The following is a 118,073-nucleotide window of genomic DNA, read 5'->3' on the forward strand; positions in this document are numbered from 1 at the left end:
ATACTTAATGGGTCCTTTGACCTCTAGAGCTCAAAATCAAATCAGCTCATTTTTGCATCATTACACATACACCAATTTGACTTTGCTTCAGCCGTTCTTAAGTTATCGTGGTAATGAAAACCTTTTACAGGCTTTGACCTTTCAACTATTGACCTCAAAATCAAATCAGTTCATCTTTGCATCCTAAAACATACTTGAAGCAACTTTGGTCAAAATCCAATCGCTGGTTCACAAGTTATCACGGTAACAGGATTGTGACCTAACATGACCTATGACCTTTGACCTCATGACACCAAAATCTAATCGGTTCATCTTTACATTTTTATACAAAATACATGCACAAAGTTTGACTTGGATCCCTTCATCTGTTCTCAAGCTATCGGGGTAACGAAAACACATCCCGGACAGAGAGCCGGATGAACAACCCGATTATATTTATATATATATATATATATATATATATATATATATATATATATATATATATATATATATACACAGGATGATTGAAAAGTAACTCCCTATTTTAAAATATTTAGAAATTATTTATTTATTGTAATATTTTTCTCATATTTTTAGTGTTTGTTCCTTAATGTATGAGAATTTAATCTGTGTTGGTTTTTTTTCAGATTATTTTTTGTTTGAAATTCGGAAGCCCTACAAACACGGTGTGGTCATTCCACACCACACCGTTACCTTGGGCCGATATTGCGTTTTTTCAGAAATAACACGAGGATCTTCTCCTGCCCAGTAATAGCAGTTGTGACGGTTCACAAACCCACCGATGTGAAATACCGCTTCATCAGACCAGAGGATATTTTTAAAGAGATCAGACCAATCTTCATACCAAGCCAGCATCACCTCCCCAAACTCCATGCGAATGTCGCAGTCTTCAGCAGAGAGTGCTTGACAGTAGTGCGGCTTCCAAGCATGCCATTTAAGCTCCTTTTTTGAACACAGTCGTACTGTGTGAAAGGAGAGCCCACTTTCCCTTGCTGCTTGTCGAATTGACTTTCTTGGGCTATGTGTAAACATTTCTTGAACTGCTTGCACTGTCTCTGGGTCACTGGACTTGGAAGGGCGACCGCTTCTTCGAGTATCAGATACAGATCCTGCAGCCATGAGTTTTGCATGACAATTCTTGATCGTCTTTGCCTCAACTTGAGCATGTGCTCCTTTAATGGTCCTCCACCATCTTTGCACTTGAACAACGGATTTCCAAACTTTGTAACGTGCCGCTAGCTGGGCACGCTCCTGCAGGGTAAGACGTCCAGCCATGTTTGTAGGGCTTCCGAATTTCAAACAAAAAACGATCTGAAAAAAAAACCAATACAGATTAAATTCTCATACATTAAGGAACAAACACTAAAAATTTGAGAAAACTATTACAATAAATAAATAATTTCTAAATATTTTAAAATAGGGAGTTACTTTTCAATCACCCTGTATATATATATACACACACATGACCATCTGTAGAGGCCATTTTTCCCCGCAGAGCAGGGGTTGGCCTATTCTTGGCACCTTGGTCCATTTATTGAAGCAATGTTTTATGGCCGGATGCCCTTCCTGCCGCCAACCCTGTTAGTCGTCTCTTGCAACACACAAGGGATTACCAGTGAACTGGTACTCGATTTGCCGACCTTGGGAGGGTTGACAGGCTGAGTCAACCTCCCTGGTGTTAATTGAGCGAGCGATCGACCGGATTTTATATATATATATATATATATATATATATATATACAGACTTGGCATTTAATATGGAATATTTTTTTTGTGGGGGTGAACTTACTTTTCAAGATGACTTAGAACCAAAAGTTCATTGGAATTATGTTGAAATTATTCTAGATTTTATTAATGTGACCTTTAAAAGAAACAAAAACCACATTTGACATTTCGAAGCAAATAAATTGATCCTTGAAAGTGATGTAAACTGATATCGAACTCAATTCACGGACAGTACTGTGTTAAACTTCTGTACGTTTTCCAGAAGTATCTCTTTATTTTGCACATTAGCCAAAAAAAATTTCAACAAAAACAAAAGCTAAATTATGACTGGGATTACGGACAGTAAAATTACAGTTCAGTACTTCGTGTAATGCCCACGAGCATTCAGGAGAGCACATACGTCGAGGGAGGGTGTTCATGAGATTTGCCAAGGTTTGGACAGGAATCGCTTGCCATGCAGTGACAATAGCCTGCTGCAATTCACGCACAGAGGTAGGCTGCTGGTCCAAGTTGTCGATTTGACGCGTTAATTCTGCCCACAAGTTCTCTATCGGATTCATATCCGGGGACATGGCAGGCCACTCCATATGCTCTGCACCACGGTCAGCAAGAAAGTGTTGGATCATGCGAGCACGATGAGGCCATGCATTGTCATCTTGGAAGACAAAGTTTCCTCGAAAGGCTGCACGAGCAAATGGAAGCAATGTTTCTTCCAGAATGACCCTGTACTTGAACTGGTTCAGGTTTCCATTCAGAACAACCAGGTCAGTTTTGCCCCCTGCATGAAAAGCAGCCCAAACGGTCACCCCACCACCTCCAGCTTGGACTCTTGGCATTATACAATCTTCGTTTGGGCTTCATGCACTTGTCTGCGCACTCGGACGCGGCCATCTTGACAATAGACCAGAAATCTAGACTCGTCACTGAAGATCACGTGATTCCAGTGTCGTGGCTGCCATTGATGGTGCTCTCTGGCCCACTGCAATCGGCGCTGGCTGTGTTGTCTGGTCAGGCGTGGCTTTCTCAGGGGATGCCTGGCACAATAGCCTGCTTGAACCCGTCGTTTGTTGACTAGCCTTCTGCATACAGGCACATTTGTCAGTTGCTGCCACTCAGCCCTAAGCCGATTCGCTGACTTGGTACGGCCTTTGCAGACTAACCGGTGCAGCTGGCGATCATCTCTCCTTGTGGTTGTGCGTGGATGTCCTGGCCTCGGTATTGGAGTAGGGGCACCCCTCTGAGCATTTCGTTTCAGGATCTTTGACACCTGACCTTGAGTGATGCCATACTGCCGAGCAATAGCACGCTGTTTCATGCCAGAATTTCGTAAAGCCACCACTCCATGACAAACAGCATTGTCAAGTTGACGGACCATCTCCAGGGGAAGCGGCAACAACTTTTGTAGACGTGCAGCAGTTGTTTTCCACCAATACAGAACGCAACAACCCTTATATACCCGATTGTGAAGCCAATCGTCAAATGTTCCTGTCCTTACATTTTGTCACGCCACCTGTGATATAATCTTGTTATTGACTTCTTGCTGCGAAAGACAATCAGTGACATGATTCATTCTTTCAACAAAGACATCACCGAAGGGTAAAAGAAACTCACCAGATTGATATACTGAGTTCAGAAAGTAAACCCAAGTCAAGAAAAAAAGAAATATTCCATATTAAATGCCAAGTCTGTGTGTGTATATATATATACATATATGTATATATATATATATATATATATATATATATATACATATATATATATATATATATATATATATATATAGTTGCGGTTTTTAGAACCTTCATTGTTAAAAATAATAAGCCTTGTAAATAATTCCCTGTAAATATCCCCATCTTCCAAAGGTCAAAGGTCGCACCCGAGCTAGGCCATATTGCAACACGTAGGACACCATAGGAACCTTCTTCAGTTATTTCATTAGTAAGTGTTTCAGGTAAGGCTCTGTTTCCAATAGTTTGATTCTGCGTTGCATTAATCAAATAACCTAGGCCTCTTTTCAAATCCCCTTCATTTTGCGGCGTAGCCTCCCTCCAAATTGGATTGCGCGTCTCTGCCAGCCACAGCGCTGGCTCCAAACGCCATTAACCACGCGGTCAAGCTGGAGAAAAAGGCGGAGGAGTTGTCGGAGCGAGACGTGGCCCCATCAACGTGTCACGAAGGGAGGATCCGGTGAACCCTCGCGACAAATCAGGGCCGAGGCGTGTTCACCGGTAGGCGGACCTAAAAGGCATGCGGCTTGATACGCGAGCGCGTGATAAAAGCGCTCGTGTGGGACAACTTCGAGAGAGAGGGAGAGACGGTGAGAGTCGAGTTGAGAGTTGGATCAAGAACGAGACCAGACACGAAGTTGAGTGAGAGAGTCGGTCCGCTACCGCGACAATACCAACCGCGCTGTCTGCCGGGTTTCGCCGCGAACTGAAGCATGGGCCGGAGTGGAGCGTGAACCTGGAGCCGGACCTCAATGCCTGAACCATCTGCCCGGACCTTCCTCCCCTGACATCTGCCTGGACCTTCTCCTCCTTCCTGCTATTCCCCTTTCGTGTAAGTCTGTCTGTATTGTCCTGGGTGTGATATTTAAGACTGTATAAGCTTGCCCTGTGTCTTTTTCCTCTTCTCCCTGTACATGCCCTTCTTTCGTTTCCTCTTTCTTGGGTTATTGTATAGTGTAGTAATAAATCATATTTGTTCTTCCTTACCTTTTGATTTCCTCTCATTCGATCATCTTTGTCTTTTCCCCATTGAGTACCTGTGGCACGATTGGAACCGCTCAGGATCGGGTTTAGTCATTTGTTAACGGCTCGGATCGCGGATTGCTAACCACTCGGCAATATTCCATCTTATCCGTGGTTCGAGCGGGAGTTATTTCCCTGCTCGCGGTCGGGGTTAGTACGTAGGTATTTGGGACTTCATTGACCAATCGCCCTTCGCCAATCTCAACCCCGCGAAGGAGCGTTATAATTTCCAGGGCTGGGAGATCGGCCAGTTTAGAAGACAAGGGGATTAACCCCCCCTTGGTAAGGGGAGCGCCGACCCCCAGATCCACAACAATACATATTGTTGCGGATTCGGGGGTCGGCGCTCCCCTTATCAAGGGGGGGTTAATCCCCTTGTCTTTTAAGCTGGCCGTCCCCCAATCCTGGAAGCTATGATGCTCCTTCCGGTCGGAATTAGCTAGGTTGATTGGTCAATGAAGTCCCAAATACCTACTTACTAACCCGACCGTAAAGCAGGGAAATAACTCCCGCTCGAACCATGGATAAGATGGAATATTGCCGACCGGTTAGCAATCCGCGATCCGAGCCGTTAACAAATGACTAAACCCGATCCTGAGCGGTTTCCAAATCGTGCCACAAGTACTCGATTGAAAGAAAGGATGGAGGCGAGCGGATAAGAGGAAACCAGAGTGTAGGAAGAACAAATAAGGGTTTATTTATTATGTACAAAAACCCAAAGAGGAAACAAAAGGATGTACACGGAGAAGAAGAAAAAGCAGGACACAGGGCAGGCTTACCTATACAGTCTTAACTTATTACGACTCCAGGACGAACAGACACACTCACACGGGATTGTAGTGGTAGGGGAGGAAAGTCCAGGCAGATGGTCCAGGCGATGGGATCCGGCTCCGGTCCACTCCAGTCCAGGCCCCGGTTCCGCGGGCGAAACCTGGCAGGCAGCTTCGCGCGTATCGTCGGACGCGAGTGGACCTTACATATATCGGCGGGACTGGGATGCGGCGTACGTAATACGTAGCTCGTGCCAGCTCTCTCTCTCTCTCCCAATCAATGGCTCGTTTCACAGGCAGTTCGTGCAATCAGCGTCTCCGCGCAGTCCTTTGAAACAAGCGCGCCTCCCGATCAATAAGTTCATAAAGCACCTTTCCAAACGGGTCCGCAAAAGGGCTTTGCGCGCGCGCTTATATAATGCGCTTTGAGATCAATGCACGCACTTCGAAACCATGCCTGCCATTGAGCTCATGTCAGCCCTGGTTGGTTGGCGAGGGCTCACCGGCTCCGCCCTTGACGGCGAGTTGACAGGGCCACGCCTCGTTCCCGGCGCTTCGCCCCCTTCTTCCTCGAGCTTGCCCGCGTGGTTAATGGCGTTTGTTTGAGCAAACTTCAGCTCAATGCAGCGAACGCTGCTGGCAAGCGAAGGCGTGTTATAGAATTGGGAGAGAGAGATTGGAAAGGAAGCGAATGGGGCCTATCTTATTTGATTAATGCAACGCAGATTCAACTATTGGGAACACGGCCTTATCTGACACATAATAAGGAAATAACTAAAGTTCCTTTGGTGTCCTACGTGTTGCATATGGACTAACTACAGGTGCGACCTTTATCCTTTTAAATGATGCAATATTATTTACAAGTATTTACAAAGTGAGGGGTTCTCAAAACCGCAACACTGCACCCTCCTTTCCTCCAGGCCCTCCCGGGCCAAAACAACTTTAACTTAGTGTGACACTTAGGTGTGGTTACCCTCTACTTTTAACCTCACCCTGAGTGCGACAGTTTTAACACTAAATATGTCCCGCCTGCTGCGCTGCATTCTACCTAACAGACTCATGCCCACAGACTAACCGAATTGCGGAATGGTCTTCAAACTAAACATTTAGCCGGTGGGGAGCATTATTTACAAAAGACACTAATTATTTACAAACTGTCACCCAGGACCTGTCTTTTGTGGGAAGAGAAACAGAACTTTTGAAAAGAGGAAAATCACTGCACTGCACTGCACTGCACTGATACACCATACCACATGCACTAAATCATAAAATGCACCAAAAGCACCAAAAAGCACCATCACCAAAATGCACAAAAACAAACATTTTTCAAAATAATAAATGATGCCTTCTTCTTCTTCTCTTCTCTGCTGGGCCGATGTTTCTGGTTGTCTTCCTCTTCTTACTTGCTGTTATTTATAATAAGAAAGGGCACAAAGCGCGTCCGCTTTTTATTATTTCTGGCCAGCAGGGCCAACTCAGGTGGTCCACCTGCATGGCATGGAGGCCACTTTGAACACAGTGGTCCGCAACCAGATACTGCTGGCAACAGTGGCCGGTCCCAGCAGACGTGCCAGGCCACAGTACGTGTGGTCCATATGGTGCATCAGTGCAGGCCGGAGGCAGCAAGGGTGGGGGCGCACAACTGTGATCACCTGCACACTCCCCCCCCCCCCCCCGGGCACAAAAGAACAATGGTCCTTGAGTGGGAAAGGAAGGACAAGCAGATCAGCGGGCAGGGGCGCAAGGGTACACATCAATACGAAGCAATGCAGACATGAAGGGCACGGGAGAGCGAGCTGAGAAAGCTCGTCCCTAGCGTTCGTCACCCCCCCATGTCACCTACCCTACCCTTGCCCTTACCCGTATTTACACAATTTACAATTCGTCGCTATCGTCTTGTCTTTCATTCCCTCTAAACCAAATCAGTCATCAATCCCTCCTAAGGAGGAAGAGATGGAATACAAACAATGTCTCACCCACGTCATGATGCATCTTACATTCTCCAAACATTTGCCAAAACATGGTGTGGAGTCTTATCACCTTAGTTGAGTGGATGCGGATGGTGCGAAGAGACTTTCATCCTATCTATCCTTCTAATTGACATTAACACTCTTTACTCTTCCTGGGGTCTTACCCTGCCAAACCATTGGCCATCATTACACTATGTAGTTCTAAAAACCAATTCCCATTGACCAAACTGTGGTGCCTCCCAATTTGGGGTCTCACTCCCCCGATTTTTCTACCTGTGCCCTTGCACAATTTCAGGGCTGGGTCGTGTGGCTCACCAGCAGGTCCGCTCACCTGCACAACTCTACCACTGTAGTTGCCACCCGAGCTTACCTGCTCCTCACTAACCTACCTGGGGAAGGCCCTCTGGCTCCCTTACCCCACTACCGCCCTCTCTGGCGTCTGGCTACTCGGGTCCTCTCCCTAGGATCCTCGGGCCCCATTGAACTCTAACTGGCTCCCAGAGCCTACCTGTGGCCTCACCTGGCCGACAGACTACCAGTGGCGGAGTGCCCATTCAACCATTCTTACTAACAGGCCACACGCCCAGCCATGCCACTTCACTCATGCACCAATCCAAGCAGTACTCTGCTACTCTCGCACCACAGATGTAAATATCCAACCACAATTTACCTACTCCCTCTACCTACTTTTAAACTACCCTACCCGGGTACTCGTGAAGGGGTCCATCCTTCCCCCATTCACACCTTCGCACCATACACTCCACTCCACGTATTCCACAATACTCACTCCACACCATTCATTCCATACTCCATTTACTGCAGACCATCTATTCCATACCACCAAGCTCACTTGCCACCATGCAAGCCAATCACTCGATGCACAATCACACACATCCTCGATACTCTGCTCAATACACTTTCTACACACACACACAGCATTCATGAGCAATTCCTCTCAATTCCTCATTTCATCTTAAACTTAAAGCTCATACACACAGCATCATCTGGCTATCTATTGCCCTTCTAAGATTAGTGCTTCCCTGTCATCGCATTAAACTACGCACATCCCTCGTCATTATCAACCAACTACCCTACTCTACGTCCCCACTACAGGTACAAAAGTCACTACTTAACTCTCAAGTCACCTAAGGTCATTTCTAGTTCCCTAACCATTTATCCTAACCCTCCCGGGCAAGTTTGGTACTGCTAATCCCCATAAACCTAAAGCTCCTCTGCCCAAAAAATACGATGTGAGGGATGGTAGATATACCATCCCTCCACACCGTATACCATTTGCCATCATTACTGCTACCATTAATCGTCCACTATGCTTGAGCCTCTCGGTGCGGGAAATACATTTTTACAGCTCAGTTTCGAAAAACCGAGCAATGCATACTGTGGTCTGTCTACTGTAGGTTGGGTCCGTCCGGCATTCAGATTCAGGGGAAGAGGTTTTGTCGGGCCAAGACTCCAGGCACCATCTCGGCGCAAGGCCTTGCGTTCCCAAGCGCGATGGCCCAGCCTTGCCCGGCCGGATCCCCGCCACCACAAGGGGGCGCTGCTCCGACCCCTCCTACCTCCCCTCGAACCAGGCCGGTCGCCTTGCCTGGCAAAGCGTGGCACCAACCGTGCAGGGCGGAGCCCGGCCCGAATCGTGCACGGCGCTCCATGCAGGAGTGACGCGGCACAGATCCCGGCCGGCCCCTGCAGCACACAAAGCGCACCTTGCCCCGAGAGCTCGTGTCGGCTAAACATTGGCCTAACCGCTGCCCCGGTCAACGTCGATGCCCGACTCGCATGCTCACACCACGCGTTCCTTTTCCCACTCGCACATCCCGGCGCTCCAACGCCGCTCATACAACCCACACATTTCGTTAATTCCGCCACCCCACTCTCTCGTGCACACCACCCAGGCACACTCGCACACTCCGTTACACACCACTCCTCTGTTACGTACTCCAACACTCACCATGGGTGTGCACTCTTTTGCACACCCAATAACGTGCTCTGGTATGCTTCCTCGCACACTCGCCACAACCAACTCAGGTGTGCACCCTCGCACCTGCTCCTCATCCATCGCGCACTCTTGGTCACACTCACACCCACTTCCACACTCTGTTGTGCACTCACCCTCGCACTCGGTATCACCTTCTCGCTCCGGCGCACACTTTTCTCTCACACGCGCGCCATTTTCTCTCACACAGCGCACCACGGACCTTTCACAAACGCCCGGGTGCTGTCTGGATCCCAAGCGCGCGAAAATTCTTTTTGCGCTAAACACTTTCCCGCAAAATCTTTTAGCACCATATACAGCCCGACTCACCTTGGTGCTTCCTCTTCTTCACTCCACCACCTGCAAATCTTTCTTCGGGTTAAGCACGGCATCATGATGTGAATACGGACTTTGCGTGCATTCCATTTCAATCCTCCGCGAGTGCTTTTCTAAGTCCGTCTCATCCGCCCCAATTTCCACTATTGGTTCGATTTTTCTTCCCAGCCCAACGACCGCCGGCGCGCTTAAAAATTTTCTTTCAATTCTGCGGCCGTTGGCTTTCCATACCCCGGGTCGCGATTTCTATACCCGTCCACGTGACTTCGCTTTTCTCAACTTCGCTCAACCCGCGCTCCTCTAGTCGCGCTACCTCGTCGCGTACCCCGCAACCTTTCCGCCCGATCTGTGGTCAATGTCTTCCCCCCCCCCCCCCCCCATCTGCTCTATCTGGCCGCCCACTCTGTTTTCAAATCCCGTTAACCCGTCCTTCATTCTTTTCATTTGATTTTCCCGGGTGTCATCTTGCTTTTCACCCTCGTTAACCCCTCGTTCATTTCGCCACTCACGTCCTCCACTCGCGTCCTCCAATTGGGCCCCTAATTTGTGCTCTAATCCCCCTATTTGGTCTCCCATATCATTTCTCAACCCCCCTATTTCGTCTCCCATATCATTTCTCAACCCCCCAATTTGGTCTCCCATATCATTTCTCAATCTGCCAATTTGCTTGCCCATATCATTTCTCAACCCCCCAATTTGGCTTCCCAATTGCTCCCCCATTCTATGTTCCAAATTACTCAACCCGTCTCTCAATCCCCCATTTGACTTCCCAATTGCTCAATTTGGTTTCCCAGCCCCATTTGCATGGTTGCCTGCAGCTGCGCAATGAGGTCCTGGATATTCATCCCTCCCACTTGCGCAGCGGGCGCGGCCCTCGTCGCCATGTGCGAGGCGCCGCCATTTTGTGCGCCTGCAACCCCCACTACCGCACCTTCTTCGCTTTCCTCCTCCATTACTCCCACTTCCTCCCTGGGGTCCTGGATTGACTCTAACCCTTCCTCTACCCCTTCATTTTCCCCCACCAGCATCCGATCGCCTTGATTATCCATGGCACGATTTTAATTTGGTTTTTAATACTAAAAATTTCGGCCGCTCATAATTTTGACCAAATTTTTTTCAGATGTATTAAAATTTGGTTCGGGTCCAATCCCACTCCTGACACCAATTGTTGCGGATTCGGGGGTCGGCGCTCCCCTTCTCAAGGGGGGGTTAATCCCTTGTCTTTTAAGCTGGCCGTCCCCCAATCCTGAAAGCTTTGACACTCCTTCCAGTCGGAATTAGCTAGGCTGATTGGTCAATGAAGTCCCAAATACCTACTTACTAACCCGACCGTAAAGCAGGGAAATAACTCCCACTCGAACCACGGATAAGATGGAATATTGCCGAGCGGTTAGCAATCTGCGATCCGAGCCGTTAACAAATGATGAAACGCGATCCTGAGCGGTTTCCAAATCGTGCCACAGTTACTCAATTGAAAAAGGACGAGGCGAGCGGATAAGAGGAAACCAGAGTGGAGGAAGAACAAATAAGGGTTTATTTATTATGTACAAAAACCCAAAGAGGAAACAAAAGGATGTACACGGAGAAGAAGAAAAAGAAGGACACAGGGAAGGCTTACCTATACAGTCGAAACTTATTACGACCCCAGGACGAACAGACACACTCACACGGATTGTAGTGGTAGGGGAGGAAGGTCCAGGCAGATGGTCCGGACGATGGCATCCGGCTCCGGTCCACTCCAATCCAGTCTCCGGTTCCGTGGGCGAAACCCAGCAGGCAGCTTCGCGCGTATCGTCGGACGCGAGCGGACCTTACGTATCTCAGGGTTACATATATCGGGGGGACTGGGATGCGGCGTACGTAATACGTAGCTCGTGCCAGCTCCCTCTCTCCTGATCAATGGCTCGTTTCACAGGCAGTTCATGCAATCAGCGTCTCCGCGCAGTCCTTTGAAACGAGCACGCCTCCCGATCAATAAGTTCCTCGCCTTTCCCAACGAATCCGTAAAAGGGCTTTGCGGGCGCTTATATAATGCGCTTTGAGATCAATGCGCGCACTTCGAAACCACGCCCGCCAGTGAGCTCACCTCAGCCCTGGTTGGTTGGCGAGGGCTCACCGGCTCCGCCCTTGATGGTGAGTTGACAGGGCCACGCCTCGTTCCCGGCGCTCCGCCCCCTTCTTCCTCGAGCTTGACCGCGTGGTTAATGGCGTTTGTTTGAGCAAACTTCAGCTCAACGCAGTGAACGCTGCTGGCAAGCGAAGGCGCATTATGGAATTGGGAGAGAGAGATTGGAAAGGAAGCGAATGGGGCCTATCTTATTTGATTAATTCAACGCAGATTCAACTATTGGGAACACGGCCTTATCTGACACATAATAAGGAAATAACTAAAGTTCCTATGGTGTCCTACATGTTGCATATGGACAAACTACGCGTGCGACCTTTAACCTTTTAAATGATGGAATATTATTTCCAAGTATTTACAAAGTGAGGGGTTCTCAAAACCGCATATATATATTTGCATATATATATATATATATATATATATATATATATATATATATATATATATTTGCATATATATATATTTGCATATATATATATTTGCATATATATATATTTGCATATATATATATTTGCATATATATATATTTGCATATATATATATTTGCATATATATATATATATATTTGCATATATATATATATATATATATTTGCATATATATATATATTTGCATATATACAGACTTGGCATTTAATATGGAATATTTTTTTTTTTCTTGACTTGGGTTTACTTTCTGAACTCAGTATATCAATCTGGTGAGTTTATTTTACCCTTCGGTGATGTCTTTGTTGAAAGAACCATGTCACCGATTGTCTTTCGCAGCAAGAAGTCAATAACAGGATTATATCACAGGTGGCATGACAAAATTTAAGGACAGGTACATTTGACGATTTGCTTCACAATAGGGTATATAAGGGTTGTTGCGTCTGTATTAGTGGAAAACAACTGCTGCACGTCCACAAAAGTTATTGCCGCTTCCTCTGGAGATGGTCCGTCAACTTGACAATACTGTTTGTCATGGAGCGTTGGCTTTACGAAATTCTGGCATGAAACAGCGTGCTATTGCTCGGCAGTATGGCATCACTCAAGGTCAGGTGTCAAAGATCCTGAAACGAAATGCTCAGAGGGGTGTCCCTACTCCAATACCGAGGCCAGGACGTCCACGCAGAACCACAAGGAGAGATGATCGCCAGCTGCACCGGTTAGTCTGCAATGGCCGTACCAAGTCAGCTAATCGGCTTAGGGCTGAGTGGCAGCAACTGACAAATGTGCCTGAATCCAGAAGGCTAGTCAACCAACGACTGGTTCAAGCAGGCTATCATGCCAGGCGTCCCCTGAGAAAGCCACGCCTGACCAGACAACACAGCCAGCGCCGATTGCAGTGGGCCAGAGAGCACCGTCAATGGCAGCCAGGACACTGGAATCAAGTGACCTTCAGTGACGAGTCTAGATTTCTGGTCTATCGTCAAGATGGCCGCGTCCGAGTGCGCAGACAAGTGCATGAAGCCTACAACGAAGATTGTATAGTGCCAAGAGTCCAAGCTGGAGGTGGTGGGGTGACCGTTTGGGCTGCTTTTCAGGCAGGGGGCAAAACTGACCTGGTTGTTCTGAATGGAAACCTGAACCAGTTCAAGTACAGGGTCATTCTGGAAGAAACATTGCTTCCATTTGCTCGTGCAGCCTTTCGAGGAAACTTTGGCTTCCAAGATGACAATGCACAGCCTCATCGTGCTCGCATGATCCAACACTTTCTTCTTGACCGTGGTGTAGAGCATATGGAGTGACCTGCCATGTCCCCGGATATGAATCCAATAGAGAACTTGTGGGCAGAATTAACGCGTCAAATCGACAACTTGGACCAGCAGCCTACCTCTGTGCGTGAATTGCAGCAGGCTATTGTCACTGCATGGCAAGCGATTCCTGTCCAAACCTTGGCAAATCTCGTGAACAGCATGCCTCGACATGTACGTGCTCTCCTGAATGCTCGTGGGGGTTACACGAAGTATTGAACTGTAATTTTACTGTCCGTAATCCCAGTCATAATTTAGCTTTTGTTTTTGTTGAAACATTTTTTGGCTAATGTGCAAAATAAAAAGATACTTCTGGAAAACGCACAGAAGTTTAACATAGTACTGTCCGTGAATTGAGTGCGATATCAGTTTACATCACTCAAGGATCAATTTATTTGCTTCGAAATGTCAAATGTGGTTTTTGTTTCTTTTAAAGGTCACATTAACAAAATCTAGAATAATTTCAACATAATTCCAATGAACTTTTGGTAAGTCATCTTGAAAAGTAAGTTCACCCCCACAAAAAAAATATTCCATATATTAAATGCCAAGTCTGTATATATATATATATTTCCACATACTACCTCACCCTCTTCATAAAATATATATACAGTATATATAGTGTTGCGGTTTTGAATAAAGGTTAATTCCCCCTCTTAGTTAGTTGCACCACAACATGTAGCCTCACTTAAGTTCAGTTATTTCTTAGTGAATGTAAGCGTAGTCCTTTCCTGTATTTAGTTTTGCGTTGAGTAGGCCAGTGAGCTTAGGTGTTCTCTTGGCGCTTTGCTTTGGTGCTTTTGGTTTGGCGCTGAAATGCCACGCGGTAGGCCTTCAACAAGTCTGGCAAGGCCGAAGGGACGAGCTGCAGGGGGAGTGGCCGGTAAGCAACAAGCCGCCAATCGAGGCTCGAGGGGAGTGGCTTACCACTGTGGCAGGAGGTGGGCTTGGAACATTCGGGTAAGATCGGGGAGGTGCCATATAAGGCCCTGCCCCGAGCCCGTTAAGGAGAATGCATGAAAGGAGAGAGCTGTGAGAGTTTGTGGGCGGCAGAATGGGTGAGATCAATAACGAGAGACGAGGAGTGAAAGTTGCCCAGCCCTGAACAAGTCGAAGTGCTTCAATTGACTGTTGTAATAGCCTCGTTGTAAACGAACTTGCCCCGTGCCCTGTGCCCTGCGCTCTGCCGCTGTATTAATCGCGCTCTCGAGAGGACGACCCATGCCGGGCCACAGGCGCGTGATTTCCTCCTGCCTGCCTTCACCTGGATACGTGCTGTGACTGCCAGAGAGCTACACCACGAGCGAGCTGTCCGGGAGCGACCGGAAGCAAGCCGCGTTTGGCGCGCGAACCTGCTCTTCTTCCATTTCCCCGTGTGAGTGATTGGGCCCATGTCTGGGATTTTGGTTAACATTAAGCTTCTGCTCTGTGTCCCCCTTTCCTTCATCATTATCATTGTACAATGTACATAATAGTGTAAATAAATTGTGTTCTTCCTCTGATTTGACCGTCCTGTCCTTTCCATCCATTGGCTTCGCATGGCACGAATAAAACCACTCGAATCGGGTTCCAATAAAAGTAACAGCACGAGTCACGTGATATGCATACTGCTCGGGCGTACTCTATTTAAAGCGTGGCTCGTGCGAGGCTCGATCCCCGCTTCCGTGGCAGCGTGGGTTAAAGGTACGTGCGAATTTGTCCCGATACCCTTTTTCACGTTTGCCCGGAAGTGGCTATTCAGTGTCACGGACCCGAAGACCCAGGGTGAAAAGGGGTTTAAACCCCCCTTTGTAACGGGAACGGGCTTCAGGAGATGCGCAACAATATATACAGTCACGTGAAAACGTAAGTACACCCCATGTAAAGTTTTGACTTTTTCAACATATTTCAACCTACAGCTATTTGATCTTCATTTCAACGATATTGATAGATAAAGGTGATATAATCTAACAAATATCATTAAACATTTACATTTTGTAGTCCATTGTATAATTTGAATAAACATAAATGCAAATTTCGCATGTGGAAAAAGTAAGTACACCCCGACATTTATCACCACTTCAAATACCTAAAATTAGAATCAGGTGCACCAGCTAAGGTGCAAATGATTAGAACATCGTTGGAGAGGATCTTGGAAGAACGTGTCTTATTTAAACCTCAGACATTTCCTTTGGTTTGCTCTTTGTTGTTGAAGTGTGCGGCGTCACCATGCCTAGATCAAAAGAGCTTTCCGAGGCATTCAGAAAGAAGGTTATAGATGCCTACAAGTCTGGGAAGGGATTTTAAAAGATCTCCAAACAATTTGAAATCAATCATTCGACTGTCCGGAAGATCATCTACAAGTGGAGAAGATTCCAAACAACTGCCAACTTGTTCAGGCTCAGCCACCCCAGCAAGATGCTGAAAGAAGTCTCTAAGAACCCCAGAATGTCATCACAGGACCTACATGTAGCTCTGCCACTGTTGATGTCAAAGTGCACGAGTCTACCATGAGGTAAAGGCTGCACAAATTTGATCTACATGGGAGGTGTGCCATGAGGAAACCTTTGCTGTCCAGAAAGAACATCAGGGCAAGACTAAAGTTTGCCAATGAACACCTAGGCAAAGACCAGCACTTCTGGAACATTGTGCTCTGGACAGATGAGTCAAAGGTAGAGCTATTTGGCCACAGTACTAGAAGACATGTTTGACGAAAACCAAAGACTGCATTTGACCACAAGAACCTGATACCACTGTAAAGCATGGTGGTGGAAATATTATGGTTTGGGGGAGCTTTTCTGCATCAGGGCCTGGGCAGCTCACCATCATATAATCCACTATGAATTCTTCATTGTACCAGAGGGTGCTTGAGGATAATGTGAGGCCATCTGTCGGAAAGTTGAAGCTCAACCGAAGGTGGACCATGCAACATGACAATGACCCTTAACATACCAGTAAATCCACCAAGGAATGGCTGAAAAGAAAGAAATGGAGGGTTCTGGAATGGCCAAGTCAAAGCCCGGATCTAAATCCCATCGAGATGTTGTGGGGGGATTTTAAACGAGCTGTGCATGCAAGAAACCCCTCAAACATCGCACAGTTGAAAGAATTCTGCATGGAGGAGTGGGCAAAAATTTCTCCCAGTCGATGTCAGAGACTGGTAGACAGTTATAAGAAACGCCGACTTGAGGTTGTTTCTGCCAAAGGGGCCAATACCACCTTTGAGAACCAACGGTGTACTTACTTTTTCCACATGCGAAATTTGCATTTATGTTTATTTAAATTATACAATGGACTACAAAATGTAAATGTTTCATGATATTTGTTATATTATATCACCTTTATCTATCAATATTGTTGAAATGAAGATCAAATAGCTGTATGTTTAAATATGTTGTAAAAGTCAAAACTTTACATGGGGTGTACTTACTTTTTCACGTGACTGTATATATATATATATATATATATATATATATATATATATATATATATATATATATATATATATATATATATATATATATATATATATATATGTATATATATATATATATAAAAATATATATATATATATATAAATATATATATGTATATATATATATATACATATATATGTATATATATATATATATATATATATATATATATATATATATAAATATATATATATATATATATATACATATATTGTTGCGAATATGGAATTTGGCCTCCATATCCGCTTGTAAATATTCCCCTATTTCCCCAATACTCCCCAACTATCCCCAATTCCCTAGTCCCATTGTCTGTAAACAACACTCTGTAGAACCGACCTGCCCCTTTTTCCCCCATTAAATGTCGTGCCCAGGTCCACCGCATCTCACGTAGACAACTTTCGGACATCTTGCTAGTTATTCTTAGTCTATGTCAGTTAAGGACTCCTTTCCATTAATTCTGACTCTTCGTTGCACCAGAATGTGATTATATGGCACCAGTAGTGAGTTTAGGACCTTCCCATACCTCCTTCCATCTTCTTCCCCAAACAACAACAACAACAACAACTACAGCTACAACAACAACTACAACCACGGCGCGCGGGGCGAGTGTGCGTCCTCCCACCAGCTCGGTTAGCCGCCATGACCATGCGCTCCACGGGGTTACCACGAAGGGGCTGGCTGTCAGCTCCTCGTCAAGGGCGGAGCCGGTAACCCCCCCCGCACGCACCCAATGAGAAGCAACGAGCCGATTCCATCTGGGGCGGAGCTAACGAGCCGAGGGCGTGTCACTCCCCGCCGGATATACGCAGCGACGTACCGGACGTGACGTCAGATGCGCCCCGAGCTTGAGAAGACAAGAGAGCCACCTCCGAGCGCTGAGAGACCTCCTGCATCTTTTGGGCCGCGCTATCCTGTCCCTGAGCACAAGGTGCACCTTGTGCTGGCCATCGAATACCCGCTTTCCTTGCCATCAATCCCCGTGTGAGTCAGTTTTTGTCCTGTTTCTCTGTGGTCTGTCGGGAATAATATAAGATTGTATCTAAGTGCCTATCTTCCTTTGCTGTCCCTCTTGTAGTTGTAATCTAACCTTCCGAACGAATATAACCTCCTCCGGAGGTCTTGAGAACCGTATCCCTGGTGTCGTGTCATTTTAATCCCAGCCGTGTGTCTTTTCCTTCATTGACCTAGCGTAGCGCGATTAGTCAACGTTCGGGTATAATCGGGTAACTTGTGCAGACGTGGTCATACCAAACCGCTCGGTAAATAACATCTAAGCCGCGTCTGTAACAATATATATATATATATATATATATATATAAATATATATATATATATATATATACATATATATATATATATATATATATATATATATATATATATTGTTGCGGATATGGGATTTGGCCTCCATCCATATCCGCTTGTAAATATTCCCCTATTTCCCCAATACTCCCCAACTATCCCCAATCCCCCATTCCCTAGTCCCATTGTCTGTAAACAACACTCTGTAGCCCCGACCTTCCCCTTTTCCCCCCATTAAATGTCGTGCCCAGGTTCACCGCATCTCACGTAGACAACTATAGGACATCTTGCTAGTTATTCTTAGTCTATGTCAGTTAAGGACTCGTTTCCATTAATTCTGACTCTTCGTTGCACCAGAATGTGATTGTATGGCACCGTTAGTAAGTTTAGGACCTCCCAATACCTCTCCGCATCTCTTCCTCATGGAACAACAACACCAACAACAACAACAGCGGGGGCGGCGCGGCGGCGGCGCGGGGAGTGTGCGTCCTCACTCCGGCTTGGTTAGCCACCATTGACCATGTGCTCCGACGGGGTTACCACGCAGGGGCTCACTGTCAGCTCCTCGTCAAGGGCGGAGCCCGGTAACCCCCCGCACCCAATAAGAAGCGGCGGACCGATTCCATCTGGAGCGGAGCTAACGAGCCGAGGGCGTGTCACTCCCCGCTGGACATGCTCAGGAAGACGGAGGTGACGTAAGATGCGCCTGAGCTTGAAGAGAAACGGACGCCACCTCCAGCGCTGAGAAAATACCTCCCCGCCTCTCTGGACCGGACCGGGTCGATTCTGCCCCTGAGCCAAGGTGCACCTTGAGCCATCGACTGCCTGCCCTCCCCTGCCATCAATCCCCGTGTGAGTCAGTCTTGTCCCGTTTGTCTGTGGTCTGTCGGGAATAAGATAAGACCGTGTATAAGTGCCCATCTTTCTGTGCTGTACCTCTGTGCCGTGTAATCTAAACGTTCTGCATAACCCATATTATATCCTCCTCCGGAGGTCTTGAGAACTGTACCCCTGGTGTCGTGTCATTTAACCCAGCCGTTGTGTCCTTTCCATCATTGATTTAGCATAGCGCGACTTGGTCAACGTTCGAGTGGAATCGGAAACTGTGCGAACACGGCGGCCATTCCGCTCGGCCCATCATAACATCTAAGTCGTGTCCGTAACAATATATATATATATATAGTATATATATATATATATATATATATATATATATATATATATATATATATATATATATATATATATATATATATATATATATTATGAAGTGGGTGAGGTAGTATGGGGAAACCCAGAACGAAGTGGATAAAATGAGGGTTAAAAAAAAAGAAGAAGATAATTGTTGTGGTTGGGTTGTGGACAGCTCTTGAAGTCCTGGAGTAAAGAGCGAGATTGGAGATACTGAGTAAGTTGGTACCACAGGTGGGGGGAAAAAAAGAGGAATGAATGAGTGGAGGTTAGCAGTGAGTTCAGACTTTGAGAGTTTCACCAGAAGGAGTTTACTGGCAGAACCTGTGTGCCCTTCAAATCTGGTGGTGTGGGGTGTGGTTTAGGGGGAGGAAACAGGGCAGAGGGTGTAAGACGAGAAAGGAGGTGGGAGAAGACCAAGACCAACAATCTGTCTGTGATGGGAAAGTGATAGGTGCATCAACTAAGCTTCATCACAGGAGATTCCAATGATCTTGAAGGCCTTGTTTTCCACGGCATCAATGTGAGCAAGGTGTGAGACAGGAGTACCAGCCTAAAGGGGAGTGCAGTACACCCTCAAGCTGTGGATAAAGGCCTTGTAGGTGAATAGGAGTTCAGTTGTGCCAAGGAAAGGAGGATCCCAGGTGGCGGCTTGCTTTGGAGGCCAACTTTGACATGTTGGAAGTGTCGCGGGTTTGAATCCTTTTCCCAAGAATAAGCACCTTGTAGAACTCGGACAGTGTGCAAGAGATTTATTATAGATAAGAATACACGCATGGAAGACGTTGGCGTGGCGTGTAAGCTAGTAACACCACATCACAGTGACATCATGGTCCTCACACAGCCGGCCCCAACATCTCAGCGAGCCATGACCCATAGTCGGCTTAATATACTTCCCTCAAAGATCAAATAACTCAAAACAACGTCCCAAGTTGATAAGGCAGATAAGCCTCATTCGGAAAGGATGTTTTGCCAAGGCCAAAGCATGGGATATTGTCAACAGTTTTTCAGAGCCAGACAACCAGCCTCCAGGGAATAGGTCACAGTGTCTTTCAGCCTGGAACACTGCTGTTAGGATGGGGATTGAATGAAATCCCCTTTAGAAAGCCCCTTTTGGCTTCCGTTTCCGGTCTTGCTGGCGAGGGTTCGTTTATTCTCAGCTCTCCATGCTATCCATCGAAATCGAAGTTAAGTAATTGTTCCCATTTGTATTTTCGTTATAACTATTTATTTTATGGTGTATATATTGTCTCCCGACGAAGATTTTCGGTGCAAATCTTTCATACCTGTATTGATAATCGTGTTAATTCGGGTCGTGTTTTGAGGCCTTGTAGTTGTACAGTGAAAACTGTACAACCTTGAGGCTTTGTTTTTCTCTCAGCGGTCCGTATTTTTGTGATCCAATAACTTTCGTTCTCTGTTTTCCCAATCTTTTCACCCCATAGCCCTCTTCCTTGTGTAAATCACAACTCAAAAAAATCCCAAAAAAAAACATTTCCTTCTCTGTTCTCATTCGTTTATTCATTCTTATTCGTTCGTTTCGTTCGTTTCTTCGACCACGTGTTTCTCCCCCATTTCCCCAGATAGATTGTCAAATTTCAACTCGTTATTTTATCGTCCATTGCGTTATTGTTTTGATTATAGTTACTTTTGGTTTGAATTTCCTGTAACTTGTAATTATTTAATCGTGTTCTGCTCCTCGTGTGCGGCCTTGTAGTTGTACCCCCCGTCGGTGTTTGTTATCTTAATCGTGTTTTGCTTGGCTCTTAGTTTTTTTCCCTTCTACCCCGAACATAATACTCTGTCTAACGTTCTAAATCCCCACCTCCCCCCCCCACCACCCCCAAAAACCAAACAAAAAAAAAAAAAACCAAAAACATTTATTTTCCTTTCTCCACGTGTACTGTTGACTCATCCTGTATTTTCTGTCCAGGTGTGCTGTTCGCCCCGCCCCCATTAACTCCTTGCCATCCACCGTTTGCCCTTCACGTGACTCGTGGTGGTCCCACTCGGCTCTCCCCCCGTTGGTATTTTTGTGCACATAAGATTGTTCACGGTTCTGTTTAAATATTATTTAAATATGTATAACCTTTCCCCTTCAGTGTTTTACTCAGTGGTATTTTACAACACGCTGTTTTTCTTCCTATTTAAAAGGCTTTTCTCAATTTCCTCTCCAACTCATTCCACCTCAAAAAAAAGAAATTCAATATCTTATACGTCTCCCTCACTACGTGGTCTAAATTCACATTCATTCCATCCCTCCTCCATCATTCTGAACCGGATTGCTAACTTGAAAATCACAACAAACCCAATTTGTTTTCAATTTTCGTCTTTCATTAATCATCCACTTTCTAAACTCCCCTCTTGCCCCTCCCATCCAAATCCCTCCCCTTGCACCTACACTCCTAAACTCCCCCCTTGCCCCGCCACTCTTAAACTCCCCCCCTACCCCTCCACTCCTGAACTCCCCCCTTGCCCTTCCACTCCTGAACTCCCCCTTGCCCTTCCCCTCCTAAACTCCCCCCTCACTCCTCCCCTTCAAAACTCCCCCCCCAACCCCTCCCATTCAAATCTCCCCCCACACCATTCCTCTCCAATTCTCCCTCCTCCCCCCTCCTCCTCAAAGCTGCCTCCTCCCCACTTCGTCTCCCTTCTATCTCATACCCTCCACCCCCCCCCAACCTTCTTCTTTCCTCTGCCCCCCCTCAAACAACCCCTCTCTGTGCCTCATCCCTTCACCTTCAAAACCTTTCATCCTCCTCATCCTTCCCTTTCTTGGAACTCTTCTGCAATCGCTGACACACTAACAACTGCTCTCCCTACCTCCCCCTCTCATCCTTCATCTTACCCTACTCCTCCCCTCCCCTGTCCTGTACCCGATGCTCCCCCTCTCTCTTCATTAACGGTATGGACCTCAAACATCCGGGGCCTTCGCTCAAACCTGACTGATCTCTCCATACAGGTTGCTTCTGACAATCCAGACTTGATCTGCTTAACAGAGACTTTCCTCCTTCAAGATGTCTCTGATTCCTTAATATCTCTTCCTGGTTACTCCCTCCTCCGGTATGATAGACCTGAGCCTCGGCCTGGTGGTGGGGTGGCTATCTTTATCAAAAACTCTCTTCCTCACTCTCCTTGCACTGCCCTCTCTCCTCCTCACCCCCAGGAGTACCTCTGGCTACGGCTTCCTCTCCGCTCCCACCTTTTGTTCATATGTGTTCTGTACCGTCCCCCAAACAGTGATGACTCCATCTACATTTCACTGTCTGACAACATGGACCAACTTCTATCCACTCATCCCAACTCTCTCTTCCTCATATGTGGTGACTTCAATTGTCATCATGCCACCTGGTTGGGTGTGGGTTCCTCTCTCACCAGTCATGGCACCTCAGCAAAGGACTTCTGTGACTCACTGGGATTGACACAATCTGTCAATTTCCCGACCCGGATCTCAGCCAATGGAGTTTCTTCTCTTCTAGACTTGGTTATGACTAACTTCCCTGCTAATGTCTGCTGCTCTTCTTCTGCTCCAATCGGTTCTTCTGATCATGTGCTTGTCAAAGTGGACATCTCTCTGGCCATTCTCAGAGAGCCTCCTCAGCGTCGACGAGTCTGGCATTTCACTCAGGCCGACTGGGACGGTCTTCAAGCAGCCATCAATCGTCTGGATTGGTCTCCCATCTCCACTGCCTCTGACATCAATTCTTCCTGGGAATTCTTCCAAAGCAAACTGATCTCTCTCATGCACAGATTTATCCCATCTCGCCTTCAGTTGTCTTACCCTTCCTCCCGTCCATGGTACACTGAATCTTGTGGTGAGGCAGTTGCCCTGAAACAACTTGCCTTTGCCTCTTGGAAGGCTAATCCAACTGAAGGAAATCTCAGTTCCTTCCACCAAGCTCGGAACAAGTGTGTGTCTACCCTCAGGAGTGCCAGGAAGCACTATCTCTCCTCACTCAAGAATGAACTCTCAAACCTGTCTCCTTCCTCCAAATCCTGGTGGCGTCTGGTCAAATCCGTTTCTGGTGTTTGTTCCCCCTCCATCCCCTCCCTTACCTCAAATGGCCACAAGTTGACATCGCACGTGACAAAGCCGAATGCCTCAACTCTATGTTTGCCTCAAAATCCTTAGTCCCAAACCCATCTCTCTCTGTTCCCACCTTTCCCAGTCGAACCAAACTGCTCCTGGACTCTGTGACCTTCTCTCCTGACAAGGTGGAGGAGTTTTTGTCAAACCTCGACTCTGATTCTGCAACTGGACCAGATGGCATCAGCCCACGGGTCCTAAAATCCTGCTCTGCCGCTCTATCTCACCCTCTCTCTGTTCTTTTCACCCTATCTTTTGCTCAAGGTCATCTGCCAGCATCCTGGAAATCAGCAAACATTACCGCTTTACACAAAAAAGGTGCAAAAACAGATCCTTGCAACTACAGACCAATCAGCCTGCTCCCAATTATCAGCAAAGTCATGGAATCCATCATTGCTTCGGATATGAAATCTTTCCTCTTCTCCAATGGCTTGATCTCTGATCATCAATTTGGTTTCAGACCAGGTCACTCTACTCTGGACATGCTGCTTCTGCTGTCTCAACAATGGATGGAGGTCCTCAATGCCAAACAGGAAATCAGAGCTGTCTCCCTTGACATATCACGTGCCTTCGATACGGTCTGGCACCCAGCTCTCCTCACCAAACTCTCCTCCTATGGTATCCATGGAAATCTCCATGCATGGCTTGCGGACTTCCTCTCTGGTCGTAGTCAACGTGTGGCCCTGAATGGATTTCTCTCATCTCCCCTTCCCGTTCAGGCTGGAGTTCCCCAAGGCAGTGTGCTGGGCCCTGTGCTTTTTCTGGTCTTTATCAATGATCTCTCCGACTCTCTGGAAAATCCTCTGTATCTCTTTGCTGATGACTCCACTCTCTGCCGCTCCATTCCTCTTCCCTCAGATCGGCAGTCTGCAGCCTCCTCACTCTCTGAAGACCTGGACAAAATCACAGACTGGTCAAACATGTGGAACATGTCTTTCAATCCTGACAAATCTCACACTCTTACTATGTCTCTCCGAAAAGATCGACTGGACAACCCTCCCATCTACTTTCTCAACAATCCTCTCCAAGAAGTTCTGTCGCTCAAGCTTTTGGGTCTCACCATCTGCCATGATCTTTCTTGGGAAAACCACATTTCCAAGCTGGCCTCCAAAGCCAGTCGCCGACTGGGCATCCTCCGTCGTGCGAAGTCCTTCCTAGGCATACCTGAGCTCCTCACCACATACAAGGCTTTCATCCGCAGCTCAATGGAATAATGTTCTCCCCTATGGGCTGGTGCTCCTGCCTCACACCTGGCTCGGCTTCACGCTGTTGAATCCAAAGCTTTCAGAATCATTGGAATCTCCCGCGATGAAGCTATCTCTGAGGGCCTTTCACTCACTCACCGCAGGCAGGTAGGTGGTCTTTCTGTCTTCTACCGACTCCTCTCCGGCCTTGCTCCCCCAGCTCTCTCTGTGCTCTGTCCCCCAAATATTCCTACAGGTCGCACAAGATCTGCCAGCCACCCTCTGATGGTTAAACTGCCGAAATCTCGGCTCTCTGCTCACCTTCACTCTTTCATTCCTCTTTTCTCCCGCCTCTGGAACAAACTCCCACACTCACTTCAATCACACTCCTCCCTCCAGGTCTTCAAAACAGCTGTTCACCACCATCTCTTATCTTCCCCCATCCAAAACCTTGATCTTTTCTACCCCCACTAATTCACCCCAGATCCACCTTGTTTGAAATTCCAACTTCTTTCCTGGAAGTCTTGGCAGTGTCCATATGTTTTATACCTCTCCCACCCCCCCCCCCCCTTCCCATGCCTCCCCCCCAAAGCCCTCTCCCTCCCACAGTTCTCTCGATGTCTCCATGTCTCTCGGTCCCTGCTCTCAAATGTTGTGTTTGTGTCCTTCCCCCTCTCTCCCCATCTTGTCTACCGCTCCCGATGTTATTTGTTTTGTGTGTCTGTTTGTCTTTCTGTGTGATTAATGTTCGCTCTTTCACGAGCCTCGATCTTGTATACAAAAAACAACAACATATTTTGGGAGAAAGTGAGATTTCATTGGATTGAATAACCTATTCCAAGTATTAGACCAGCTTGTGATTATATCAAGATCTGCAGGTAGGGTAGAGGCTGATTAATGCCTATTTTAAGGAAGAGGGATGTCACAGCAGAATGTGGTGTCATCAGCAAATAGAGAGTCAGAGAGATCATTGATGAAGATGAGAAATAGGAAAGGGCTCAGAACACTGCCTTGGGGAACTCCAGCCTTTCTAGGGATAGGAGATGTGAGGATTCTGTCAATAGCCACACGTTGGCTACGAGAGTAGAGTAAGTTCCCACTCTACAGAGATTGAAAGAATCAGGAACTGGTCCAACTCTTGGAATATGCCTTTCCTTCAACCCTGACAAATCCCTTATACTCGCCTTCTCTCCTAAACAAACCAGTCGAAGAAGTTGTCAGTCAAAATTTTGGGCCTCGCCATCAGCCTGATCTTTCTTAGGCACACCATAATTGCCAAGATGGTCTCCAAAACCAGTTGCCGATTGGGCATCCTCCGGCGTGCTGGGTCTTTCCTTGGTCAATATTAAATTTTGACAATTTACAAGGAAGGCCTTCATTTGTAGCTTGCTGGAGTACTACTGTCCCCTTTTTCCTGATGCCCCTGCCTCACACCTTGCTCTTCTTGATGCTGTAGAAAGGAAGTCCCTCAATTATTGGGTTCACCAACAACAAAGTTGAGTGTCCAAGCCTATTATTCTCACATCCATCCGTGTCCATCACGTGTTTAACATTTTGGTTTGTTATAAACTGACCATACCACGACGGTCACGACCCGTGCACGTTCTTGTTCGCCTGTGTGTCGTGAGATCTTGTCATCCGACTTCCCTCCCTCCCCCTCTTGTCTCCCGCTCCCTTCATTGCATGTTTTACGTGTCTGAGGATGTTTTATGTGCCTGAGGATGTTTTCATGTTCAATGTGTTAGCTCTTACACGAGCCTCGATTCTGTATACAAAAAAAAAAAAAAAAAAAAAATCCCAGACAGGTTGGTGACACCTTTCTCTCACCTTATTTTTGGTCTTGCGCCCTGATCTGCTTTATCTTTGCTCTGTCCCTCCCTGGTTTCTGCAGGGCCTACATGGTCTCCCAGTGACCATCGTCTTCTTAAACTTCCTAGCCGGATCCGGATCTTCACCAAAATTGAATCGATTCTTCCTTGTCACACACACAACCTGTCCAACAAGTTTCGTCCAAATCCATCCATAACTTTTTGAGATATCCCGCAATGTATAGTTTTTGGCCCTTTCTCCCAATGGTGAAGAATCAAAAAAAAATTTAAATAATTTTCATATCCGAATCCATATTCAGAGCTTCACCAAAATCGAATAGAATCGTCCTTGTCAGACACCCAACCTGTCCACCAAGTTTTGCCCAAATCCATCCATAACTTTTTGAGATACCATGCTATGTATAGTTTTTGGCCCTATCTCCCAATGGTGAAGAATCACAAAAAAAATTAAATAATTCTCATATCCGAATCCTTATTCATATCTTCACCAAAATCGAAATGAATCGTCCTTGTCAGACACCCAACCGGTCCACCACGTTTTGTCCAAATCCATCCATAACTTTTTGAGATACCATGCTATGTATAGTTTTTGGCCCTATCTCCCAATGGTGAAGAATCACAAAAAAAATTAAATAATTCTCATATCCGAATCCTTATTCATATCTTCACCAAAATCGAAATGAATCGTCCTTGTCAGACACCCAACCGGTCCACCACGTTTTGTCCAATTCCGTCCACAACTTTTTGAGATATTTTTTTCAAATTCAAACAGACAAGGGTTAAAACATAACATCCATCCACCTTTGGTGGCGGAGGTAATAACCCCTCATTTGGCTGCTTGGTCAAAAATTTTGCTTTTCTGTTGTACACTGAATATATATATCTAAGGTTGGGGCAGAATTGAGAATATATTGGAATACGTTTGGAAGTGGGGGTCAAAATACGAACATTTTGCATACATAATAAATAAATGGTCCCAGGCTCTTTCTGTCGTTTAGCCAAGAAGTTGGGAGGTCAGAGTTCACCTAATGTGGACAGTACAACACATGGGTGAAACTTGAGTTAAAAGTTTCCATTGTGCGTTGTTATCCAGCCTGGAAGGGGCAGCGTGACGTCGTTAAGCCACGCCCACTCGGTGGAGGCAGCATGTTGCTCAGGCCGAGCCAGAGGTGGCTCCTTCCTTCCAGGGTCATTCAGTCCCAACTCTGTGGACCGTGGAGCAAACGAACGGGGACATGGCAACCCGAGAGCAGGCGGAACAAGGCGAGCGGGTCGGACGGGGTACGCGTCGGATGTGCGTCCGGATTCTGGGGCGACACGGCCGTTGCAGGTAATGGGGATGGGTCTGATCTCCGTGCGCAAGGGGGAACACCATTGAAGCTGTTGTGGGGTTTTCGCACAAACGAGCTGCTTGCTCCGTAATGCGTACGGCATGGGCAGTTACGTCACGTCCGGTGCGTGCGGGATTCCTTTTGTATTTGTGTACAGTACAGTATTTACACAATCATTTACACAAGTTTAACATGTCGCTATTTCCTGAAAAAAATAATGTATTCCGTACAAATGTTACTTGTGTTTCCATTTTTCTTGCGTGTTCGTTTTTAACAACTTCACAAAACAAACATAAATTTAGAAATTTTGTGCGAATTTATTAATCATTGTAATTAACTGCGTGAAGTACCCCAGTTGGTGCACTCTGGGAAATTGGACTACCTGGTTTTCGATTACCTGTCCGAGATCACCATGTCGCTGCTCACCTATGCCAAGACCAAGAAACCGGTCAGTGGCCAATATACTCGTACTATAGGGAGGGATCAGTGGAGGTATGTGTGTGTGTGTGTGTGTGTGTGTGTGTGTGTGTGTGTGTGTGTGTGTGTGTGTGTGTGTGTGTGTGTGTGTGTGTGTGTGTGTGTGTGTGTGTGTGTGTGTGTGTGTGTGTGTGTCAGTCAGGGGTTCCACGTGTGTGTGTGTGTCAGTCAGGCGTTCCACTGCCTTGTTTGTGTGTGTGTTTGTGTCAGGCGTTCCACTGCCTTGTTTGTGTGTGTGTGTGTGTGTGTCAGGCGTTCCACTGCCTTGTTTGTGTGTGTGTTTGTGTCAGGCGTTCCACTGCCTTGTGTGTGTGTGTGTGTGTGTGTGTGTGTGTGTGTGTGTGTGTGTGTGTGTGTGTGTGTGTGTGTGTGTGTGTGTGTGCGCGTGCGCGCGCGTCAGGCGTTCCACTGCCTTGTTTGTGTGTGTGTGTGTGTGTATGTCAGGCATTCCACTGCCGTGTGTGTGTGTGTGTGTGTGTGTGTCAGGCGTTCCACTGCCGTGTGTGTGTGTGTGTGTGTGTGTGTGTGTGTGTGTGTGTGTGTGTGTGTGTGTGTGTGTGTGTCAGGCGTTCCACTGCCTTGTTTGTGTGTGTGTGTTTCAGGCGTTCCACTGCCTTGTTTGTGTGTGTGTGTCAGGCGTTCCACTGCCGTGTGTGTGTGTGTGTGTGTGTGTGTGTGTGTGTGTGTGTGTGTGTGTGTGTGTGTGTGTGTGTGTGTATGTATGTATGTGTGTCAGGGGTTTTACTGGCTTGTTTGTGTGTGGCAGGGGTTCTACTTGCATGGCTCTTATGGTGGGGTTAAAGGCCATGTTGATCTCCCTCACCATAGAGGGTATAATGGAGTGTTCTCTCTCTCCCTCATTTCAGGATTTGGGATATGCACCAGACTTCGTCCAAATGGCCATGGCTCCCTTTATCAAGGACATCGCACAGAAAGGTACATTGGGATGAATGTTTTGGATGGACAAGGCTTCGATGCGTGGAGGTCGTCGAAGGCACATGTCACCTTGAGTTGCTCTTGACGTGGACTTATTTAAGGATCAAATTGAACCAAATGTGCCCCCATTGATTCCCGCTTTAGCATTTAATGCTTAAATTGACGCAAGATTTTGCCCCAAGTAAATCGATTATTAGCTTTCCAACACTTCCATTTTTATTATTCTACGACCAGCATGAATATTTTGGAACTAGACCGGCACTCGGTAGAGCGCATACCTCCGCCAGGCTGACCAACCTTCGTCTACGATCCCACTGATAGGCCGGATCTAGATTCGGACCTGAACCAAAATCGAATCGCCTTGTTCTTGTCACCAAACCAACTCGTCCACCAAATTTTGCCACAATCCGTTCAAAACGTTTTCAAATATCATGTTACGAATAGTTTTTAGCCGGATCTCTCAATGATGAAGAATCACACAAAGCATTATATCGGATTCAGATCTTCACCAAAATCGAATCGATTCATCCTTGCCACACACCCAGCTGGTCCCACCAAGTTTCGTCCAAACCCGTCCATAACATTGGAGATATCCTGCTCACAGGTAGATAGAAAGACAGACAACCAGGGGTGAATGAATACATGACCCCCATCCACTTTTGATGGTGGAGGTAATGGAGATTAACGTATGGATGGACGCTGCTCTTTTTATAAATACTATAGGTACACTTATTATGACGGTGTTGTTTGGCAGTGATTTTTATTGTCCTTGATCGCAATATCTGCCCTCGAGCGTTTATTGTACGAAATACGGTAATCAATGTAGTTTTATTGAGGAGATATAATCGTGATTAACAGAAGTGAAGATACACCTGACATCACCTAGGTAGCGAACCACTCAGCCAACGATCACTTGTTTGACCTCTTCAAAAATCCCATCTTCTGCACATTTTTACATATTTGAACATGTATCATTTAGAATGTTTCAAACATGACAGTTAATGAGCAGCCATCTATAATGTTGATGTTGGGTGTGGTCCTGAAGGCCTCCATCGTATCCTCTATAACCATGGCATGGCACGCTCCATAGGTTATCCGCCAAAACAGCCGGTAAGCTCTTAGCACATCTTTCAGGTACAAAGGTACTATGGACTACCAATGAGGTTTTGGGCCTTCTGTTCTCTATTAATTGAGTTTGGCCGCTTTATTTAACTTTCATTGGATCGTGTGCTCAATTAATGCAATCTTGTTCTCGACATTCTGCTGTCAACAGGTGTCCGTGTGGTGAGCAATGCAGGCGGGGTCAACCCCGAGGCTTGTGCTGAGGCCTTGCGTGATGTCATAAGGAGTGCCAAGGTCCCCCTCAGTGTCGCTGTGGTGACAGGAGATGACCTCATGCCTGAGGTAAGCACATTAACACTTTCACATACCTCTAACTTTTAAATGTTTGTTGTGGACCCGACTGTAACGTCATCTTCACACTCCCAACCCCCTGTATTGCCGAGGAATCGATCAAGATCAATCTGTTTCTGCCAATTTGGGTGGAAAAAAGTATGCTGCTCTGGAAGGGTGCGGGGTTCAAGGATTGAAAATGTGTTCCATCTCATATCGGTGCATGTGTTATGCAAGAGCTTCCGTTCTTCAACTATGTAAACTACGTAGAACGGCTCTCGGTAGAGTGCACACCTCCGCCAGGCTGAACAGTTTACGTTTTGCATCCCACTGATAAAACCAGATCTGTATCCTGATCTGAACAAAAAACCTAATCGGCTCGTTCTTGTCACCTAACCAACTCATCCACATAGTTTTGTCATATTAAATCCCAAGCTTTTTGGAATATCCTGCTATATATGGTTTTCCGCCCGATCTCTCAATGATGAAGAATCACTCAAATTCTCATCGTCAAATCCACCAAAATCGAATCGCCTTGTCCTTGTCACACAGCCGACCTGTCCACCAGGTTTCATCCCAATCCGTCCACAACTTTTTGAGATATCCTGCTCACAGACAAACAGACAGACAGGGGTGAAAACCTAACCTCCATCCACGGAATCACAAATTTTAATCCTAATCCTGCAAATCACTGGGTTTCCCTCCCTCGTACCTAATATGTTTACTCTTGTAGATTTTGTAGCGCTCTCTGTGTGGCATTAGGCCTATCTCCATAAGATGATGTATTTTGTGGCTCTAACGGCAATACAGATTTTGCTCTCTTGACAATGAATAATTTATCACATTTGAACAGTAATTCATCTTTTTAAGGGTATTTGGCTTTGTGAAGGTATTCGTTTGTCTCATCGTCCTTGCGTTGCTGCGCAGAGGGACTCTATGGCCTCCATGGATTTGCGAGACATTGACAGTGGGATGTCCTTTCCAAAGGAGGTGCACAGCATGAACGCCTACCTGGGGTATGTATGCCCCAACTTTGCCCCTGTGCCTGTTCAACGTTATACCATATGCGTTGTGTGGTTCATTTGGCTTCACGGTAAAGCTGAAGTACCGCACCTGAAATCTGGATTCTGCTGCTTGTTGCAATGCATGCATCAACGGCTGGCCTAAATATTTACTACATTCGAATAATCCCTTTCCTGAATAATCACATTAAGATAATTAATGTTTTTGTTCAGAGTTCACCTTGTCAGAACTGTGAACCACCTTTAGAGGCCATTTTTCCCCACAGAGCAGGGGTTGGCCTTTTTCTGGCACCGTGGTCCCCTTTTTGAGGCAATGTTTTATGGCCGGATGCCCTTCCTGCCGCCAAACCTGTTAGTCGCCTCTTGTGACACACAAGGAATTACCAGTGAACTGGTACTCAATTTTCCGACCTCGGAAGGATGACAGGCTGAGTCAACCCCCCTGGCGTTAATTCAGGGATCGGCCGGGATTCGAATCCAGGATCCTAGGATCCCAAGCCAGCACCCTAACCGCTAGGCCAACACCAGGTTGCAGCCAACACCTGGTTGCCTCGTCGGAACTGTGTCGAAAGTTTAAATGACCACCGTGATTCTGGCCTTTATAGACTGTGACCAATATACTGTTTCCTGTATAGTGCTGGCGGCATTAGTCGAGCGCTGGACCTCGGTGCAGATGTGGTGATTACAGGCAGGTGTGTGGACAGTGCACTAGTTCTCGGACCTTTGATGCACAAGGTGAGACGAGTGATCTTTCTTCGTTTTTTCTTTTCCTCATCATCATTATACTAGTCTATAATACTATGGATGGTGGAGCTATGGTGCATGTGTGTATGTATAGTATCATCTACCCCTCCGAGAGGGTTTTACCTCAGAAGCTGAAACTTACAGGCATGTATGAGGGCATCCTGAAGTTCTGCATGTGCAAATTTCGTTTGATTCCATCAAGTTTTGCAAAATGGATTTTTCTTCACCCATCTTGCCATTTTGATCCTTTGGGGGTGGAGGGGTGCAATTGGAATTATCCAAGCTATATAACCTTGATGTATTATATATGCACACAAGCAGTACGCATGTTTTTGCTTCACGTATGTAGCCAGGGTTATTTTATTTTCGGGTGAGATGAAGGCAGCAGTCTGTTGCCTTTACACCGCCCAAATAAGGGATGTGTCAGAAGAACGTGGTGCATGCTTAGAAGAAGATCACCTGTATGGCGGGTACTCTGCTAGTAAGGCCTAAGGCTGTTGGGAGCATAAATAGGATGTCTTGACCAACAGTTTCCTGTCAACGTTTTGTGAATTCAAACCAGCAGGGCCTTCAATATGAAATGTTTGTTGTCTTCTCTTTACCGTTCACGTCCACAGTTTGGCTGGAAGGAGGACAACTATGATCTGCTCGCTGCTGGAAGGTGTGATGTCGTGCATCAAGTCAATTTACTTGTTACCTCCGCCACCAAAGGCGGATGGAAGTTATGTTTACACCCCTGTCTGTCTGTTTGTCAGTTTGTCCGTTTGTCTGTGAACAAAATATCGATGTAGCGTATGTGACAAGGTCGAAATGATTAGATTTTGGTGAAGATCCGGATTCGGATCCGGCTACTGGAATTTTTAAAGTGATTCTTCACCATTGGGCAATAGGGCAAAAAACGATACATAGCAGGATATCTCAAAAGGTTATGGACGGATTTGGACGAAACTTGGTGGACCAGTTGGGTGTCTGGCAAGGACGATTAGATTCGATTTTGGTGAAGATCGGAATTTGGATTCGGATATGAGAATTATTTAAATTTTTAAGTGATTCTTCACCATTGGGAGAAAGGGCCAAAAACTATACATTGCGGGATATCTCAAAAAGTTATGGATGGATTTGGACGAGACTTGTTGGACAGGTTGTGTATGTGACAAGGAAGAATCGATTCAATTTTGCTGAAGAGCCGGATCCAGATCCAGCTAATCTAAGTGATTCTTCACCATTGAGTGATATGGCCAACCAGGTGGAGGTATGCTCTCTGAGTGCCGTTCTAGTTTTCACAAGTGTATACCCTATTGAGCTTTTACATGCTCCTGTGATACATTTATCATCACTTATCATCACTTTTTTTTCTTTATTTGTTACGATTGATTTCATTACACACTTGGCTTTAAGTACTGGTAAAACCTCGTGAATGCTGGCTTTGAGGAATGTGATTGCATTTGGTGTCTGGACATGCAGATAGAGGGTGTTTAAAAAGCCTACAATTCTGCAGACTATGTAACATGTAACATGTAGACTGATCTGGAAGCATTTTGCATTGGGGTGCCTTGTCCGAGAGAGTTTGTCACTGAGGGGACTCTGTTCTGCAGTCTCGCAGGACACCTGATTGAATGCGGTGCCCAATGTACGGGCGGAATATTTACAGATTGGCACACGGTTGCTGACTGGTAAGAATAACAATATCTCCTCTGTAATCAAACTAGTCATGATCTTACCTTTTGGTGAGCAAGCTTACCTGTGAGATGTAAATGTCCATTTAAGATCCTCCTTTGTTCATTGTTTCTTCTTTTGACCCCTGTTTCTTCCTGCATTATCATTGTTCCAAGAAATTCACCAAACTTCGGAGTTATGATCACCACGTGGCGAGAAGGTGCGAGAGCAGTATACATTTTGGCCCTGCCCCTTGAGGCAGGGTCACAAGATCAAATACCAAAATATGCAATTATAGGCACATTTTAAAACATTTTTAATGAAACTTTGTAAATGCAATCAATATTGGGGCACGTATGAATGAATGATCGTTTTAAGGCCATTTTCCCCGCTAGGGCGGGGGTTAGCCTTGCGGGCCCCATGACAATCATGGTTCCCTATTTGAGGCAATGTTTTTTTTTTATGGCCGGATGCCCTTCCTGACGCCAACCCTTGGTCGCGCTCTTACAATGCGCAGGGATACGGTGTACCTATTCCAAATCGGGGTACACACCGTGATCATTCATCCCAGCAAGCTGGTACTCAATTTGCCGACCTCGGAAGGATGACAGGCTGAGTCACCCCCCCTGGCGTTAATTCAGCGATCGACCGGGATTCGAACCCAGGATCCTAGGATCCTAAGCTGGCACCCTAACCACTAAGCCAACACCAGGCCTATTGGGCACATTGGGGCACGTATGAATGTCGTGATTTTTAAATTATTATTATTTATTTATTTATTTTTTGGATTTGACTCCTGGTTCATGCCCCAAGGATGGGGAGTTAGAGTCATAGAGTCATAAAGTTAGAGTCTTTAACAATCGTACTAAAATGTGCGTCCCAAATGTTCTAAAATGTTTCGTGTTTCAGTTTTTGAAACAGTCGCCACTGCTGTTTAACACTAAACTGAAAGGGAGGAAACCCGACATTATTGAGGCATTTTATGCTTATAGCATCCCCCACAGACTAAAGACTCAACTTTTTTTTTTTTTTTTTTTTTTTTTGTATACTGAATCGAGGCTCGTGAAAGAGCTAACATTTACTTCACAAACAAATCGACCAGACAAACAAAATACACAAAAAGAGGGAGCGGAAGACAAGATGGGGAGAAAAGGGGAAGCACACAAACACAACATCAGAGAGCAGGGAGATGTGTGGAAGGGAGAGGGCCCGGGGGGAGGAGGCATGGGAAGGGGGTGGGGGGGGGGGGGAGGGAGAAGTATAAAGCACAAGGACACCAAGGACTTCCAGGACAGAAGTTGGTATTTCAAAAAGGGGAATTGGGGTGAAATTAGCGGGGGTAGAAAAGATCAAGGTTTTAGATGGGGGAAGATAAGAGATGGTGGTGAACAGCTGTTTTAAAGACTTGGAAGGTGGAGTGGGATTGAAGAGAGTGAGGGAGTTTGTTCCAGAGGCGGGAGAAAAGAGGAATGAAGGAGTGAAGGTGAGCAGAGAGTCTTGATTTTGGCAGTTTAACAAAAAGAGGGTTGCAGGCAGATCTTGTGCGACCTGTAGGAATATTTGCGGGACAGAGCCCAGAGAGAGCTGGGGGGGGCAAGGCCAGAGAGGAGTCGGTAGAAGACGGAAAGACCACCAACCTGCCTGCGGTGAGTGAGTGAGAGGCCCTTGGAGATAGCTCCATCGCGGGAGATTCCAATGATTCTGAATGCTTTGGTTTCAACAGTGCGAAGGCGAGCTAGGTGTGAGGCAGGAGCACCAGCCCAGAGGGGAGAGCAGTATTCCATTGAGCTGCGGATGAAAGCCTTGTATGTGGTGAGGAGCTCAGGTGTGCCAAGGAAGGACTTTGCACGACGGAGGATGCCCAGTCGGCGACTGGCTTTGGAGGCCAGATTTGAAATGTGGTTTTTCCAGGAAAGATCATGGCAGATAGTGAGATCCAAAAGCTTGAGTGACAGAACTTCTTGGAGAGGATTATTCAGAAAGTGGATGGGAGGGTTGTCCAGTCGGTCTTTTCGGAGAGACATCGTAAGAGTGTGAGATTTGTCAGGATTGAAAGACATGTTCCACTTGTTTGCCCAGTCTGTGATTTTGTCAAGGTCTGCAGAGAGTGAGGAGGCTGCAGACTGCCGATCTGAGGGATGAATTTTTTCTTCCGGATTGAGACTCTCTAAATCCACCCCGAGAATGAACAAATGGTGTTCTATGATCCTAATCAAGTGCAAAAGGTGGCTGTGTAGCGGCTACCGCTGGGTTTTCACAATCGCCTTGCACCTATCAAGGACGCGGAGCGATCACCATGCCGGGCTCGTCCAGGACGCCCGGGCAGGCCCGCGCTCAACTTGCCAGGCCTCGGTCGGGACGCCCGGGCATGCTCGCCCTCAACTTGCCAGGCCACAGCCAGGATGCTGGGCCACGCCCCCTCTCGCCTTTCCTGGGCAAACGCTCCGGGATAATATGTATATATATTGCTGCCCGATAAACGGGCTTTTCAGAGTGCCTGAGTGTTTGGTTTGATTAAAGCAACTCGGATGAATTCCAGCTTTTTGTCGCGTCCATTCTTCCGATCGACGTGGGAGCCCCAGCTCCTTCATTGGTGACCTACCGACATGGACACGGCAGTCGCCCTTAAACTGCCTACCTTCTGGGAGGCTCACGCGGCGGTTTGGTTCGCACAGGCGGATTCCCTGTTCGCCCTGCGAGGCATCACGGCCGACGACACCCGCTTCCACCATGTGGTAGCAGCGCTCGGTTCGGCCACCGCGGCCCGTGCCCTGAGCCTCCTCGTGAGCCCGCCAGCCGCTGACAAATACGGCGCGATTAAGAAGCTTCTCCTCGACGCTTTCGCCCTCCCATCGGCGGAACGCGCACGGCACCTGCTCGACCTGCCCGAGCTCGGCGACACGCGCCCTTCCGAGCGAATGGACTACATGCTTTCACTGCTCGGCGAGCACTCTCCGGCATTCCTGTTCCGGGAGCTGTTCCTCCGTCAGCTGCCTAACCCGGTACGCGTCGCCCTGGCAAGCACGACGATCACAGATCCCCGGGCCCTTGCCAGAGAAGCCGACAAGATCTCCGCCGCAGGACAGCGCATCGCAGCGGCGACATGGGACCCACCGCCGTCCGACGCAACACCCATGGCGCCCGAGCACCCGGCACGGTCGACGACCGAACTGCCGACGCAATTGGCGGCCGCTACACCGAGCCGACCACCTCCAGCACGACGACCGGGGCCTCCACCTGACCAAGCGTGGTGTTACTATCATGCCAGGTTCGGACAGAAGCGGACATGCCGACCCCCGTGCACCTTCGGCAGGCCGGGAAACGGCCGGGCCGGCGTTCATTACCAGCCATGAGCGCCGGCCACACGGGCAACTTACTGTTCATCACGGATAAAGCGTCCGGACGGCGCTTCCTGTGCGACACCGGCGCCCAACTGAGCGTCATACCCGCCTCTGACCAGGACAGGCAATCCGCGGTTTGCGGCCCCTCCTTGGTTGCGGCCAACGGATCGACCATCCGCACCTTCGGCCCGCGCAACGTCACCCTCTGCTTCGGCGGCCAACGCTTTGCTTGGACGTTTGTAACCGCAAACGTGCCCATGGCTCTGCTAGGCGCCGACTTCCTCTGCGCACACGGACTGCTGGTGGACGTCCAACGGCGTCGTTTAATCAACGCCGAAACCTTCAGCTCCCTGGTATGCACATTGAGCAGCTCCGCGCCGACCGAGCTGGCATGCGCCGTCCCGGCGGCGAACGAGTTTGCTCGCCTGCTCACGGAGTTCCCGGCCCTCATGCGGCCGACGTTTTTGGCCGTCGCAGTACAGCATGGGATCGAGCACCACATACCAACCACGGGCCCGCCGGTCTACGCCAGGGCCTGCCGCCTCGACCCAGCCAAGCTCGACGTGGCGAAGGCCGAATTCGACGCGTTGGAGCACCTCGGCATCGTGCGGCGCTCCGATAGCGCGTGGGCCTCGCCACTGCACATCGTGCCAAAGCCGGGGGGTGGATGGCGCCCGTGTGGCGACTACCGCCGTCTCAATGACGCTACCACCCCCGACAGGTACCCGATCCCACATATCCAAGACTTCTCCGCCCGTCTGGCGGGACGGGTCATTTTTTCGAAAATTGATCTCATACGGGGATATCACCAGGTACCTTGTCAGGGCGGCCGACGTCCCTAAAACGGCAGTCATCACGCCGTTCGGCTTATTCGAATTCTTGCGGATGCCGTTTGGTCTCAAGAACGCGGCTCAGGCGTTCCAGCGCTTGATGGACGGCGTGCTGCGTGACCTGCCGTTCCTTTTTGTTTACCTGGACGACATCCTCGTCGCCAGCACGTCCCGGGCCGAGCACCTCCTCCACCTCCGAACACTGTTCGGGCGCCTCAGCGAGCACGGCCTCATCGTCAACCCGGCCGAATGCCACTTCGGCACGACGGCCGTTGATTTTTTGGGCCACCACATCACCAAGAACGGGGCCGTGCCGCTGCCAACCAAGGTCGAGGCCATCACCACGTTCCCGCGTCCCCGCACCATAAAGGCCCTGCAGGAATTCCTGGGAATGGTGAATTTTTATCACCGCTTCGTGCCCGCGCTGCTCAACTCATGCGGCCCCTCTACGAAGCCCTCCGGGGCAAGCCGGCCAAGCACGACATCGCCTGGTCCGCAGCAATGGATGCGGCCTTCCAAAGCTCAAAGCGGGCCCTCGCCGACGCAACACTGCTCGCTCACCCGGTGCTCAACGCTCCCATCGTCGCCCTCACCACGGATGCCTCTGACTACGCGGTGGGCGCCGAACATGAGCAATGGGTGAACGGGGTTTGGCAGCCACTCGCTTTTTTCAGCCGGCAGCTCCGGCCGAACGAGCTAAAATACAGCACGTTTGACCGGGAGCTCCTCGGTCTACACCTGGCCGTCCGCCATTTCCGCCACCTCCTGGAGGGCCGACCTTTCACGGCGTTCGTCGACCACAAGCCGTTGGTTTACGCCATGGCCAAGGTCACGGAGCCGTGGTCGGCCCGCCAACAGCGCCACCTCTCCGCCGTGTCGGAGTTTACCACGGACATCCGGCACGTCGCCGGCAAAAACAACGCCGTGGCCGACTGTCTTTCCCGGGCCAGCGCGAACGCGGTCCACCTGGGCGTGGACTTTGCGCTTATGGCGGCGGACCAAACCACCGACACCACGGTGCAAGCCCTCCGGGCGGCGGACACGGGCCTCCGCCTGGCCGACATCCCCTTCGCGGACACTGTCCTGCTCTGCGACGTCTCCCAAGGCCAGCCTCGCCCCATCGTGCCCATCACCTGGCAACGCCGCATCTTCGCCTCCCTCCACGGCCTTTCCCACCCGGGCCGGAAAGCTTCCCAGAAGCTGGTGTCGGCGCGATTCATCTGGCACGGCCTTCGTCGGGACGTCCGCGATTGGACCAGCACCTGCACGGCCTGCCAACGGGCCAAGGTCCACCGACACACCCAGGCCCCGCTGGCACCTTTCACCGTGCCCGAACGACGTTTCGACCACGTCAACGTGGATCTGGTGGGCCCCCTCCCCCCGTCACGGGGGTTCACACACCTGCTCACCATGGTGGACAGGACCACCAGGTGGCCGGAGGCCGTTCCCCTCGTCTCCACCACCACCGCCGACGTGGCGCAGGCTTTCATCGCCACCTGGGTCGCCCGCTTCGGCGCACCGGCGGACATCTCGTCAGACCGCGGACCACAGTTCACCTCCGAGCTGTGGGGCGCGGTCGCCCGCAACCTGGGGGTCAAGCTCCACCGTACTACGGCCTACCACCCCCAAGCAAACGGGTTGTGCGAGCGATTCCACCGCTCCATGAAGGCCGCGCTCATGGCCGGCCTTCAAGACGGCGGTTGGGCCGACCGGCTGCCGTGGGTCCTTTTGGGCCTCCGCACGGCCCCCAAGGAGGACCTCCAGGCATCCACCGCCGAGCTTGTCTATGGCCAGGCGCTACGCGTCCCGGGCGAATTCGTGCCCGACGCTACCAGTCCCTGGTCCGCAGCTCACCAGCGCTCGGACCTCCAGGAGGCCACCCGACCGTTTGCCCCCATGCCAACATCCCACCACGGTGACCCCCAGTCCTACGTCCCCCCAGCACTTCGCACAGTGGAGTATGTTTTTGTGCGTCACGACGCACATCGGGGGCCACTCCGGACGCCGTACGACGGGCCCTTCCGGGTGCTGCGACGGGACGACAAGTCGTTCGTCATCGACATCGGCGGCAGGTTGGACCGGATTGCGGTGGACCGGCTCAAGCCGGCGCACGTGGACGTCAACCACCCATCACGGGTGGCCCTTCCGCCGCGGCGAGGCCGCCCCCCGTCCACGGTGCCCCCCACTCGACCGCCCACCACCACACCGGACCCCCTCCCACGACCCGCCAGGGGTCGCTTCGGCCGGGTCATCAGGACCCCCCTCAAATTGACCCTGCCGGTGCAAGTCGATTCTGGGGGGACGTGTGTAGCGGCTACCGCTGGGTTTTCACAATCGCCTTGCACCTATCAAGGACGCGGAACGATCACCATGCCGGGCTCGTCCAGGACGCCCGGGCAGGCCCGCGCTCAACTTGCCAGGCCTCGGTCGGGACGCCCGGGCATGCCCGGGCATGCCCGGGCAGGCTCGCCCTCAACTTGCCAGGCCGCAGCCAGGACGCTGGGCCACGCCCCCTCTCGCCTTTCCTGGGCAAACGCTCCGGGATAATATGTATATATATTGCTGCCCGATAAACGGGCTTTTCAGAGTGCCTGAGTGTTTGGTTTGATTAAAGCAACTCGGATGAATTCCAGCTTTTTGCCGCGTCCATTCTTCCGATCGACGTGGGAGCCCCAGCTCCTTCATTGGTGACCTACCGACATGGACACGGCAGTCGCCCTTAAACTGCCTACCTTCTGGGAGGCTCACGCGGCGGTTTGGTTCGCACAGGCGGATTCCCTGTTCGCCCTGCGAGGCATCACGGCCGACGACACCCGCTTCCACCATGTGGTAGCAGCGCTCGGTTCGGCCACCGCGGCCCGTGCCCTGAGCCTCCTCGAGAGCCCGCCAGCCGCTGACAAATACGGCGCGATTAAGAAGCTTCTCCTCGACGCTTTCGCCCTCCCATCGGCGGAACGCGCACGGCGCCTGCTCGACCTGCCCGAGCTCGGCGACACGCGCCCTTCCGAGCGAATGGACTACATGCTTTCACTGCTCGGCGAGCACTCTCCGGCATTCCTGTTCCGTGAGCTGTTCCTCCGTCAGCTGCCTAACCCGGTACGCGTCGCCCTGGCAAGCACGACGATCACAGATCCCCGGGCCCTTGCCAGAGAAGCCGACAAGATCTCCGCCACAGGACAGCGCATCGCAGCGGCGACATGGGACCCACCGCCGTCCGACGGAACACCCATGGCGCCCGAGCACCCGGCACGGTCGACGACCGAACTGCCGACGCAATTGGCGGCCGCTACACCGAGCCGACCACCTCCAGCACGACGACCGGGGCCTCCACCTGACCAAGCGTGGTGTTACTATCATGCCAGGTTCGGACAGAAGGCCCGGACATGCCGACCCCCGTGCACCTTCGGCAGGCCGGGAAACGGCCGGGCCGGCGTTCATTACCAGCCATGAGCGCCGGCCACACGGGCAACTTACTGTTCATCACGGATAAAGCGTCCGGACGGCGCTTCCTGTGCGACACCGGCGCCCAACTGAGCGTCATACCCGCCTCTGACCAGGACAGGCAATCCGCGGTTTGCGGCCCCTCCTTGGTTGCGGCCAACGGATCGACCATCCGCACCTTCGGCCCGCGCAACGTCACCCTCTGCTTCGGCGGCCAACGCTTTGCTTGGACGTTTGTAACCGCAAACGTGCCCATGGCTCTGCTAGGCGCCGACTTCCTCTGCGCACACGGACTGCTGGTGGACGTCCAACGGCGTCGTTTAATCAACGCCGAAACCTTCAGCTCCCTGGTATGCACATTGAGCAGCTCCGCGCCGACCGAGCTGGCATGCGCCGTCCCGGCGGCGAACGAGTTTGCTCGCCTGCTCACGGAGTTCCCGGCCCTCACGCGGCCGACGTTTTCGGCCGTCGCAGTACAGCATGGGATCGAGCACCACATACCAACCACGGGCCCGCCGGTCTACGCCAGGGCCCGCCGCCTCGACCCAGCCAAGCTCGACGTGGCGAAGGCCGAATTCGACGCGTTGGAGCACCTCGGCATCGTGCGGCGCTCCGATAGCGCGTGGGCCTCGCCACTGCACATCGTGCCAAAGCCGGGGGGTGGATGGCGCCCGTGTGGCGACTACCGCCGTCTCAATGACGCTACCACCCCCGACAGGTACCCGATCCCGCATATCCAAGACTTCTCCGCCCGTCTGGCGGGACGGGTCATTTTTTCGAAAATTGATCTCATACGGGGATATCACCAGGTACCTGTCAGGGCGGCCGACGTCCCTAAAACGGCAGTCATCACGCCGTTCGGCTTATTCGAATTCTTGCGGATGCCGTTTGGTCTCAAGAACGCGGCTCAGGCGTTCCAGCGCTTGATGGACGGCGTGCTGCGTGACCTGCCGTTCCTTTTTGTTTACCTGGACGACATCCTCGTCGCCAGCACGTCCCGGGCCGAGCACCTCCTCCACCTCCGAACACTGTTCGGGCGCCTCAGCGAGCACGGCCTCATCGTCAACCCGGCCGAATGCCACTTCGGCACGACGGCCGTTGATTTTTTGGGCCACCACATCACCAAGAACGGGGCCGTGCCGCTGCCAACCAAGGTCGAGGCCATCACCACGTTCCCGCGTCCCCGCACCATAAAGGCCCTGCAGGAATTCCTGGGAATGGTGAATTTTTATCACCGCTTCGTGCCCCGCGCTGCTCAACTCATGCGGCCCCTCTACGAAGCCCTCCGGGGCAAGCCGGCCAAGCACGACATCGCCTGGTCCGCAGCAATGGATGCGGCCTTCCAAAGCTCAAAGCGGGCCCTCGCCGACGCAACACTGCTCGCTCACCCGGTGCTCAACGCTCCCATCGTCGCCCTCACCACGGATGCCTCTGACTACGCGGTGGGCGCCGTACATGAGCAATGGGTGAACGGGGTTTGGCAGCCACTCGCTTTTTTCAGCCGGCAGCTCCGGCCGAACGAGCTAAAATACAGCACGTTTGACCGGGAGCTCCTCGGTCTACACCTGGCCGTCCGCCATTTCCGCCACCTCCTGGAGGGCCGACCTTTCACGGCGTTCGTCGACCACAAGCCGTTGGTTTACGCCATGGCCAAGGTCACGGAGCCGTGGTCGGCCCACCAACAGCGCCACCTCTCCGCCGTGTCGGAGTTTACCACGGACATCCGGCACGTCGCCGGCAAAAACAACGCCGTGGCCGACTGTCTTTCCCGGGCCAGCGCGAACGCGGTCCACCTGGGCGTGGACTTTGCGCTTATGGCGGCGGACCAAACCACCGACACCACGGTGCAAGCCCTCCGGGCGGCGGACACGGGCCTCCGCCTGGCCGACATCCCCTTCGCGGACACTGTCCTGCTCTGCGACGTCTCCCAAGGCCAGCCTCGCCCCATCGTGCCCGTCACCTGGCAACGCCGCATCTTTGCCTCCCTCCACGGCCTTTCCCACCCGGGCTGGAAAGCTTCCCAGAAGCTGGTGTCGGCGCGATTCGTCTGGCACGGCCTTCGTCGGGACGTCCGCGATTGGACCAGCACCTGCACGGCCTGCCAACGGGCCAAGGTCCACCGACACACCCAGGCCCCGCTGGCACCTTTCACCGTGCCCGAACGACGTTTCGACCACGTCAACGTGGATCTGGTGGGCCCCCTCCCCCCGTCACGGGGGTTCACACACCTGCTCACCATGGTGGACAGGACCACCAGGTGGCCGGAGGCCGTTCCTCTCGTCTCCACCACCACCGCCGACGTGGCGCAGGCTTTCATCGCCACCTGGGTCGCCCGCTTCGGCGCACCGGCGGACATCTCGTCAGACCGCGGACCACAGTTCACCTCCGAGCTGTGGGGCGCGGTCGCCCGCAACCTGGGGGTCAAGCTCCACCGTACTACGGCCTACCACCCCCAAGCAAACGGGTTGTGCGAGCGATTCCACCGCTCCATGAAGGCTGCGCTCATGGCCGGCCTTCAAGACGGCGGTTGGGCCGACCGGCTGCCGTGGGTCCTTTTGGGCCTCCGCACGGCCCCCAAGGAGGACCTCCAGGCATCCACCGCCGAGCTTGTCTATGGCCAGGCGCTACGCGTCCCGGGCGAATTCGTGCCCGACGCTACCAGTCCCTGGTCCGCAGCTCACCAGCGCTCGGACCTCCAGGAGGCCACCCGACCGTTTGCCCCCATGCCAACATCCCACCACGGTGACCCCCAGTCCTACGTCCCCCCAGCACTTCGCACAGTGGAGTATGTTTTTGTGCGTCACGACGCACATCGGGGGCCACTCCGGACGCCGTACGACGGGCCCTTCCGGGTGCTGCGACGGGACGACAAGTCGTTCGTCATCGACATCGGCGGCAGGTTGGACCGGATTGCGGTGGACCGGCTCAAGCCGGCGCACGTGGACGTCAACCACCCATCACGGGTGGCCCTTCCGCCGCGGCGAGGCCGCCCCCCGTCCACGGTGCCCCCCACTCGACCGCCCACCACCACACCGGACCCCCTCCCACGACCCGCCAGGGGTCGCTTCGGCCGGGTCATCAGGACCCCCCTCAAATTGACCCTGCCGGTGCAAGTCGATTCTGGGGGGACGTGTGTAGCGGCTACCGCTGGGTTTTCACAATCGCCTTGCACCTATCAAGGACGCGGAGCGATCACCATGCCGGGCTCGTCCAGGACGCCCGGGCAGGCCCGCGCTCAACTTGCCAGGCCTCGGTCGGGACGCCCGGGCATGCCCGGGCATGCCCGGGCAGGCTCGCCCTCAACTTGCCAGGCCGCAGCCAGGACGCTGGGCCACGCCCCCTCTCGCCTTTCCTGGGCAAACGCTCCGGGATAATATTGTTATAGATCGCGGTTAGATGTTATAGACCGAGCGGTGGTGTAAGACCGCGACCTAACAAAACTCACCCGATTCACCCATACTTTGGCCGTATCGCACCCCAGCTGCTCAATGAGGGAAAAGACGAAAACGACGCAATGCAAAGAGGAAAACGAAGGCAAAGAAGTTGGAAATACTACTAAATTTATTTACTATTTACACACATAAGCAAGAAGAAAGCAGGCACGTTTATTTACAAGCACATAAGACGCAGGTGACACAGGGAAAATACTAGCTTATACAGACTTAATTAACCCAGGACAGAACAAACAAAAGACGACTCACACGCGGGGAATGCCAGGAATGGCAGAAGGTGGATGGCTGGAGGTGAACGCTTGGTGGAGCCAACACGGAGCTTGGTGGAGGGGAACGCTCGGTGGAGCCAACACGGAGCTTGGTGGAGGGGAACGCTCGGTGGAGCCAACACGGAGCTTGGTGGAGGGGAACGCTCGGTGGAGCCAACACGGAGCTTGGTGGAGCCTTGGTGTGACGGGTTCTCTCTTCTCTGTAAAAGCTCAACCGTCTTGTCTCTGGTAAAAGCTCAACTCTTCCAGTCTCTTGCAAAAGCGAATCTCTCTGACTCCTCTCCACGGCTTGGGCTCCCTTGTGTCTGCCGGTAAAAACTCATCTCCTTTTGCCACACCCCTGCCTTGGGTTATATAGGCCCCCGCCCCTCAACCTTTGCGAACCTCCCCGACCGCTCTTCCTCCGCCCTCTGTAGCCAAACCCCTGGCTCATGGTTGGTCGAGCGGGGCTGGTTCACTCCTCCCCCTCTATGACGAGGTGGAGACACGCCTTTCTTCCCTGACTCGAGCCTCGTGGTCAATGGCGGTTATTGGAGGGGAGGTAATATGGGCAATCGAGGCTCGGCAATGACGAGAGGGGATGTAATATGGGATGGAGATTTTGGGGATGGGAAGGAAAGGGGATCTATTCTCTTTCACTGGTGCAATGGAGTACTTTCAATTAATGGGAGACACAGCCTTATCCTAAAACACAGAATAAGAGATAACTATCAACAGGTATATTCTATTACTTGGCTGACGTGTATGCTTGTGGACTATGGGACGCCCTTTTGGTCTTTACACAGCTCCGGAGGCAGGAGGCACAGAATAAACAATAATCACAATAGTACAGCACACAATCAAAAAATATACAGTCCTCATATCCACAACAATATGTATATATATTGCTGCCCGATAAACGGGCTTTTCAGAGTGCCTGAGTGTTTGGTTTGATTAAAGCAACTCGGATGAATTCCAGCTTTTTGTCGCGTCCATTCTTCCGATCGACGTGGGAGCCCCAGCTCCTTCATTGGTGACCTACCGACATGGACACGGCAGTCGCCCTTAAACTGCCTACCTTCTGGGAGGCTCACGCGGCGGTTTGGTTCGCACAGGCGGATTCCCTGTTCGCCCTGCGAGGCATCACGGCCGACGACACCCGCTTCCACCATGTGGTAGCAGCGCTCGGTTCGGCCACCGCGGCCCGTGCCCTGAGCCTCCTCGAGAGCCCGCCAGCCGCTGACAAATACGGCGCGATTAAGAAGCTTCTCCTCGACGCTTTCGCCCTCCCATCGGCGGAACGCGCACGGCGCCTGCTCGACCTGCCCGAGCTCGGCGACACGCGCCCTTCCGAGCGAATGGACTACATGCTTTCACTGCTCGGCGAGCACTCTCCGGCATTCCTGTTCCGTGAGCTGTTCCTCCGTCAGCTGCCTAACCCGGTACGCGTCGCCCTGGCAAGCACGACGATCACAGATCCCCGGGCCCTTGCCAGAGAAGCCGACAAGATCTCCGCCGCAGGACAGCGCATCGCAGCGGCGACATGGGACCCACCGCCGTCCGACGGAACACCCATGGCGCCCGAGCACCCGGCACGGTCGACGACCGAACTGCCGACGCAATTGGCGGCCGCTACACCGAGCCGACCACCTCCAGCACGACGACCGGGGCCTCCACCTGACCAAGCGTGGTGTTACTATCATGCCAGGTTCGGACAGAAGGCCCGGACATGCCGACCCCCGTGCACCTTCGGCAGGCCGGGAAACGGCCGGGCCGGCGTTCATTACCAGCCATGAGCGCCGGCCACACGGGCAACTTACTGTTCATCACGGATAAAGCGTCCGGACGGCGCTTCCTGTGCGACACCGGCGCCCATCTGAGCGTCATACCCGCCTCTGACCAGGACAGGCAATCCGCGGTTTGCGGCCCCTCCTTGGTTGCGGCCAACGGATCGACCATCCGCACCTTCGGCCCGCGCAACGTCACCCTCTGCTTCGGCGGCCAACGCTTTGCTTGGACGTTTGTAACCACAAACGTGCCCATGGCTCTGCTAGGCGCCGACTTCCTCTGCGCACACGGACTGCTGGTGGACGTCCAACGGCGTCGTTTAATCAACGCCGAAACCTTCAGCTCCCTGGTATGCACATTGAGCAGCTCCGCGCCGACCGAGCTGGCATGCGCCGTCCCGGCGGCGAACGAGTTTGCTCGCCTGCTCACGGAGTTCCCGGCCCTCACGCGGCCGACGTTTTCGGCCGTCGCAGTACAGCATGGGATCGAGCACCACATACCAACCACGGGCCCGCCGGTCTACGCCAGGGCCCGCCGCCTCGACCCAGCCAAGCTCGACGTGGCGAAGGCCGAATTCGACGCGTTGGAGCACCTCGGCATCGTGCGGCGCTCCGATAGCGCGTGGGCCTTGCCACTGCACATCGTGCCAAAGCCGGGGGGTGGATGGCGCCCGTGTGGCGACTACCGCCGTCTCAATGACGCTACCACCCCCGACAGGTACCCGATCCCGCATATCCAAGACTTCTCCGCCCGTCTGGCGGGACGGGTCATTTTTTCGAAAATTGATCTCATACGGGGATATCACCAGGTACCTGTCAGGGCGGCCGACGTCCCTAAAACGGCAGTCATCACGCCGTTCGGCTTATTCGAATTCTTGCGGATGCCGTTTGGTCTCAAGAACGCGGCTCAGGCGTTCCAGCGCTTGATGGACGGCGTGCTGCGTGACCTGCCGTTCCTTTTTGTTTACCTGGACGACATCCTCGTCGCCAGCACGTCCCGGGCCGAGCACCTCCTCCACCTCCGAACACTGTTCGGGCGCCTCAGCGAGCACGGCCTCATCGTCAACCCGGCCGAATGCCACTTCGGCACGACGGCCGTTGATTTTTTGGGCCACCACATCACCAAGAACGGGGCCGTGCCGCTGCCAACCAAGGTCGAGGCCATCACCACGTTCCCGCGTCCCCGCACCATAAAGGCCCTGCAGGAATTCCTGGGAATGGTGAATTTTTATCACCGCTTCGTGCCCCGCGCTGCTCAACTCATGCGGCCCCTCTACGAAGCCCTCCGGGGCAAGCCGGCCAAGCACGACATCGCCTGGTCCGCAGCAATGGATGCGGCCTTCCAAAGCTCAAAGCGGGCCCTCGCCGACGCAACACTGCTCGCTCACCCGGTGCTCAACGCTCCCATCGTCGCCCTCACCACGGATGCCTCTGACTACGCGGTGGGCGCCGTACATGAGCAATGGGTGAACGGGGTTTGGCAGCCACTCGCTTTTTTCAGCCGGCAGCTCCGGCCGAACGAGCTCAAATACAGCACGTTTGACCGGGAGCTCCTCGGTCTACACCTGGCCGTCCGCCATTTCCGCCACCTCCTGGAGGGCCGACCTTTCACGGCGTTCGTCGACCACAAGCCGTTGGTTTACGCCATGGCCAAGGTCACGGAGCCGTGGTCGGCCCGCCAACAGCGCCACCTCTCCGCCGTGTCGGAGTTTACCACGGACATCCGGCACGTCGCCGGCAAAAACAACGCCGTGGCCGACTGTCTTTCCCGGGCCAGCGCGAACGCGGTCCACCTGGGCGTGGACTTTGCGCTTATGGCGGCGGACCAAACCACCGACACCACGGTGCAAGCCCTCCGGGCGGCGGACACGGGCCTCCGCCTGGCCGACATCCCCTTCGCGGACACTGTCCTGCTCTGCGACGTCTCCCAAGGCCAGCCTCGCCCCATCGTGCCCGTCACCTGGCAACGCCGCATCTTCGCCTCCCTCCACGGCCTTTCCCACCCGGGCCGGAAAGCTTCCCAGAAGCTGGTGTCGGCGCGATTCGTCTGGCACGGCCTTCGTCGGGACGTCCGCGATTGGACCAGCACCTGCACGGCCTGCCAACGGGCCAAGGTCCACCGACACACCCAGGCCCCGCTGGCACCTTTCACCGTGCCCGAACGACGTTTTGACCACGTCAACGTGGATCTGGTGGGCCCCTCCCCCCGTCACGGGGGTTCACACACCTGCTCACCATGGTGGACAGGACCACCAGGTGGCCGGAGGCCGTTCCCCTCGTCTCCACCACCACCGCCGACGTGGCGCAGGCTTTCATCGCCACCTGGGTCGCCTGCTTCGGCGCACCGGCGGACATCTCGTCAGACCGCGGACCACAGTTCACCTCCGAGCTGTGGGGCGCGGTCGCCCGCAACCTGGGGGTCAAGCTCCACCGTACTACGGCCTACCACCCCCAAGCAAACGGGTTGTGCGAGCGATTCCACCGCTCCATGAAGGCCGCGCTCATGGCCGGCCTTCAAGACGGCGGTTGGGCCGACCGGCTGCCGTGGGTCCTTTTGGGCCTCCGCACGGCCCCCAAGGAGGACCTCCAGACATCCACCGCCGAGCTTGTCTATGGCCAGGCACTACGCGTCCCGGGCGAATTCGTGCCCGACGCTACCAGTCCCTGGTCCGCAGCTCACCAGCGCTCGGACCTCCAGGAGGCCGCCCGACCGTTTGCCCCCGTGCCAACATCCCACCACGGTGACCCCCAGTCCTACGTCCCCCCAGCACTTCGCACAGCGGAGTATGTTTTTGTGCGTCACGACGCACATCGGGGGCCACTCCGGCCGCCGTACGACGGGCCCTTCCGGGTGCTGCGACGGGACGACAAGTCGTTCGTCATCGACATCGGCGGCAGGTCGGACCGGATTGCGGTGGACCGCCTCAAGCCGGCGCACGTGGACGTTGACCACCCATCACGGGTGGCCCTTCTGCCGTGGCGAGGCCGCCCCCCGTCCACGGTGCCCCCCACTCGACCGCCCACCACCACACCGGACCCCCTCCCACGACCCGCCAGGGGTCGCTTCGGCCGGGTCATCAGGACCCCCCTCAAATTGACCCTGCCGGTGCAAGTCGATTCTGGGGGGACGTGTGTAGCGGCTACCGCTGGGTTTTCACAATCGCCTTGCACCTATCAAGGACGCGGAGCGATCACCATGCCGGGCTCGTCCAGGATGCCCGGGCAGGCTCGCCCTCAACTTGCCAGGCCGCAGCCAGGACGCTGGGCCACGCCCCCTTTCGCCTTTCCTGGGCAAACGCTCCGGGATAATATGTATATATATTGCTGCCCGATAAACGGGCTTTTCAGAGTGCCTGAGTGTTTGGTTTGATTAAAGCAACTCGGATGAATTCCAGCTTTTTGTCGCGTCCATTCTTCCGATCGACGTGGGAGCCCCAGCTCCTTCAGTACTACCTTTTCATATCATCCCCCATTTCTACCTGTAATGTATTCTACCCCCATTAACCCAACCCAACCCTCTTACTTGCAGGTTACTGTGATTCCTCACGTCCTCTCTCTCGTGTTTTTCCTGTTCATCCCTTTCCTTTTCCTGTTCATCGATGTGTCCACCTGTTGCCCTACTGTCATTTTGTTGCCTTTTTGCTCTTCGTTCTCCATCACCTCACTCTTTTACGAGCCTCAATCTTGTATTTCCCAAAAAAAGACATTACTAACATGGCCAAAGTCTAGCAGGATGGCCTAGAGATACGCAGACTTGCCTTTAAGCTATATTACCTGGGTTTGAATCCCGACCCAGCTATAAACGGTCATCCTGGTGTTACACGGGCAGGGTGATTCATCAATGTGTGTGCCGTTCCTCGGATGGACGTTAAACGGTCGTCCCGTCTGCCGACATTAGTTGGTGGACGTTAAAGATCCCACGGTGTCCTTTGTGAAGAGTAGGCGAGCTATCGCCAGCATCATGAACAAATTACAAATTCCTACCATAACTAATGTTGGGAAGGCAATGGCAAACCCAGTGTAACCCTTGCCAAGGAACTCTTTCGGCAGCAGTACGCCCTCAAAACACAACTTTCCTGGTTGCTCGTTGAACACGTGTTCTCCACCTTTTTGTCTGCATGACCCAAAAATGAGTTATTAGAGCGATACGAGTTAGAAAAGCTTGTCAGTAATAGCTGAGAAAAAAAAGATTAAAAAAAAAAAAAGAAAAAAAAAAGATAAGATACCGATAAGATTACTGAGAAAAAAAAGATAAGAGGAAGATAAATCTGAGAAAACTTAGAAATACGTTATGGCGATCGGGATTCATTCATTTGCTACTCTTTCAATCACCTCTATCCACATATGCACCGGCGTGAAACACTCCGCTCTTCCCCCATGCTTATGTAATAAATGTATGGGCCCTTACAGGTAACAGTAATTGCAGTGAAAGTTGTACAAAGCTTTGAAAACTTAACCAGGCCATTGATTCTCCGATGGCTTGAGTTACATTACATTTAACATGAGCACGCAAAATATATTTTATTTTTAACTGTCACCTGATAGGTGGTTTATTTTGGGCAGCAGCCTAGTGCTGATTCCATGTGGAAGTTGCACTTACTTTCTCACTCGTAATGCAGAATATTCAAAAGGTTTATTCAACACAAGCATTTTTAGAATGGTTTTATCTTTCCGGGTTGTTTTTGAATAAAAGCAAAAATCCTTTTATGCGAGTCAAGTGCCATGATGTGGTGGTACAAAAAAAACCTCAAGTCAAGTTTTGTACCGTCACACTCTTCGCACTTCCTTGTATGATCCATGGCATGTGAGGCATGGCTGGTAAGATTCACACAATGAAGCAGAGAAGTGGATGAATTTTTAGATTTCTAACTTTTTCATTAATTTACCTCATTGTGACTTGAGAGTTTTAATTCCTTCACAACTGCCAGGGACAACATCGGCTTTCCTGTGGTGGAGTGCAAGCAGGACGGCCGTTTTTGTGTTGGCAAGCCATCGGGGACGGGCGGACTCGTGTCCGCTGCTACCGTGGCCGAACAACTTGTGTACGAGCTCGGAGATCCCAGGAAGTATCTGTTGCCAGATGTGTGCTGTGACTTTTCGCAGGTCACCCTCACCGAGCTTCCAGGTATGGAAACTAAACACATGCCAGTTGGCCGTGTATGCATGCGCATGTGCGTGCGTGTGAGTGAGATTCTTCTTCTCTTCCTCCTTTCCTCCCCCCTCCTTTTAAAGTGTAATTTCGTACGTGGGGTTTGCTGTACTGTTACTGTGCAGTTTAATTTCCCGACGGTGAGCACGGTTTGACTTAACATCGTAACATTGAGCCAAATGTACTTAATCATTAATGCGGCGTCATACTTGTTTATCTAGCTATCGAGGCTCTCGGGACAACAGGGGCAAAGGGTCAACAGACACTGCAGTGGTTTAAAAGGGCAAACACGATAGCAGCAAAAGTAGAGAATTTGGAGACCTCTTTACCCTGCGCAGTCTTGAGAAAAGGGACTTGGGAAAGGTGCATTGAGGTTGCAACACTCTTACACCATCCTCTGCGCAAGGCAGCTGCTTGCTTCTGTTTCCTGTTCAATCCTCTCACTAGAGCACTGTATCGATCTGGTGGAAGTAGCTCTGATAGTCTCCATACTAGAGCGTTGAAGCCAAGGTGCAGTGTGAGCGGCAAATTTGATTGGTCGAGAAGAAGTACAATTTTGCCAACTGCAGAGGCAAAGTAATGCTACATTGCAGGTGCTTGGAAGTGCAAATAAGGCGATTTGTGTTCTACAGTGTTCAAAATATGTAATTCAATGGAAATGAAGTAGTTCCTCAATCACGGACTGAACCAAATGCTTTCTCATGCGCGCGTGGTTATGAGCAGCAGCATCTGAAAGGGAGACATGGTCTCAGCAGGTTAGTAAAGCCCAAAAAGATACATTGGTGAGACCGTGAGGTGTCTGCAGACACCAGACATTAAATCCTGGATGGAAGAGCAAGAAGCGACAGACTTAGTAATGTAGTTCTCGAGGTGAGCGAAGAGGGGGATGGATGAATGAATGGAGGTGAGTGTAAAGTTTTCAGTTGGGGAGAGGGGTGGGGGTAACAAGGAAAGACTCGGTGGTGAATGGTTAGAGCGTCCGCTCCGAGTCTGGGAGGTCGGTGGTTCTAATCCCGACCGAGTCATACCAAAGTCATCCAAAGACGCAGAGTCATTCCATATATCCATGTGTGGGTGGCAGCTCCACTACGAGCCTTTGATCCTGAGAAACAATAAAGGTTCTGGGAGACCGTGTGTGATCTGGAAGGCAGGGGTTGGGTAGAAAGGGCAGAAAATGGAAAATATTCTATATAATATTGACTGTTGTAGACTTTTGATGCTGATAATATTAACCTCCCTTTTCATGAAGCCTTTGAATGTTTCAGTTAAGACTCCCAGGGTACCTGCGATAATCAGTCATGATGCTGTGACCCCAGGCATTCGCGGTGCGTTAAATTGACCATTGTCTCTTTCTGTGTTTGTACAAAGCTCCTCTTCTTCTTCTTTAAATACTGTTTGAAGTTTTATTTTGGTTGACGGTCTGATCTCCAGGAGTGACATCAGATGGAATACTTTTGAAACCTCAACCATCGGATGAGGTCATTTTATAGCCCAATATGTATTCTTTGTGCAGTCTATTGTTGGGAAAAAAAAATCAATGTTTCCTGTTATTTTTTGTAATTGTTCAGCAATGTTTTACAAATGAGCACCAGTATCCAAATATGATTGTGAGATGCCAGTTATTTCTTCCCGTGGGATCACATTTGACACCATTTCAAAAACTGCTGTTCCAACCACGGACTGCAAGCAACCACGTTCGGCATTGTTTTTACAGGACACCTTCACAATACAGATTGTTTTCTATTTGTATTTTATGAATTGGATGAAAAAATACATTCACGTTTCCCATGCACATATCTTTCAATTTATGTGTATTCCCGTATTTTAGCGTATAAGTCGATGTGAAGTACAAGTCGAATTAGCTGATTATCCCATTTTCCTTTCCTTTATTCATAAAAAAAAAAAAAAACACCTTTAGAGGCCATTTTTCCCTGCAAAGCGGGGGTTGGCCTTTTTCGGGAGCCGTGGTTGTTGTTGCTTTTCGGTCCCCTTTTTGAAGCAATGTTTTACGGCCGGATGCCCTTCCTGACGCCAACCCTTTTTGTCGCCTGTCGCCAACCCTTTCCTTTATTCATAGATAAGTCTATTTGGAGTACAAGACAAAGGAAAATCAACTACGGTAGTTAGCAAAACTGTTGGTCAGAACAACCAAGGTGTTAATTCCTCCCTGACACACACAACGGGTTGTTAGGGTTAGCCCGATGAGGGCAAGGGGAGACCTGTTTCGCTTTGGGTCTACCTCCCATTCGCCTTCCCAGTCCACATATTATTTGAGCAGTCCGCCCGAGACACAAAGACCTGCCTCTCCCTCTCTGGAACCTCTCCTCTCTATACCCGCACCTCCCGTCCCGAATTTCCCGGGGGAAAAGTATCGACTTATCCGCCAAAAAATACGGTTTTTTTTTTTTTTTTTTTTTTTTTTTTTTTGTATACAAGATCGAGGCTCGTGAAAGAGCGAACATTAATCACACAGAATCACACAGAACGGTAAATGTTTCCTCCCTCAAAAATGTATGGATTACCTTTGTGGACACAGGTGTAACAAAACCTATGTCTATCATCTGAAGGTTGAACAATATGGAAATACAAAATAATGTGTCCTCCTTTTATTTTCACATTCATTTGTTGCAGGTAGTGAAGGAATGGAGGTATTGGTTTCGGGGGCCAAAGGAATACAACCCCCTTCCTCGTACAAGGTATTGATACCGAATGAGCACCCCGCGGCAACCCTTTTCATTGTTTCTTTTTTTTCCCGGTTTTAGACTCATTTTTCTTGCTGTCATTGAAATAAGTAACTTGTTTCTCCTCTGATGCAAGTTATATCATTGATATTTTCAACCTTTCATCCAGGATCACATCCTGCATCATGATTCGCAGAGAATACAACACAACAACAACAGGCATTTTAAGGCCATTTTCCCTGCTAGAGCGGGGGTTAGCCTTGCGGTCCCCATGACAATCTTCTCCATTTTGCCCTATTTTCTGCATCTCCCCTCGTTAACCCCCTTGCCCGCATTTCTTCTTCCGCCACCTTTAGCCAAGTCTTTCTCGGTCTTCCCCATCCTCTACTTCCTTCTACATTCTTTTCCATCACTCTTCTCCACCGGTCACTTTCATCCCTCCTCAACACATGACCAAACCATCAGATTCGCAGAGAATATTCTAATATATATTGCTTTGGCCCTTTTAAATATTGTTTGGCTGCAGCACATGGCTTTGCATAGCATCTTTTGCTGGGGGCACAACTGTGCCACTGAGGCAGTGCCCCTTGTAGGTGAGAGCAGGGATTTGGATTTTTTTTTTTTTTTTTTTTTTTGTATACTAAATCGAGGCTCGTGAAAGAGCTGACATTTACTTCACAAACAAATCAACCAGACAAACAAAATACCCAAAAAGAGGGAGCAGAAGACAAGATGGGGAGAAAAGGGGAAGCACACAAACACAACATCCGAGAGCAGGGAGATGTGTGGAAGGGAGAGGGCCCGGGGGGAGGAGGCATGGGAAGGGGGGGGGAGAAGTATAAAACACAAGGACACCAAGGACTTCCTGGACAGAAGTTGGTATTTCAAAAAAGTGGAATTGGGGTGAAATTAGCGGGGGTAGAAAAGATCAAGGTTTTGGATGGGGGAAGATAAGAGATGGTGGTGAACAGCTGTTTTAAAGACTTGGAGGGTGGAGTGGGATTGAAGAGAGTGAGGGAGTTTGTTCCAGAGGCGGGAGAAAAGAGGAATGAAGGAGTGAAGGTGAGCAGAGAGTCTTGATTTTGGCAGTTTAACCATAAGAGGGTTGCAGGCAGATCTTGTGCGACCTGTAGGAATATTTGCGGGACAGAGCACAGAGAGAGCTGGGGGGGCAAGGCCAGAGAGGAGTCGGTAGAAGACGGAAAGACCACCAACCTGCCTGCGGTGAGTGAGTGAGAGGCTCTTGGAGTTAGCTTCATCGAGGGAGATTCCAATGATTCTGAATGCTTTGGTTTCAACAGCGTGAAGGCGAGCTAGGTGTGAGGCAGGAGCACCAGCCCAGAGGGGAGAGCAGTATTCCATTGAGCTGTGGATGAAAGCCTTGTATGTGGTGAGGAGCTCAGTTGTGCCAAGGAAGGACTTCGCACGACGGAGGATGCCCAGTCGGCGACTGGCTTTGGAGGCCAGATTTGAAATGTGGTTTTCCCAGGAAAGATCATGGCAGATAGTGAGACCCAAAAGCTTGAGTGACAGAACTTCTTGGAGAGGATTATTCAGAAAGTGGATGGGAGGGTTGTCCAGTCGGTCTTTTCGGAGAGACATCGTAAGAGTGTGAGATTTGTCAGGATTGAAAGACATGTTCCACTTGTTTGCCCAGTCTGTGATTTTGTCAAGGTCTGCAGAGAGTGAGGAGGCTGCAGACTGCCGATCTGAGGGATGAAGAATGGAGCGACAGAGAGTAGAGTCGTCAGCAAAGAGATAGAGAGGATTTTCAAGAGAGTCAGAGAGATCATTTGGCCAGAGTGTCGACGATAGCTTGCCAACTCTTTGCGAAGGACACTATGGGATCTTAATTGTCCATCAACTAATGCCGGCAGATGAGCCACCCAGTTAAACATCCATCCGAGGGGCCGCATACATATTGATGAATCGCCCTGCTTGAGAAACACCAGGATGACACTTTACAACTGGGTGGGATTATAGCCAAGACTAGACAACTCTTAAAGGGTCAATTATCTTGAGAGGCTGTTGTCAGGCCACGAGGGCGATAGTCTAAACTTTTTGAAATATTGCTCATGATGAAAGAGGATCTTGTTTTGTGAATAGGATACAGCAGGAGGAGCAATATGTCTTCATGAACTCGTGGTAATTGTTCAACAGGTAAGCGCCACTTACCTGGATGGCTACCGGGCCACGGCCGTTTGCGTGGCCGGGGGTCCTCGTGCTACGGAGAAGTTGCGTAGAACAGCTGAGAGTATTCTCAAACGGTGGGTCCTGTTCCTCAATGCAGCCACCCAAATAGACTTTATTACCTTCGCCACCGAAGGTGGATGGAGGTTATGTTTTCACCACTGTCTGATTGACTGTGAGCAGGATATCTCAAAAAGTTATGGATGGATTCGGACTAAACTTGGTGGATAGGTTCGGTGTGTGACAAGTATGAATTGATTAAATTTTACCGAAGGTCAGGATCCGATAATTGTAAGTGATTCTTCACCATTGTGTAATTGAGAAAAAACCGATGTACATCACAATATTTCAAAAGTTGTGGACGGATTCGGCCAAAACCTGGTGGACAGGTTGAGTGTGTGACAAGGACAAATCGATTTGATTATGGTGAAGATCCTAGTTAGGTCCAAAACTTCAATTCCGTGACCATTTTCTGGCTAGTAAGGTTTGACGATTGATTTGACTTCTATTGACATTTGATAACAAAAATAGCCTCTATGTCCCTCCCAAAAATCCCGGCATTTTTCGCCAGAGGCCCGAATCCAAGATGACCGCCGGCACTATCTTGAAAAATTAAGTTTTGAACCAGAACACCTAGAATCACGTACAAAGACACTTTTTTGGGTAATTTGACCACGAGGATTCCGAATCTGACATTAGTTTGACGTTATGACATTATTTTGACCCAGAAATCCAAGATGGCTACCATCCAGTAGAGCGAAAATGCAACTTTTGTACTTAAACATGTTAAAGAAACTACTTCCGTAAGGATATCTTGCAGTAAAGTAATTGATGATTGCATGACAAGTAAACTCATTACACTTCAAAATAAGCTATTTTTAATAGCTGTGACTTGAACAGTTTTCAAATGAAGTAATTAATCAATATGACCTTTAATTATATGATTAGTCCGAATCAGAGCATTCTGCTTCACTAGAATCTGAATCATCAGATTCCGATGAATCTCCCCGCCTTTGTACATCATCATCTCGCTCCTCATTCCCCTCCTGGCTCTCATCTTCCTCACTCTCTTCAGCTGGCCCTGTGGCAGGTAGATGTCGGGAGAGCAGGTTGCGTGTGGCGGACAGGGCGACAGCGACCACCCACCAGCTCCCAGCCATGTCCGAGTGGCGAGGGGTGGTGTTTCTTGGAGGGATGACGCACAAGATATGCCAAGTAGTTTGCTCGGAGGCAGTGTTGGCGTAGGCTGTCTGCATCTGGAGGGAGACGGATAAATGATTTGTTTTTCAGTGTCTTCCACTTTGCTGCACGGGCCTCAGCCATGGTGCTACTCTTTTCGTCGCCATAGATGACATGTCGTGTGAACTGGAAGAGCTCCTCTAGCACCTCCTCCTCAAGGACAAGGCTATCTCCACACAGCGAGAGCTGCCGTCGAGCCACAGGGCTCTTCGCCACCCGGTCATACACCAACTTCTTACCCTTGCCATAGAAGCCTGAGTTGGCATCACAGCCTGTCATACAGTGCAGCTGCACAATACAGTCTGCCATCTCGTCATTAACCAGGCCATAACATAAGATAGTCTCCTTCTTCCTCTTGATACAGAGCTTTCCGGGCAGCTGCTGTGAGATGACTGCTGCCGCGACATAGGCATCGGTATCAGCGGTATCAATGACAACAGGGCCACTGTAGCCTGATTCACGCAGAACTGCATAAGCAGAAAAGAGGACAGTATCAGCCTCAGACTGGTCAAAGCTGTAGTTCTCCATTGGTTGCTGGGTTGACAAATTGGTGCAGTGGGAGCCAACAGAGTAGACAATCTCTGCATCAACACTCTCTGCAAGGTCTGTCAGGTAGGTGCATATCAGCTTTTGCATCCGCCCCTTGTTGCTGACGCTACATAGAAGTGTTTTGAATGCTTGGGCAGAAGGGAAGGGGTCATTCAATTTCATGTAGGTGTTGGGTATATGTGCCTTACCCTTCCCCTGCAAAGCAGATAGCAGCTGCACCATGAGAGGCGAGAGCTCTTCCTCCTCTTCTAGCTCCTCGACTCTTGGCGGCTATGGGATGGGTTTGATTGACTTGACATCATCCTTGAGCCGCTTAGCCACATTGTGCACCAGTTGTTCACTGCCAACACCGATGGCGGAGAGTGCTGCTTCAACATATGAACCACCCCCAGACGTGTCATAGACTAGGTCGCTCTGGTTTCTCTGAGGGCAGGAGTGGAAGCCGATCTTGCCCTCAAACTCCCGGGTCAGGATATCTTTGATAAAGGATGACTTGATGCTGGATGTTGAGAAGCCATACCGAGATATGATAGAGCTGTAGTCTTTGAGGAGGCTCTGTAGTGACCTTAGCTCACGTTCCTCAAAGATAACTGTTCTGATGTGGTCAAAGAAGATAGTCTGAGCCTCACGGAGATTGACATGGTGCATGCGTGGGAGTTTGTCATCTTCACTCATTTTCTGGTAACTACGCACATATTTCAACCAGCATTTGTTGTGATATCTGATCTCAATCGCATATGGGTTATCAGCTGCATAATCGATCACACAGTTGATTCTGTCTCGCATGCTCTGATCTTCGAGGACCACCGTGTGACTCTTGAACGTTGCCCATGCATTATCATACGAAATCAGGGACAGCTTTGATTCTGGGTGCTTTGCCGACTCCGGTTTACAGCACCAGACACATTTTGTTTTTTCATGTATCAGCCCTTCTACACTTGATCGCAGCCGCTTGGCAGGTGGAGAAGCAGCCGGGGGGAAAGCCTCAGACATGGACGAAGACTGAGATTGGCATTCCTTGACTTCTCGTTTTTTCTGTCTTGTCTTGGCCTGCTCCAGTTTATTAGCATTCCATAAGGTCAGCCTACATGATTTATGGACACATTGTCTGCCGGGACCATTATCCCAATTGACTGTTGCATAAACGTCTCCGAACTTGTCAAGACCGCTCCATAACAGGGCTTTTTTCTTGAGATTTTCCCAACTCTCAATGGAGGTAACGACATCAGTGGCTTCATTGCAAAGCCCGCCACACTGGAGGACACACGGAACGGTGGACATTCTCTTGACAGCTATCTTCTGAATACTGCGCTTCTCAGTGCCGTCTCATTCGCTCGTATACTCCCTGGAAAGACAGAAATAAGTATATGACATTACACACACAGACAAATAAAAAACAAGAAAATAGCAATTCACTAATCAGGACCTCAATTCCGTGGCCAGTATAGATTTAGCCAAAATAATGTGTTAATTCATGATCATATGTTCTCCCATTTAAAAGTTGCATTTTCGCTCTACTGGATGGTGGCCATCTTGGATTTCTGGGTCAAAATAATGTCATAACGTCAAACTAATGTCAGATTCGGAATCCTCGTGGTCAAATTACCCAAAAAAGTGTCTTTGTACATGATTCTAGGTGTTCTGGTTCAAAACTAAATTTTTCAAGATAGTGCCGGCGGTCATCTTGGATTCGGGTCTCTGGCGAAAAATGCCGGGGATTTTTGGGAGGGACATAGAGGCTATTTTTGTTATAAAATGTCAATAGAAGTCAAATCAATCGTCAAACCTTACTAGCCAGAAAATGGTCACGGAATTGAAGTTTTGGACCTAACTATCCGCATCCACATCCAGATGCGATCGTTTTTTAATTTTAAAAGTAATTCTTCACCAAGGAGAGATGGTGCCAAAAACGACATATAGCATGATATTTCAAAAAGTTGTGGACGGGTTATGACAAAACTTGGTGGACGAGTTGGGTAGGTGACAAGAACAAGACGATTACATTTTGCTTCAGGTCTGGATCCAGATCCAGCCTATTGATGGATACAAAACGTAAACTACTCAGCCTGGTGGAAGCACGTGCTCTACCGAGTGCTGATCTACTTTGATTTGTGTCTGAATACATGCCTGTTACTGTAAAGCAATTTTTAATAAATATTTGCCCGATTTTTCCCCCCTCTCTATCTTGCTTTGAATTCATGCCTTTTAGTTGTAATCTGTTTCCAAAGTTCATTGAATGAGTTTGCAGTTTGCCTAAGTTGTACGTTTGCCATCGTCTCAGTCCTGGTGACGAGTTCTTCACCCTTTCCACATCTTGCTCCCTCGCTCAGCATTCGGAGGATGTTTCGGCAGCTCGGAATGTCTGATTTCACGAAGGTCAACCTGCAAGTCCTGGGTGTAGAAGATTCGTATGGAGACCATGCTCGCTCTTTCTCTGATGGGGTGAGACCAGCATGACTTAAAGATTACAGTATGACTCGTGATGATGATGAAAATTAACGTTGGCCCTTTTAGTATTCATATTTGAACGCACAGATCAGAATACTGGGAACCTGAGTCTTAAATCCCATATATTGTGATCATTTGTCCATTGTCTGCTCATATCCTTGTAATTTATACAGATGTACACTGTTGCCTATTATGTTCTTCACCTGCATGTGATCCATGTAAAATTACCTTCATGAGCCGTGGATCACTGCACAAGAAAATAAGAAACCAAACTTACCTATGTCTGATTTTTCTTGTCTCATTATTTTCTCCCTATTTCTTTATTTTATATTTTTTTGCCCTGCGTGTGCAAAGCAAAAAATTCAGTGAAGCAATCGGGTCATTTGGCTGTTTGTCTGTCTACAAATGTCAGTTTATAATCAAGGAACAACCTAATTTCAATTGAATGTTACATTTTGAACACGAATCGGAAAACGAACCTGAAGTTTAGCAGTTCTTTAGCTCGGAATTTGTCCTTATCATACATGTGCAGAGGAGTGAGATACTTTTTTTTTTTACACTGTCTGGCAGGTAAACGAAATTGAAAGTCATTCCAAACAGGAATTTTACTGTTTTTAAAGACATCATAAAGGACACAAACAATGGGCAATGAAGAACTAATGTAATGTGTTAAAGAAGCTGGTGTAAAAGAAACTTCCGAAATTTTGTTTCCTCAACCTTTAAAATCTTTATTTTATTTCAGTTCGACTTTGTCACATCCGGGGTCTGCCTAGCAGGCACATTAGACATCAGCCATTATAAAGCATGCAGCATGCAGTGTTAAGTGTGGAAAACTTCTGAGTAGATTTCGGCTGGCTCAATAGCGCAGTGGGCTGTCACCACGAAAGCGATGGAGGTCCTTGGTTCGAGTCCCGTGTTGTCAGAGTTTTTCACATGAAGCCCCACGCAGGAATTTAATTCCTGTTTATAAAAAATATATATATATATATGAAGATGTGTTTGACTTTACCGCTCACGTGTGTGCAGGGCCCCAGAGAGGCTGTCCTTTGGCTTGCTGTGCAGCATACTCATAGGAAGGCCCTGGAGTTGTTTGCTCGTGAAATTGCACCCGCCGGCACAGGGATGGGTGAGACACAAAGCCCTTCTCGTCGAGATCAACTTGCTTTGAAATCCATTTTGATATTTCTCTTTTCAATTGGCATGGTTTTGCATCCTGGTTAAATATATTCTGCAGCTGCAATATGTACCATACTGTTCGCACCATAAAACTACCAGGTGACCACAAACCTAGCTTTGAACTTCTGTCAATGCACATGGATCACGGAGAATATCAGTGTATGGAATCTGATTGTAATCTGTTATTGTCATTTTGAGTTTTGTTAGTTGCAACAACGACTTGGTATGTTCTCTCTTAATTTATTTATTTTTCAGCTCCGGGTCTGACAGCTATTGTTGGTGGGAGGCCCACTGTGTAAGTCCACAAGTCCTGCCCACCACACTGTTCTAGAGATTATTTAATACTTGGGAAAGCGATGTTCAGCCCACTTCTCTACCCATCAGCAGATGACTCTCACAAGTACAATTCATCTGGATATGTCATTAATGACTGTTACATTGCTCGGTTATCTTTCACACTTTGTTTTGACTCGGCGAGCTCCACCTGAACCAGAGGTGGTCAAATATAGTGTTTAAGATAATTTGTGAAGCAAGGGTAACTCAACAATTTTGCACAAGTGTGAAACCAACCATAATAGTGTGTGACGATCATGCATGGCTCAAACTGTATGTTTCTGTGTAGATCACCAGTGCTGAAACTGTTTTCGTTCCTCTATCCCAAAGACAAGATAAAGGTAAGTGGACCTGTTGTTTGAACTCTATGCTTGTCTTGGAAGAACATATCTAGCTTGAGGACCTCCACAACATTTATCTTTAACACCCGTTGGCATTCCACCACACTTTGAGCCGTATAACGGGGGATTGTAGAACCTGCTCTATTACCTGTACCTTCTCCAATGATGTTTCGGCAGCCACTCGTTTAACAATAAAGTATCTTTCACAGCAACATCAGACAGTTGCTTGCCTGTCACCACGGTGTCATGACAGTCTGCCTGCCAGATATGACCTCTGAGATTATGGGTACTTTGATAGAAAATGGAGTGGTTAATGCATTCGCTGTGAGGTTTTGGCTACACAGTGAGGGCTTTGATCGCAGGTTGATATCCACCTGGATGGAAAGCATGTTGAGACGTACCAACCCTTACTCAGCTCTACGATGGAACCGCCAGAACGACATGTAGGTAGGTTGCATCTATCATCGAAGGGAGGTTGTTTCTATTTGTGTCAGTTTATATCTTTATTATTGAGCTGATGGTGGAAACTCTTATCCCTCCCCCAAAACACAAGTACTGAAAAAGCCCTGCCTCTCCAGAAATTTCCATGCAAGTCTCAATAACATAGGATGAGGTGTCATGGCTTGAACATTGTTGCCCTCTCAGTTTTACCTCAGCCTTTTTTTATGCCTACGCCCCTGAAAGTGGCTGGAGGCATTATGTTTTCGGGTTGTCCGTCCGTCCGTTCATCCGTACGGGCTAAACCTTGTTTTTCTCAGCAACCACATGTCCGATTGAGACGAAACTTTCAGTGTAGGAGTGACACCCATGCATAATGTTTTTATCATTATTGTGATGTCATAGGTCACGTGGTATGGTAACCATCTTGGTTTAAACGCAAATGATTTTAAAAATATATTTCTCAGAAACCGCTGAATGGAAAAATTTGAAACTTGGCACATTGTCAAGTACTCCCAATGGGGAACAAAAGCATGATGATGATGATGATATCATAGGTGAAGTGGTATACCATCCAAAAATGTTTTAATCAAATTCCTTATCCAAAAAATTTGAAATTGCTTGCACATGATCTATGACCCATTTGTATTGAAATATTAAATTTATGACATCATAGGTCACATGGTTTTGCAGCCACCTTGGATAGAAAAACGAACCTTATCCGATCAACACGAAACTTCACAATCGTGATCCCCTACCCATACATATGCAGAGTGTACATTTTTTAAAGGTCATATGTCATGTGGTATGGCAGCCATATTAGCTTGAAAGCCGATGTTTAAAAAATCCCCTTCTCTGAAACTGCTTCACCGATCGATGTGAAACCTGTCATGGCTGGTGAAATTGTGATACTTGAAAACAGCTGAAGGGATTTAAATCAAACTTGTTTATTTTTAGGGCAATGAACGAGGGCATCTCTGTTGTGGGACTATGCAGAGGCATATTGGCAACACAGTCGCATTGCTCTAGTTTGCATACATAATATGTCGATGGTCCCTTTAAAGTTTTCCCCCCACTTATTCCATAAATTTCCATTGGTACATTTGATCTTGTAACTTGAGCTTCATAGCTGTTGGGATTTGATGAGCGGAAAAGCAGTTTTGTTCTTGAAGTGGAAGATGCACCACACATGATGTTATGACCATGATAAGTACACCGACCATGATATGCTGTATCAATTTATAGGTCAGACAAGCAATCATTTATTTGTTCAAACATCACATCGGGTCTCCGGTCTGTCCTGTCAGGCTCCCAACATTTTCCAGAAGAACCGAAGGCAGAGTTACCACTCGGGTCCTGCAGCTTCCGGCTGGAGGAGATAGCCTACACACGTAGTGGAGACAAAGGCAACACAGCAAACATTGGTACAAGGGATAAACGAGCTGCTGCTGATGCTTTATTTAATTTTTTATTTTGGAGGTTGATCGGCATGTCGGGAATTGTCTCATACAGGTTTTAAAAATCGTCATCGCTGATTGAAATGCCAACAATTGTTTAAACTATCCAGTGGATTTATCAACTTTGTTCTGCCTCTCACCTTTTCATGAGCAGGAAGATATGTGCTGGTTTCCCTAGACCAATTTCAATATGTTTTCCCGCAGGCATCATTGCCCGAAATCCCGGCTACTACCCTTACCTAAAGCAACACCTCACTTCACAAGTCGTGGCGAATTACTTCAAGCATCTTTTTGAGAATGGTACCATTCCTGAGGAGGCAGTGAGTAGGTGAGACCTTCATCTCCCCATCCCTCCAACAATGCATATGTAATAAATATATGGCTCCTTTGAGTGTTTTGAGAAGACTTACTTCTTACTTTGGCTTCACGGTGTTTCATTCGAGAGTTGTGTATCCCAAAGGATGGTGTGTACGTTACTTCTGTGGAATGAACATGCTTATGCGACAAACCCACCGTCGTCGTACTCTTACATGACCGTTTTCAGATAACATGTTTTTAATTGATCAAGACAAAATAACAAAAGTGAGGTTATGGTTTCCCGACTGAGGTCCAAAATGAGTGTTCGTATTTTATTTTTACCTTAAGACAAAATTGAAGGAATTGCAGTGCTTTTTGATGAAAATTTGGTGTTTCTTCTGAAACGTTGCCGATCACCATCACTTATAAAACTAGAACGCCACTCAGTAGAGCGCATACTCCCACCGTGGGTCAAGTTGGAGCCCTATCTTCCAATGGTAAAAAAATCCTTCAAAAAATTCCTCGATCCAGAATAATATCCTGAGCTTCACCAAAAACTAATCAATTCTTCCTTATCGCAAGGGCAATCATCCCACCAACTTTCATCCAAATCTGTTCAGAACTTTTCCAGATATCTTGTTCACAAACATACGAACACACACACACACACACACACACACACACACACACACACACACACACACGGACACGATCGAATGCATTACAAGAACGGCACTCAGTAGAGAGCATACCTCCGCCAGGTGAACAGTTTACGTTTTGTATCCCAGAGTAAACCAGAAAAACACAATACAGAATCACATTTCATCAAAATCATCCGTCCACAACTTTTTGAGATATCCTGCTGTATATCGTTTTTGGCCCTATCTCCCAATGGTGAAGAATCACTTTAAAAAATTAAATAATTATCATATCCAAATCCATATTCAGATCTTCACCAAAATCAAATCGAATCGTCCTTGTCAGACACCCAACCGTTCCACCACGTTTCGTCCGAATCCGTCCACAACTTTTTGAGATATCCTGTTATGTATCGTTTTGGCCCTATCTCCCAATGGTGAAGAATCACTTTTAAAAATTCTAGTTGCCGGATCCGAATCCGGATCTTCACCAAAATCTAATAATTTAGTCTGTGTCACATACGCTACATCACTGCCAAATTTCGTCCGAATCCGTCCACAACTTTTTGAGATATCTTATTTGAGATATCTTATGTATTTGAGATTATTTGAGATATATTTGAGATATCTTATATTTATGAATACTTGTAATTACAAGTAAAATTTATTTATTTACAAGTAAAATCAAATACATACAAGTATTCACAAGCGATTAAATTAGTTAATACATTAAATTATTTTTTTTAATTTATAATATAATTAATTTTAATTATATAAATAATAAATTAACATTAATTAAATAATAATACATTAAATACAAAATTAATTAAATTACAAGTAAAATCAAATACAAGTATTCACAAGCGAACAGACAAACAAACAGACAGACAGACAGGGGTGAAAACATAACCTACATCCACCTTTGGTGGCAGAGGTAATTGGATCACTTCAGCCGTTCTCAAGTTATAGACCTATTACAGACTTTGACCTTTGACCTCTTGACCCCAAAATATAATCGGTTCATCTTTACCTCATTATAAATACCTGTGCCAAGTTTGACTGAGATCCCTTTCGCCGTTCTCAAGTTATCGCGGTAACAAAAACCTATCACGGTAACGAAAACCTATCACGGACGGACGGACAGCCGGAAGGACAACGTGAAAACATATTGCCTCCGGCGACTTCATTGGCGGAGGCATAAAAAGTTATGGACGAGTTATGACTAAACTTGGTGGACGAGTTGGTTAGTTGACAAGAACAAGTCGATTAGATTTTGGTTCAGGTCTTAATCCAGATCTGGCCTATCAGTGGGATACAAAACGTAAACTGTTCAGCCTGGCGGTGGTATGAGCTCTACTGAGTGTCGTTCTAGTTTCATGATTCTTTCAAATCAAACTTGATATACAGTCTTCACAAACTAGTCCAGAGTGATAAAGCTACAAAATGCAGATAAAATCTGAGTAAGTTTGATTAACAGAAAAAAAATCAGTTGATTCTCAGTTGCATAATGAACGTAGAGCAGCAATGAAGGCTGGAAAGGGTGGAAATGCGAATGGTTTGGTGGATGTGCGGAGTATCGTTGAGAGAGAGGAAGACAAATGATGAATTGCGAAAGATGATGGGGATAGAGCCTGTGATGGATGCTGTGAAGAGAAACAGTTTGAGATGGTTTGGTCATGTGTTGAGGAAGGATGAAAGTGACTGGTTGAGAAGAGTGATGGAAATGAATGTAGAAGGAAGTAGAGGACGGGGAAGACCAAGAAAGACTTGGCTAAAGATGGTTGAAGAAGAAATGCGGGCAAGGGGGTTAACAAGGAGAGATGCAGAAAATAGGGCAAAATGGAGAAGATTGTCATGGGGACCGCAAGGCTAAACCCCGATCTTGCAGGGAAAATGGCCTTAAAATGCCTGTTGTTGTTGTTGTCTCAGTTGCATAAGTATTCAAACCCTTTGCCTAATTAACCCTAAATCACTCCAGGAGCAGATTATTTGTTTGAAAGGTTACAAAATACCTGTAATAGTTTTCACCTGTGTGTAATCAGTGGTTTAACTTAAAAATTAAGCTCCCTGATTTGTCTAAGGAGTTTCAAGGTGCAACTCACTTGGTGAACGAATAAGCATGAAGACCAAGGAGGAGCTTTGCAAAGAAGTCAGACATAAAGTGATGGAGAAGCACCGTTCAGGAGAGGGTTATAAGAGTATTTCAAAGTCACTCATTAACCCTTTGAGTACGGTGAAAGAAACAAAAATTGACCACATGACGTGAACTCTACAAACTTTTATTTCTTTTTTTGGCCATATTGATATTGCATCTTCGTCACAGGTCTTGTTGTATGTGCCACAGTAATTAATAATCAAATGTGATTTACGTCAAATGAATGCAGCTTGTCTCATTTATAACCACCATGCAATCACAAGTTAGCGTCAGCAACCCAAATAACAGGAATAGCCATGTTTTCAAATTTAGTCTACTAGGGCATTGCCCGTACTATATCTATATCTAAAATTATATCCCCCCCCTCTATTTACATGAAATGGTTTGGTCCAACGCGAACGGCTTGCGAGTCCGGTGACAATCCCCCCCCTCTATTTACATGAAATGGTTTGGTCCAAAGCGAACGGCTTCCGGAGTTTGGTAAAGAAATCGCCATCGCGTGCACAAACGCGCAGGAAAGCGAATGAATCGCAAATTCGTTTTTATTAGTTTTAAAACATAGTTTAACGCCAACATAGTTTGCAAACGTGAAATAAATGAATACGCTCTCAAATGTGCCATCCGAGGCAGAGTGTGTCCGCCACGTTCGGCACACGCGATAGTTCGCTGCTCTCTGATTGGTTGAATCGTTTTTTGGACATAGCTCGGTAAGTAATTGTCCGATTAATATGAAACCTTGAAAAGGCACATCCTCGGGTCCCCAGCAATATACCTGGCAAGTTAAAAGTATATCGGACCCGTGGTTGTCGAGAAACAGCGGTCACAGACAAACGTACAAACGTACAGAGATTACTGGAATTATAGATAGATAACGCAACATCTTTAGAGCCACAGTGTATGTAAAGCCTATTTAAACACTTGAATTTTATCAGGCCATTATATTTTATATTTCAGGCAAAAAAGACACACACATGATATGTGATGCTTTGGAGGGTGGGTGCTTCCCAGTGTCACCTGGAGGGAGATTGGGTGGTGGGGGAAGTGGGCTTGCCACAGTCATGTGACACCATCAAGCAATAGTGTCCAATTTGGATCTCCCATTTGTACTTTGATATATCGAGGAGCATTCTGGGAGAATATCTGAGTATTGACTGTATTCTATCCCTATTTTGTTCGCCATATTTGTAGTCTAAAATGGCTTTCATTTGGAATAAATATTATGCATTGTAAACATTTCATAATTATCTTTGTACATTACCAGACATCATGATTGTGCCCTGGATAAATCATCTGGGAGATGTTTTGTGTCGATGTGAGAGGGAAGACTATTCTGGAGGGCAGTATTTTTTGGCGTCTGTCTCTTTCCCTCTCTCTGACGTCATCGTGCTTATCTGCTCTGTCATCATGTTTATCCGGCACCAAAGCTTCATCTTCTTTCACCAACTCTTCAAGAAAGACACCACCTAATGTGAAAGACACCAACTAAATAAACAGTGCGAGCAGACGGGACATCCAGCTTAACGTACATCTGTGGGCCGGCACAACCTGTGATGCAACACCTTTCCTGCAAAACACCAATCGGATGGTTTGTAGTCGTTTCGGGAATCAAAATCCGACTGGACGGTTTAAAGGTAAAGCTCGAGGAAGTTCAAAGTGGTGTGATTTATTTATTTATTTATTTATTTATTTATTTAAACCCAGTGACATTTTTAGTCATATTGAACTTTTTCCATTTATTCTCGCCATGTAGTGCAGATAAGTGTCACCCCAAACATTTTGGCTCCAAGTTGACATTCCAGTAATGTTTTTTGTACCACAGGTATGAGCTTCCTGGTATCCATGGCTTGAATTTTGTGCTGCACGGAGCTTTAGGCGGAGGTGGCGTCTCGTCTTTGCGCAGCGATCCACAGGTGTGTTTGTTAAATTCCCAGTTTTAGATTTTCTGCTTGATTGGTGTGCAGGTTTTGCTCTTATACGAGCCTCGACTAAGTATTTTTTTTAAAGAAGTTGACATTGGACGGTGATGCTGCCATCATATGCAAGCGTTGGAATTCTGTTTTTTAAAGGAGGCATTTCCGGTTAACAGGGTGTTGACATTTATTAATCCTACTCCAAACCTTTATGATTTTAAACTCATAACTTTATTACCCAGAAAAGAGGTATTCAAAGTATTGTTTTAAATATTTGCTTTAAATCCTCTTTTATTATAACAGCAGGAATTGGAATACCGCACTATAATTTTTATTGTGATGACGTAACGCATCATATTGGTTGGATTAAGGTTGGTTTCACAAGCTCTTGGATGTCTCCCTTTAATCCTGATAGGGTAAGGCCCTTGGCCAGATGCTGCTGGACTTCAAGCTCGAGAACGTTCCAGAATTGTCGATAATGCGAAGAAGATAGTGACCGTCGAAGACCTGATGTTTACTCAGAAAGTTCTTGCTGATTCCACTGGTTACATTTTTATTTCTTTGCAATATCATGGTGAATTTGATGTCATTATCCAGATCTGAATCTTATTCTATTTGGATGAAACAAACGCAACTTGTGTAATAATCTGAAACTGATTATTTATAGTGAGTGGATTGATGTGAACCGTAAATGCAGTCTGTAATGGGGTCAGTTTGACCACTCATTCTGAACCACTTCCTGACTTTAAAAGTGGAGGTAGTAGTCTATCTAGTGAAAGTGATTTGACTAGGATTCGGTGGTTAGTTTAGTCTGCTCATGGCATAACGGAGGTGCAGCCATCATGCTGATGTCATTCTCTGTAGGTTAGGGCAGGAGTTTGGCAAGGGTACTGGCATGTAATGGCTTACTCTTTTTCAAAAGGTATGGTGGAATAATTCTGAATGCCAGGGAATAGCAGATGGGAAAACCACCTTAATGGCTCTTCAAAACAATGATGTATTCGCTAATAAAACAATCTTCCCATGAAGCACAAGGAGGATGGCTTATACTTTATAGTTACGCATCAATCCAGAATAGACAGTTCAAAGCACAGTGAGTATGCAACCTCTAACCGATCTTGTCAGCTCTTGGAGACAGTTAAAATCAATCAAGCACAGTGAAGAGACTGGGGCCTATCGCCCTTCTCCAAGCCCGGGGGCTGGGGCCTGTAGCGCTGTTCCAAGCCCGGCAGCTGGGGCCTGTAGCGCTTCTCCAAGCCCGGGGGCTGGGGCCTGTAGCGCTTCTCCAAGCCCGGGGGCTGGGGCCTGTCGCGCTTCTCCAAGTCCGGGGGCTGGGGCCTGTAGTGCTGCTCCAAGCCCGGGGGCTGGGGCCTGTAGCACTGCTCCAAGCCTGGCGGCTGGTGCCTGTAGCACTTCTCCAAGCCCGGAGGCTGGGGCCTGTAGCGCTGCTCCAAACCCGGCAGCTGGGGCCTGTAGCACTGCTCCAAGCCCGGCGGCTGGTGCCTGTAGCGCTTCTCCAAGCCCGGGGGCTGGGGCCTGTAGCGCTGCTCCAAACCCGGCGGCTGGGGCCTGTAGCGCTTCTCCAAGCCCGGCGGCTGGGGCTTGTAGCGCTTCTCCAAGCCCGGGGGCTGGGGCCTGTAGCACTTCTCCAAACCCGAGGGCTGGGGCCTATAGCGTTTCTCCAAGTCCTGGGGGGGGGGGGGGGGGGGGGTGAGGGGTGCGGGGCCTGTAGCGCTGCTCCAAGCCTGTTCGGTTGATAGAATCTAAAATGTTACACACTAAGTGTATGAAAAATGATTGGAAGAGCAGTTCTTGCTGATAAAAGTCATCATCAAATCTTCTCCAAAGGCATTGTTTCTGTAAAACTTTCTTCATTGTATTTTGAAATCTCAACAGTGTAATCGACATTTATGGAAAAGTCTCTTCTGTTTAATTCTTGCCATTGATTTTGTGAGAAATTTAAATAAAGTTTTTCATTGTTATCATTTATACTCCTCATTTTTTTTTTTTATAACCATCAAGTCTGATGGAAAAGAAAAAGTTATTATTCCAATACTTACTCTGATATTATTTTAGAAAACTGCATTAGATGTAAGCAGCAATCACATCTCGCTTTGTTTAATTGCCACATTGGAGTTAAAATACACTGAAGGTATCTATTTGCTGGTTCCTCCAACCCCATAATTTGGACCTTCAGACAATCATGTTAGATCCTTAACACTACAACATGTATGAATTTTATGATGATAAAGGAAAATGGGTTTTTACCGTGTCTATGTTTGATAGAATTGTGAGGAACGCAAATGAAAAAAACGAGGTGTGTGTGTGTGTGCGTGTGTGTGTGTGTGCGTGTGTGCATGCAGGTTGCTGTTGTTGGCTGCTATCTCCACACGTGGGTGGGTTTCAGGTGGAACGGAGACCTACCAGGTCTCAAAGTACCACATCCATTAGCCTGTGTGTGTGTCTCGTATAATATTGTTGCGGTTCTGTGAACCGGCCACAAAGGTGATTGCACCCAACATGCAGGCCTCTTATCGTACTTATTTCCATAATGTAAGGTTAGAATTGTCCCTTTCCTTTGTGTTGTGGGTTAAAATATGATACAATGCGTTGATGAGGCTTAGAGATTTTTTTCTCCCCATTTCCTAGGGGTAATTGTTACGTATACGCCTCGTGTTTTAGTTTAATAGTTCCTTGGTGCGAGTTAGTCGCCGTAGTGCGCCAAAAGGCGTTTGAATCACACGCCAAATCCAACTGCCACTCGTCCTCCCCGTCTCTGTTTTCTCTTGAGATACACGATAAGGACACAACACTTAGCTTTTAGTAAACACATATTTAGTTACACTTACTTTTGGTTTCATTATAATTTCCACGTTAAGTTTACATGACATTAAGACATTAGACACACCTGTAAGCGCCTCGACGAAACAACTCCTCAACCCGATAACCACCACTTCGTCCCAACCACGACCTCATCTAACCACCCTGCAGACACCGCTGCCAACCAAAAAGCGCGAAAGGGGAAAGGCATGGGGAAATGGCGGCGGTGGCAGTTAGACTCTTTCCATCCATACCAGGTTAAACACCCAAACAACGAGGCACTAATTGGCCACTGGCATCTCGTTGACACATTATCACTCCGCTCGCTCACCACGGTACTTCTTGCCCAGTTGCTCAGTTTGGTCTAATGGCCAGCTCTAGGAAGAGTCTGAGTAGTTCCATATTCTTTCCATTTCCTAGTGATGGAGCTCACTGTGCTCTTGGGTACTTTCAACACTCTAGAAATTGTTTTATACCCTTCCCCAGATCTATGCCTCCTCACAATTCTATCTCCGAGTTCTACGGACAGTTCCTTAGACTTAATGGTAGAGTTTCTGCTCTGCCATGCACTGCCAACTGTGGCACCTTGTATAGAAAGGTGTTTCTTTCTAAATCATCTTCATTCAATTGAATTAGCCACAGGTGGACTCCAATGAAGTTGTAGAGATATCTCAAGGATGATCAAAGGAAATTGGATGCACCTGAGATCAATTTGGAATGTCAGCAAAGGGGTTGAATACTTATTGACTCGAGACATTTCAGCTTTTCATTTTTCATTATTTTGTAAAAGGAATTCTAAATTTTTTTAACATTATGGGGTATATGTGTAGATCAGTGACAAAAATCTCAATGTAATCAATTTTAAATTTGGACTGTAACACAACAAAATGTGAAAAACGTCAAGAGATGTGAATACTTTCTGACAGCACTGTATATGAACCACCTTTAGAGGTCATTTTTCCCTGCAGCGCAGGGGTTGGCCTTTTTTGGGCACCCTAGTCCCATTTTTGAACAATGTTTTGCGGCCGGATGCCCTTCCTGCCGCCAACCGACCCTGTTGGTCGCCTCTTGCGACACACAGGGAATTACCAGTGAGCTGGTACTCAATTTGCCGACCTCGGAAGGATGACGGGCTGAGTCAACCCTCCTGGTGCTAATTCAGCGATTGACCGGGATTCGAACCCAGGATCCTAGGATCCCAAGCTGGCACCCTAACCGCTAAGCCAAAACCAGGCTCTCTATATATTGACTGTATATGTATGTTGACTGTATACTGTAAATGACAAACTGTATATGTTGACTGCTATTGATATTGCACCACTGTACATGCATGGGATCCTCGGTGTTGTGCGTTTCTGTCGACACTGTCGCTGATGACTTGCCACTAAGTGATGAAATCAAGTCCGGCAGCTGTGGAGAGTGTAGCATTGGGATTCTCACGAACGTGCTACTTGTGAATATATGTAGCTGTAGAGAAACCCATGTATGGTTTGAAACGGCAAAGGATTGTTTGTACCTTGTACCTTGTGAAACTTTTTTTTGGTTGCTTTATGCAGCTTTATTGGGCTAGGAGAGCAAGGTGTTAATTACGTCTGCCGCCGAAGATGGATTGAGGCTGTTTCCTCTGTGAGCTGGATATCCCAAAATATTACAGGCCGATTCGGACTAAATTTGGTGGAGACGTTAGTTGTGTGACGAGAACGAATTTGTTACATTTTGGTGAAGATCCGAATACTAGAAATTTAAGTGATTCTTCAGGATTGAAAGATAGGGCCAAAAACGATATATAGCACAACATCTCAAAACGTTGTGGACGGATTATGACAAAACTTGGTGGATGAGTCGGATAAGTGACAAGAACACGCCGATTTGATTTTGGTTCATGTCCGAATGTAGATCCAGCCTATCGGTGGGATACAAAACATAAAATGTTCAGCCTGGTGGAGGTATGGGCTCTACCGAGTGCCATTCTAGTTATACCATTGTTTTGGAACAGCTGCCATATGGGTCGGTGGTTCAGCGCTTATTTGGATGGGCTTTAAGACAGGGACCTGTCTGATGGTAAATATCCAACAAGGAAGTATCAGCTTGCTCGCCTAATTCGTCCGCAATAAAATGCGAGTGAAAATGTTTGTATGTAAAAATATCCTTAAACAATAATTTATCTTGGCATGGACTATATTTTACAGTGGTGAATTAATACCATGACAGCCTGACAGAAGAATGACCATGTTAAACTGTTGTGTGCAAAATAAGGGCGTGCAATGTCTTAAAATTATATTCTCAGTTAGCGAAACATCTCAAGTTTACTTATTTTTTCCAACACATGGTCGAGACCACTAAATAGTATGTGATGCATAATTGTGACGTTCGGCTTTAAAGTTATGCCACATATTCACTGAAACACCATAACATGCACTGGACACACGGCTTGTTGCTCCTTTATCGTAACACGGAGCAAAGAACGCAATACGTTTCACTTTTTCAGGGAAGTCTGGTTCTTGTCATTGGAACATTTTTCATAGTCCCTATACATAGAAAAGAAAACACCTGGAAGAGACATGAACATGTTATCAAAACCAAAAAAAAAAGTTTGCGACAAACTACATGTTGATAAATTCATTGTAAGTGTGACCAACAACAGAATCAAGCCTAAAAGCCATCAACCATTAGTTGTACCCATGATGGAAGTGGTCCTCTTTTGAGAGACCCCTCATTTACAATACAAATATCCCAAGTGAGAAGGACATACCCAACATGATGGCTCCCATAGCAAAACTATGCGAGGCAAGGCGCATCCTGGAGAGAATCGGTGACAGATTTTCGGGTCTTCTGTCAGTTATGTTCTTCATGGTTTTGAGACTTTGCCCCAAGATAATGCAACCACCAAGCAAACCTGGACAGGTATAGGGATTTTAAATTAAGTTAAAAATAACTTTTCATGTACGTGCACAGTTCAGAAAATAGAGTACCTTCAGAAAGTATTCACACCCTTGACTTTTTTCACATTTTGTTGTGTTACAGCTTGAATTTTAAATGGATTAAATTGACTTTTGTTTGTCACTGATCTACACATAATACCCCATAAATGTCAAAGTGGAATTTTATTCTTAGAATATTTTACAAAATAATTAAAAATGAATATACAGAAATATCTAATTTACATAAGAATTCAAACCCTGAGTCAATAGGCGCTTCGTAGAAGCGCCGTTGGCAGCAATTACAGCTTCAAGTTTTCCTGGGTATGTATCAGCTTTGCACATCTGGATTTGGGGAGTTTCTCCCATTCTTCCTTGCAGATTTTCTCAAGCTCTGTGAAGTTGGATGGGTGGTGTTGGTGAACAGCAATCTTCAAGTATTTTCACAGATTTTCAATGGGATCAAGGTCTGGGCTTTGGCTGGGCCACTCAAGGACTTTCACATTCTTGTTCTGAAGCCATTCCAGTGTTGCTTTGGCTGTATGCTCGGTGTCATTGTCCTGTTGAAACATAAATCTCCGCTGTGGTCTCAGGTCTTTTGCACTCTGAAGCAGGTTCTCCTCAAGGATTTGCCTGTATTTGGCTCCATTAATTGTTCCCTCTATCTTTACAAGTATCCCAGTTACTGCCACTGAAAAGTATCCCCATAGCATGATGCTGCCACCACCATGCTTCAGGGTAGGGATGGTATTAGATGGGTGATGAGCTGTGCTCGGTTTCTGCCAGACATAGCGCTTTGCATTCAGGCCAAAGAGTAAAATTCCATTTCTTTAAATGTTGCATGTTACCTCCCCAAACTCCGGTTACGGTGCCCTTCAGAGTCTCAAGAGGGAACGCGGCAGAAAGATCTGATATTTTGAGTGTTATAAACCATGGTAAAACCACACCAATGCAATTGTGTAGAACAAAACAAGTAATATTGTATTAAAAACTCTCACATACACAATAATAACACTCTTAAAGAAAGCACAATGAAAATATCACGTGCATCAAAAGAACAATACATATGATGGTACCATCATTCCCCCATGCTCTCAAAGCAATAAACTCACGATACGCCAAACGTGAGTGGAATGTAACATTCCCCAAAGTCCGTGCACAAATCCCCACGCTGCGTGAAGGTCGAAGTCGTGCAGAATAGCAAGAACAATAGACAGGTATTGGCGCGGTTGCGGACGAGGAGTTACGAGGTGGGAGGTCGGGCAGCTGGCGGCATGGTAACGATCCCCCAAAACGTGAAGGCAATCCACGCCCCAAGTCCAACGATTAAGCCGATATGGAAACCAACTGCACTCCACACGGTAATGTCGATATGGAAATTAAGCCGATATGGAAACCAACGGCGATCCACACGATGATGCCGATATGGGAATCCCAACAACAAAACAAGATGCACCAAGTGGACGGCCTCTTCGAGGACAAAATGGCAGATCGGCCTGTAATGTAGGCGCTTGCTTTCCCACCAACAATAGCTCACGTTTGGTAACAAAACCTGAGACGCAGGTTTAATTGCAATCGCAATATAGGACGATGTCGCGGGCAATCCCTTTCACGGGAAGCCTCAACTCATTCGCGACCAATATTAAAAAGTCCACTCGCAGCCTCGATGCGACTCACGGCAGTCTCTCTCATGGCCGTCTCCTCTCCCTGCCGATCTCCTCCACTCTACTTTTCCGGTTTCTTTTCCGCGTTTTTTCTTTTTCCTCCACAAACATTTCTTTTTACCTTCTACTAAAGTCATCTCCATTTCACACATAAATCTTAACAACAATATTACCTGAAACTAAAATAAATCCTACAAGTATATAATAACAACAAAGGCGGAAGTGACGAATCCGTAACACAAACCACAGGATATTTGCCTCATGCTCTCAGTCTTTCATGTGCCTTTTTTCAGAAGTGGCTTCTTTATGGCCACTCTCCCATAAATCCTAGATTTGTGAAGGGCTGCAGAGACTTCTTCTTCCAGCAGGTTCTCCAGATTTAGCCAAGGAACTGTATTGTTTTGTCAGAGTGGTCATTGGGTTCTTCGTCAGCTCCCTGACCAAGGTCCTTCTTGCCCGGTTGGTCAGTCGGTCAGCTCTAGGAAGAGTCCGGGTAGTCACATATTTTTTCCATTTCCTAATGATGGAGCTCACTGTGCTTTTGGCAACATTCAACACTAAAAATTGTTTTATACCCTTCCCCAAGATCTATGCCTTCACACAATTCTATCTCGGTGTTCTACGGACAGTTCCTTGAACTTCATGGTGGAGTTTCTGCTCTGATATGCACTGTCAACTGTGGGACCTTATATAGAAGGTGTGTTTCTTTCTAAATCATGTCCAATCAATTGAATTGGCCAAGGGTGGACTCCAATCAGGTTGTAGAGAGGCATCTCAAGGATGATCAAAGGAGATTGGATGCACCTGAGCTGAATTTGGAGTGTTTGCTGTGCAAAGGGGTTAAACACTTATTGACTCAAGACATTTCAGCTTTTCATTTTAAATTATTTGTTTCAAAAATTGGAAAAAAAAATTGCACTTTGACATTTTAGGGTATTATGTATAGATCAGTGACAAAAAAATGTCAATATAATCAATTTAAAATTCAGGCTGTGACACAATAAAGTGTGAATACTTTCTGAAGGCACTGTAGTTGGATATTTGTGAATTTTTGAACTCCTAGGCCTCGAAAACAGCCTATACCTTTCTTTGGTTGACTATACAACAAAGCTGGCCTCTGAAGTCACCCTCAGTCTAGACATTGTCCGTCATTCCAAATCTTTAAAAAATAAATGAACTAGAGAGTTCATAGAACACCTTACCCCATGCAGTTTTGAAGTATATAATTCAATTGAAATAAAATGACAATTTTAAAGGTCATATAAAAAAATTCCCGAAGTTTAGCACCGTTGATGCAGTCTTATTAGTCCGGGAGCCAAAGGCCTGAATTTTGGTGAACCTGGTTTTGTCTGATAAAGTTTTTTTTCTTTGCTGCTTCTTGTAGCCTGGAGGTAGCTCATTAAGATTTAGGAGGGTGCCCGGTGAGATCCCTTGGGCAACTCAAGATAGTAACCCCTTTATGTCAGATTGCAAGCCAGAGCAGGACCGTCAAACTGTGGGTTGAGGTCTTGGTGAAGCCAGTATTGTTGATGATGTCATACATCAGGGCTGAACGTGAGGGTGACTGGCTTCTCCACCTAGCCACATTCCGAAAGATGATGCCTTACTACTTCGCAGCCGGCCATGTACACTATGCCAGATATGGACTCTACTACCTTCGTTCCATGGAGAAGCTTCCCCCTCATGTCCAAAGGCTTTTTCTCCAGGGGCAACATGTGACACGACACATTCGCGGAATATGGAACGGCTTGTGGAGCGACCAATTTATAGAATCAAGGTTCATGAGATACGGTCATAGTGCAGGGGGAATCATTGGAATAACCCTGAAGTCAGAAGCCTTGAAGATCTGGGCATTGAGCCGCCACATCTGCTGTAAGATTGAGTCAGATATGAGGAAAATGGAAGAAGAGGAGACGAATACCACCACAGTTCAACTGTATCACAAGGAGGAGGCCAAGGCAAGGATAGAAGCAGACGCCAAGGACAGGGCTGGACTTCGAAAGAAACTCGACACATGCCTTCATCCATTGGATCCAAAGGCACATCCAGGGGGGAGTATTGTCAACATTATCAGTGGGAAGCTAGTCAAGGTAGACAATGCCGTGAACATTGGAGAGGCAATGTTAGAAGATTTTGAGAAGACCTGGCCTGAGGGATTTTACAATACCATCCCCAATAAAGTGGTGACTATGGCAGCAACAAGCAAATCTGTCCAAGTTGGTCACTCCAAAGTCTATGATCTGAATACCATCTACTCAAGGGTCATCGCATTGTTATCTAGTGACCGCGATATTGACGTGAAGGATGTCCTTTCCTATGAGCTTGCACCTGTCCCAACCGCAATGTTCACATAGGATGGAATGTGGATTTGTAAAGCCAAGTCCACACTCAAGAGGTTGCTCCAGGTTGAAGTCTCCAGGAGGAATGCTGGTGATGCAAACGTCACTGTCATAGATGGATCAGCCCTTCTTTGGACCATCCATTGGCCAGCAGATGGCACAGTAGCCGATTTCATTGTGAATGCCAAGAAGTGGATAACTTCATACCTGACAGACAGTGACGTTTACCTCATCTTTGACAGGTACCATGAGTACAGTATAAAGTCCGTCACGAGGGATGGCAAGGAGACAGGGGTTAGCAGGAAACATCATCTGCTACGGACAATGAAGCTTCCAGCCCAGAAGGTTGTCTTTTTTTTTCTTTTTTTCTTCTTTTTTTTGTATACTGAATTGAGGCTCGTGAAAGAGCTGACATTTACTTCACAAACAAATCAACCAGACAAACAAAATATATAAAAAGAGGGAGCGGAAGACAAGAGAAGGGGAAGCACACAAACACTTGAGAGCACACAACATTTAAGAGCAGGGAGATGTGTGGGAGGGAGAGGGCTTGGGGGGAGGAGGCGTGGGAAGGGGGGGGGGTGGGAGAAGTATAAAACACAAGGACACCAAGGACTTCCAGGACAGAAGTTGGTATTTCAAAAAGGTGGAATTGGAGTGAAATTAGCGGAGATAGAAAAGATCAAGGTTTTGGATGGGGGAAGATAAGAGATGGTGGTGAACAGCTGTTTTAAAGACCTGGAGGGTGGAGTGGGATTGAAGAGAGTGAGGGAGTTTGTTCCAGAGGTGGGAGAAAAGAGGAGTGAAGGAGTGAAGGTGAGCAGAGAGTCTTGATTTTGGCAGTTTAACCATAAGAGGGTTGCAGGCAGATCTTGTGCGACCTGTAGGAATATTTGCGGGACAGAGCCCAGAGAGAGCTGGGGGGGGGGGGGGGGCAAGGCCAGAGAGAAGTCGGTAGAAGACGGAAAGACCACCAACCTGCCTGCGGTGAGTGAGTGAGAGGCCCTTGGAGTTGGCTTCATCGCGGGAGATTCCAATGATTCTGAATGCTTTGGTTTCAACAGCGTGAAGACGAGCTAGGTGTGAGGCAGGAGCACCAGCCCAGAGGGGAGAGCAGTATTCCATTGAGCTGCGGATGAAAGCCCTGTTCGTGGTGAGGAGCTCAGGTGTGCCAAGGAAGGACTTCGCACGACGGAGGATGCCCAGTCGGCGACTGGCTTTGGAGGCCAGATTTGAAATGTGGTTTTCCCAGGAAAGATCATGGCAGATAGTGAGACCCAAAAGCTTGAGTGATCTGTTGAAAACAAGAAACAGCTTATCCGACTTATGTGATGAACTGACTCAGGACAGGCTTTTCCATATTCGGAGCATGGAGAAACACAAGTTGGTTGTGACAGGGGAGGACCCTTGTCCCATCGAAATCAAGAAGGAAGAAAGAAGGAGCCGGTACGATCTAGAGACTCATCATGAAGAAGTCGATATCATCATTGTCCAACAAGTCTTGGAGTGTTCTGGAGAAGCCCATCAAGTCTCTGGTTTGTGATGACATGGATGTGTTCGTATTGCTACTTCATCATTACCAATTGGCAAGACTGGAAGTGCCACTGGCCATGGAATCCTCAAGCAAACAAAGGGCAATAGTGGACATCAAGTCAACACTGGCTAAGCATCAATAAATTGTAAAGAACCTTTTACCTGCCCATGCCATATCAGAATGTGACACTGTAGCATGTTACTTTGGCATTGGAAAAGGCTCTGTAATCAAAGCCCTGAAAGCTGGATATGAATTATCGGCCATAGGCAATGTGGACGCACCGCTCCAACAAGTCATTAATCAAGCCACTGGCTTCATCTCAGCCTGTTACGGCATAGAGGGCAGCAAGGACATGTCACACACAAGGCTGCTTGCATGGGGGGAAAAGAATGGAAAAGGTCATACGTCTGCACCAAACCTGGCTGCTCTTCCGCCAACGAGAGAAGCATTTATTGAAAATGTGAAGAGGGCCCACTTTCAGGCAATTTTGTGGCGAACCCTCAATGTAAATCCTCCACCAGCTCTGAACCCAGAAGAATTTGGATGGAAGAAAGACACAATCAACAGGTCACTGAGCCCAACCAATCGACCAGAAAATGCCAAACTTGCCCCAGACTACATTTTGGAAATGATCAGATGCGGCTGCAAAAGTGAACCCCTTTGTAACTCCAAGAGATGCAGTTGTCAGGTTAAAGGCTTAGCTTGCACAATGTTTTGTGCATGTTTCAGGATAGGATGCTCAAGACCCAAGTAGCCTGAACTAGGCCATTATCAGAATGCCAGTGTTTCTAATTCTACCATGTATTGTAGGACATGAACAGCACAAAACAATCTGTCAGTAGGTTCCAGAACTTGTCCTTGCTCGTTTCAAATTTTGGACAGGGACACGTTTTGTGCCACCCTGTAGTACATAAACGTGATTTGATACATGTTTATTGTGGGTTGGTAGATAAGGGTTAAGAAAGGTTCAAAATTCCTCATAGTCACTGTGACATTATTCTGTAGATTTCTCTCTTCATTTACTCTGGTCTACAAAATGTCGAGATTCTAAAGCGTGTAAGCAGAATTGTGGAAATTCACTGATTTGGAACAGCTAGAAAAGGGTTAATTGTTTCAAATTTGAATCATATTTGATTGTACATTAAGTACTGTGTGAATAAATATCAGAGACAGCAAATTTGATGTGAGTATTCACCATGAAATTATGGGAAGTTCCCATTTTTTTATGATTTGGGCACATAGGGCATGAAGGGGTTAATATCTTGAGTTGCCCAAGGGATCTCACCGGGCACCCTCCTGAATCTTATTGATCTACCCCCAGGCTACAGGAAACAGCAGAGAAAAAAACGTTATCCGACAAAACCAGGTTCGACCCCACGGCTCCCGGACTATATAACCACCTTTAACATGTCATTGTCATTGAAAGTACTGCAAAACTGGAGTTTCCTAGAAGTGATAAGAAGGCGATTTGTGTTCTACAGTGTTCAAGTATAGACCAACAACAAACACCCACATGCATTTTAAGGGCCATAAAAGTAGGGACAATGACAGGGAGATCAGGAGAAGTGGTGGAAGTATTGGTCAGAAGAAGAGTGGACATATGTTGTGTGCAGGAGACGAGATGGAAGGGAAGTGGTGTGAGAATGGTGAAGGGTAGGCAGGGACAGAAATACAAGTTTGTGTGGCAAGGGTGCCCGGAGGGCGTGAATGGTGTTGGTGTCCTGTTTTCTGAGGAGTTTGAAGACAGTGTGGTGAGTGTGACTAGAGTGAGTGATAGGTTGATGATGGTGAAAATGATGATTGGAAAGCTCTTGGTGAACGTCATCTCGGGATATGCTCTGCAGGTTGGTCGAAGCGATGAAGAGAAGGACAAGTTCTGGTGTGCGATAGAGAAGCTGATGGAAAACGTGAAAGATGAGGAAGTTGTTGTGGTAGGAGGAGACCTAAATGGACATATGGGAAGGAGTATGGATGGTTTTGACGGAGTTCATGGGGGTTACGGATATGGTGTGAGAAATGGAGAAGGTGAAAGGATTTTGGAGTTTGCTGACGGAGCTGATTTGTTGATTTGTAATACTCAGTTCCAGAAAGAGGATAATAAGCTTGTTACATACACGTCAGGTGGGTCGACGACAACCGTTGACTACCTGATGGTGCGTAGGCGAGATAGGGGGCACCTCCGGGACACAAAGGTGATCCCGGGGGAGGAGGCTGTTTCACAGCACCACTTGGTTGTCTGCGACGTAAGGGTGAAAGGTGCGAGGAGAGCTCGGCGGGTGAAGTACCAACCGAGAATGAAGGTGTGGAGGTTGAAAGAGGTGACAGTAAGGGAGGCATTAAAAGGGAGGCTGAGTAGGGTCGAGGATGATGTGGTTGAGCTTGAAAGTGGTTGGATGTCAATGAAATCTAGTCTGTTGGGAGCCGTTGGTGAGGTATGTGGATGGACAAAAGGACCACTGAGGCACTCGGAAACATGGTGGTGGGATGATGAAGTTGGAAAGAGGATTGACGAGAAGAGGAAGAAGTTCAAGGAGTGGCAGAAGGCGAGGGTACGGGAGAAGAAACAGCAGAGCATGAAAGTTATAAGGCAGCCAGGAAGGCTGCAAAGAAAGAGGTAGCAAAGGCGCAGGAGGCATGTAGGAAAATGTTCGGAGAATGCTTGGATTCGGAAGAGGGTCAGAAAGCAGTATTCAGGATTGCAAAGCAGATAGCGAAAGAGAGGTGTGATGTGATGGGGGTGAGTTGCTTGAAGGATGAAGTGGGACAAATCGTTGTCGACCCAGATGGAATTAAAGGAAGATGGAAAAGATATATGGAAATGCTGTTGAATACAGAGAATGAATGGGATGGCAACATAGAGAGTAACCCAGTTTTAGGACCGGCAGAGAAGATAACTGAGAAGGAAGTTGAGGAAGAGATAAAAGCAATGAAGGGTAGAAAAGCGGGAGGGCCGACGGGAGTTGTGGGAGATATGTTGAAGGCAGCAGGAAGTTGGGGTGTGAAGAGAATGACAGAGATCTGTAATCTGGTGGTGAAAGAAGGCCGCATTCCAGTGGATTGGGAACTGAGTACCCTCGTCCCTCTATACAAGGGGAAAGGTGACCCTCTGGAGTGTGGCTCGTACCGAGCGATAAAGTTATTGGAGCATGGAATGAAGGTATTGGAAAGGGTGTTGGAGAGGAGGATAAGGAAGAAAGTGAAGTTCGACGAAATGCAGTTTGGATTCATGCCAGGAAGAGGAACGACAGACACGCTTTTCATTGTGAGGCAGTTGCAGGAGAAGTTGTTTCTTGGGTTTGTTGATCTGGAGAAAGCATTCGATCGGGTTCCACGCAAAGTATTGACATGGGCATTGAGGAAGTTAGGAGTGGAGGAATGGTTGATCAGAGTAGTGATGGCAATGTACAAAAGAGCGCGCACCGCTGTAAGGACGAAGGACGGGAACAGTGGTGAGTTTGAGGTGAAGGTGGGAGTGCATCAGGGGTCGGTACTACGTCCACTACTATTTGTAGCTGTGATGGAGGTGCTGGCTCAGAACGTAAAGGAGGGTTTACCATGGGAGTTGTTGTATGCAGATGATCTGGTGTTGATTGCGGAAAGTATGGATGGACTGAAGGAAAAGATGAACACGTGGAAGGAATGTATGGAGACCAAATGTCTGAAGGTGAATATCGGAAAGGCGAAGGTGATGGCAAGTGGTAAAGCATGTGGTGAGGTGGAAAGAACTGGGAAGTGGCCCTGTGCTGTGTGTAGGAAGGGTGTCGGAGTGAACTCCATTCAGTGTACAATGTGCGCTGAGTGGGTTCATCAAAAATGTAGTGGTCTGAGAGGGTCATTAACCAGTGTGGCAGCTACATTCAAATGTAAGGTGTGCACAGAGGGAGCTGCAGATGGAGGAAATGTTGAGTTGGATCTTGGAGACGGCGTGAAGCTGCAAGGTGTGAAAACATTTTGCTACCTCGGAGACATGCTGAATGGAGAAGGTGGATCAGACTCGGCAACGGTTGCTTGAGTGAGATGTGCATGGAAGAAGTTTCGGGAATTGAGTGGCGTGCTGATGATGAGGGGAGTATCGTTGAAGCTGAAGGGAAATGTGTATGCTGCATGTGTGAGAAGTGTTATGATTTATGGGAGCGAGACATGGGTAATGAACGAAGAGCAGCAACGAAGGTTGCAAAGGGTGGAAATGCGAATGGTTCGACGGATGTGCGGAGTATCGTTGAGAGAGAGGAAGACAAATGATGAATTGCGAAAGATGATGGGAATAGAGCCTGTGATTGATGCTGTGAAGAGGAACATGTTGAGATGGTTTGGTCATGTGCTGAGGAAGGATGAAAGTGACTGGTTGAGGAGAGTGATGGAAATGAATGTAGAAGGAAGTAGAAGACGGGGAAGACCGAGAAAGACTTGGCTAAAGATGGTCGAAGAAGAAATGCGGGAAGGGGGTTAACAAGGGGAGATGCAGAAAATAGGGCAAAATGGAAAAGATTGTCATGGGGACCGCAAGGCTAACCCCCGCTCTAGCAGGGAAAATGGCCTTTGAAATGCATGTTGTTGTTGTTGTTTCCCTGCCAGAACGGGGGTTAGCCTTGCGGTCCCCATGACAATCTTCTCAATTTTGCCCTATTTTCTGCATCTCCCCTTGTTAACCCCCTTACCCGCATTTCTTCTTCCACCATCTTTATCCAAGTCTTTCCCAGGCTTCCCCGTCCTCGACTTCCTTCCACATTCATTTCCATCACTCTTCTCAACCAGTCACTTTAATCCTTACTCAACACATGACCAAACCATCTCAACCTGTTTATCTTCACATCATCAATCACGAGCTCTATTCCCATCATCTTTCACAATTCATAATTTGTCTTCCTCTCTCTCAACGATACTCCACACATCCACCGAACCATTCGCATTTCCACCCTTTCCAACCTTCGTTGCTGCTCTACGTTCATGACCCATGTCTCGCTCCCATAAATCATAACACTTCTCACACATGCAGCATACACCTTTTCCTTCAGCTTCAACGACACTCCCCTCCTCATCAGCACGCCACTCAGTTCCCGAAACTTCTTCCATGCACATCTCACTCTAGCAACCGTTGCCGAGTCTGATCCACCTTCTCCATTCAGCGTGTCTCCTAGGTAGCAAAATGTTTTCACACCTTCCAGCTTCACGCCGTCTCCAAGATCCAACTCAACATTTCCTCCAACTGCAGCTCCCTCTGTGCACACCTTACATTTGAATGTAGCTGCCACACTGGTTAATGACCCTCTCAGACCACTACATTTTTGATGAACCCACTCAGCGCACATTGTACATTGAATGGAATTCACTCCGACACCCTTCCTGCACACAGCACATGGCCACTTCCCAGTTCTTTCCACCTCACCACATGCTTTACCACTTGCCATCACCTTCGTCTTTCCGATATTCACCTTCAGACCTTTTGTTTCCATACATTCCTTCCACTTGTTCATCTTTTCCTTCAGTCCATCCATACTTTCTGCAATCAACACCAGATCATCTGCATACACCAACTCCCACGGTAAACCCTCCTTTACGTTTTGAGCCAGCACCTTCATCACAGCTACAAATAGTAGTGGACTTAATACCGACCCCTGATGCACTCCCACCTTCACCTCAAACTCACCACTGTTCCCGTCCTTCGTCTTTACAGCTGTGCGCGCTCTTTTGTACATTGCCATCACTACTCTGATCAACCATTCCTCCACTCCTAACTTCCTCAATGCCCATGTCACTACTTCACGTGGAACCCTATCGAATGCTTTCTCCAGATCAACAAACCCAAGAAACAACTTCTTCCTCTTCTCCATGTACTTCTCCTGCAACTGCCTTACAATAAAAAGCACGTCTTTCGTTTCTCTTCCTGCCATAAATCCAAACTGCATTTCATCGATCTTCACTTTCTTCCTTATCCTCCTCTCCAACACCCTTTCCAATACCTTCATTCCATGCTCCAATAACTTTATCGCTCGATACGAGCCACAGTCCAGAGGGTCACCTTTCCCCTTGTATAGAGGGACGAGGGTACTCAGTTCCCAATCCACTGGAATGCGGCCTTCTTTCACCACCAGATTACAGATCTGTCATTCTCTTCACACCCCAACTTCCTGCTGCCTTCAACATATCTCCCACAACTCCCGTTGGCCCTCCCACTTTTCTACTCTTCATTGCTTTTATCGTTTTTTAAAATCTTTTATTTTATTTTATTTTATTTTATTTATTTTATCGCTTTCATCCTGTGATTGATGCTGTGAAGAGAAACGGTTTGAGATGGTTTGGTCATGTGTTGAGGAAAGATGAAAGTGACTGGTTGAGAAGAGTGATGGAAATGAATGTCGAAGGAAGTAGAGGACGGGGAAGACCGAGAAAGACTTGGCTGAAGATGGTCGAAGAAGAAATGCGGGCAAGGGGGTTAACAAGGGGAGATGCAGAAAATAGGGCAAAATGGAGAAGATTGTCATGGGGACCGCAAGGCTAACCCCCGCTCTTGCAGGGAAAATGGCCTTAAAATGCCTGTTGTTGTTGTTGTTGTTGTATTGCTTTTATCACTTCCTCAACTTCCTTCTCAGTTATCTTCTCTGCCGGTCCTAAAACTGGGTTACTCTCTATGTTGCCATCCCATTCATTCTCTGCATTCAACAGTATTTCCATAATCTCTTCCATCTTCCTTTAATTCCATCTGGGTCCACAACGATTTGTCCCACTTCATCCTTCAAGCAATTCAACCCCATCACATCACACCTCTCTTTCGCTATCTGCTTTGCAATCCTGAATACCGCTCTCTTCCAAATCCAAGCGTTCTCCGAACATTTTCCTACATGCCTCCTGCCCCTTTGCTACCCCTTTCTTTGCAGCCTTCTTGGCTGCCTTATAACTTTCATGCTCTGCTGTTTCTGCCCCCATACCCTAAACCTTCTGCCACTCCTTGAACTTCTTCCTCTGCTCGTCAATCCTATTTCCAACTTCATTATCCCACCACCATGTTTCCGAGTGCCTCGGTTGTCCTTTTGTCCATCCACATACCTCACCAACGGCTCCCAACAGACTATCTTTCATTGACATCCAACCACTTTCAAGCTCAACCACATCATCCTCTACCCTACTCAGCCTCTCTTTTAATGCCTCCCTTACTGTCACCTCTTTCAACCTCCACACCTTCATTCTCGGTTGGTACTTCACCCGCCGAGCTCTCCTCGCACCTTTCACCCTTATGTCACAGACAACCAAGTGGTGCTGTGAAACAGCCTCCTCCCCCGGGATCACCTTTGTGTCCCGGAGGTGCCCCCTATCTCGCCTAAGCACCATCAGGTGGTCAACGGTTGTCGTCGACCCACGTGACGTGTATGTAACAAGCTTATTATCCTCTTTCTGGAACTGAGTATTACAAATCTGCAAATCAGCTCCATCAGCAAACTCCAAAATCCTTTCACCTTCTCCATTGCTCACACCATATCCGTAACCCCCATGAAGTCCCTCAAAACCGTCCCTACTCCTTCCCACATGTCCATTTAGGTCTCCTCCTACCACAACAACTTCCTCATCTTTCACGTTTTCCAACAGCTTCCCTATTGCACACCAGAACTTGTCCTTCTCTTCATCGCTCCGACCATCCTGCGGAGCATATCCCGAGATGACGTTCAGCAAGAGCTTTCCAATCATCATTTTCACCATCATCAACCTATCACTCACTCTAGTCACACTCACCACACTGTCTACAAACTCTTCAGAAAACAGGACACCAATGCCATGCACCCCCTCCAGGCACCCTTGCCACACAAACTTGTATTTCTGTCCCTGCCTACCCTTCACCATTCTCACACCACTTCCCTTCCATCTCGTCTCTTGCACACAACATATGTCCACTCTTCTTCTGACCAATACTTCCACCACTTCTCCTGATCTCCCTGTCATTGTCCCTACATTCCATGTCCCTAACCTCAGAAACCGATCTCCACTTCATGTGGAGAGAACCATGACAATCAGACGTTTCGTCGTCATAAATGGAGTGATTTCCACCCTTGCTTCGATCGGGTTCCCCACTGACGAGAGAGAGTGGGGTCCCCCACGGGGTACTCCGGGCTGTACCCTGCCCATATGTAGTTGTAATTGTCATGGTTCTCTTTTTGAGGCAATGTTTTTCTGGCCGGATGCCCTTCCTGATGCCAACCCTTTTTAGTCGCCTCTTACGACACGCAGGGATACGGTGTACCTATTCTAAACCGGGGTACACACCAGTGGTTCAAGTATAGACTAATTAAATTGAAATAAAATAGAGATTGCTAAAGTCGTATTTAAAAAAAAAAAAATTCCGGAAGTTTCCCACCATTGACACAGTGGCTATTACAACACCCTATCTGACACGTTACATTAGTTATTCGTGCCTGTTGTTTGTGTCCTTTATGACGTTCTTAAAACCAGTAAGCTACTTGTTTGGAATGATTTTACAATTTTGTTTCACTGCCAGACACGCAGACAGAGTAAAACTATAAATCAATCATAGAGCAACACTCGGTAGAGCATGTACCTCCACCAGGTTGAATAATTTACGTTTTGTATTCCACTGATAGGCCGGATCTGAATTTGGACATAAACCAAAATCTAATTGGCTTGTTCTTGTCATCTAACCTACTCGTTCACCTAGTTTTGTCATAACTTGTGCACAACTGTTTGAGATATCGTGCTATATATTGTTTTTGTCCAAACTCTGAATGGTGAAGAATCACTAAAAAAAAAAGAGATCAACATTTTTTTGTGTCTGGATCCAGATTCGGATTTTCACTAAAATGGAAACAATTCTTCCACGTTGCACACCAAACCTGTTTTGTCTGAATCCATCCATAACTTTTTGAGATATTGTGCTGTAAGGTCGTGGCCAAAAATATTTGCACCCTTGCACTTTTTTCAAATAATTCACAATTTCCTGTAAAAGTAAGTTGAAATTGCCAAAAGTACTTGGTCTCCACAATTCTTTATTTCACTGTTAATATTTCAGAATTTTTCTTTTTGATTCAGAACTTAATATGTCCTTTTAAATCAGGGAATAAAAAGAAATTGCATTGACAAAATTATAGACACCCTCGACTTAATATTTGGTAGCACAGCCTTTGGACAAAATAACTGCAGTCAGGCACTTCCTATAGCCATGAATGAGCTTCCTACAACTCTCTACTGGCAGTTTGTCCCACTCTTCTTGTGCAAACTGCTCCAGTTCTTCCAGATTTGAAGGGTGCCCTGTCCCAACTGCTGTTTTCAGATCTCCCCACAAGTGTTCAATGGGATTTAGATCTGGACTCATTGCTGGCCACTTCAGAACAGTGCAGCGTTTTGGCTTGAACCATTCCTGGGTGCTTTTTGAAGTGTGTTTGGGGGCATTGTCCTGCTGCAAGACCCATGACCTTCGATGGAGACCCAGCTTTCTGACACTGGGTTGAACATTGCGCTCCAAATGCCTTGGTAATGTCGTGATTTCATGATGCACGCGTTCAATGCATCCAGTGCCAGAGGCAGCACAGCAACCCCAAAACATCACTGAACCTCCTCCATGTTTGACTAGGGAAGGTGTTCTTTTCTTTGAAGGCTTCATTTTGTTTTCTGTAAACATGGAGATGATGTGCTTTACCAAAAAGCTCTAATTTGGTCTCATCGACAGGACATTCTCCCAGAAGGATTTTGGCTTGTTCAGGTGTGTTTTGCCTACTCTAGTCGGGCTTTCTTATCAGTGGGGTCCTCCTGGGTCTCCTAATACAGAACCCCCTTTCATTGAGTTGGAAACAGAATGTGCGAGTTGAAACTGTCGCACCTTTGTCTGAAGGTCAGCTTGAATCTGTTTGGCAGTTGATCGAGGTGCTTTCTCTACCATTCAAACAATCCTTCGCTGCAATCTACGATCAAGTTTTCTCTTGCGGCCACGTCCAGGGAGGTTGGCTACAGTGCCATGGGCCTTAAACTTCCTGATAACATTGCGTACGGTGGACACAGCAACATCAAGGTCTCTGGAGATGGACTTGTATCCTTGAAATTGTCTATGCTTGGTGACAATCATGTGTCTGACCTCCTCAGACATTCTCTGGTTTCTTTCTTTTCTCCATGCTCATTGCGGTACACACAGTGACACAAAACAGCAGAATGATGCCTTTTCTCTATTCAAACCGGTTGAATGAGTGATTTTTATATTGCAGGCATCTGTAACTCACCATGGGTGAGTTCAATTCCAAAGTAAAGGTGAATCACCTGCTTGAAATCTAATTATTTCTAACAACTTCTAAAAGGTGCCAATAATATTGTTCGGGCAATTTTAGGATTTCTGTGTGGAATAAGCTAAGATTTTGTAATTTTTTTCAGCTTTTTTGTTTTGTTCCACTGCAAACCAAACAAATACATTTGTGGATACCAAAAGTTTTTTAATTTCAACAATTTTCTGGAAGAAATAGTGCATTATTTGAAAAATGTGCAAGGGTGCCAATATTTTTGGCCACGACTGTATATAGTTTTTGGCACTGTCTTTCTATGGTGAAGAATCATTTTAAAATATTGTCTCTGGTTTTGGATCCTGACCAAAAACGTGTGTTACTGTCCTTGGACGGTCACTCACCTACATACACAAAAAAATTCAGAATGATTGTTTGGAAACTGTGGACAAAAAAATTGTGTGACAAAACAGACAGACAAACAGAAACTACAGACCAACATACTTGGCAAAATTATTTCGTCAAGGAAAATATCACACTCCTCTCTGCACATGCATGATCAGAACGAATTCAGAGCCACAGTTCTGATAAATTACAGGTTAGTTTTCCGATTTGTGTTCAAAATAAAACATTCAATTGAAATTCATTTGTTCCTCGATCATGAACAGACATTTTTGGATTGACGGAGGGACAGACAGAAGTGAACCAATTGCTTTGCTCTGCTTCTCGCTTGCGTGCACGGGGTAATCAGGAACTCCTCACAGCCTACAAAGACTTTGGCCATAGCTCGATGGAGTATTGCTCTGCCCACGACTGCTGCCCCTGCATCACATCTGTGTCTCCTGCATTCTGTGGAATCGAAAGCTGTGTCAACATCATTGAAATCTCTCACGATGATGTCGAAGCACAAGGTCTGTTGTGTCTCACATCACATTGTGTCTCACACGTCTCCTGCTTTTTGTTCCCTTTGTTCTCTCAACCGTCTAGCCCTACCCAGCACTTTCAGGATGGTTATTTAACTCGGGTTCTTCTCCTAGTTACATGTCCAAAATGCAGGCAGACTGCACATCTGTTTTGTCGAATTGCATACTTGGTCTGGTGTCACCCAGATAGCTCAGATGGCAGAGCACTGGTATGATTCACCAGAGGACTTAGATTCGATTCCTGATCTGGGTGCATAATTTTCCCACATATATCAATTGATCTTTAATATTGTACACCGCACCTTTCCTATGCCATCTCCAGGCGTTGCATAACATCATTGCCGGGCACCGAAGGGGGCTTGGCAATGACGCACGCTGATAGGGAGTACTCAGTTTTCACTCGGGTTGTTGTCTTGCTTTCTTGTTTTCTTGCTTTCTTGTTTTCTTGCTTTCTTGTTTTCTTGCTTTCTTGTTTGTCCGGGCGATATCTCAGCCATCCTTTGAGCTAGGAAGCTGAAATGTCGGCACAATAGTGAGCGTCTTTTTCCAAAAACGGTATTTTTTGTTTGTTGATTAATCAATTAATTGAGGAGTTATTTAATTATTAGCAATTAATTAAGTACTTATTTAATTAATCAAATTTCCTTTCTCTTCTGACCATTAACTCAGGCACCTTTTGAGTTAGGAAGCTGATATTTGGACATGCCAATGACCAGGTGATTTGGCTGCAAAGGCTATTTTTGATTTATTAATTAATCAATGAATCAATGAATCGATTAATTATTTAATTATTCAATTAATGAGTAAAAAAATTTTTTTTTAAGTTACAGATTCTGATGAAATGGTGGTGGTTTATGTGATCTATGACCGAATTGATTAATAATTTAATTTTTTAATGATTATTATTTATTTATTTTCATTATTAATCATTTATTTATTTTCTTTCTCATTTGGCCAATATCTCAGGAACCTTTTGAGCTAGGAAGCTAATATTTGGACATGACAGTGACCAAGTGATGTGGCTATCAAGGATATTTTGGATTTATTAATTAATCATTTAATCGATTAATTATTTATTGATTAATCAATTAATTATTTTTTTATTTATTAATGACTTATCTATCTATAATTCCAGTAATCTCTGTGTGTCTGTGTGTTTGTCTGTGACCGCTGTTTCTCGACAACCACGGGTCCGATATACTTGAAACTTGCCAGGTATATTGCTGGGGACCCGAGGATGTGCCTTTTCAAGGTTTGAAATTAATCGGACAAGTGGTTCCCAAGGTATGGTCACCGTACTCGCAAGCCGTTCGCTTTGGCTTTGCGAATGGACCAAACCATTTCATGTAAATAGAGGGGGGGGGGGGGTTCTACCGTACTCGCAAGCCGTTCGCTTTGGCTTTGCGAATGGACCAAACCATTTCATGTAAATAGAGGGGGGGGGGGTTCTGTGGTCGTTACTGCCACGTGGTTTAAAAGTTTTTTTTTGTTGTTGTTGTTTGCACGCATGTTTTTTTGCACCCACGTACGGGCACGCCCTAGTTTAATTAAATTTCTAAAAGATACATCTTCGGATGAAGCACTAGTGGTTTCGTTATGCTATTAGCCAATTGATTAAGAAAATATTTTGTGAGAAACTTTTATTGAATTTAATTATACAATTAATCAATCAATTATTGTACACCTCTCCCTCCCAATGCAGTCTCGATGAGCTGCACTGCGGCATTGCCGGGTGCCGGAGGCGCCCCGGCAATGCCGCGCTGTCGGATATTTAATTATTTGGCATGGGGGCGGTGTACTTTGAATGTTTCTGTACTTGTCATTATTTTATTTAAATTGAAGTGTATACTTTAACACTGCGTGGGGTATCGTGTTCAATGAACTCTCCAGTTATGTCCACCACCATATGTGAAAGGAGGTTAGGTTTTCACATTTCACCCTTGTTTGTTACTTGCGAAAATCGAATAGAAGATTTTCTGTCTGTTGGTCTGTATGTCAGTCGCCTACAGGTCACAATTTTCAACCGATATTCACCAAATGGTGGAGTTGGTCATAAGCAAGAAGCCTATTGTTTTTAGGGTCAAAAGGTCAATAGGTCAACAAAGGCCAAAGGTCACCAACTTTGTTGAATTTCTAAAATCCTCAATTTTCATCCGATTGACTTGATATTTTAAGAGGATTTGCATATCTGGTCACTGAATTCGACCACCAATTATTTTTGAGGTCAACCTCGGCCAAAAGCTCAACATTGGCCAAAAGGTCAACATAGGCCGAATTTCTAAAATCCTCATTTTTCATCCAATTAACTTGGGATTTGAAGAGGATTTCCAGATCTGGTCACTGAATTCAACCCCCAACTATTTTTGAGGTCAGCATAGACCAAAAGATCAACATCCGCCAGATTTCTAAAATCCTCAATTTTCATCCGAGTGACTTGAAATTTTAAGATTATTTGCATACAATTATTTGCATAAGATTATTTGGGACATCTGCTTCCGGTTTTGCCGGCGAGGTCGTGTGTTTTCCAAGCTCTCCACGCTACCAAAGTTAAGAATTTTTGCCATTTGGATTTTTGTCAAAACTTTTTTTTTACGGTGTGAGTGCCTTGTGTGTTTCTAGTTAGATCTCGATGTAAATCGTGCATACCTGTGTATAATCATCGGTTGGTACCTGCCGCATTTTTCAGGCCTGGTTTTCCAGGCCTCGAGGCTTTGTTATCTCCTATCGGCGGTCGTTTTTGGTCCATTTACTTTCGTTCTCTCACTGTTTTTTCCAGTCTTTTTTCTACCCCATACTTCCCCAAACATCTTATCCTTTGTTTAAAGTCTTAATAATAAAACAAACAAACAAAAAAAACTCAAAAAAAATAAATAACTTCCTTCTCCCCGTGTTCGTTCGTTCTTCGACCATGTGTTTCGCCTCACCCGTTTTTTTTCTCTCCTTCCTTCATAACTCAATCCTCTCCAGCCGACACCTTTCCAATTCCAGTTCTCACCATACTTCTTCAACTTTATCCTTCTTCCTCTGATCCACTTTCACCTTACCTTCAAAAAAACATATTAACAAAGAATTTTAAAAGTAGGCCTCTCCTCCCGTACTAACAGATTTGCTTATACACCTCCCTGCTCCTTCGCTCTCTGCTCTCCTGGCTGTCAATCTCCTATTCTTCTGTTCTTGCTTCTGAACCTGTGCTGGAATACTTAACCCCCCTTAGGAATCCTTCATGCCCTCATTTAGGGAATTTCCCCAGATTTTAAAGTTTCGTTTTGTTTAAAAATGTTTAAACTTTCCCCTGAAGTGTTGTATTCTGTTGTATATCACAACATACTTTTCTTTTTCTTCTTTAAAAGGTTGTTTTCGATTTGCTCACCAAATCTCTTCATTTCAAATGAAAATTCAATCTATTGCAGTTCTTCCTTCCAACATTCCTGAAACTCACCTGCATTCCACCCCTCCTCCAACGTTTTCAAACGGATCTCTGACTTGAAAATCACAAGAAACTCATTTTGAAATAAATGTTTGTTTTCCATGAATTGTCCAACACTTTCTAAAATCCAAACTCATCCTTCCCCTCCTAAACTCCCCCCTCACCCATCCCTTTCAAATCGCCCCCCTTGCCCCTCCCCTCCTAAACTCCCCCCTCACCCCTCCCCTCCTAAACTCCCCCCTCACCCCTCCCCTCCTAAACTCCACCCTCACCCCTCCCCTCCTAAACTCCCCCCTTGCCCCTCCCCTCCGAAACTCCCACCTCAACCCTCCCCTCCTAAATTCCCCCCTAACCCCTCCATTTCAAAACTCCCCACCCTCCTTTTTTCTCCAATTCTCCTCCCTCATCCATCCTCCTCAAAACGTCCTCCCCAATTCCTCTCCCTTCCAACTCTAACCTCCATCTCCTCCAACCTTCTTCCTCGCTCTGCCCCCCCCCCCCTCAAACAACACCTCACTGTGCCTTAAACAATTAGTCAGGTTCACTATGTTTTTTCGTTCCAAATTTTGGTAGATTAGCAAAACTATACATTTTTGGAATATTCAGAGCATGAGGAATCCAAAAATTAATGTTTACATTTGCGTAGACACCTTTGCGAAAATGACACTCAGGACAGTGATGAAGATCTGTAAAAGCATATTCCTGAACGGTATAGACCTCGTAGATCCTGTGTATAGGACTTATAGTTCAATCTGATACTACCTACAACTTTCTATAACAACCTATAACTTCAAAGGACTTGCAATATCATGTATGATGTAATACAGTTATATCACAAATATAAAGACAATGGTTTTCAATTACCTTTGTTTGTTGCTTTTCTATAATCCTGAGCACTATTTTGAGGCCTTTATTGGATTCCTTGACCCAGAAAACATAGGATTAGCATATTTAATTAAGTCTCTAGGTTGACTAGAAGCCGAGATCGCGCAAAATATGTATTTTTGGCGGCCATTTTCAAAATCCAAAATGGCGGCCATGCAGGTGTCTGTGCAAATGCCAACATTGATTTTCAGATTCTCCATGCTCTGAAGATTCCAAAAATGTACAGGTTTGCTAATCCCAAAATTTTGAAAGAAATTATATTTGTTAACATAGTGAACCTGACTATCTTCATCACTGTCCTGAGTGTCATTTTCGCAAAGGTGTCTACGCAAATGTAAACATTAATTTTTGGATTCCTCATGCTCTGAATATTCCAAAAATGTATAGTTTTGCTAATCTACCAACATTTTGAACGAAATTATATTTGTTAACATAGTGAACCTGACTAAATCACCATCAAACCTTTTGTCCTCCTCATGCTTCCCTTTCTCCTAGCTCTTCTGAAATCTCTGACACACGATCAACAGCTCTCCCTACTTCCTCCTCCTCTTCCTCATCTTACCCTGCCCTCCCTCCCCTGTCCTGTATCAGATGCTCCCCCTTCCCCTTTCTTAACGATATGGACCTTAAACATCCGGGGCCTTCGCTCAAACCTGATTGACCTCTCCATACAGGTTGCTTCTGACAAATCAGACTTGATCTGCTTAACAGAAACTTTTCCTCCTTCAGGATGTCTCTGATTCCTTAATATCTCTCCCTGGTTACTCCCTCCTCCGGTATGATAGACCTGAGCCTCATTCTGGAGGTGGAGTTGCTATCTTTATCAAAAACTCTCTTCCTCACTCTCCCTGCACTGCCCTCTCTCCACCTCACCCCCAAGAGTACCTCTGGCTACGGCTTTCCCTTCGCTCCCACCTTTTGTTCATGTGTGTTGTACAGTCCACCAAACAGTGATGACTCCATCCACATCTCGCTGTCTGATAACATGGACCAACCTCTATCGACTCATCTCAACTCTCTCTTCCTCATATGTGGTGATTTCAACTGTCATCATGCCAGCTGGCTGGGTGTGGGTACCTCTCTCACCAGCCATGGCACCTCAGCAAAGGACTTCTGCGACTCACTGGGACTGACACAATCTGTCAATTTCCCGACCGGGATATCAGTCAATAGAGCATCTTCTCTTCCAGACTTGGTTATGACAAATTTCCCTGCAAATGTCTGCTGCTCTTCTTCTGCTCCAATCGGTTCTTCTGATCATGTGCTTGTTAAAGTGGACATCTCTCTGGCCATTCTCAGAGAGCCTCCTCGGTGCCGACGAGTCTGGCATTTCAATCAGGCCAACTGGCATGGTCTTCAAGCAGCCATCAATCATCTGGACTGATCTCCCATATCTCCTGCCTCTGACATCAACTCATCCTGGGAATTCTCCCAAAGTAAACTGCTCTCTCTCATGCACAGATTTATCCCATCTCGTCTTCAGTTGTCATACCCTTCCTCCCGTCCATGGTACATGGAATCTTTTGGTGAGGCAGTTGCCCTGAAACAACTTGCCTTCACCTCATGGAAGTCAAATCCAATGGAAGGCAATCTCATTTCCTTTCACAAAGCTCAGAACAAGTGTGTGTCTACCCTCAGGAGAGCCAGGAAACAATATCTCTCTACTCTCAAGAGTGAACTCTCAAACCTGTCTCCCTCTTCCAAATCCTGGTGGCATCTTGTCAAATCTGTTTCTGGTGTTTGTTCCCCCTCCATCCCCTCCCTTACCTCAAATGGCTACACAGCTGACCCCTTTCGTGAAAAAGCTGAATGGCTCAACTCTGTGTTTGCCTCAAAATATTGTGTCCCAACCCGTCTCTATTTCTGTACCCGCCGTACCCATTCGTACCCAGCTGCTCCTGGACTCGGTGTCCTTCGCTACTGACAAGGTGGAGAAGTTTCTGTCAATCCTCGACTCTGATTCTGCAACTGGACCAGACAGCATCAGCCCACGGGTCCTAAAATCCTGCTCTTCCGTTCTTTCACACACTCTCTCTGTTCTCTTCACCCTCTCTTTTGCTCAAGGTCGTCTGCCATCAACTTGGGAATCAGCCAACATTACCGATTTACACAAAAAAGGTGCAAAAACAGATCCTTGCAACTGCAGACCAATCAGCCTGCTCCCAATTATCAGCAAAATCATGGAAGCCATAATTGCTTCGGATATCAAATCCTTCCTCTTCTCCAATGGCTTGATCTCTGATCACCAATTTGGATTCAGACTGGGTCACTCTACTCTGGACATGCTGCTTCTGCTGTCTTAACAATGGATGGAAGTCTTCAATGTCAAACAGGAAATTAGAGCTGTCTCCCTTGACATATCACGTGCCTTCGATACGGTCTGGCACCCAGCTCTGCTCACAAAACTCTCCTCCTATGGTATCCATGGAAATCTCCACGCATGGCTTGCGGACTTCCTCTCTTGGTCGTAGTCAACATGTGGCCCTGAATGGATTTCTCTCTTCTCCCCTGTCTGTTCAGGCTGGAGTTTCCCAAGACAGTTTTCTGGGCCCTGTGCTTTTTCTCGTCTTCTTCAATGAGCTCTCGGACTCTCTGGGAAATCCTCTCTATCTCTTTGATGATGACTCCACTCTCTGCCGCTCCATACCTCATCCCTCTGATTGGCAGTCTGCAGCCTCTTCACTCTCTGTAGACCTGGACAAAATCACAGACTGGTCAAACAAGTGGAACATGTCTTTCAATCCTGGTAAATCTCACACTCTCACCATGTCTCTCCGAAAAGATCGTCTGGACAACCCTCCCATCTACTTTCTCAACAATCCTCTCCAAGAAGTTCTGTCACTCAAGCTCTTGGGTCTCACAATCTGCCATGATCTTTCCTGGGAAAACCACATTTCCAAGCTGGCCTACAAAGCCAGTCGCCGACTAGGCATCCTCTGTCATGTGAACTCCTTCCTTGACACACCTGAGCTCCTCACCACATACAAGGCTTTCATCAGCAGCTCAATGGAATACTGCTATCCCCTCTGGGCTGGTGCTCCTGCCTCACACATAGCTCGACTTCACGCTGTTGAAACCAAAGGTTTCAGAATCATTGGAATCTCCCGCGATGAAGCTAACTCTGAGGGCCTTTCACTCACTCACCACAGGCAAGTTGGTGGTCTTTTGTATTCTACCGACTCCTCTCTGGCCTAGCCCCCCCAGCCCTGTCTGTGCTCTGTCCCCCAGATACTCCTACAGGTCGCACAAGATCTGCCAGCAACCCTCTTATGGTTAAACTGCCAAAATCAAGACTCGCTGCTCACCTTCACTCTTTCATTCCTCTTTTCTCCCGCCTCTGGAACAAACTCCCTCACTCTCTTCAATCCCGCTCCTCACTCCAGGTCTTTAAAACAGCTGTTCACCACCATCTCTTAAATTCCCACATCCAAAACCTTGATCTTTTCTACCCCCGTTAATTCACCGCAGATCCACTTTTCTGAAATACCAACTTCTTTCCTGGAAGTCCTCGCTGTGTCCATGTGTGTTTTTACCTCTCACACCCCCATCCTTCTTCCCACGCCTCCTCCCCCTAAGTCCTCTCCCTCACACAGATCTCCCGATGTCCCTGCTCTCAAATGTTGTGCTTGTGTGCTTCCCCCTCTCTCCCCATCTTGTCTCCCGTTCGCTTTGTTATGTCTTATGTGTCCGTTTTTTTTTTTCTCATTAATGTTGGCTCTTACACGAGCCTCGATCTTGTATACAAAGAAAAAATACCAGGTCACTGAATTCAACCACCAATTATTTTTGAGGTCATCATCGGCCAACAACTTACTTATTTTAGGCATTTCGCAAGTATCGTGCTATGCACGACATCTTTCTTGTTTGTTTGTTTGCTTGGCTCTGAGCCGTTTTTCTCAAAAAGTTGTGGAAGGATTCGGACTAAACTTTGTGGGCAGGTTGTGTGTGTGACAGGGACAAATTTATTCGATTTTAGTGACTATACGGATACGATAATTTGTTAGTGATTCTTCACCATTGAGAGATCGGGCCAAAAATGATATATAGCATGGTATTTCAAAACGTTGTCACCGGATTATGACCAAACCTGGTGGATGAGTTGGTTGGGTGACAAGAAAAAGTTGATTCGAGCTTGGTTGAGATACAAATCCAGATATGACTTGTTATGGGATACAAAACGTAAACGGATCAGCCTGGCGGAGGTGTGCGCTCTACGGAGTACCCTTCTAGTTGGTCATGGAGCACACACACCCTGACTATATGACCTCGGCACACCGATTTAGTGTAAATAAGTAAATAATCGTGAAAATAAAACACTTACCTATGGGCACCATTGGGTTGTCCCGGACTTTCCTCCGTGCCTTGTCCTTCAAACTCTCCTCCACATGTTCTGATGCATCCCAAGGAATTCCTTTCATGGCCATTCCTGCTGTAGTTGTTCCTGCAGGGACGTCTCGATTACCTGGACACTGAATCATAATAGACCCGCAGTGAAGGTGAGCAGGTGGAGTGAATTTTTCTCCTTAACAGGTTGCTCTTACCTTTTCATTTTCTTATTAGATGACGTGACAAAAGATTCCCGGAGGGATTTTTTCGGGTTTTACGATATCAGGTGATGGCATCATAAATTACTGCATTTATATGTGAAACCCAGTGCAACTGGCCATCTATTTATCACGTATGCAAATATGTAAAATAAAACAGTAAAGAAATACGTAGGTTGATTATTCAAGGTATTTCTTTTTCATTTTCTTGGGGGCACTGCGTGGGAGGGGGGGAAATGACGGGAGGGGGGAAATAAAAAAAAATTGACGAAACAAAATCTTTGGTTGATCCTCACGGATATTTACCTGCGCTACCGAAGGGGGACAGAGGTTCTGTTTTCACCCTCGTCTGTTTGTCCGTTAGCAGGATATCTCAAAAGGTTATGTATGGACTTGGATGAAATTTGGTGGACAGGTCAGGTGCATGACAATGACGAAATGATTAGATTTTGTTGAAGATCCGAAATCACTGAAAAATCTGAGAATTTGTTTAGTGATGCTTCACCATTGAGTGATTGGGCCAAAAACTATATATAGAATGATATCTCAAAAAGTTATGGACGGATTTGGATGAAATTTGATGGACAGGTCGGGTGTCTGACAATGACGAAACTATTAGATTTTGGTGAATATCCGAAATCACTTTTTTTTAAATCCGAAATTTGTTATGTGATTCTTCACCATTGAGTGATCGGACCAAAATCGATATATAGCATGATATCTCAAACGGTTATGCACGGATTTGGACTTATTTGGTGGATGGTTTGGATAGGTGACGAGAACAAGTCGATTAGATTTTGGTTCAGTTCCGAATCCAGATCCGACCTGTCATTGGATACAAAACGTAAACTGTTCAGCCTGGTGGAGGTATGCGCTCTACGGAGTGCCGCTCTAATTCATATAAAGTAGCATTTGCTTGATAGATATGAAAATATTACATGTGAAATATGTATATAATATTTCATGTGAAAATGTTACTTAACGATGTGAAATATCATTGATTAAATAAACGAAGGTAAGCGAGGTACTTGCAAAAGATACAAGATAAAGGGGGAGGAAGGATGGATGGGGTGTAAAACAAATAATGCGGTATTCATGACTTACGTAATAAGTAGATAATGGTGGAGCCAGCTTTGGTTTTAAAAGAAAATTACACAAATAAATTAACAATATATAATACACAGACTTCCACAACCTAAAGCTTATCCCATCAAACTTTACAAATGCACAACAATTAAATGGGTAGAGACAAATAACGCTGAAAATACCTTAAAGGGATGTTTTGTCTTGCACGGTGGGAGTACAAGTGAGCTGTGTATGGGAGAGGAAAGGAAAAGGAGGGAGGAGTATGGAAGAGGTGGAGAAGGAAAGGGGAGGGTGGTGGGAGAGTATTGAGGGGAAGTGGGAATGATGGGGGACCTTGTTCATATTTTTGTGGCATTTCCAGCCTCCAGTTGGAAATGGAGGGGGTTTGTGGCCGGTTATGGTAAACTCACGTGAATACATCCTGCTCCTTGAAGGTTTCATGAACATTGGGTTTTGATATCATTTGAAATTCAAAAACATGGCTGTTTCACCTCACACTTGGCCTTGTCCTCCTTTTGAAAGAAACCCGTGGAATACAACAAAAAATGAACACTTATCCACACCACACCTGTTCCACTGAAATATTTTCTAGCACATTCTTACCTGTACAGTATTTACTCCATGACATCCATCCATCTCTAATACACTGGGATTCAATGACAAATTTGGGTCTGATGGTTGCATCATTATTGTGCTGTTTCTACAACACTATTCCAGTTGTCCCTGTGGATTCGGGCAGGATTTTTCAAATTCAGATAGGTAGCAGCAAAAATGGCCTCCTGTTTTACTGCTTACCTATTGCGGATGGTTGTACTTACCTGCGAGGGTATAAAAAGGTGGAACGTTTCGAGGAGCAAGTTGTGACGTTTTCAATCTGTCGATGCATGGGAACATTGTTGAGTAGTTGCTCCAAGGGCTCCTTCAAGGATTGTGACTAAACCTAGGAAGGGCTTCCAGCTGTAGTTGGGTGTTGGTGTGTTTTTCCTGTTATCCCATTCAACTATTACCTTCACCACCGAAGGTGGACGAAAGTTAGGTTTTCCCCCCTGTTTGTTTGTCTGTCTGTTTGTCTAGCAGGATTTGTCTGCAGTTGGGCGCATGTTTGCATGTCCAGGCCGAAACGTTTTTACCATTTGAGTTTTGTCATAAAATTTTCAACAAAACTTTATTATGAGAATATGGAGAAGATGAATGAATAATTTTGAACAAAAGGACAAAGGTCAACGTCACATAAAATCATCAATTTTGATGCAATTCACCTGAATTTTTTTTAATTTGTATATTGGGTCACTGAATTGGTTTACCAATCAACACCTAGAAGCTGATTGTTTTTTTTTTATTTGAAAGGGTCTAAGGTCAAGGTTGCATATGGGTCAAAGGTCAAAATGATATTTCTTTTTTTTGATTTAACCAATTAATTGATCAATTAATTTATTAGTTGCTTAATTTTTATCTATTATTTATTTATTTATTTATTTCTCATCTTGGCAATATCTCCGGCACCTTTTGAGATAGGAAGCTGATATTTGGACATGACAATGACCAAATGTTTTTCTTTTGAAAACCAAATAAATTTTTGAACCAATGAAATGACCAAGGCTGTAAAGGGTTTTTTTTTTTTTGATTAATCAATTAATTATTTAATTTTTCGATTAATTCCTTAATTTTCAAAAAGTTACAGATTCGGGTGAAACAGTTTTGTTAAGCTATCAACCAATTGATTAATAAATTAATTATTTTACTATTCTTATTTATTTATTTATTTGAATAACGCAATTAATCATTCAATTTATTGTACACCTCCCCCTCCCAATTCCGTCTCCATGTGTGTGCGCGGTGCCGAACCTGCCCAGGTAATGTTATGCGCTGGAGGATATTTTATTTATTTATTTAGCATGGGGGTGGTGTACTTTCAATGTAGTTAATCTACTTGTTACTTTCAAACTTTATTTTTTAGTTTTGGTCACCCACGACATTATCACTCGTAAATCATTATTACAGCTGCATTTGTGTTTGAAAGATCAGATATACCTCGGATAAGTGTAGGACTATTTTATTCGCATGTAATTAAGCAGATAAGATGCTAAATAAATGATGGAAGAATGTTGCAGTCGGGTATGTCCTTAAAAGGTATTCTACAGTCGTGCAGTTTGGAGGCATTTATACATCTGCATCTGTTGCTTAATGATGGTTTCAACACCTATCGTTGTGATTCCCACTCATCCTGCAGATAGTTCATGATGATGGATTAGACACGTCATTTGGGCTCATTTGGTGTATCCATATCGAATAATATTGCCAGAATCTGGGAGATATAATACCTGTTGGTATCCATTCCCTGTTGGGACTAAACGTTTGAATGACCCTGAATTGTTTTGTAACCCATTGAAAACTTCCTGGGTCTGGTATTTGAGCACCTGCTGTTACAGGAAATTAATTGAATTGAAAGCATCCTGCTTCAAGCAACCACTTTTGCCTGAGCTGATATAATGCGATAAAGAAATCCTTAATGCGATTGTTCAGAACTTTAGATGTAAGTGAGTTATAGCCAGATATGATTACGTAGTTGCCAATTCGACCACTTTTGGTTGTAGTGTACTGCTGTTTGTATACTTGAACAGTATACCGATTTTATTGGCCAAAAGTACTGCTTTCACAAAATAATGTCTCATGGAAGGTTTTTTATAGGTCTTCATGTTGTGACTGTTTCTGTTGGCCTTTGGGTAGTTTGATTGGCGACGGCTACTATTCAAAGTATGCGGCAGCAAATGACAAATGCTCTTCCATTTACAAGCGTTATTGACCCACAAAACGTAGGATGCTTCTCATTGGTTGACTGATCTTATGCACAGTGCCTTCAGAAAGTATTCACACCCCTTGACTTTTTTTACATTTTGTTGTGTTACAGCCTGAATTTAAAATTGATTAACTTGAGATGTTTTGTCACTGATCTATGTACACATAATACCCCATAATATCAAAGTGGATTTTTATTTGTAGGAATTTTAGAAATCTCTCCAAAAAACGTAAAAATGAAATGCAGAAATATCGAATTTAAGTAAGTATTCAGCCCCCTGAGTCAATACTTCGTAGAAGCGCCTTGGCAGCTATTACAGTTTCGAGTCTTCTTGGGTATGTCTGTATCAGCTTTGCACATCTAGGTTTGGAGAGTTTCTCCCAATCTTCTTTGCAGATTTGCTCAAGCTCTGTCAAATTATATGGGGAGTGTCGGCAAACAGCAATCTTCAAATCTTGCTTGGGTGATTGTCCTGTTATAGCATAAATCTTCACCGCAGTCTAAGGTCTTTTGCACTCTGAAGCAGGTTCTCCTCAAGGGTTTGCCTGTACTTAGATCCTCCATTAATTGTTCCCTCTATCCTTAAAAGTCTTCCTTTCCCTGCCGCTGAAAAGCATCCCCATTGCATGATGCCACCACTGTGCTTCACAGTAAGGATGGTGTTAGATGGGTGATGAATTGTGCTCAGTTTCTGCCAGAAGTAGTGCTTTTGCATTCAGACCAAGGAGTTCAATTTTCTTCTCATCAGAACACAGAATATTTGCCTCATGCTATGAGTCTTTCACATGCCTTTTTGCAAACTCGAGGCATGCTGTCATGTGCCTTTTTCTCAAGAGTGGCTTCTGTCTGATCACTCTCCCATAAATCCTGGATTTGTGAAGTAAAGCACAAAGTAAAGATTTGAAGGGTGTCGGAGTGAACTCCATTCAATGTACAATGTGCGCTGAGTGGGTTCATCAAAAATGTAGTGGTCTGAGAGGGTCATTAACCAGTGTGGCAGCTACATTCAAATGTAAGGTGTGCACAGAGGGAGCTGCAGAAGGAGTAAATGTTGAGTTGGATCTTGTAGACGGCGTGAAGCTGGAAGGTGTGAAAACATTTTGCTACCTCGGAGACATGCTGAATGGAGAAGGTGGATCAGACTCGGCAACGGTTGCTAGAGTGAGATGTGCATGGAAGAAGTTTTGGGAACTGAGTGGCGTGCTGATGAGGAAGGGAGTGTCGTTGAAGCTGAAGGGAGAGGTGTATGGTGCATGTGAGAGAAGTGTTGTGATTTATAGGAGCGAGACATGGGTAATGAACGTAGAGCAGCAACGAAGGCTGGAAAGGGTGGAAATTCGAATGGTTCGGTGGATGTGCAGAGTATCGTTGAGAGAGAGGAAGACAAATGATGAATTGCGAAAGATGATGGGAATAGAGCCTGTGATGGATGCTGTGAAGAGAAACAGGTTGAGATGGTTTGGTCATGTGTTGAGGAAGGATGAAAGTGACTGGTTGAGAAGAGTGATGGAAATGAATGTAGGAGGAAGTAGAGGACGGGGAAGACCGAGAAAGACTTGGCTAAAGATGGTGGAAGAAGAAATGCGGGCAAGGGGGTTAACAAGGGGAGATGCAGAAAATACGGCAAAATGGAGAAGATTGTCATGGGGACCGCAAGGCTAACCCCCGCTCTCGCAGAGGAAATGGTCTTAAAATGCATGTTGTTGTTGTTGTTGTTGTTGTTGTGAAGTAAAGCCTATCTCATCTGGGCAATATCTCAGGTACCTTTTGAGCTAGGAAGCTGATATTTGGACACAACAGTGACGAAGTGATTTGGCTATAAAGCGTATATCTTTGATGTATTGCTTAAACGATTAATTATTACTTTTTCTGATTCAATACTTAATTAATTTTCAAAAAGTTTCTAATTTGGATGAAACAGTGGTGGTTTAGGTATGCTATTAGCCAATTGATTAAGAAATTAATTATTTTGTAATTATTATTTATTTATATTAATTACGCACTTAATCAATCAATTTATTGGACACCACCTCTCGCAATTGCATCTCCATGTGCTGCACTGCGGCGTTGCTGGGCACCGAAGATACCCCGGCAATGTCGCGTTGGAGGAAATGTTATTTATTTATTTGCCATTGGGGTGGTGTACTTTGAATGAAGCTCTACTTGTTAACTCTCTAGTTAAGCAAGTGTTCGTTCTTTATTTATTTATTTATTTTTTGTATACCAAGTCAAGGCTCGTATAAGAGCTAACACACGGAAGATGTCATAAAGGGAGCGGGTGACAAGGGTGGGTGAGAGAGGGCAGCACAACAACAGTATGGAAGAGGGTCATCAGGATATCTGTGGAAGAGAGAGGGCTGGGGCATGGTACACGGGATAAACAAGATGGATACTACAGGCATTTTCAGGCAGGAAAACATGGAAGTTGAAGGAGATGGGTTTGGGGTGGATTAAGGGAGGTAGTTGGAAAGTTAGAGATTTGGTTATATCGGGAGTTTAATTATAATTGTCGTTTTTTAAAATCAAAATGATGAAGAAGAGCTGCATTCAAATTTATTTTTGAAAGGATTTTGGTAACTGCATTTTTCAGCCAGTCACTCATGCAGTCACATCCTCATGGAGAAGAGACACCGACTGTGATGATCAGAGGCAAGTAATGCTGCAGATCAGAAGGAATAAGTAAATCAGAATGTGCTCAAGGTATGGAAGACAATGGCCGACACTGTTTGAAAAGCTGTTGGCCTTACATACTCACACATCTTACCCACTCAAGGCATAACTGGCATGGATTGCAGTTCTCTCTTTCCTCGTCGTTTGTTGCTTCCCTGTGGACACCATCACTAACTGACGTAACAGGATGTCAATGTTTATCAAAGTTTATATGAAAACTTGCTTCGAGAAGTAAATACACACAGTAAATGCCTCCGATAAGGATAAATATAAAGTATTGTTCATGTTATGTTTTCTTCATGTAAATATTTTGTACATGGTACACTGTTTTGAGGAATGTTACAATTTTCCTTGTTTGGATAAAACATCAGAAGTCAAGGCTCGTATGATAGTAAGACAACAAATATTGAGTGGTAAAGATGGCGACAAGTAAGTAGAGGTCACATAAGTGTCACATAGTGTCATATAAACAACAAATACACTTATAAACAATAAGTGTCACATATAAACAACAGACAAGCAGTCGACAAAAAGACAAAGGTAGATGTACACAGCAATGACAGCAGATAGACAATTAAGTGTTCCAGGTGGCTAGAGGGGAAATTTCAAGACAATGATTTAAAGCAAGAACAAGATCTTGTTTGTACTTTTTGGCTGCTTCATTCTCCTCCAGAACAACGTGTGTTAACTAGAACTGCACTCCATTTTGCGCAAACCTCCGCCAGGCTGAACAGTTTATAGACAACTCTTGCATGGTGCTGTTCTCTATTGCGTTCTCATCTCGTGTAATACTGCGCATTGTTATTTGCATATTCTGTATCTATTATCTTATTCTAATATCTACCATCGCTTTCTTTGTCTTGCAGATTGATTGTTCATCGTTGTTGCTAATAAACCTGCATCCAATTGATACATTCTTGTTTATGAACAATCAACTCATCTGAAGATGCCTGCTGCAGTCTGCCCCTTCCCGAGCTGTGTCGACGTTACTGACAGCACCGACAATGCCGTTGCTGCTATCCAGCTCTCCATCCACGCCATGACTCACACGTCCATTGCACCAGCCAAACCGGACAAAGTCAGCCGTCCTCGTATCCAAACCGGCGGCACCAGCGAAGATTGGCAATATTTCACCAGAAGATGGGATGGTTACAAGGCAGCGACCCAGATAATCGGCAATGATGTTCGCGTTCAACTCCTTGAATGTTGTGATGCTAACCTACGACGTGACCTCCACCGCAGCAATCCACGCATTGAAATCAAGGACGAGGCAGCTATACTACAAGCCATTCGGTCCCTTGCTGTCCGAGAGGAGAATACTATGGTGTCCCACGTCAACCTCCACAACATGCGACAGGACCGAGAAGAACCAATTCGTACCTACGCAGCCCGTCTGGCTGGTCAAGCTGAGATCTGCAAGTTTTCTGTTGTATGCTCATGCAATCCCCCTACTGATGTCGACTAAACCAAGGACATGGTTCGCGATGTCCTATGTCGGGGACTCGCCGATCAAGATATACAACAGGACATTCTCGGCGATCAAAATCAGAACATGAGCTTGGAGGAAGTTCTCACCTTTGTAGAGGCCAAGGAAGCAGGGAAACGCTCCCAGAATGCCTTGCTCGATAGTGAAGGCGCTCATGGCGCAAGCCAATACAAAAACTGGAAGAACAAAAGAGCCCTGATCACTACCGACAAGCAGGCGGCCATTTGTAGTTATTGCGGCAAAACTGGTCATGGCACACAGACGAACATCGACCAAAGGCGTCAATGCTGCAATGCCTACGGGAAAACATGCAGTAAATGCGCCACTCGCGGCCATTTTGCACATGTCTGCCGGGGAGGCACGAAAAAGGCGGACAACAAACCTACGGACAAATCAATGGATGCTCATGATGTGGAAGAAAGCAGCCAGGTCCACGATCTTCTCTGCTCTGTCACGAAACGAGAAACGGCCATTTGGAAGCCGCAAATTAAAAGGGCCATGGCCACCTTGTCAACTCCACTACACCTCGACCACCATATATTTGACCACCTCTCTGGCTGGACCAAGAAGAAGTCTCAACCACAGCCGTACATAACACTCATAGCACGGATCGATAAGGAAGCTTATGACCATTTCGGCCAGCCACTGTCATCCCGACCAAAATCGGCCGGGCTCCAGGCCATGGCCGACACTGGCTGTCAAAGCTGCCTCACAGGACTCAATATTTTCCACAATGGACCAGGAAATTACGAACTGCCCTCAGAGGACTCCGACGATTGATCGGGTGGTGACGGGCCGCCCGAAGCGAATTATCAAACCACCAGCCCGATTCAATTCAGAAGAATATCAATTATAAACTCATGTGATCCTTTTTCTCGGTCTCCAGTTTTCGTTCTATTCTGTGTCACAATTGAACGTTTTTGGAAAGGGAGATAGACAACTCTTGTATGGTGCTGTTCTCTATTGCGTTCTCATCTTGTGTAATACTGCGCATTGTTATTTGCATATTCTGTATCTATTATCTTATTCTAATATCTACCATCGCTTTCTTTATCTTGCAGATTGATTGTTCATCGTTGTTGCTAATAAACCTGCATTCAATTGATACATTCTTGTTTAGTTTACGTTTTGTATCCAAATGATAGGCCAGACCTGGATCTAGACCTGAAACCAACATCGAATCGGCTTGGCCTTGTCGCCAAACCAACTCGTCCACCAAGTTTTGTCATAATCCGTCCATTGCATTTTTAAGTATAATGCTATATATCGTTTTTGCCGCTACCTCTCAATGGTAAAGAATCACTTAAATTTTTTTTAAGAATCACAAAAAGAATCACAGAATCACAAAAAAACACACGACCTACATACATTTTCCAAAAGATTGTATCTGGGTCTTCACCAAAATGGGGAGGGGGGGGGGGGAGGCAAGAGAGGAAGGGGGTTCATATATATGCTGGTGGGTGAATGGGGTTAATATGGCGTTCATCACGTTTCTGAGTTAAGTGTGATGCCAATCAGGAAGAAGAAGAAGCCATACTACCAACTTCGTACACTTCTGGAATTGTTTGATTTATTTGTATTCAAATGTCTGGTGATTGTTTTGTATTTATTTATGCGAATGTGTACTTGTATATAACTGTCATTAATTTTAAAAAGCTTAGGCACTACCGAATAAAAAAAATTTTAAACTCCAAAAAACCGATCTTTTTTTTCATAATTTTTTTTTTTGCCTAAAACACTCACAGGCACTCACTGATGAACCTCTGAAAGTTTGACGAAGATCCGTTCAGCCATCTCTGAGAAAGATGGTGACAGACAGACAGACAGACACACACAGACAGACATCTCTCTTATATAGTAGATATCATTATATTTTCTGGAGTCTTTCATTGTGAATAACACTCGACCCAAACAAAGCCAATGGAAATCTGATGCAACAAACCTAGGACTGTATATTCAGCAGAAGCCTACAGGCCATATGCTTCCATATGGACAATGCTTCCGGTCCGGTCTGAAGAGGAGGCAGGCGTCACATGCTCGCCGCTTCTTCGACCGGGCCACTGTCTGTGGCTTGCTTTTTTGGTGGTCGTGCGGATTTTTTGGCCATTGAGTCTGCCCTCCGCATAGTCCCGGCTCTGCTCCCTGCTTCGCCTGCCCGGCTCCTTCGCCTGCTCGCTGTTTCCTCGGGCACGCTCTCGTGGGTTGTGTCCTTCGCAGCGGTGTGGCGGCGGTTTTCCCGCCGTGATCTTGATTTGTAGCGGCGGCGGTTGATTGCCGCTGCATTTCCCGCTTTGCCGTGATCAACCTTGGCCTCGTGATCGTCTCTTTGCTCCTGCCTGCCCTCTGCTTGGTCCCGACTCTGCTCCTGGCTTCACCTACCTGGCTCCTTCGTCTCCTTCGTTTCCTTGGGCCTGCTCCCGTGGGTTGGGACCATTGTTTCACCTCCTCAACCTTGGCCTCGTCTCGTCTCTCCGCTCCTGCCTGGCATGGCTCTGCGGTACTCCGCCACAAGGCTCCTTCTGCTCAATACCCGCTCCACCCCATCATGCATCTCTGCCATCAAATCTAATGGACTCCTCCGACGACCCAGGTACATTCACCGTGGCTCCGGTCGTAAGTTTGTATATGTACAATCAGGTCATTCCATCCCCGTCCTCTGGTCGGCTCAGCGCATTCCCACTCATCGTCCCAGCACACCTCGTCACGGCAACGCACAAAATCGCACCTCCTGCCTGCGAACCCTGGCGAAATCACCTGAATTCATCCCTGCTGTTCAAAACAACATCAAGCTCACCCTGTTCAACACCCGGTCCCTCAACAACAAATGCCTCATCCTGAACGAATACATCCTGGATAACAAACTGGACTTTCTCTGTCTCACCGAAACCTGGCAACAACCTCTGGACTACTACACACTCAACCTCACCACACCCAATGGATATTCCTACATCAATAAACCATGCTCGGAGGGCCGAGGTGGTGGAATTGCCGTTATCCACCGTCAAGACATCAGGACCAGCCTCATCCCCATCGCCTCATCCTCATCCTTTGAACACCTGGCTTTTAAACTCTCTGGTCGCACGCAGTCAGTCATGGCTGTCGTCTACCGCCCTCCCAAACCACACCCATTATTCCTGTCTGACTTCTCCTACTTTCTGACCCAGCTATGTTCCCTCTCCCCCTCAATCCTCCTCCTTGGTGATTTCAATATCCACATGGACTCCACTGACTCCACAATAACCACTGACTTCACTGATTTACTCACCTGCTTTAACCTCACTCAACATGTCAACTTTCCTACGCATATCCGTGGTCACATTTTGGACCTTGTCTGCTCCACTGGATTAATTTTGCACCATCTCTCTGGCTCCGACCTCACCCTCTCTGACCACTTAGCCATCACTATGACCATCAACATCCCCACCCCAACACCAAGGCATTGTCGCACTATCAACTTCCATAAGCTAAACGCTCTTTCACCTACCTCATTCTCATCCACCCTCTCTGAAAAAATGTCCACTTCTCCCTTCATTGACCTCCACACCCCTTCCGACCTCACTGACTACTACAACCACACTCTCTCCTCCTGCCTTGACCAGCTTGCGCCTGTAAAAACCAAAACAGTTTCTTTCACCCATTCTGCTCCCTGGTTTACCCCTGAACTCCGCCTGATGAAAACTCGTGCTCGCCAACTTTAAAGACTCCGCAATAAAACAGGTCTCACAGTTCACTCCCAAGCCTACATGGACCAAATACAACACTACAAAGATGCCCTCTCCCACGCCCGCTCTGCCTACTACTCTCAAATTATCCACTCTGGCTCCGGAAACCCAAAAGCACTCTTCTCGACAATAAACAAACTCCTCCGCCCCCTGGACACCACCACCCAGTCATTCACAGTAGACAACTGCATCTCCTTCCTTTCTTTCTTCCAACGCAAAATTGACAACATCTACAACAGCTTGACCACCGCCGCACCCGCTCCCCCTCCAACCACCTGCCCCCCCTTATTCTGCCTTCCCCTGTCTCAATTCTCCCCGGTCTCCCCGACTAACCTCTCTGAACTCCTCATAGAATGAAAACTGCCACCTGCACTCTTGACCCCATCCCCTCCAGCTTTGTCAAGGCCTCCCTCCCTGCTCTCTCTCCACTTATCATTGCAACAATAAACTCCTCCCTGTCTACAGACATCGTCCCACCATCCCTCAAAATTGCTGCTGTTACCCCCATTCTGAAAAAACCTGGACTCAACCCTGACACCCTAAATAACTTCAGACCCATCTCCAACCTACCCTTTCTGTCAAAAGTTTTGGAACGCGCTGTAGCCGCTCAACTCAAACATCACCTCTCTGCCAATAACCTGTATGAAACATTCCAATCCGGCTTCCGCTCCAACCACAGTACTGAAACTGCTCTCCTCAAAATCACCAACGACCTTCTCCTCTCCTCTGACGCTGGCAACCTCAACATTCTCGTCCTCCTCGACCTCAGCGCTGCCTTTGACACCATCGATCACACCATCCTCCTCACCCGACTTGAATCCCCCTTTAACGTTACCGGCACTGCCCTCTCTTGGATTAAATCATACCTCTCTGACAGACGCCAGTTCATCTCCATCAATAACTGCAAATCCCCCACTGCTCCCCTCCCCCAAGGTGTCCCCCAAGGTTCAGTTCTTGGCCCCCTCCTCTTCATCCATTACCTGTCCCCCCTTGGTCACTTAATCCGCCGTCATGGTCTCCAATTCCACTGCTTCGCCGATGACATCCAGCTTTTCATCTCCACCAAGTCCATCTCCACCGCCACCCACTCTATCCTGACAAACTGCATCTCTGAAATAAAATCCTGGCTTCAAATCAACTTCCTCAAACTTAACTGTGATAAATCTGAAATAATCATCATTGGCCCAAAACCGCTCACAAAATCCACCCATAACTTTGCCCTCAACATCGATGGTATAGTGGGGCGGCTTAGCCCAAATATTCAAAAGAATTGTGCATTTTGTGATACAAGCACCAAATTTGGCACAAATGTACATTAATATGTTGCGAACATTTTCAGATATTGGGCCACTTGAAATTCCGTAATTTTTTTTTTCAAATTTTTTCAAATTTCGTAATTTCAAATTTTTCGGGTGACACCGTCACAATTTCGGTCTTCGAGGCCGGCCGATAGGCAAAGTGTGACCGGAAGGGACGAGGTTCTCCTGACCACGTGGCCCTCGATCTGGGAAGCGAGCGGCGTTCCATTAGTGGACGCGCCCCTCACGCCCGACTTTTGGGCGGCCCCGGCAGGCCGTTTGTTTTGACGTTCCGTGACAGGCCCCGCACCCCCACCTCCGGGCCGACCGGAAGCTTGTGCTGAGTACATCATACCTGAACAACTCAGTGAGGCAGAACACAGCTGTGCACACCAGGGTGACCCCTTCAGTGCATAAACCAATTAACCTGTCCACTGCAGGGCATATAGAAATGAAGTTATTTTCTGCATATAATAATAATATAAGTTCAGTTCTATATAACAATTTCTGTTATCACCACTACCACTACAACTACCACTACTACAAGCTTTGTCTGGAATTTTGTGGACTAACAGACAAACAGACATACAGACAAGCTGGGATCAAAACATTACCTCCTTCCACCATTGAGTGTAGAGGTAAACATCATCGAAATTATATCATGCCCTAGATTTAATTCATGCTTACCCGTGTATTTGCTTCACTGGTTCACAAGGTCTTTTGCATACATGTAATTCAGACTCTCGTCTTCATTGCTGACCACACAATGTTCGCAACATATTAATGTACATTTGTGCCAAATTTGGTGCTTGTATCACAAAATGCACAATTCTTTTGAATATTTGGGCTAAGCCGCCCCACTATATCGGCCGGCCTCGAAGACCGAAATTGTGACGGTGTCACCCGAAAAATTTGAAATTACGAAATTTGAAAAAATTTGAAAAAAAAAATTACGGAATTTCAAGTGGCCCAATATCTGAAAATGTTCCCAACATATTAATGTACATTTGTGCCAAATTTGGTGCTTGTATCACAAAATGCACAACAGGTTTGCTATGCTGCTACACTAGTATCCCAGTATCCACCTCCCCTCTCATCCGGAATCTTGGCGTCATCTTTGACCAAACCCTCTCCTTCGACAAATACACTAAACAGATCACAAAGACAGCCTTCTTTCACCTGAAAAACATCGCCCCTCTCCGCTCATCCCTCTCCTCCACGGCTGCAGAAACCCTCAACCACGCCTTCATCACCTCCCGTCTGGACTACTGCAATAGCCTCCTCTATGGTTCACCCTCAACAATCACCAATAAACTCCAATACATTCAGAACTCCGCTGCCCGTCTACTCACCCATTCCCGGACCCGTGACCACATCACCCCCGTCCTTTACAAGCTTCACTGGCTCCCCACCCCCAGAGAATCCAGTACAAAATCCTCCTCTTGACCTACAAAGCCCTCCATAACCTGGCCCCATCCTACCTGGCTGACCTCCTCTCCAGACACACTCCCACCCGCAACCTCCGCTCTGCTGGTACCAACCTCCTGATCCCCCCCATCCGGACCAAATTCAGATCCTGGGGGGACAGGGCTTTCTCCATCGCTGCTCCCACCTTCTGGAACTCACTACCTCACACCATCAGAGACTCCTCCTCACTCACCACATTCAAAACATCACGAAAGACCCACCTGTTCAGCACTGCATTCAACATTCAACCCACAGCATTTAACCCCTGACTATCACTTCTCCTTCTCCCTCCTTTTGCTTTAAATATTTCCCTATTGATTCTTGTCTTTTTGCAATTGTTGTTTTCATGTTTTGTTATGCATTATGTTTTGCACTCTGTCAAAGCGCCTTTGGGCTTCATGAAAAGCGCTATACAAAATAAATGAATTATTATTATTATTATATGTATTAGGCCCACCAGAAAGCAAGATGGCGGCCATATCATTTCATCTCGGTGCTATGGTGGGTGGAATCAAGTGACAGATGTGGGTGTGGTCTGGCAACTGTAGGTGCACATTTCAAAAGTCGACCCCCAACAAGAATACCAACAACAACAACAACAACAACAACAACAATGCAAAGGTCTTGTAGACCTGCCACATGTCACAGGTAAAAATGCAACTGTATTTTAACATGCAAGTCGGATCCATAGAATGGCACCCTGTCTGGATGACATGATAGTTCTTCAAATCGATAAGGGAAACAAAATAAGATGGCGGAAGATCACCACTTCAAGCAACTGGAGGGAACATTAAATGGACTGAGGGGGATGATTCCAAAAAGTTGGAGCAAATTGGAGCACTGAGGGGGGTGATTTTTTTTATTTATTTATTTATTTTATTACTGAGGGTCATGAAGCGAGGGGAAGTTCCAAAATGTTTGAGCATATTGGAATACTGAGGGAGGTGATTTTGGGGGAAAAAATTATTGAATAATGTGACTGCTGAGGGGGATGGACCAGGTGGGGGGGGGGGGGGGGAGTTCCAAAAAGTTTGATGAAATCGGAATGCTGATTTGTGGGTGATTTTGGTGAAATTTTTTTGAAGAATGTGAATGCTGAGTGGGATGGACTGATTGAGGGGGGTGGGAGGGGGGGAAATCCATAAAGTCTGAGCAAATTGGAATACTGAGGGGGATGGACGAAGGGGGGCAATTCCAAAAAGTCTGAGCAAATTTCAATATTGAGGGGGATGGACCAAGGGGGGCAATTCCAAAAAGTCTGAGCAAATTTGAAAACTGAGGGGGATGGACCAAGGGGGGCAATTCCAAAAAGTTGGAGCAACATTGAATACTGAGGGGGGTGGACCAAGGGGGGCAATTCCAAAAAGTCTGAGCAAATCTGAATACTGAGGGGGGTGGACCAAGGGGGGCAATTCCAAAAAGTCTGAGCAAATTTGAATACTGAGGGGGATGGATCAAGGGGGGCAATTCCAAAAAGTCTGAGCAAATTTGAATACTGAGGGGGATGGACCAAGGGGAGCAATTCCAAAAAGTCTGAGCAAATTTCAATACTGAGGGGGATGGACCAAGGGGGGCAATTCCAAAAAGTCTGAGCAAATTTGAATACTGAGGGGGATGGACCAAGGGGGGCAATTCCAAAAAGTTGGAGCAAATTTGAATACTGAGGGGATGGACCAAGGGGAGCAATTCAAAAAGTCTGAGCAAATTTGAATACTGAGGGGGGGTGGACCAAGGGGAGCAATTCCAAAAGTCTGAGCAAATTTGAATACTGAGGGGGGTGGATCAAGGGGGGAAATTCCAAAAAGTCTGAGCAAATTTGAATACTGAGGGGGATGGACCAAGGGGAGCAATTCCAAAAAGTCTGAGCAAATTTGAATACTGAGGGGGGTGGACCAAGGGGGGCAATTCCAAAAAGTCTGAGCAAATTTGAATACTGAGGGACCAAGGGGGGCAATTCCAAAAAGTCTGAGCAAATTTGAATACTGAGGGGGGGGGGGGGGGGTGGACCAAGGGAGGCAATTCCAAAAAGTCTGAGCAAATTTGAATACTGAGGGGGGGGGGTGGACCAAGGGGGGCAATTCCAAAAAGTCTGAGCAAATTTGAATACTGAGGGGGGGGGGGTGGACCAAGGGGGGCAATTCCAAAAAGTCTGAGCAAATTTGAATACTGAGGGGG

At 46.9% G+C, this 118,073-nt stretch overlaps 1 protein-coding gene and 1 non-coding gene across 2 annotated transcripts; one reads left to right on the forward strand and one right to left on the reverse strand.

The window, feature by feature from the left end:
- The first annotated feature begins 27,468 nt into the window (after positions 1-27,468).
- On the forward strand, positions 27,469-72,097 carry LOC137417686 (uncharacterized). Its single transcript, XM_068103586.2, has 20 exons — positions 27,469-27,782; positions 28,131-28,231; positions 29,127-29,196; positions 30,470-30,600; positions 31,516-31,604; positions 32,246-32,345; positions 32,972-33,015; positions 33,950-34,027; positions 52,038-52,234; positions 54,890-54,954; positions 57,100-57,206; positions 61,248-61,359; positions 62,392-62,491; positions 62,797-62,836; positions 63,164-63,215; positions 63,578-63,662; positions 64,961-65,077; positions 65,315-65,438; positions 70,020-70,110; positions 70,526-72,097. The coding sequence occupies exons 1-20, from the start codon at positions 27,599-27,601 to the stop codon at positions 70,601-70,603; spliced, it is 1,965 nt and encodes a 654-aa protein (XP_067959687.1). The 5' UTR covers positions 27,469-27,598; the 3' UTR covers positions 70,604-72,097.
- Positions 72,098-75,739: 3,642 nt separating this feature from the next.
- Positions 75,740-102,665, reverse strand: LOC137433632 (uncharacterized). The gene is made up of 3 exons (XR_013624835.1): positions 102,641-102,665; positions 101,150-101,297; positions 75,740-75,826 (listed from the first exon to the last, which is right to left on the reverse strand). It is a non-coding gene; the product is annotated as an uncharacterized LOC137433632 (transcript).
- Positions 102,666-118,073: the final 15,408 nt, after the last annotated feature.

Source organism: Myxine glutinosa, chromosome 10, assembly GCF_964187855.1.
Source record: "Myxine glutinosa chromosome 10, kmMyxGlut1.1, whole genome shotgun sequence".
Classification (NCBI taxonomy): domain Eukaryota; kingdom Metazoa; phylum Chordata; class Myxini; order Myxiniformes; family Myxinidae; genus Myxine; species Myxine glutinosa.

What these genes read in the sequence shown, in the direction of transcription:
- LOC137417686 (XM_068103586.2), top strand. Translation starts at nt 27,599, where the DNA reads ATGTTGCTCAGGCCGAGCCAGAGGTGGCTCCTTCCTTCCAGGGTCATT. An exon ending in AGCATGAACGCCTACCTGGG is followed by an intron (nt 31,605 to 32,245) that starts GTATGTATGCCC and finishes TTTCCTGTATAG; the next exon opens with TGCTGGCGGCATTAGTCGAG. An exon ending in TGGCACACGGTTGCTGACTG is followed by an intron (nt 34,028 to 52,037) that starts GTAAGAATAACA and finishes CACAACTGCCAG; the next exon opens with GGACAACATCGGCTTTCCTG.